The sequence below is a fragment of the Xiphias gladius genome, chromosome 21 (assembly GCF_016859285.1).
Source record: "Xiphias gladius isolate SHS-SW01 ecotype Sanya breed wild chromosome 21, ASM1685928v1, whole genome shotgun sequence".
NCBI classification, from domain to species: Eukaryota; Metazoa; Chordata; class Actinopteri; order Istiophoriformes; family Xiphiidae; genus Xiphias; species Xiphias gladius.
The window spans coordinates 24,929,228-25,069,672 of NC_053420.1; the positions used below are offsets into that span (position 1 = coordinate 24,929,228).

A 140,445-nucleotide genomic window follows, 5' to 3' on the forward strand; every position below is an offset into this window, starting at 1 on the left:
GGACATGCAGCCAGAGGGGTTGGGTGTAAGTCGTACAAGGGAAGTGTAGGATTGGTGGGAGGGGGGAAGGAGGGAGGGTCGATCGCGTTGCCCTTTTGGGAGGAATGTGTTGAAGGTCAGTCGAGAGCCACCTGACCTTCAGCTGTTTCTTCCTCTCTACCGCTCTGAGCGCCATTCGCTGCCTCTCTGTGTGTTTCATGCCCTTTATCCCGTGTACACCTCAACACGTCCCTGATGCCCCTCTTTCCCCTATATTTCATGTGTGTCTGTGTGTGAGGCTGTCGCACTAGCTTACAGATGTGCACCGTCACAGGCCTTGTGCATGCCAATTAGTGTCATCCTTATCACAGGCTGCTGATAAGGGTATCATTACTTCCACTGAAATAGCCTCAAGTCCTCACAGACAGGTCACATGATGCCTATATTATCTCCAGAGGGTCACAGTGCCGGCAGGTTAATGCGTGTGTGTGTGTGTGTGTGTGTGCGTGTGCGTGTGTTTGTGATTCTCCTGGCCCACCAAAGTTACAATTTCATTGCATTGTAACCCCAGGGAAAGATGGCTGGGTAAATTGGTGATTACTTAAATAAGTAATAAATAATTAATAAAAAGTATTCAGCCCCCCCAGCCTACATCCAACTTTAACTTTTTTCATGATTTCTGTTTCCCTACTTTCAGTCAGTGGATTAAAGGGTTTCATCAGACACAGATTAAAGGAAAAATCGCCCTTTAATATCAAAGTGAAAACGATTCTCCACTTCTGTCCTCTTCTTCCATCAGAAGAATGGAAACCTTTAACTCCACTTAGTGTCCATGGGCCTCCTGTTGGTTTCCACCACTGATGTCTGTCTCTCTAACAAATTTGTACCTGTGCCAGATTCTTTTCTAGTTTTATCTTTTTTTTTTTCGGTGACTAACGTTACTGTACTTTGAGTTATAGTCAGTTCCTTTTCCTACAGCCTTCCTGCAGTCGGTAATTCCTGCTAAACTTGTCACAGATTTGTTTGGTGCGTGTCTTTATTGCCATGACCCATTGTCACTCTGGGATGGACACACGGTTGATCTCTGTTGATCACAGAGGAAAAACAGCTCCTGAAGGTAAAAGGTTGCACCAGTCATGGGTTAGGCGTGTGTGTTGTCAATTTGCATTTTTGAGCGCTTACTTTAGATCAATCTGTGGAGATTCGCTTTAAATGTGACACTAAAGAGTCTGTGTTTGGTTTATTTGTGTCCCAGAGGCCTAATTAAGTGTTGGTGATACTAAGTTGTCCAACCATTGAACACAGAAAAGTCCAAAGTGGGGTAAACAGTATAGAAAGAAAGAAAAGAAAACAAGTTCGGCAAGTCAGACTGTTCCTGGAACACTGAACTCTTCCTGCTATATCCCTTTAAGCACCTAAGCTTTGGAATACAACATTCAACAGTGAATATGTGGAATCCTTTACACGGTTTGTGCTACTTTTTGAATTATTCAAGGAGCATCCTGCGAGGTAAGTATTACAGAATAGCCCCGGTACTGTAAATCTTATCGTCTGAGATTTTAACGTGGAATATGTGTGAGTTTATGTTATAGCAAGACTTTCCAGCTGCCCCTGACAGAGCTGTGTGTTTAGCTGCACGATTGTATGTACAGTACGTAGTATCCTAAATTTAACCATCAGTGTCCGGGGACATCTCCCAGCTGTCAAAGGGTGGGTGGGGTCTTGGGAGGGTGCAGGGGGCAGGTACGCTGCTACCTCATCACATCCAGTTTTGTAAAAAGCCGTCCTTCCGGCCCGAGGTCCCCAACACACACGGCGGGTGTGTGTACAGTGAGCATCGGCGTCGCTGGCGGCAGGCTGCTGTCGGAGGCACGTACACACCGCCCAGGCAGGCGCTGCGCTCCAGCAGACAGACGCCCACGATGAGAGGCGGCTCCAGGTTCACGCAGAACCAGGACCGAGCAGGTAAGACACGTCGCTTTAGGGGCTTCACTAGGCTCCGCGCACGCCGCAGGCTGCGTCGCGCGTCTCCAGCCGGCTGCCAGGCAGAGCCGGGCGGCTCAAGACGTAAACAAGCGTCGGTGATGTGGGGACGACGTGTTGGCGCTGCCACCGAGACCTTTACCCCACATAACAACAACCGGCGACGCTCTTTGTTTTGTTTTGCAGTAGGAGCCAGTCTCGTCTTGACAGCAGCAGCTGCGCTTTAAAACACAGAGGAGGAGCCAGGCGAATGTTTACGGACTGCTGGCGAAATGTATTTAAAAATAAATAAATAATGAAATAAATAAACCCTGGGGCTTCGCGTGGACCGAAACCGATCTCTCGGGCTTCTTTTCGGTTATTCTTGTGTTTCCACGACTTTCATTTTGCAAACACTGGTGATGGAGGAGATGCTGTTGCAGAGGTCAGTTTGTTGCGTTTACGGTCGTTGGCGCTGCCCAGCTGGGCTGCTGCGGCACCCTGTGTGTGTGTGTGTGTGTGCGCGCGTCTCACCGGCCGCCGACCCGAACTGCTGGCGCGCTGTGCCGGGAGCCGACCTGACCAGTGTGGCACAGGGTGGAGGCTGCTCGCTGCAATCAGAGCCTCGCAGTTGCTGCTGGAGGAGGAGGAGGAGGAGCTCGGCTCTGCTTCCTGCTCATGACCCGGTGTACGGTCTGCAAGACAACTCTCTTAACCCCGCTGGAACGCACGGACGAACCGCTACCCGAGCTTTACGCAGACGATGAAACTTCTGACAATATAAAGCATTTGTCAGAGTGTGTATGAGACAATCGGCGTGTTTGTCTCAGCCGGCTGAAAAAGCTGGAAATGTATCCCTTACTTAGTTAGTGTGCCATTTCTTCGTGGACCTGATGAACCCGGCATGTATTATAGTCTACTAGCAGTCAGGGAATTTGAGAGAGAGAGAGAGGGGGAAGGAGCTATTTAATTAGAAAACCTCCATCTCAGCATATTTAGGTCACAGGCCCTGTTGCTCCACCACCAAGACTGGCTCTTAAGCTAAATATAATGAGTGCGTCAGATCGTCTAATAGGAACAGATCAACAGATCAACAGATCAGCACACAGGCCGACGCACCTGGAAAAGGTGCAGGGACTTACCAACTCCATTACACCAGTGCAACTTAATTCACTCCAATACAGAGGCAACGCAAGGCCTCCTGGCCCCGTAAAGCGACACACTGCGACTCGTCTCTGTTTTGCCGAGCGTCGTGAGCACTACAGCTGGGGGGGGATAGAGGGTTTGCTGCAGAGCTGCTGGGCTGGATTGCGTTGCGGGAGCTGCATATGCTGGGAGTTCACAGGGCCTGGGTCGACACACGTACAGAGAGAGAGAGAGAGAGAGTAATGCTGCCACCTGATGGGTATGGTCAGCACATGAGTGAAGTGTTAGCCTCTCTCAAGTGTCTGGAAGAAATTGTGAACTGTCGATTTTTGTGGCGTTAATTTAAAATAAAAAAAAATCCTTGCAAAAGACTTTTAATGAGCTCAATAAGAAAAGGATTATTAGATTTTTTTTTTTTTGTCAATTAGTGACTGCTGATTTTATCTGTGAAAACTCTTCGTGCCAAAAGAAAGTGCAGATAGCTTTTCATTTTCATGATAGGTTTTTTTCACAGAAGATGTTTTGACTCGTCATGGTAGGAGAAGATCAGGTTTTACTGACATCATGAATGATGGCTTCAGTCGATTCAGGCGCCCCAGTATGACGGTGCCACAGTGGACCAGCATGAACAACTAGGACCCTGCAGCTGCAGTAGCTGAATGGAATTCAGCCGTCCTCCATCGTATTATTTACTCTTGTGTTTTTCCTGCTGTGACATGTCAAAATGCCCTCCGAGAAAAGGGCCCGTTACACGTAGATTTGAGAATCAGCAGTAATGCTGAAAAGGACCGGTTTACCCCAAAATCCACTCGCAGTACTGGTTATGTTTGTAGCCTATGCCCACATCACACGCAGCGAGCTGTCTTGTGCAGTCCCATGCCTTCCTTTTCCAAAACAAAGTGGTCAGGGGTTGTTTGTTCGGAGCACAAATGATCAAAAGCCATCTGCCATATTTTAAAACAGCTCTGAAGACCATGAAACAACTGCATGACTAAGATTACTATCTTATGTTGTTTATACAAGCTCTGCTCAGGGACCTCATTCCTCCTGAGATGTACAGAACAGATAGAGTTATTGCAGGACAACAAGAGCCTTTCCAGTCTGGACTGACTCCCATATTAATGATCTGGACCCACTGCTGCTGCTCTTCTTGGCTGACTCTACGCCTCGTTTTCAGTTAACATCCACACAGTCCTGTGAAACAGGCAGACTTAGCCCAGGGCCAGGTCTTAAGCAGCTATTAAAGAAAACCCCTTGCTAAGATGAGGTCAAACGTAATGGGTGGAGCTATGTCGATCATTATGTGAGGTCTTTAAATTCAGAGCAACAAAAAGAATGACTAAGCTGTCAAATTTAGAGCCTCTATTCTAAGTTTGCTTTAGGGGGGTTTCTTTGTCGCTGTTTAAGAAATCACTTCTAGCACTGTAAAGAATGATAATGTTATTCCATTAATCCTTAAAGGCCAACTCACCACTTTGACCTCCATGACCCCTAAATAGCACCCAAAGAAAGGGGCTAAAGTGAAATTTGGCACACACAGAGAGAGGGCTGGTAAAGAGACTGACAGGGCCAGTAAAACTTTGTGGATTCTTTGGTGGTCCAGTGGCCAACCTACCAGGATTTGTCTCAGTATGCTTGAAGGTTATGTTCAATTTCATTAAAAAACATTACACAAAGCAGCAGGTGGAGCTAAGGAACGCTTCAATAATGCCATTCACAGCAGCTCCTCTAATAAAGAAGACGAGTTTAATGAGCCAAGACTTCAGCAGGAAACTTTCTTCCAAAGACAAAAAAATACAGCTTCCCTATACATTAGTTCACCTCAGCCCAACATGAATACAGCGTGCCACATTCATCACCCAACATCCCACATCTGCTTCTAGGGGCACATTTGCACAGTGTGCACATTTTTTTAGCAGGCAGTCATATCTGCGGGCTACAAGTTTGCAGAACCGAGATGTGCCTCTGTTTGTTAAATTCATTTATAAAGCTGTTGCATTTGGTTTCTCTTTCATGCTGTGCACAATACTGCCACTACTGTAAATACTGTGTGTAGTCGTTCTGCTGACATGATGCATAAAGTGAGAACTGCTGGTAGTAATGTAGCTGACATCACAGAATGGATTCGGATTATCCAGATATTGGGTTTGAGGATTTGCTTTAAAAGTCTGGATGTCTTTGATAGAGTTCAGGAGACATCCTGAGGACGGCCCCTATGATCCGACTGGGTCCACTTGAAATGTGTACGGAACAGCTCACCAATACGTCGAAAATGCACCGAGGGTCAAGTTACATACTGTTAAACCCTGCATGGAGCCGTTTTGAATATGTGATCAGTCAAGGATATAATCAGGCAAAACTGGAAATTGTGGCTACTCTACAGATACCTTTTACTGTAGTGTGACTGAGATTTTGAATGTAGGAAATAAAGCGCTTTAGTCATTCTACAAACAGTATTGGATGACAGAATTGGTAACAACCAGTCTTTAATTTAGCCCAGCGCAGAGTACAATTGTATTTTGAAGGAAACTTTGGTGGAAAGTTTTCAGAAAGAAAAAAAAAAGAAGCAAAGAAGAAGAAAAAAAACTTATGAAACCAAGCTTAACAAAATTTTTTTTTTTTTTTTAAGTCAGGTTTAAGGCAATCGCATCAATTTAAACTTACTTGTACCTGTTGTGATTACTTGTGTAATCACATCAGTTGGTATTGTGTTATTGCTGAATGTCTGTTGGACAATAAAAAAAAAACAAGGTCCTGGTGAAATGTGGAAGTCGTGGGCATGGTGTCACCTTTCATGCAGTTAAGCTCATGGTGACAAATGAAACTGACAAATGACGGGCTCTTTTGGAATGATAAGGCTGCCAGGCCGTCAGATGTTATTTCAAACAATATTTATAGCTATCGCTAACAGCTTCAAGTAAAGTTAAACCCATTTTAAATATGCAAGAATTGATTCTAAAGGCAGCAGAGATCAGAATGTCAAAACCACACTTGTAAATTACAAAGTTGACATGTTGAAAGCAAATGAAGAAAGAGGCAAATGCCTTTTGCTTGTAATTAAGCAATGTTCCAACATTAAATTTGTTTAAATTGTAAAGGCTTCGTACGCTGTGACATGAATTTCCTCCAAGTCTGTAGACTACTGAGTCATATAGTGTCTAGTCGTCGTGGTATTGAATGTTCAGTATCATGAATAAACTTGGATCCCACTGCATCATCTGCATACTTAACTCGGTTTCATAGCTGATTTGACTTGATTGAAGGAAGAATGAAGAAAGAAAGAAAGACAGAAAGAAAGGAAGAACCAGCTCCCACAGAGGACTCTTGAAAGCTCTGAAGACTCCAGACAAAGTTAGTGTCTAGCTGGTAAATGTAGTGGAGCATTTAGCAGCTAAAGAACCAGAGGGTATTTCCCTCAGGAGTTGGTGAAGACCAAAACAGAGCAAGAAAGAAAAGTGAATATAGACATTTTCATAGCTGGACATTTAAAAAAAAAAAAAAAATAACGCCAACAATGGCTCAATTCCATGTAGCCATCATTCGTGTTATTAGTTGAACCCTTGACTCTCCTGCAATAACATGTCGACGTATCTTCCGTGAAAATGTTCTGTTAAACGTGCCCCTCCTTCAGCATCTAGCACGGTTTTAATACATCCAGGAACGCTAGTATGCCTGCCATCAGAGAAAAGCCCTCGGCAAAGCATTTGTGCTGTTGTTGCGCCAACAAATAAATAAAAATCAAAGTGCTGCCGTATATTTTCAGGCTTGGCCAGTTTTTCCTCTGAAAATGACCCCGCGCCGGGACGTATTTCGATTGTGTCCCGTGGGTGTGCGCAGCTTTTGTCTCTTACGGTAAAGTAGAACACGTGTTGCGCCCGTACTGCCATCATAGCGGCCGAACGTTGGTTTCCACTGTGGCCAGATCGGAGCACGTGACGACGGCACGGAGAGAGGCACCGAGGGACCGGACCGTCTCCATCCCCCGCAGAGCAGTGCGGATGAAACACCGGTCACCTTCAGAGCAGCATCACGGGAAAAGGCCCCGTGTTCCCGCCGCGGCCGCCTCCACCTCACCGCGAGACCGAATGGAGGACAAAACGCCGTCGAATCCGCGGGAACTCACCCAGAACCCTCTGAAGAAGATCTGGATGCCGTATAAAAATGGCCTTCCAGAAAGACACATTTCTCAAAGAAGGGGTGCGTATGACGACGTGGCGACCACTGTTAGCATCTCCGTGGATAGCTGCTCCACCCGCGGGTGTAATGGGTTTCGACAGATATTTCTCCTTTTCTGTCGCATTGACGAACGCGCGGCCGGACCCGCCGCGGGGACACGAATAATTGACGCTAATCCGCCCCCGAGCGTTAATATCAGTCCGTTTTCACGCGCTAGCTAGCGTTACTACGGCTACGGGCGCGGGGGCACAGTTGGCAGAGTTCAGGCGTCTTGCCGGCGCAGGCACCCGGGTCGCACAGTTATGTAAGGATTCACCTGTTGTTCCCCGCAGATGAAGGCTGCTCGCATCGCGGGGAAAGGACTGGTACCAGGGGTGTCCATCTCATTGTTACTGCGTGCCAAGTCAAGCACCAGGTGTTGGTAAACAGGGATTGTATCCCCGCAGTCATGTGAGTGATGCGCTGCTGCATTTAACTGCTGCCCGCACCGGCCACTTCTCTGTTTGGCCAGTGTCTCCTCACTGTGGCCTGACTGAGAAGGGATTTTTTTTTTGAATCAGCGGACTTCAAAGGTGCCAGTGAAACCACGAGCTTTGGAGTGTGAAGGGTTTTTTTTTTTGGTGGAGGGGGGCTGCTCAGAAGGACACAAAGTACCCTCCAAATATCAGGAAGGTGGTAGTTCAAGGCACTCTGGGCATTTTCTTTAAAGGGCAACATGTTGCAAGAAATTGCATTTGGCAGAGCAGGGCCCGTTAAAAGCTACCCTGCTCTCTGACCCAGTCATCTGTGCACACACAGCGGCTGAGTGAGAAAACTAGCTGTGAGCTCTATCTGGGTGTCTGTGCAGTGTTGCACAACTGCCCAGACACATCCTGGTGCCACCGTGGCCTCTGTTCCTCGCTGGCAACGTTCTCAGATTGGCGTGATGTGACTTTGTCTTTGCAGCAGATATCGCTGGATTACACACGCACAGATAAGGACAATCTAGTGTTAATGATAAATCTTTAAGTGTTGTAATATACGAGATGGTGTAAGGGCCGATTTTGAAAGGCTTTATTTGCAGTTGCGAGTACAGTTGTTGAACAAAACCTTGAGATGAACTCAGCTGCTTATACTGGGACGTTACACATGCTGCTCAGACATCAGTTTTACGTCTAACGTGTGCATTACATGCGACCAGCACGTAACTGAAGCTTTTTTTCTCCCTCCCTCGTTCCAGTATGTATGACCAACTGTCCCACCCTGATCGTGACGGTGGGCCTTCCTGCCAGGGGGAAAACCTACATCTCCAAGAAGCTGACCCGCTATCTCAACTGGATCGGGGTGCCCACCAGAGGTAAGACTTCACAGGATTGTATGCTAAACATCGCCAAAACAAGGCAGAGTTGTAGAAAAAAAAAACATTTCTAGGTGATAAAGGGAATTCACACAGGAAGTGTTACTTGTGGGTTTGTGCATTTCAAGTTTTGAGCCTGAGAGAATGAGTTTGTCTCAACTGTCCGTCTATCCAACTTTCTTACAGAGTTCAATGTTGGCCAGTACAGGAGAGAATTTGTGAAGATCTACAAGTCCTTTGAGTTCTTCCGTCCGGACAATGAGGAGGGGTTAGAGATCAGGCGGTAGGAGAAGCTTTTGACCCTAGACTGCCAACTCAGACGTGTTCAACCGCCAACCATGTGACATTTATGACCAACGCTATCTTTCATTTTTTACAGACAATGTGCTTCAGCAGCGTTGAACGATGTGCGACAATACCTCACAGAAGAAGGAGGCCAAGTTGCAGTAGGTCAAATGCACATTGTTGTATCAGATGTTTGATGCTGGTTCCATACAGTTTACAGGGTTAAAAAGCTTGCTGTTGTTCTGTCTTATATTCTGTCCTGTGTTATACAGGTTTTTGATGCTACAAACACCACCAGAGAAAGAAGGGAAACCATCATCCAGTTTGCCGAGCAGAATGGCTTTAAGGTGACTTGCGGGATCACTGTTCTGGGATTAGCTACTAGATGAGTTGACATTCATACTAATCCTGACTTGTTCACCTTGTCCACCTGCCTTTTGTCTCAGGTGTTCTTTGTTGAGTCTGTGTGTGAAGACCCAGATGTCATACAGGAGAACATCGTGGTGAGTGGCTGTGTTTGCCTGATTGTTTTATCTCAGGAGAAAATGAACTTCTGCCCGTGTTGTACCTACTACTCTTCTTCTCCACTGTTCAGCAAGTGAAGCTGGGTAGCCCCGACTACACCAACTGTAACACAGAGGAAGCAGTGGAAGATTTCATGAAGAGGATCAAGTGTTATGAAAACTCCTACGAGACTCTGGATGAAGTTCAGGACAGGTGAGATGGAAGCTGGAGCAGAGAGTGTGATAGCAAAGATGTCCCAGGTGTGCAACAACACGGAACGTCTAATTTACTATCTTAGCATATTTAGCCTTTTCAAGTTCGTTCTGGTCTTTTCATCAGAACAAAGGGGCAGTAATTTAGTATTTTCTGTCAGTTGAGTTCTGTTTAATTATAAAAAGCAAATGCTAACAAAACTGGCTCACACAGAAAAGTGACTGATAAGGGAAATTGTTTCAGAGTTACAGTTTTTGACGTTTTATCGCAGTGTTTTCCAGTGAGATAAATATTACTTTGGCTATTTTGGTGTTTGATACTGTTTGCAAATATATTAAAATCCACAGAACATTTCTTAAGGTTGTTAGGTTGAAATAAATCACGTGGGCAAGTCCCTCTGTCAATGATTAATTTATATTTCTAAACAACGAATTGTGTGTGTGTGGGAGGGGGATGGAGGGGAGGGTCCTCTAATCCATACATTGGCTTTGGCTCAGTCACATCACACAGTGTGTCTGTGGTCTGCTCTCAGGGATCTCTCCTACATTAAAATCATTGACGTGGGTCAGCGCTATATGGTGAACCGGGTGTTGGACCACATCCAGAGCCGGATCGTCTACTACCTCATGAACATCCACATCACGCCACGCTCCATCTACCTGTGCCGCCACGGCGAGAGCGAGCTCAATGTCAAGGGACGAATCGGAGGAGACTCGGGCCTCACCCCTCGAGGCAAGGAGGTATATCAAACTTTTTCACCAAAAGATATGTCTTCGGGGCGAAAATATTTCTTTCCTCCGGCTAGATGAGTTTGTTGAAAAAAATTATTTTTCTCTCTCCTCCATGCAGTTTGCTAAGAAGCTGAGCCAGTTCATCCAGGCGCAGGGCATCAGCGACCTGAAGGTGTGGACCAGTCAGATGAAGAGAACAATCCAGACAGCTGAGGCTCTCAGTGTGCCCTATGAACAGTGGAAGGTCCTGAACGAGATTGATGCAGTAAGTGCTGCGCTCTTGACTGCTAAGCTCAAACATCAGTGCAGTGTTATTGGACTTTAATCTGTGTGTGATGTCATTTCAGGGTGTGTGTGAGGAGATGATGTATGAGGAAATCCAGGAGAACTATCCTCTGGAGTTTGCCCTGAGGGACCAGGACAAATACCGCTATCGGTACCCAAAGGGAGAGGTCAGCGGCAAAAATTTAATGTTCTGTGTGATTAACATGCAATAACTTGATAAGGCTGTGTAAATGTTAAAGTGTTTTTTTGTCTGTTAACATTGAGTCTGCATGCATATGGACAGTGTCCCTGTTTGAATTTTGGAATTTCCCAATCCAGAGTCGGCCATCCTTGATGAATATAATGACACACGCTCACTCTCTCAGACACACACACACGTGGAACCACAGACTACACACAGACTGCAGACTATTAAACTGTATCCAGATGGCTACTGGCCACTTACAATCAGCTAATTAGGCCTCAGCTTCAGACAGATTTGGTTAAAAACCAGACCACAGTAAACAAAGACTTCACATTAGTGTGTGTGTGTGTGTGTGTGTGTGTACCAAAAAATGAGGGGTCAGGTTGTTTACTGTGGGCCTAAATGCCCGCTGCTCTGTTCCCACCTTCCATCCCTCCCATTACCTCTCCATTAATCTCACACAGGAAGATGGATGAGGGCATTAGTAGGCTTCCCAGACAGATAGCCCTGATGAAGGGTTTTGGGGAATCTTGTTATAGCCAGTATTAGCCCAGACAGACAGTGTGGATTTTTCCATTTGCTAAAATGTCAATCTGTTTACCTGTGAATAATAATTCAACAGTGTGTGTGCAGCTCTTTTTCTGCTGTTTTTTTTTTTTTTTTTTTTAAACTCCAGATGTAAACGTGTGAGTGTGTTCATTCTTCATCACGATCTCAAAATATCCTCACTATGAAAAAGATAAATGGCTAAAGCTGCCTCTGGGTTATGATGATTCTCAGTCAGCAGTTTCAGGTTAAATCATCCTTCAGCAATGAAATCTGTATATAGAATTGTAGTACTTTGGTTTCCATCCGTCTGATTTGCCTTTTTCTCGACATCTTGTCTCACTCAGTCCTATGAGGACCTGGTGCAGCGGTTGGAACCGGTCATCATGGAGCTGGAGAGGCAGGAGAACGTGCTGGTCATCTGTCACCAGGCTGTCATGCGCTGCTTATTGGCCTATTTCCTGGACAAGACAGCAGGTTGGTCCTTTTACTGAACCTAAGGCAGGGGTCCATAAATGGGCTACTTTAGGTCACATACAGAAACATGCAAAAATATGAACGGATTCTGTTTAATAGACTTCTTCGGAAGTTGTCAAACAGCATTGTGGGAAGTGTAGGAAATCACTAAATGGGTTAAGTAGATTAAAGGAAACATGGATTCACTGAAAAAGTAAGGTTTAATACTTCATAAATTAACAGTTCAGTGACCATCACAGAATTTTTGCTTTGAGTCACACACTGTAATGTATCTAATGAAGTATTTACACTCTGTTCTGAGCTGCTCTTAGAAAATGGTGTGTGCACAGTAACACTGCCTGTGTGAAGCTCTGTCATTCTTTCACAGTGCTCAGACAGAGGAATGTGTGTTCTCTCCTGACTGACTGACCTGATTTCCGAGTTGTAGACCTGTACTGTAGTACTGTAGTAAGAATGTCAAATAAAAAATGATCAGATTTCTTTTTCTTTCATCCCCTGTTTTTCCAAAAATACTACAGTATACAATTATAACTCAAGACAGAGCTTCACGTCAGGTTACTTGGTGCAGAATACACAACAAAGTTGGCTTTTGTCCTTGTTAGAAAAAAATGATACTTGGAGACAAAAATGGTAGATTAGAGAAGTATGTGGAAACGATCGACAAGGATTCTGGTAGTTTCATGAACTGCTGGTCTTTGCATGTGTCCTCACACAGAGGAACTGCCGTACCTGAAGTGCCCGCTGCATACTGTGCTGAAGCTAACGCCGGTGGCCTACGGTAGGGCTGTTCTCCCAGCAGTGCATATCACACCCACTGAATCTATTTCTGCTCAGTACCGTTGTGCTCTCTCTTCTTTTTTCTGAACTAATAATCGTAACTTTCTGTGGGCTCAGGCTGTAAAGTGGAGTCCATCAGCTTAAACGTGGATGCAGTCAACACACACAGAGAAAGACCAGAGGTGGGTATAACAACACACACAGAGTACAACTGACCCTCTTTTTGTGAGGTAAGGAAAGGTTCATATACAGGTTGTGTCCCATAGCTTCAGGTTCAGTTCATTCTGGTGGATGACTTTTCACAGTCAGTTGTTTGAAATAGTAATGAGCTCAGAGCAGGTTTTTGTGCTGGTTGTCAGAACATTACAGAGACAATGACTAATGCTCCCACTGCTTCTACATTTTCACCCTCACACCCGTTAGGTAAATATGCCTCTGAGTGGAATATGTTACAGATTCTTACAGGGTTTGATACTGAACAGCACTGATAAAAGGAGCCTCACAATAAATGATAGTATAACAGCCAATGGTAGTTCCTAGTGAAATACTGTATACCCGTCGTAATGCAAATCCTGGCTTCGGCAGCAGGTTTATGAATACAAAGTATTCCAGAGGTGTATATATGTGTACTGTATAGGACCATTGTGACATGATTAGAAAATCAATACAAGCCGGATCATTTATTCACACTTAGAACTGAAGTTTGGGATTTTTAGATGATTGCATGTTACCCATAAATCTGCTCTGTGTGATCTTTTTTTTACTTTTGTAGCTGAGAAATTGTCTGATTTACTGAGAATAAACATAAGATAAGCATGAGAAAAGGATGTATGCAATGGTCTAATTTCTCTCCGACTGGCACGACTAACCCAATACTGTCAAAGACAGACAAAAATCTCAACCATGTGGGAAACAGAGTTATAAGGTAAACTTTATACGTCTTTCCGACTCTTTCGCTTAGTTTGTGTGTGGTGGATTTCATGTCTCCCATGTGTTTTGATCCCTCCCCTTCTTTGTGTGTTTTTTACAAACAGAACGTAGAGGTGTCGCGGATGTCAGAGGAAGCTTTGCTAACAGTGCCTGCTCACCAATGAGGCAGTACCCCCTCACCCCTTCCCCATTCCCTCCCTCCTTTCCTTTACCCCTCATTACGCACTCTGCACCCTTCTGATGCACAATGTACCTGCCAAACTCAGAAATCTTTCTTCTCCACCTTCCCTTGATTGAATTTCTCTCCACTCTCGTCTTCTGTTTTTTCCTCCACTTATATTTTAAGATGTGATGATGTTGGTAATTGACTGGAATCCAGTTTCTAATTTTTGATTATGAATCCTATGACACGGGTCTTGTGTCGTGCACGTTCTCCCATTTTTGGAGAATAAATGAAAAACAGATGGGTTTTTTTGTTGTTGTTTTTTTTTTCTTTTTTCTTTTTTTTGAACGGATGCTGTAATCCCAACTGTGAAGCAGTGAAACTCCAGCACCTTTTCTTGAAGCATTGATTATGTGTAGTTTATGTTGTCATTGTTCTTTTCTGTTGAACTGATTTAACAATGTTAATTTTTACCAGTGTCTCAACACTATATATCTGTTGGTAGGAGTCAGAAAACTTGAATCTTAGATTTGCACAACATAAAACAAAGTTGTGCTTTTTTACATTTTGCACATAAAAATCAACTGTGTTTAGTTTCTTATGAAATGTCATCTATTATAGTTTGTCCCTAGTTTTAGGATGTCTAACACTGTCCAACTAAGATCCTGGAAGTACAGAAATACTTTGTTTTATTGTTTTTTTTGTTCAACAATGTGAAGGTTCTTTATAGTAAGTGCATATCACGGATCAGAATCAAGAGGAAGATATTTCTGTTTACTGTTTCTAAATAAACTCCACTCAACCATTTCATGTATCCTTTCCACACTCTCTTTGTGCTTCATTTTAGAAAGCTTGGTACAAAAGCTCTTGTCCTGTTTAATATCTGAAAGTGAGGATCTTTGGCCATAAGCGTCACCTTGAAGTTAAATTGAAACAAAAATACGTCCAGAATGCTGAGCTGGATATTTCTTACGTACGCAACTTGAAGATCAGACAAGTCTCGTCATTTCCTTCCTATCTTCACTATCTACAGATCAGATGTTCAGTGCGGTGTCCTTCCTGCCTTTGACTCTGCTATGCAAAGTAGTCTTCGGAGATTTGCGTATTCATTCATAGGCAAAACCTCTACTGGGGTGTATAAGACAATGCAGCCATTCATCAGCCAGAACAAAACATTGACTGTTTCACAGATTTCTTTCTGCTTAGAACAAGCACGGTTACAAAAATGTACACTTGTTATAATACTGGTACTTTGTAAAAAAAAAGCATAAATCATTTTCTCAAAAATGATATTGGCAACAATTTAAAAAAAAAAAAAAAAATTAAAAAGGACCTCTGTTATAAATATGGTGTAGGAAAAGTAAACATTAAAAATGCTTGAATTAAGTAGATTTAAAATTAATGACATACTGCTACAAAGGTGGATCATATTGTGTTGAATTGCCAGTTGGCAGGAAATATTAAAACGTCTGGTGTTCTGCGGTTTGATAAACCTTTTTTCTAAGCAACATGAGACAGGCAGGGCTACACCAGAGTGGCCAAACTCAAAGAAAACTTTCCTAATATGTCATGGAAAGCTGTCCTGAAAACCTGTGACACCCGTGCCAAACACACTGAGGTGCACTGCCAAAGAGGAGCAGTGATCACAAGTGCAGAAACAACAGGGATATAACAGACAGTGTATTGGGGGTTTAAAAAAATGTAGCATGCAGCCTCGCACCTCCATGTAATAGTTTGATCTATGGCAACTAAATCACCGGTGAAAAGATTTGCTGTTTTTCTCGCCTGCCTATATTCGTTTTACCTACACACATGCATACAGAAGGGGTCTGACACTGCTGCGTTTCCCTTTCCAGAATGTGAACGTCCATCGTACAACTCAAGACGCCCTGCAGACCGTCCCTCCTCACCTCTGACACGCTGCTGCTGGAATCCACTGAGGGGGAAGTTGGCCCTCTCCTTCTCTCCCTCTCTCTGTCTCCCTTGTGACGGACTCTTTCGCCTTTCCGACAGCACAACCTGCTCACTGTGGTGACTGACCGGGTGACGTGCCTCCTCCTGCCACACCCACACACCCATACCTCTCTGAAACCCTATTGCCCATCTTTTTTTCAAGGGATTAGAAGGAACCTGAGCACAGGATGAGTGTTTGGGTCTCAGTGTTCATATCTGAAAGCCACACTCTGTTGCACTCAGCATAGCTTGTCCAGTTTAGTAATGAACCAAACTTTTGTCTTGCACAGAGGGGGATTTTTAACACTTGGGTCACAGCAGTTTCTTATCTATTTGTTACTGTATTCAGTGTGGTCACAGTGAGTTGATATTGTAAGGCAGTAGAATTAACACTGAAGGTTACTGCAATATGTTTTTTAAGTATTATCCCTGTGGTTTCATCAAATGATGCTGCGACTCCCTGCTACATGTTGGACGTGTTACTGTATTGTGCCATCATTGTTTCACGCGAAGGTCTCTTCAGTGACGATGTGCAGTTTCAGGGTTTCAAAACCTCGGAAAAAAAACATTATGAAGGTTACTGTTTTGACAATATGGTGGTTTATGAATGGATGGACTGGGTCGTTATTAATAGCGTTTCTATGGTGAAAGCAGCCACTTCAATTTTCAATTTTATATGGACGGGTAATGTAAAAAAAGTTGCTTATCTTTAGCTGTGTGGTCTACAGCAAATACAGTATGTGATCGCACCTGAAACAGATGTGTTATGTAAATGTTGATTGTACAGGCAGACCTCCAATGACATTAAAACATGTCTTTAATACTTCTTTGTCAAGACCACGTCTGAGCACACAAGGTACTGGACATGCAAAAATGCAACGTTAGCTCAAAGCTGCTGATGTTGATATTGGTCATGACTTCAAAAGGAACATACCAACTCTACTATAATAAAGATGTTATTTTTATAAACCAACCTGCCATTATCTCTTTCTGTCTTTACATTAGAAAATGTGATCGCTAAAATATCAGGAAACAGGGAAGAAATGGCCATCACATTTCCTCAAGAGCCCAAGCGGACATATTCAAACATCTTGATTTGACTGACTAAAACTCAATGGAATTCCGTTTGCCATCACTGAAGACTCAACAACCAGCAAATACTTACATTTGAGAGGCTAAAAACTGCTGGATCTTTGGCATTTTTTACTTAAATATGACATAAAAAAAAAAAAAAAAAAAATCCAAATTGTTACTGGATAATTTTTCTGTATGGAGGATGCTGGTGAGATGTTTTGGCCTTATACTGTCGGATGGATTGTTCAAATCAGAAGGTGCCAGCTGAGCACCACAGAACCCAGGACTGGAGGAGATTCTTGTCTCTCTGTCCCCTGTGGGTTCCCTGAAATGAGAGACAGGTGGAGCATGACAGGGTGGATGCTGCAGTGACCAGGATCAACAGGTGACAATGAAAACGATGCCATTTTCAGAATTTATTAATTGGATGATTAGATGTAGTGGCCGAGTTAAATAAAAGCAGTACTTCAACCAATATTACTTAAGTGCAGTTGAGCGAGGTGAGCTGCCTCTAGCACTGCGAGCCCTGAGTAACAGGTTTGTATCTAACGACAGGGAAGCACTGAATGTCCTGGCAAATACCCCTGAGGAAACGAAAGTGAATTTAGAAAGAATCCCAAACAGATGATGCCGCTTTCATCTCTGAAACTATAATCCACAGTTTGTGGACAAATACTACAACAATGGTTCGCATGCTGAACTTGAAGGTATTACTTCCCCTTTCTCGCAACTGAAAAAGCAACAAATTTGTGCAAACAGTGGGATGTGAACAAAATGCTAACTATAAACAACTTCCTCAGAAGCAGAACAAATCCATTTATAGGTATGGCCGCAGCGCGGCCCCTCAGTCAGACTGATGGTTATTAAATAAGAACAACAAAGGTATAAACAACTGAGTTTTATTATCTTTGATTATTTTCATTCATGGGTTTTGGTGGTTTCTTTACAGACAGCTCTTATTCCATGTGATTAAACACCACACAGACGACTTTCCTCAAACATGGGTTTCCTGAACAGAGAGATTTGGAGATTTCATTTGAAACACCAGTGACAGAACATACAGACTCAAATACACAAAATACAAAAACCCGGCTGTTTTATTCGCAACAGCACGTCCTCAACACCCCTGTATTCATGGCTATCAACTTGATTAATACTTTAAGGACCAGCCTTTGATTGGGGATATGTTCTAAGTGGCTGAAAATGAAACTGGTAAATATTTCATTATATACAGTCATTGATATTCATGAGTACAGGGAAATACTTGAGACGGGTGCAACGGGTGTCATCGCCAGATTTGTCACGTTCCTCTCATCTCCTTGCTGATTGGCTGTTTACTCCTTTAGTTCTCCGCTCTTGTGCTGATTGGCCCTCGGAACGTTCCCCGGTTTGTGTGGGACCACGGACAAACACTTCCATCAGAACTGTGGAGAAGACAGGATCAAATTATTTTCCATGTCAGCATTTCTTATTACAATAAAGAAAACTTGTAAATAAATAAATTTCAGCATCGGGTCTGATATTTGTGTGTTGGAGAAAAAAAAAAAAAAACCCAAGCCATCGGGACAGAGAACAAGTTTCTTACGTTCTTGAGGAATTCCTCAGCAACGATACGGGCCCTGGCATTAACGGACAATTTCATCTCGCTGATCTCCTTGTCTATCTCCTCCATGAAGTGGATGACAAAGTCCACCAGCTTGTGTTTGTACATCTGCTCTGTGTGGAAGTTGGTAATCAAGAAGCTAATATCATATCCCTGAAATCACAGTGCAAGAGGGGAAACAAGAACAAGGTGAGTCGGTGAGGCCGCTCAACATGTTAGAAATTTGACAAAAATGTCACTTGTGTAATTGTACGCATAGGAATGTCCACTGTAGTTATTGTAGCAGCTTAGATCCTTATACAGATTCTTGAACATCTGTGCATAAAGAGCCTTACGATGTAAGCCATTTAAAAAGTTTGCACCGTTTGTCATTTCATTTTTATTCTTCCCGTTTGCTGTCTATTGATTCCTCTTCTGTCAGTCGCTTTTCATCCTATTTTATACAACCCAGATTACCCCTCCCCTACTCTGACTCTTACCTCCACTGGTTTCCTCCTCAGAATGAAGAAGTTCTCAGCTCTCATCATCATGAAGCGCATGAACTTGTGGCAAAGGATCTTCTCGATCTCATCAGCCTACAGTCAATCATAACAGAGGTTGTTTTCAATGCATGTTGGACTGCGAGAGAAACTTAGGAAATGTGGATAGCTCATAACGAACAAACTACCGAAATCCTGCTGGTTTTAATCACCTGTTTGACGGCAATGCTGACTCTGACAGAGTTGATGGATCCCTCAATGAGAACCTTCTCCTTGTCGTTACGGCTGATCACCACTGGCTGCAGTAGCAGCTCCTTACTGCTCCTGTAAGCACAGCAAAATACATCCACTATAAATAATAATGGCCTGCTCAGTTTTAAACTATTGTGTTTTTCTGCATACTAAAAATCATCAGCGTGCTTGAGACCCTGCATGGCTCCACACAGAACCTTGGAGGTTATGGCGACTCGCTGAAAAACTCCCAATCTTCTCATTGTATTGCAAAGACACCTGCAAACAGGCCGCAGCAAGTCCCCATCTGCTCATTTTCACAGCCTTGCCCATGCTTGTGTCATTTTTCCCCTCCTAGATTTTTCTTATGCAAGTTTGCACAAGTCGACGCCTGAGTGACAGCAGCAGATGATCCACACACAGCTTAAGGGTACGAGAAACAGGACGAAGCAGAGGAAAAGGGGGGCAGCCATTAAAGACAGCTAATTCTCCAACCACATGCTGCGTAACGTACCTGACCTCCACCTCCGGCTTGTTGTGACGCTCCACCACCTGAGAGGAGAAGTTCTCCAGGCAGAGGGCCGCCTGCAGGGTGGCCCTCACAGCGTTTAGGTAGGGGCGCAGAGTGGCTGTCTGAGGAGAAGACGAACAAGGACAACGTCCGAGTTGGTCACAGTGCAGAGAAGATAGTGTTGGACCATGTTGGTTTTTTTTTTTTTAATTTAGATCAGGATGCATGCAAAGTAAACCTCCCATTAATGAGGTCACAGATGTGATCAGGAACCAATATGAGCTGTGTGCAGCGATGCAGGGGCTACAACCCACTTACCCACTTATACTAATATGCCTACTTTTTTTTAATTTTTAAAAATCAGAGCTATTAACAACCCATTCTTGGCAGGAAAACATGTATTAAACTGATGCAAGCTACATATACATAGTGTTTCTTAAAACATTTTCACTTGCATTAATGTCAGTGAGCGAGATAGATTCAGCTGACCGAGATTGCAGCTCATCCAAATTTTTTACGTCTAGCTTCATTATCACTCCGTCTATGCCAAAGACACATACACAGCTTTCCCGTCGTCTAATGACAGAGCTTTGGGAGATCTACCGGTCACAGTAACGAGGAGGGGGGAAAAAGGGTCGAAGGGGGGAAAAGACAGCTCAGCTCAATCACTTCAGTTTGTGCAAACCCTATAAAGGATGCCCGTTCTCTCATTTCACTGCAGCGAACCAAAAACCCCGTCCATGAGAAACACGGAGCTGGCTAGTTAACCGCGCTTTGAATGTAGCAATATTTCTCAGAGGTAAATGGCTGAATAATAAAATACAAGATAGATTTAGTGCAGCAGACTTACCATTTTTGTGCTGTAAAAGACGGAAGTTCCTCAGCCACGCCTGGGACTCCTCTTCCGTAAATCCTACATCGTCGAGTACAGATAGGGCGCGCTCGTTTTGGCTTCCTCTCTTCGTTTGAGGAGGCTGATTTCTCCACGCACCATAAATATTGGACTTATGCGCTTATTACCCCGCCCAGGTGGAGTGCATTTCCTTTAAAACAAGCATACCCTGAGACGCGTCCATTCTGTTCTATGAACGGGAGACGCCTCGCTCAGCGACCGTTGCGTCATGATTAATTTCAACCTTTTGTAACCTTTTATGGAATAAAATACATCAAACCAGCGTTGTAACATATATATGTGACACACCTTAACTGATGAATTTGGGCTTTAGCGTCAATCTATTTCTTCTATTGTACCTTGACACAATATGGTTTGTTCTGATGATACTACTCCAGGTTATCAGGTTTATCTCTTCACATTTGGTTTGGTTTGTTTTGATAAATAATACTATTTCGAATTGTAGTTTAATTTTTTAATGTTGTTTTATTTCGAATTTGTTATTAAAATCGTTATTGTGTCGAAAATAGGCCATAACTCTATTTTAAAGTATTTCACACCCTTCTCTCATCACAATGGTTTTTTCCATCATGGACGCCATTCAGTGACGGTATATATCGTTGCTCTTAAACATTCAAAGATATATGTCTGTACTTTACGTTTGTACCATTCAACTCTTACAATTTCAGAACTGACTCGTGTAAAAACGTTTGTGTGCAAAACTGTGAAATAATAGCGGCCGATATTAACATGTAAGAGTAATTTGGGCAGTTTGGGCCCAGCGAGCTCGCCCTGTATGAAGCAGACCATCGTGTACTCGTACTTGGGTGCGTGCGTGCGTGCGTGCGTGAGTGAGTGTGTATTTAATGCGTGTATGTGATAGAAAAGGAGAGGAAGAAGCACAGCAGTACACCATTTGTTATTAACCACACTGTAATCTCCTACCAGTTTATCTAGGTATTGCTAGGTCTCTGCCTCACAGCGTCATGAGTGAGCTGAAGGACTGCCCCCCACTGAAATACTACGATTTCAAGCCCGTGGAGCATGTCAAAGTGTGCCCCCGCTACACTGCTGTGCTGGGCCGCTCTGAGGACGATGGAATCGGCATTGAGGAACTGGACACCCTGCAGCTGGAGCTGGAGACACTCCTGTCTTCTGCCAGCCGCCGCCTCCGAGCCCTGGAGGAGCAGAGACAGGTAGGAGAAAGATGGGAATAATCCCATAAGCCTTGCTCGTTTATGCGGTACCCCCTGGCCATCGTATTTTCACCCCTAGTTTGGTTTCAGAAGTGCCACTTTGTAGTTTTCATACACTCCATGCCTGGTGCTTTGGGTAAGTCAAAACTCTGCTTTGCCTCAGATCCTGACAGACTGGCAGGACAAGAAGGGAGACAAGCGCTTTCTGAAGTTAGGGAAAGACCCAGACCCCGCTGCCACCTCTCGCCACAAGCCAAAGAAACAGAAGTTGGATGGCAAAGGTGGTCATGGGCCAGGTCCTGGTCCCGGCAGACCCAAATCCAAAAACCTGCAGCCTAAAGTCCAAGAGTATGAATTTACTGACGATCCACAGGACATTCCCCGCACACCTAAAAATGATGCTCCCAACAGGTCAGTAACAACTGCTCTTCATGGTATCGCTCACTTCTGTTTATATTTGCCTTGCCTACATGATTTCTTCGTTCCTCAAGTCAATCAATCAAATTTATTCAACTTATTATTGAGACTGTTTTCAGGCAGGACTCTTGTACTAAGTTTTAAGGTAAAATAAATGAGTTTTTTTTTTCCGGTAACATATTATGCATTTCAATTTCAACTTTTTTTTTTTTTTTTTTTTTTATGTTTTCAGATTCTGGGCATCGGTCGAGCCATATTGCGCCGATATTACAAATGAAGAGATACGATTGCTAGAAGAGCTTCTGAAACCCCCAGATGATGAAGCTGAGTATTTCAAAGTACGACATAAAACGCCTTTGCACTTGTTCTTGTTTTAAACACACCTTCACTGAGTACATGAACAAAATTCTACGTGTTTTGATTGTGTTACATGTGTGTTGAGCTTTCGGTGCTGTCCGTGTTAACTGTAGATTCCAGCACTAGGGAAACACTACTCTCAGCGGTGGGCTCAAGAGGATCTGCTAGAGGAGCAGAGGGAAGGAGCTCGAGCCAACGACAAAAAGAAGAGCCTCATGGGAGGGCCACTGTCTGAACTGGATGCAAAAGGTGAGGGAAGACTGCAGCCTGAACCTTAAAATGATTATCAGGGGCTAGTTTTGTCCTAGGTATAACCATGCCAGACTGTATTTACTTCACATGTATATATCCACCTTAACACTCATCTTCACGTTCAACTACTGTAGATGTGGACTCGCTGTTAAAAAAGTCAGAGTCCCAACATGAATCTCCAGAGGACGGCTGTCCCTTTGGTCCTCTCACGCAACGTCTGCTCCAGGCCCTTGTAGAGGTCAGACTCATTATTTCGTGATCCAGCATGTACACTGCTAAAACTTCAATTAATGCATATGGGCTTTTGAAAATACAAATGACTGAAAAGTGAGATTTGGCATCTGAAATATTTATGTTTAAATTGTGAAAACACTGAAATTTGACCATACTTGCTCCCTTTTTCTCGTTTTTTTTTCAGGAGAACATTATATCCCCCATGGAGGATTCTCCTATACCAGATATTTCAGGCAGGGATGCTAACGATGGCGCTGGGACGTCTCCTCGAAGCCAAGGAAAAGCTTTTAGGTATTTGCGCTACACCTCGTATGAGTTATCAAAAGCACCAACATTAGTTCTCCATAGAACATAACCCAGTGCATTTGCAGCCATTTTCGCACACAAACTACTTTCTGACACAAATCGTTCTGACGTGGGATGATAAACAGAGGTATTGCCTGTGTTGGACGCATTCATTAACGACTGCTACAATGGTTTAACTCATTGTCGTCGTCATTCACAACACTCAGACCTGTAACTGTAATTCAGTGAAATATAGATACATTTAATGAAGCCACAAGGGGCAATTTCCGGTTTCTAACCTTTAACCAAGATTAAAGCTGCCAGAACCAACAAGTGGGTTCGGGCTTGACAAAGCTGAGGAAAGTCACTTCAGCAAGTTTAATGCTGTTTAAAGAAGGAGTGACACCAATCACACACTTGTTTCATCATCACAATGTATGCAGAAAAAAAATTCAGAATTTAACAAAGGGTCCAAAAAGTAAATAACATCTTATTTTGTGTATGATATTGAAAATGTGAGATTATGCATTGGGTATTTTACTGATGGAAAAAAAACTACTTTATTTCTGTTTATATAATATTTTCCTCCAAAAAGAATAAGCAAAAGTAGACACTTTGGAGTTAATGACAGGCTTATGAAAGAGAAAAAGGTTAACGAAATGGAAGGTGCTATTATGATGCTAAGATCTTTTTTGCCCTGTTCCAGCTATAGTTGATCCATGTTGCGTGGTATGTTTGATTTGTTGTTGTTTTCACAAGTGGTATAAGTATTAAGCGTATAGGTGTGTATGTTTCACATGTCCCCACTTAGTTTAATCAGGATTGCTCTAAAACAGCTTGAGTTATGGCCAATGCTGTCCTGCTAAGCCCTGCCCTCTGTGAAGTTTTTTTGCTTGATGGCAGCCATGTTTTTTGACCGATCTTGCCCATTTCTAAAAGAATTGTGCATCTCAATCTTGCAAGACTTTATACCGACTTTGGTGTTGATAGAGTTGAAATCCAAAAAGTCTGTGTAAAATTACTCTTTTTCACGTTATTCAAATTAGCAAAAAAAATCAATCATGATGGCCTTTATTGTTCAGAGGCTTTATTTAGAGAAGACACTGAGATGTATATCTGTGCCAAATTTCAAATAATATGGACTCAATTTGTGGGGGGGCCAGACTTTTGAAAGCTTTTACTTGTTTGGCCAATTGGAATATTTTTTTTCTTGGAAAGCATTAACACATTGTTTCGAGTTATGGTGCCAAGTTTCCGGTCTCTAGCTGGACTAAAACTCGGCAAATAAACGACAGTATAAGAAGGCAGATATTGATGAAAAGGCCATGCCCACATTCATCAATCAATATGAAACTTCGGATTTTGGTTAATATTTTCCCCCAGGGCATATGCACCAAAATTGGTGAGATTCTGTCCACCTGGTTTTGAGGTATACGTTTTTGGTATTTATGGCGCTCCCTATGGGTTGGGCTCAAAATGCTTTGGTAGGCATTTCCATAAGACAAACTGAAATGATCTGCCAAGATTTATGATGATTGGACAAGTTGTTAATGAGTTATGGCCAATTTCCTGCTAAGCCGTACCCTTGGCGACGTTTTTTGATTTATTGCGGCCATGTTTTTGGACCGATCTTGACCATTTATGATAGAATTGTGCATCTCAGTCCCACAAAGCTGTGTACCAAATTTGGCGTTGATGGAGTCAAAATCCAAAAAAGTCTATTCATTTAACTGTTTTTCACATTATGCAAATTAGCTAAAAATCCATCATGGCGGACATTTATGGTCCAAGAGGCTTTTTTTTTGTAGAGCACAGTTAGCTGGACTTGAGTCAAATATCAAGTCAATCTGACTTGCAGTGTGAGGGGTTTCAATAAGCAATTTTGGGCCTTAATTACAGCGCCACCATCTGGTCAGTGAGCTCATGTTTCTTGGGAAGCATTTGCACATTATTTCCAGTTACTGAGCAAAGGTTCATGTTTCTAGCTCATTCCAGCTCACGGCAATTTAAGCCGCAGCACAGACTGGTAACAATAACAGTAGACTGGCACAAAGACAATAGGGTTCTACCCCTTTGGTATTAGAACCCTAACTAGACAGATAGGGGTATGCATATGTATATAGGTTTTTGTATATGCATGCATGTGATGTTATCTATGTACATATGTGCTTGCATGTATATATCTATTCTCAACATTTGGAGGGGGGAAAAGATTGTAAAATTTAACTTTATAATATTTTCTTGAATAGAGCTGGTACATTTCCGTTGTGATCCCAACATATCTAGAAGTTGTTTATCCATCACCACACAGACACAGTGTGTCCTCAACAGTATTCTGAAGTGAGTTTGCGCAATAAAGTTTAATGTAGGTTCCAAGTTGCCTCTCTGAACCTTTTGCCTTTTATGCCACTTTTTGCAAAACTTTCATTTTTCTTTCACTCCTCCAGTGTTCCTCACACACGTTCCCTGGAGGCACGGATCAAAGAGGAGCTGGTGGCCCAGGGGCTGCTGGACTCTGAGGAGCGACCTGGACCAGGAGGAGATTCAGAGGACGAGGTCCTGGCAGAATTGCAGAAGAGACAAGCAGAGCTCAAAGCCCTGAGTGCTCACAACAGAGCTCGCAAGCAGGAGCTGCTGCGGTGAGGACACAGGACAACAGTGGATACAGTAACCATGATCTAAATTGTGTAAAATCAAGGCCTTATCCATGATCAGCAGTTGACAAGAACTTTTGATTTGCTGCTGTCTCACAGGTTGGCAAAAGAGGAGATGCGCAAGCAGGAGCTTAGGCAGAGAGTCAGGGTGTCTGACAATGAGGTGATGGAGGGATTTCGGCGAATCATGGCAGCCCGGCAGAAGAAACGCACTCCAACCAAGAAAGAGAAGGATCAGGCCTGGAAAGCGCTGAAGGAGAGGGAAAGCATCCTGAAGCTGCTGGATGGATAGAAGAAGCAACAGTTTGTGTCTGGTTAGATTAGGACAACTGTGACAGCAGTTACATGGTCAGTGAACAGGTGTATATGTGATGATGAATGATAGTTTACTGCAGGTGAACATGATTTGAGTAGGGACATTTTCGTAGTAGTTTTTACATGTACAGCAGAAATCTAAAATGGTCGGTAACACTTGGTATGCAGCAGAGACTTTTTCTCATTTTGTTGAGTTTTTTTCTTTGTCAGTGGAATTTTATTGTTGCTTTTTATTTTGTTTACCATTGTAATGTTATAAAGACAATACACATGAATGTTTGAATAAATCAGTACCACTTCAAGACATTTTTTGTATGTCTTTGAAATGAACAAATCAGATGGGATGCATCTATACATATGGTGTGTACTGCAGTGGTTTCTTCAGTCCTGATCACGAATCCTCCTGGAAACCGCTGGTTACCACCATCAGGAACAGAAGATCTAGAACACAGACTGTAGATACAGATTCAAACAAGATTTAACATTGTTGGATCAATTAGTATTCCTTGTGTTGCTATGTTTATTGCTCATTGACCATTTTCTGCATTATTGCTGTGCATTGGCATTTGACAGAAACACATACGCTAACTAAAAACTAAGATTTGACTTGATATTTTACTTTCATTTTTAAAACCAAGGGCTCAGAATCTTTGGGAGGTAGAGGCAGGATCCTTTTCACAATGAGGACAAAGGCCACAACATCCACTGTGGTCCAAGAGATGGCGATGTCCACCCACTGAGGTACAACAACTAAACTTTCATGACACAACGATCAGTGGAAAGGAGAATGTGGAGAAAGATGTCACTTTCAGTTTTTATTTTTATTTTTTTTTTCCCTACAAATTTGCCTTTTCTTTTAACTCACCAACATGGGGCGATGTGCCCCCCCCCCCCTATACTACCGGTCCTGTTTTTAACACTTTTTGAGATGCAACAACAACAACATGGTAAGCACATCAATGCTCGAAAAACTTTTCGCAACGAAAAATATTTTGAATAAAGGTTTTAATGGCTCTTCCCTCGCTGCATAGCTTATCTACATATAAACCGTGTAGAATAAATAATGGTCTATAACCAAGAACCCAATGTTTTATTCATTTCTTTTTACAGTGTCATAATATGTTATAATGTCCGAGTAATGTGCAAATATACAAAATAGCGTACAGGAGCATCTTTAACTACTGTTGCACAACTTTTAAGATACTCTGTTTTCATTTACATTTGACAGTCAATATCCTGAGGTATGTATGGAAGTATTTGTTTTAGTTCATTTTCCATCTCTGAGGAAACATTTCAAGTAAAAGTGACCTCACTCTTTCCTGAGGCACCACTAGATGGCAGTCGTTGTCTTTTGACGGACCAGGCCTACAGCATTTAGATAGCAAAGGGCCTGTGGCTGATGCACTGCCTCAACAGAGTGTGTGTGTCAGTGTGGTGTGTGTCCAGTCTTCACTTGAAGATATCTTCATTGATCTTGATCCCAGGATGAAGCAGGAGACAGTGTGTCTCACAGTGTGCAGCTGTGTGCGAGGGTCACTCAGTTCATCCTGTGGAGAGACAGACAAGCACAGTTATCCAGAGGGATCCGACCAGGGGACAATGCAACAACCAGACACACTGCTCTCCCACCACACCATCACTACCACACCACTGGATTCAGAATATGAATCCAAACGTACTAGGAGGTGAGGGGACCTGTGTCCATAAATTTCTTAAGGAAATGTGTTTTGACGGTTTCACCCACGGAATAGCCATCGTGTGAGTTTCAAAATCATAAGGCTTTCGCAATACAGACATTTTTACAAACTCATCTGTATCAGATCGATGCCACTAGGATGGCAGTAACTCGTTACTAAATGCATTTTGAAAAATAATAAAGGTAGCGCCCATAATACCACTAACCTTAACAACTACGTTATTTTTATAATTTGATTTCCTACTTGTTGAAATGCTAGGAACTTACATTTATGAAGGGACTTCAGTCTTGTTATTGTCATGTTAGCGATAATAGTATTTTAACTCTGCTCCCTAACATTGTAACAAAGTTTATTCAGCCCTTGAAAAAACAGTGCAGCACTAGACTATGGTGTTGTTCAGACGGAACACACACTGCAGCAGCATCATCCCGACAACAGGTCAAATTTGACTAAACTCGTGTGTCTAATGTTGATGTCTGTTGATCTCCCCTGTAGATGGACGACATCGCTGACACTACGGATTTCAGGCCTCTGCGCTACAACTGGTCAGCCTGCCTGTTTATATTTTGAGCAGGAAGAGGTTACAATCAAAGGAAAGGCTGGTGTCCTCTACGCAAATTCATAATGCCATCAGCCCATGTGTGTGGAAGCTTTTAATAACATACAGCCCTATTGAATCCTCCTCACAGGTGAATGGAAGCTGAATAGGTAGCCCCTCGAGGCTGGGCGTATCGCACAGGTCTTTTGTTGCATTTGTTTTTAGACCTAAACTGAAGGGCAGGTGGGTTTTGTGTTGATACACTGCTGATACATGCTAAATGATGCTCATCCACTGTTTGCACATCCTGTTCTGAGCTTTTTTTTTTTTTTTTTTATTTTAAAGGCCAACCAGACTCCTTTTTGACTGTCCAGGTGGTGCACCCCTTTGGGATCTATGAGGCTCTAACAGCTCCACTCGGTCACGTAGCTCTCTCCTCTCCCCATGTGAAATTCATCTACGTGGTGAGCTTCTTCACTCCCTTCTGTCATGGCCTGTAAACCTTTACGCCTGTTTGAGGAAGAGGGCTCTCCACTGGAGGGTCTGGTTAAATAACTTGAACTGAAGTATTCTGGCACAAGATGAGCAGCAGCTACATGTCTGGAAGCTTTTTCTGTATTTCCTCTGGCAATTATGAGCAGAAAAGTGTAAATACAGTGCTATCATGTGGGCAGGCTGTGTGTTGCGTGTTATGGGTTTACATGCGCCCGCACACACAAAGAAACACAGACATACTTATCTATGCCACTATAACCCCAGATCTCCTGTCAGTGGGGGATGTTTTATCCATTGGCTCTTTGTTTTGCCAGTTTGTTCAAACTAAGTTTCTTTCTCCAGGGCTCTCCTCCTACTCCACCTCCGTCCCTGCGTTCCTGAGCTGGAACTGAGCATGGACAGAGAGAGGCTGACACACACACACACACACACACACACACACACACACACACACACACACACACACACACACACACACACAGACACACACAGGGGGAGATACATAGGGGTAAGGGGATTTAACATAAATCTGTTGATCCTTTGTGCTAATGCTATGTCAGCTTTCATGCTGAATTGAAATAGTGTACAGTATGTGACAGAGATACAGACAGAGGTTGAGACAGCTGCTGAGGCCGGCTGGTCCACTGACAAGAGCCTCTGTCCAGCCAGGCCACGCCTCGGCTCTTCTCCTGCACAGAGAACTATTGTCTTGTCAGTGCTGCTTCCACTATTCTGATGTCATGGTTTGTCCTTCCCCAGCAGGCTGCTGTTGCTGTTGTGGTAAAACTTGAAAAAACCTTTTAGCCTGAAGTCAGAAGCACAAACTGTACAAATGAAGGGTGAGATAGTCCCAAGTACCGCATACACAAAAACACTCCTTTGCCCTCACCTCTTTGGCCACTCCTTTACCATGGTCCTGTTTTGAATCTTTTTTGCCTCTCATTTGCATGGCAGTTGATGCTTTTTTTTTGGGACTCCTGAATTTGGCAGCTCATATGCAAATCATATGTTTTTGCCTCATTTAACTCCACCTGTCTGGGGTGTTTTGCTCATCTTTGAAGTTGAGATAAAGATTCTTGGGTCCCCTTTCCAGTCTGTCATGTATCCAGGGCATTTTATACAAAATAAGCACAATCAGCCACAGACAAGACATTCACTTACAGCATGAGATGCAACAAGCCCAGTTAGACAAGACTTGTCTATACAGTGTAGGGGCATTATTAGACATGCTGGCTGCCAGCAGTTTGGGCCACCAATTTGACCCACACTGAAATATCTCAAGAACTATTGGATGAATTGCGGTCAAATTTGGTACACAAATTCATGTTCCCCAGAGGATGACACCAACTGACTTTGGCGATCTAGTGACTTTTCCTCTTGCACCTTCAGCAGGTTGACATTGTTAGTTTTTAGTGAAACATCTCATCAACTGTTGGATGAATTGCTGTAAAATTTGGTACTTACATTCATGGTGCCCAGAAGACGAACCCTAATGACTTTAGTGTTCCTGTGACATTTCCTATTGTGTCTTTGAACTGTGTGCAGTGGTGGAAAGTAACTAACTATATACTGCTTCTACTTCACTACATTACAAAAGCAAAATATACTTTTTACTCCATCAAATTTTTCTGTCAGCTGTAGTTACTAGCTACTTTTCAGATTTCCCTACAAATTGGTCAAGGTACAGATAGATAAAATTATCTAACATTTCACTACATAGCAAAGATTCCGTCTGAAGTCAATAACAATATAACTATGTCATATATATCAGCCTAAGGGGACATTTTACTGCAGAAAGAGTACTTTTGCTTTTGATACTTCAAGTACATTTACTGTACCTTATAATACTTGAATCCAGGTGCTTCATCTCTAACATGGTACTTTTACTTATTGATAGAATCTGAATACTTCTACCACCACTGCCTTTATGGTTTTAAGTTAAATATCTTTATGACTATTAGATGGATTGACATAAAAATGTGCAAAGACATCAATGGTGCCCAGACAATTTACTTTATTTTAATAACTGATGCCCTGATTTTTCCTCTAGTTCCATCATCAGGTAAAAATTTCATTTTTTTAAATACTTTTTTTATGACCAAATGCCTGCAAAACTAATGACATTCCTAACCTAAGATGGTCAACTTGGTAAACATTATACTAGCTAAATATCAGCATGTTAGCATTGTCATTGTGAGCATGTTACCACACTAATGTTAGCATTTAGCTCAAAGCACCACTGTGCCTAAGTAGAGCCTCACAGAGCCGATAGCATGGATATAGACTCTTATTTTCATTTTAAAAAAAGAGGCTATGGTTGAAAAGTAAGTGATTATGTTCATGGTATTTGGAGGAATTAATCAAAACTGATAACCGATACCATCTGGTGAAATCAGGATAAAGGACTGAAGACGAGTGGAGGTCTGATTGCTGTTACGCCCAAGACCTACAAGACAAGTCAATATAATGTGTCGTTAATACTCAGAAGCTCAATTCTTAGCCCATGTTTGCTTAAGGTTTTATGAGCCTTTGCTTTGAAAGGTCTCAAGTCATGCCAAGTCCACAACCAGCCCCCCACTGAATCCACGCCAGAGCTTTTTCTGTTTCTTACCTCTGCTGCAGTAGTTAAGTCTCCTGAGTGCTGACACGGTGCTATTAGTGTTTGACTATGCTTTGTTAGAATAACCGGGCAATAACTACGATAAGAGACACAGAGATAGGTGGATAAGAGAGTGCTATGTGAGAGCGCTGTTTGTCATTGGCAGTAACTTTGGACAGCAGATGTCAAAGGTATTGAGAAGTATGCTTCACTTTGGAGATAAGGCCAGATAGCCGAGGTATGTAGAGCAGATGTATAAGAGGACTATGTATGGACATACAGGTCATGCTCATATTTCCACATAGATTCATTCACAGTTTCTGCCACCTCAGCCTCAACATACATTATAGTGAGTAAATTGAAGCAGGAAGAACTGGAAGAGACCCATCTCGTGGTTCTGGGACATCAGAGGGCTGCCATTCTTCTCCCCGTGTGGCTGGATGGATATGCCTCTTTCTTGGGGCTTCCTCTGAGCTGAAGGATGGTGGGGAAGCGAGAGGACATCACCGGCACTGTGGATAATAGTCATTGAGGAGCAAAGGAGACACAACGAAAAACACTTCTATCACCACCCACCACTTCACTGTTATCCTTCCTCCATCCTCTCACCATCTCTCTTACGTTTCCGCTGCTCTGTTATTATCACCCAGATCATTATCAGGCTCACTCTCCCCTTTCTGCGATGGAGAGGAGGGCCGGCCGCCCACATGGCTTTGGTGAGAGATTTCAAACAGCAGCAGCACAGGAGGAGGGGAGGGGAGAAAAACGAAGACAAGAGGCCCAATAAAGTCTGTCTAAATATAGAGGCAGCAAGGCCTTTTTTCCCTTGTCCTTATAAAGTGCTGCTGGTGAATCCGGATGGACTATCCTCCTTGCTGCACTGAGCGCTTATTACTCCCTCCAGGGTCAGGAACATTGCTGTTGGTGCATGGAAACACACAGTCACACACACAACCACACAGGGCTACGCTGTTTTATGAGAGAGAGAGAACAGGGACCTTTGTGAGTTTTTGCTTTACACAAAGGGTCAAATCATGTTTGGTGGAACATACTAAAATAGGAGAGGTTTGAAGAAGCCTCTAAAAAGAAATGAGTGATGGGGGGGGTGTACCCAGCCTGATAGTTCAAGTCAGTGCAGGAGATTAGGAATGAAGTTAAAGATGAATTTATGGCCAAAAATATCTCGGACGATGGATTATACATTACAATTTATATCAACACAATCTTCATCCTCTGTCCAAAAGATGCCCCTTTTTGGCTCTCACTGATTCTAACTTCTTTAATCCTGTCTCATTTGTAGTCATTATGTTTCTTCAGAAGAGAGAGCAGTCTTCTAAACTTGGATCTGTCTGAAAGAAATAATTATACATTTTGGGAAACATGGTTATTCGTTTGCCAAGTGTTAGCTGTGAAGAAAGAAATTAGATGATTGATACCATGGAAACAGCTCTGGTTCTGTCCAAAGGTCACAAAATTCACTTAAAAGAACCTCTAAAGCTCACTAATCAACACGTTATATCTCGTTTGTTTAATCTATACAAAAACCGTTATGGTTTTATGAGCATTATTATCATTCAGACCATATTTAACTGAGTCAGAAATCTGGCTCAGAAGTTTTATTCAGAGTCTGAGATATCGTGAGCTTGTGTCAACAAACTGTTGGCAACGTGACTGCTAAGCCCTGACCAGCAGCAGTTACATCTAAAAACAATCCCATGTTAACACTAATAGAATAAATTTAGCTAATAAGAAGGAGCTGTACACCATTTATTTGTACCTGGTTTCACTTCTTAATGAACCACAACAAATATGCAACACAACAAAAGTAGCCAACATTGCACGAATGCAGCATATGTGCTGGACTATTTCTTGGTCATGTACAGAGGAAGGTAGTCAATGCTCCCACACAGGAAATAGTCTGGCACATAACCCTGTATAAAACCACAACTTTTCATTAGTAAACTTGAGTTATTGTACGGATTAAACCATCAAGATATAACATGTTAATTAGTGAGTTTTAGAGATCGGAGAGAGCCAGGCTGGCTGTTTTCCCCTGTCTCTAGTCTTTGTGCTAAGCTAAGCTAACCAGCTGTTGGTTGTAGCTGTAGTGATATTAGTGTTGTCATCTAACTCTCAGCACGACAGCAAACGCGTTCAAAAGATGTCAAACTCTTCCTTTAAAAATTCTTGATTTGACTGTTGTGGCTCTCCACTGACTCTGTCCCCTATACAGATTAGCATGCTGGGTTTGCATTTAAATTTGACAACTTTGCAAACAACATTCTTTGCTCTACCTGAAATAGTGTCAACTGTTCAAAAGTGAAAACGTCTTATTAGTTGTACATGATCAGGCTGCAGTCAGCGACATAAAGGTGACCTCTTCAATTAGGTCTTTACCCTCATGAGAATTAAAAAATCCAAATAGCTGCGTTATCATTGTATGTGACTAATGTGATTTACTCCCATGTCCTACGCACTGTTGCGCGGTTACCAGTGATGCTTGTCCTGTAATATACAGGTAATGTGTTGGTTAACAAAGACCAGAGATAGATGTATTGCAAGAGGAAATGCAGAGGCAGGTAACTTATAGTTCACTTTTTTACGAGAGATAAAATGTTTGCTATGCTCTGTGAAGCAAACAAGAGGTCATTTTCACAGCTGTCCTCATATCATATGCAGGTGGTGACAGCAAAAGTTCAGAAGTCAGGCAGGGTAAAAGGGTTCACTGTATGTTTTAACATCCTCTTTTACACCTGTTGCTCACTGTCCCCTGTGGTGTGTTGTGTGTGGCCACACACTAAGACACTTGTTGACACACACACACACACACACACACACACACACACACACACACACACACACACAAAATGCTATCATTGTGGCTGTCCAAGCTGGGATTGTGCTCCAAAGGCAAGCACAGAGAGACTGAATAACATCACACACATACAGACTCACACACTGAACATCAGCATTTGTTACATAAGAGCTCCTCCTCTACACAGACAACTGCACAGCACAGTCTGACAGAGTCAATGTCAAACTCCGCATGAGAGAGAAAACGGGTTTAATTTGTGCATTACCACTCAGTTGCTATGTGTACAGCTGAAGTGGATCGATATGTATGTGTGTGTGTGTGTGTGTGTGTGTGTGTGTGTGTGTGTGTGTGTGTGTGTGTGTGTGACTGTGTCAGTTTGTGGTCATGAAAGCCCCACCGAGAGAGGAAGCTCAGCTGTCAGGAGTTGTCAGGCACTGGGCCTCTCTTTTTCTCTCTCCTTGCTGATCCTGTTGTACTTAACCTCACCCCCCAACCTTCATACTTTCCTCCCATCCTCCTCTTTTCTGCCCCCCAACAGGGGTTGGCAGGGTTCGAGGTAGAGGTGGAGGCACTGCTCGTTATTAGAAGCATGTTGGACAGAGATAAGGAAATATGGCACAGAACCCACCCCCTTCCCCCTTCTGGGCTTAACATATGACGAACACACACACATGCTGCGAACAAGGTCAGGACATTCATTGTGTGGTGTAATGTTTAGAGCTGTTCATGTGATCCATATTATAAACAGGGCTTTGACCTCGCTTCACCCATGGATTCAGCACTTCTCGCCTACTCACCTCCATTCTTGTCTTCTTGCACTCTATCCACAGCTCTGTCTCACCCCATGCAGGGTGTTACCCATGCTACATTAGCTGCTCACATGCAGAATGACACAGAACAAGCATTCATCAAGCTCTCTCTGCAAAGCATGCCCCACGTTTGGTGGGGGTGAATTCATTTCTGTGTGTTCGTGCCGACACTGCCAGACTGGTGTGGTGCGGTGTGACATGGACGTAAGTGGAGGATGTGAGGCTGGAAGCGTCTGTGGCGCCTCAACTCTGCTTGCCGTTGGGCGATGTCGGGGTGGGATAGGGGTTGTTGGGGAAGGGAGAGTGGGGGGGTGTCTGAGCTAGTGATTACAGCGCAGCTCGGATGGCTCCTCAGGCTCTGCTTGAGCGAGACAAACTCAGATCGTATTACAGTGCTGGAAAAGACTTGTATGATCGGAAGGAAGACGGTGAGTGAGGACAACAACTACTGTTCTAACAGGAGACATACACATATTTAAACAGAGTAATACATAAACTACAACCCACTTGTCCACATTTGCCAGGTTCATTGAGAAATACTTAATCACTTCACTTCACTCAAAGGGCAACCTGTTCCAGCTGGTGTTATGTCTTTCTTTCTCTCTCTGGCCAACTAATTAATCTCTCTTTACTCCCATTATCTTTGATAAACTTTACCACAATTATCAGTTCTGTATGGTACTATCTCCTCTGGCTCATCTCATTATCACCAGCCCAAGTGGAAGTGCCAGAAAGAACTGGAGGTGTGAGAGTGGCATGTAGGGCCAGCGGAGCAGCTGATAGGATGCAGGCCTGCTGTTGGATAAGCACTTGTTTCTGCCGGAGCCCTGAGAAGTCAAACTGATCCATAGGTATCTCTTTTAATCAGGCCCAGACTCCACAAGCCTGGCTGTACCCTTACCAAGTTACCAAGCACCTTGCACCATAAAATGTCAGTAGTATAAAAAACAAACAAACAAAAAAAAAAAAAAAAGTAGCATCACTTAGGGTCAGCAACATACTGTATGTACAGTATTCAATTTTAGCAGTTCTTAGTTTTAGCAACAATCTCACTTTCTGTTTGAATGAATATAATACAGAGGCTTATTGGTTCACCATAGGGGAGTAAATGATGGACAAGAAGCGTTGCAAGTGCAGTTATATTCTTTTGATGGCCAGAAAAACTCTTAGCAGTTTAAGGGACACTAGGTAAATTCTGAAAGAAAAATAGCACATTTATTCTCTTACAAATGAAAAGTTGGATTCATAAGAAATAAGATGCAGCCTTGCTGAATTCAATGCAGTCAGAGAATTTGCCTCTTCTGTCTTACTTGGTCTGGTATGTCCAGTAGCTCATGGTGGCTAATGTTAGCATGTGAGATTTCTGAATTTGCAACTGTTTTCTACTTGGGCTACAGTATGTTTTAGCATTTAGCTTTGACTTATAACTGTGGCCACAGTGCCCAAAGCTCGGCAAAAGTTACGTAGCTTCACTTTTAAGGCATAATTCTTTGCTACACCCACCCATGTTCCTTTTCATCAACAGCCTGCATCCGTGACTCGACCGTGGTACACTTGCTCTCAAAAAACAACGATTTCACAGTGACAAAGGGACATCTTTACAAGTACGTTGTTTTAAGACTCTGCAATGTGCCCAGTCTTACTGGCTGGACCGGCTGAATTCCTCAGCACTCATTTGACTGATCAAGTTGCTCAGCTTGTTAGAAGTTATTGGCAGCTTTGCAGCCAGTTGAACTGCTTTTATTCCTTATTTCTTTGTTATTCTTTATCCTTTGTCCAGGATTGTAACATATGAGTTGCTATTTGGAGATTTTGTTTTACTCCTACATTTATTCTCCAATTATTGTCATTTGGATAAAATTTAAACCTCCAACACATCGTCAATGTAAACAATACCTTCAATTGTGCCCTTCCTCACTCTGTTGCGGCATCAGGTGCTCAAATCTCCTTCAATCAAGGCAGGGCTTTGCACAGGTATCCGATCTGTATGGAAATTCTTTGTATATGACTCTAATACTACTATTATTAATGACTGTTGCTCTGAGCTCCTGTTTAATCCTGTTTGTCCTACTTCCCAGGCAGCTTGGGGTGTAATACACAAACAATGTTAATACACCAAAGAGGAACACATTTGCATGCAGCAGGTTTTTTGACCATGTATTTTTGACCCCCCCTTCAACTAAAGTCTATCACTGACAGTCTTAATTGGTTGCATTTACTGTGTCGCCCTGCAAATCACTCTGTCTTAACATGGACTGTTACTCTTCTGACTGTCTCTCAGACCTGTCCATGTTATCTGAATGGGTTATTGGTACAGGAAAAAGCCACAGGAGAGAATGTGTGATGGGTTTCTAGGGTCTGGTCATTTCTTCTAAGAGCCTGAGTAAATATAGGTTGAATCTGAGGCCTATCTGAAGTCACAGCACTGACACTCCCCAGGCCCAGATAGACCCATGTAGGACAGGACTCTGACATGCCAGACAGACACAGTTAGGGCCACTCATGTGTAAAATGCTTGGCTTGGGTATTGGAATCAATTTAATAAGGAAAAATGTACATGAAATAATATTAATGCATGATCATGGCCCATGACAAAATAATTAGCTATTAAAATTGCTATTTATGATTCTCTATAAAGTATTATATTCTAAATGGGGTGTCCCTGAGTGCTCACAACTGTCATATATCATTTCAGATGTATGGAGCTCATGAATTAAATGGTACTACCCCACTTTCTTTAAATGTAATTAATCATGCTTTTACAATTGCTTGCTTTAGACAGCAAGCATATAGCCAAAACAGTGAGCCAAAACAACATTGTGAACCTTTACTTAGTATTGTAATTTTTTTCACTTAAACCTCAAAAAGTATAACTAATGTTGTTTTATTGCACAGTATTTGTTATGTACAGTGTTGTCCAAAGGTTTTAGACCAATTTCGCATTCAAGTCAAACTGAAAGTGGATATTTTGTGGAGAAATCATTGACATGAGTAGAATGTATTTATATAGCTAGCTGAGTTACTAATTACTAGTAATCACTTTATAGCATGCTTTTAAAATTATCTGTATCACACTCTGTCTGACTCAATTATATCCTAGATACCCATTTATATAAATGTAGGGGCACATTTTTAAAAGTAACTACATTAATGATCTGGCTTTGTAGCTGAAATCAAGAAAATTAGCCAATTATCTTAGTCACCGTTAATCTGGCAGAATTTAGCTAGCTACCCACCAAGATAGCTACAGTAGCTAGCCAAATAGGCAGAGAGTGAGACTGACTTACAAGCAGGATTTCATGGACATTCATAAAACTAGGTATGTGTATAAAAACCACTTACATGTAACTGTGCTCGGGGCTGAGGCGCAAATATATAGTCGCTGTATTCAAGAATATCTTGTTGATTTCTTCTTCTTGTTATACCTTAAACTAATTAGGATTACGTTTCTGAACACAAATTTGATGATGTAACTAGAACACATTTTTTTTTACATGATGCTCAACTCAAGCCAACATGGTCTTCAGACCACGAAAACAAGAGGAGTCTTTGCCTGGTTGTGATTAAAGTTGAGTTGAGGTCTGATAAGGTGGAACTGTTTTTATGGCACTTCTGAGGAATCCCTTGACGTCAGAGTTGCACGACAGAATTTGGAGAGTGAGATTTGACTGAACATACTTTGGACGTGCATGTGAAAGTGAGACAGAGTGAGAGAGAGGCCTTTGGTGACTCAGCACAAAAGGGTCTGCTGGGCCTGTAGGACCTCGTTCATCAAGCTGTCACCCGGCTCTGTTTTTGCTCCTCTCTTGTATGATTCACAAGGAGAACACGAAAAGGAGAAAAAGATAGAGAGAAAACGAAGAGATGTTAGAGATGGGGAAGAAGGGAGGGAGAGAGAAACAATGGCATGTGAGGAGAAACAGAACCACGGGCACTGAAGCAGGGAAGAAAGGGAGAAAGAGATAAAAATACACAAGTGACAAGCAGAAAGGTTGAGTAAATAAATGTGTGAGTGAGATCACAAACAGAGAGGAGGGAGATAGTGGAAGATAAACAGTGGCAAAGTGAAGAGAAAAGAGGGGGACCAGAGCTGCCTCACTACAGTAACAACCAGTAAACACCGCAACAGCACAGACATCAATTCTGGTGAACACAAGTGTGTTTAAAAATCTGTGACAAGATTCAGCTATAAAAATTGCAACTTGTCCCTTGTGTTGTTATCTTCTACAGCCTGTCCTAACACACTGCATGGCTTCCATCAAGCTTTTTAACGTACTTGCTATAAAGCCATGTCACATTCTTTAACACAGCTCCAACTCTGCTGTCATCACGGAAAAACCAAAAACTTATATTTCAGAATCAGAGAAACTTTAGGCTGATTTAATATGTCAAAACCCTTTTACCGAATCTAATAAATGGGCATTCCATCAATATAAACAAAGCAAAGCCACTGTATTAATCACACTCACTCATAATATCTTCTGTGGCTCTGGAGGGAGCTACCCAATGTTTGAAAAAAATAGTTTGGGCTTAGCTAAGCCTGCACTACAAACTAAAGGTTTGAAGTTCAAAAAGATGCTATAAAACATCAGAAAACCAACATGATAGGTAAAAGGGCAGGGTGTCCAGGACATGAAGTGCAAAATTTCATGAGTAAATAAAGGCTGAATGGATTTCAATCAAAACAAAGCAGCACAAAGACATCTATTGAACTCAAGGCCATATTGTAAATCATGACTGGGTGGATAAATTACACCCTGGGTAAAAACAAAAAGATTATGGATGTGTTTTTGTTTCTAAAAACCTTGCTTGGTTTTGTTCCCTGGGCCTAAGTGGGGTTTAGAAGTGACACATCTTCTAAAGTAGCTGATGTAAGCACAAACATGCAGAGACGCGGCTGGGAGACTGAGCAAGCTGAGCTTGTTTGGCAGGGTGAAGAAAAAAAAAAAAAAAGCTGTTATTTGCAGCTCTGGGTAATGGGGTTTCAACCACTTTTCAGTTTTTTTTTCTCTTACCAAAACCTCTCAGCAGGAGAGGACGAACGCAAGTGTGTTGGCTGAGGGAACACCCAGCACCCCTGGCAGGTGGTGTTGTTGTGGCTTGATAAAAGTCTGGGCCCCCACAGCACTGCCTTGATAACAAGCACACACACATGTAACTCAACCCTCTCACCCCATAGGGTTTTCCACAGTATCATCACAGCAGGCTCCGCATTTCAGTTCTGTTGCGAGTACGGTGACACTGCAGTAACACATACGGTAAACATAATTGGCTCAAATGGTGGCATTTTGAACTCTGTGTGTGACAGGATTATGTGCTCTTTGATTGTTAAAATGAAAATAAAAGTCAAAGAAGAACTCAGGAGGCATCTAAGTACAAATTCTTTATTTTTTTTTTTATTTAATTTTTTTGGTATGGCTTCTTGGGACTGTAAAAGACATTTTCAATGAAAAAAAAAAAAAAAAAAAAAAAAAAAATATCTAGAGAATTTCCGATACATCCAGTCAAGGATCTACAAGTGAGCATCTACTGTAGTTCCATGCACCTGGGCAAATCCACTGACATGGTGACAAGACAAAACAAAATGAATACGACACCTGTGGATTTGCAGGTTAAAGGACATCAGTGCCACAACTAGTCATAGTAACAAAAAAAAAAAAAAAAAGCTATTTTTAACTTAGTACCTCTTATAAATACCAACATATAAATATTGTAAATGTACTTGATGACTGAAAACATTTTAAAATGCTGTACACAAATGTCCTTTTGAGAGCAACAGTTTGTGCCAATCTCAGTGAGAAAAGAAGAAAAAAAAAAAAAGAAAAAAAAATACACTGGTTTTTTTGAGCTCAGTGTCAGCTACCTTTCAACATCAAAACACAGCACTCTTGATCTCCGTCGCCCACACCCACATACTGCATGTGATTATCTACATCCATCTGAAATGATCAAGACCCAAGTAAGCAAGATTAATGTGACTGTTGAAAACAGTCAGCCAGTTACAATGGGCTTTCTGCACTTGGTTCTGTGACGGGTCGAGCGCTTCAAGAATCCACAGTTTCACAAAGATTCTTTATTTATTAAGGCCCCTTTAATTAAAAAGAATAAAAAATGTGTAGTCCTGACTTCACACTCTCAAAACAATGGAGCTCCCACATTCTTATACTGAAACTTTCCATTTTTTCTTTGAGTGGAATCTCTCGTCGTCCTCCTGAGTGGTGCTGAACGATGGAGGTTTGTTCGTGGGGCAGTGCTCTGCTTCACTGTGGCTAGCACGAGGATGGGACCACAGATAGGCCGAGAGGCTGGCTGTATGCTTCCCACCCTGCACCCCCATTTCTGACTGTCTATAAGTGTCCTAAAGCAGCAGTGCCATTCATATCCAGCCCGAATTCTATGGAGTTAGGAGGAAAGAGGTGTTACATGTCCCAGACAGCTCTCACAACATCAATATGTACCATGGACACACATAACTTCCACTGATTGAGCCACAAACTATGATAACATTGATAATAATGGCATATAAACAAAAAATGACAGTGACATTAATAAAGGACAATAAAAATAATAATAACAATAACAATAACAACAATAATAATAATAATAATAATAATAAAAAATGAAGTGTCAGCTTCTGGAAGCCCTTGGAAGCGACCACACACTGACAGTCCTTGAATCCCTACCCACCCCTTTTACCCTTTAATCAATGAGCAAATGGCTCATCCTGATCGTATAGTGCAATAGTCCCACCCTTTTTCCTGAAAGCCCCTGCTGATGACAGCAGGGTCACCCTGTAGAGTGTTTCACCATCCTCTGTTCAAAGGTCAGCGACCACAACCCCCTAACTCCTCCTCCACCTGTACCACTCCATCTCTTCCCTGCTTCCTTTCCGGCTCACTGCATGCGGTCCGGCTGGATGTGCTGCTGCGGGGCGTAGTGCAGGAAGGCCGGGGCTGGGCCGGCAGCGGAGGGGAGGGTCGGGTGGACGGTGGCCGGGGCTGTGGCGGCGGCGGCCGGGCCGGCAGTGGCTGTGGGGCTGGTGGCATAGCTGTAGCCCAGGAAGCCAGCTGGAGAGGCGGCATATGGGTACTGCTGCTCAAAGGCAGCCTGGGCGTACTGGGTGTAAACTGTATTGTAGTCCAGGTATGGGCTGGTACTGACGGAGGTGGACACTTGAGTGGGCAGCACCAGGCTGGGCTGCACAAAGGCTTGCGGGTAGACATACGGCTGGGCCAACCTGAATATAGACACAAAGACCAAATAGAGGGGGGGTTAAGCAGAGGGGCTGCAGCAACAGAGCAGAGAAATCCCAAGACCTGGCTTCTATTGTTTACATTGCTCCCTGAGGGCAAGCGTGTCGGGAATATAAACTCTCTGTAGGTGCTCTGCACTTCAGGAGTTCTCGCATACATCCACTGTTATTAAAAGACAAAATAGACGAGAGGCAGAGGAGGTCAGGAGGCGAAGGTGACTCAACCCTCAGTCTGTGTCAGTTAGTAAGACCTACAAAACCTGTTAGGTAGGGCCTCCTGAGGTAGACGGGAAGGGAGGAGTGGGGGTGGAGAGTGAATGATAGAGTCAGCCGTTACTGGCAGGTTTTCAAGCTCAGGCGAATGCACAGTGTTTTAACAGCTGCTGCTCTTCACTCACCGAACACACTCAAACACACACTCAAACACACACACACACACACACAAAAGGGAAGTACATGAAGACAGTGCAGAAGTTGCAGTCTCCTAGTTCTCACTTGGTGTGTAAATCTCACAGAATATCACAGGTGATGATGCTAGCTGGGGGAGGTAATGGTGGCTGGGGAGCTCATCGGGGCTAGGTACCAGGCTCTGCCGGGCCTCATGGGCCGGCTCTCAGATGTAGCTGATTAGCGCTGTGGGGTCTGGGGACTGTACTGTCTCTTCTTATCTTCCTGCCTTTGCTTTGCCACTTTATCCATGGAAGGAAAAGGGACTTCAGGAGAGTCTATTTTTACTCTGGACAAAGTATCTTTAGTATGTGGTATGTGTGTGTTAGGGGCTGCAAGGAAAAGACCCTCTTCTATTTATCTAATCTATCTATCTAAAATAAATATAAATATAAATATAAATAAATAAAACTGATTGTTTTAACTTCACCCTTCAAAGTACAGTTTTGGGGAAAAACATCCACAGACATACACCCCAAGACAAAGACAAGATAATCACAACAAATGTCACATCGACTTATGCTGTTCAGCTGCATCTCAGTGCTGATGAACATCTTCCTTTCATAGACTGTATTTAAATTTGAGTCTTTGTCTTTTCCCCACAGATTCAGTCCATTAGAAGAAGAGGATCAGTAATGAGAGGCAGCCGAGAAGAAAACACAGCAAAAGATGGAAGCATGCATGGATAGGGTTGTCATCACGCTTACACACACACACACACACACACACACACACACACACACACACACACACACACACACACACACACACACACTCTCTCTCCAGTCCCCTAGCCCCTCCCCCTCCACCCACCCACACAACAGTTACCACTGCAAACCCCAAACCATGCCATAATAGGGAAAGAGTCACACCACAATCAGCATAACCTCTTCAGTTCATATCACACAAGAGGGAAAAGATAAAAAGGCACTTCAATCCATCACAGCACACTGCACTGCACTCTCAAGCCATCACTGGCACCTTGGAGAGAGGCTGGCTGAGGGAGGGAGGAGGGGGGGAGCGGGTAGACATTTTCTGTCAAACCCCTCCTCGGGACTAGTCCTGTACTGTGGGCATCTTCTGATCCTCTGTTGGGGCACTGGTCAGCTGGCAGCAGAGAGCAACCATGGCATAAGGATGGCAGTGATTATTGTCAGCAATTACATAAAGGTCGTATTGTTTCATTGTTTCAATACAGGGCTGTGTTTAAGAAAAATGGGGATAACGGAAAAGTGTAGTCTCACTGTCGGAGTGAAAGTTGCATGCCCTGATTTCTGTAAGTTTAGGAAAAAGTCATACCTGTGATATAACAACCTGCATAAAAATTTTAGAGAAGTGCGTTTCAAACAGTTACAGAAGCTCACTGGAGGAATCTGGCGAATGAAGGGGGGGAGAAAAAAAAAAAAAAAAAAAAAAAAATCAGTGTCAGCGCCCTGAACGCATAAAACGAGACAACACTGGCATGTAACAAGTAAACATGAGCAAATGAAGGCAACCCCCACCCATGAGCACAATCTACACTTTGCCCTCACAGTGCTATTGAGCTACTTACAAAGAGGCATTCACTCACACACACAGCTTTCACAGATGACCATACATTAATGCTATGGGGCATATGTGCTTTCCCTCGGATCACTGATAATGAGCCTGCCTTCTCCATGGCCTTGGTAGTGTGTCGCCACAGGCATGTTGCCTTAATGTGGTCTTAAAATCAAGTGACCTTGTGTAGATAAAGGGGAATAGAAAATAATGTAAATACTGTAAGCCTAAAGGGAGTTAATGGGGGGGGGCAGAGCCCCCCTGTATCATATCTTTGGTATGTCCGGAAAGAGATGGAGATGTTAGTTGTAATTTTAGCTTTTATCTAAAGAGAAAAAAAAAAAAAGGATGAGGACCAAGGCAAATGCGTGCTCCCAGCGTCCCAGCGATGCCAGATGCCAAGTGGATTGTGGGACCCTGGTGGGGGAATGTGGATGACGGCCAGAAGATCACAGGTCAGCTGATTTTGTGCTGACGGCCAGTCGGTGTGCGTCTGACATGGTGCCACTCTGCGGATGGCAGGCGCAGACATTGGAGAGACACGCTCACCAGAAAACAAAATTCTGGCTGGAGCATTCATCATTAATGAAGGCCACATAATTAGCTCATGTGAAAAGCCAGGGCAATACCACACCGAGCGGTTAAATATTTCTACACGATAACACAAATGACCTTCAGCTCATGACTCACTGGAACACAAAGTGTGAAAACAGGAGGCACTGGCCTGGGTGGGGGGGATTAAACAACACCTTACAATACTTGTATGGAGGACTTGATATTCCTCTCTTCCCTGTTTAAGAGGATTTTGAATACTCTTTGAAAGCAGGAGGAGAAAAAAAAAAAAAAAAAAAAAAAAAGGTGTTTTGTTTGACACCTGTAGAGCTGCGTTGCCTAGGGAGCAAACTGCCCCATTAAGCATTAGTCCCAGAACACACACCCCCAGACACCCTCCCCCCTCAATCTCCTCTTTAAACCCCCACCTCCTCGATCCCAGTCTCACAGAGGTGTCAGTTTTCAGTGTCTCCATCTGATGTGCTGGTAGTGGCAGCACTGTAACGGGAGAAATTTAAGTTAAAAAAACACTTAAAAAAGGGAATAAAAAGGGATAACTTGACCTGGGAAAGCAGCAGGGCTGTGTATGGAGTGGTGGAGGTGATACATTTGGGGTGGGGTGAGGGGAATCTGCAAGCACACTGACTACTCCTCCCCTCCGCATGAAAACAATGTTGCTGGCCTCAGTGACCCCCTCTGGCCCTCACAGTCCACAGCATCTGCTGACCACAGCTATACACACTCACACAAATCCACAGCAGTGACTCCAAACCAACACACCACCGCTTAATGCAACGTTCCTGCACTGTTCAAAATCCTACTTCAGACCATGTCCTCACACCATATGTTGTGAAGGGGTTTGGGGGGGGGGGGCCTGAAAGAAAAGCCACTTGTACGCTTGTCATCTTGGGGAGGCCTGCGTCTGTCACCCGCCACACAGAGGAAAACCTCAGAGGCAGGCGGACAGGTGCTCCGTGTGCCTTTCTAAGTCTCTGGGGTGGTGGTCATGGAAGATTAAGGGGGGTGTAAAAGGCTGTAATATGAGCCAGCACCTGTCAGACACATGCCTCAAAGCAGCACTGTGCTCCGCATTTCAAACTCGCAGGGTTTCGGTACCATCCGCGCTGACTGTGGTAGCAGGAGCATCGTCATGGGAGGGACTTTCCGGTGTCCTCCGCAGGTCTTGGAACATGATGGGACATGTCCCTGGTGGAACCCTAGATTTATCATTCAGACCCAGCGAGACCCTACAGAGGGGGTATGGCTGATGTACACTTCTTGTTAGTTTAAAAGTGTCTTTCTTTGGGTTCACCGACCTCCAAAACCACCTGATGTTTATTTTTTGTCCTTGTCCCTGTGGACCATCCTGGGATTTCCATGAAACTGAAAGCTGAGAAAAGATAGAAAATCTGCACATTTAAGAAGCTAGCTAGGAACATTGGCTAGAAATCTGGCAAATGTTTGGCACTTTGTTGATAAATTACTTTAATAATTAACTGTTCAAAGTTGTTCTTGTTTGATTTTCTGTCGACTGGCTGATCAATTAATCAACTTGAATTGCAAATGTTGCATTTTATTATTTTTTATAGCTATAAGACATGTGTGTCAAAACATGGTCACTAAACTACTTTATAAGGTTGACTGGACTCCTGGTATTTCAGTCTGCCACACAGATCATAGGTTTTGTGTGTAAAATATGAATGGTGGTGAGCTGTAGCATGAGGGGTGATATCTGAGAGCTGCAGGGGGTGAGGAGAGTCATTACTGCAGTGAAATGCTCATTAGCTGCTCAGCAAACCATGGCTCCTTGACTCTACCAAGGCTGTTTCTACAACACAGCCGCTCGCAGGAAGCCTTCTCGGTAACAGAGCGCACCCAGGCAGGTACACGAGTCAAAAGGCTCCTGACAGAAGTTAACAAGGGAGTAAGACATTCACCTCTGGAATGCTCTTCTATTATCACAGATATGCGAACCATCTCCCGGCCCTACAAAACTCAAATATGCTAATAGACTACTTGTGGAGTTGCATGTGGTCACAGAAACTGACATGTACTTTCCAGAGGCCCTATTTGTCAAAGAAATAGTAGCCTAGTGGCGTCCCGCAGACCGTAAAAAACAAGAGAACACAACAGGCGCCCACTCCCGCTCACTTACCCATACTGCCTCTGGATGAGTGCTGGGTGAATGGGCTGCACTCCGATGGATATGCCTGGAAGATAGGAGGCCGGCTGTCAGACACACACATTTGCATTTACAGAGGAGGACCCGAGAACAATACACAGAGGGCATAGAGAGACACAGCCAGAGTGCGTTTCGAACCTACCAGCAATGAACAACAGCTTCAAATGTACAGAGCAACAGGAAAAACATGTATGTAATTGGGAATTTTAATGTTATGTGGTATGTAAATGAACAATCTGCTGCCTGTTGACAGTGTGGATTGTCTTACTGAATGCAGTGGCAAGCTAATACTCCTGTCACACACACACTGAATGGTAGTAAACTGTGTCTTTTATCTGTAAGAGGTTACGACAATACAAGCAGAAGTTTGAATTGGGCTTAAAGAGGTGATTTATTACACATTTGTTTGTATACTGGGGCAGGCTGAGACACCCTCCTTACAGTGATGCGATATGTTCTAACCACCATTGGTTGATTAGGATGGAGGCAGCCTAACTTTCATGATTTATGTTCAGACAACATATATCACACCTGTCTGTATGCTGCGGGGCTTGGCACCCAGGTAAGCCAGGTTGACATTGGCCTTCCTGCCGTCGATGATGGGGTTGGGATCCTTGCAGGCTCTCTCGGCTGCTCCTCGGTCTGTCATTGTCACCTGGCGACAGAGTCAGACTCGTCAACAACGTCTCATGAGGAGAGGAACAAAAAAAAAAAAAAAAAAATTCCTCATCTCATATTACAAAACAGACAGTAGCACGGCGTCAGCAGCTAGACCCACATCAACTATATAAGTAACATAATAACACTTGACACACACATGAAACAAGATTTGGTCAGTTAGACTTATCATAAAATCCCCCCCCCCCACAGGCATTCCACTGTTAAGACTCTGTTCCCCTGAAGAAGAAAAGGAAACTACAAACAAAGCACAATGATAAGCTTTGAAAACTGCCCACAGCAGCAGTAGCCAGCCACTTGACTGCCACTCAGCCGTGGGCAGACCTGCTGAAATATGGATCTGGGAAGAACAACAAGGAGCTTATCCAATTAAGGACAAAAATATTAAGGAGATTGGTATTAGTCTACCCCTCCTCTCTCCCTGGCATTAGACGAGTCCTTCTGTTTCGATTGCCATGTTCTGCCAACTCAGAGGGAGCAGTCACCTTGGTGTGTGGACCGAGCAGGGAATGTAGGCCACGGCTTGCATTGTTTAAGAGGACGTTTTTAAAAGCAATATGCTTCTTCACAGTGGAAGGATCCAGAACAAAGCCCACTCCAGGGCCTGTGTTGTGAACACACAGGAAGGAACGAGGCTGTGTTTATACTGTGAAGAGCCTTGCTGGGGGGTTCCACTAATCCACCTCAGAAGTGTGTTTAGAAAAAAGGTGCGCTCAGCTTTGGGACACCTCCCTCCCCTCCTGCTGCCAGCTAGCTACCCAACTGGGACGTTCAGAAACAGAATTAGTAGGTTGCCTCATGCCACACACAAAGTGTGTAGAGCGTAAAGTGATGATCATTTCACTACCACAGATATGTGTGCTTTGCCCTAGGCAGCGCCCACATCACTCTGAGCCTGTTTAACCTGAAACGCCAGCCTTGATACACAGGCTTCTGATACCAACTAGACTCACAGGACGGCTTTCCTCTGGGTTACAGAGCTGTGAGAGATGTGTAAACACCGTGAGCAATTGTCTTACAATTCTACCTTTAGAAGTAAACGTGCACACATAACAGTTTTCCATTCCTTCTTTGGCCTGGTAGTACATTAGTGCTGATGTCTCTTTCCAAGGTTCTGGTAAATATTTGCATTTCTTGTGCTGCTTCTGTTCTTTGTGTCAAAGAGAGAATGTCAGTCTTTATCTGCCTGGAACAGGATAAGTCACCTATTAGCGTAGATATACATTAGACATCACAAGGGTTCTTGGGTATTTTTTCATTAATTTTATGTAGGGCAACAATGGCCAAGGATCAGGTTGTGATCAATGTAGCCGAAAACTTTGTTCCACACTCTACACCATGAGCTGAGGTCAGGCGGCAGGTTACAGACTATAAAAAACCCGGTGTATGTTTTTTTGTTTTAAAGTTAACAACGTTGTCTGTTATGGCTTGGCCTGTCCGCAGACTCAAAACAGATAAGACAAGTGAGAGCCCATTTGTTGATTTTGGAATTTCTCTCTCAGCCGTCAAGATTTGATGTAGATCATGTGCTAAATCCAACTGCTCCTTTTCCGTGACAATGGAGGGCAGGGTGTGCAAGGTCAACCTCCCCACTGCTCCAAAATGACCATATAAAGCAAGCAGGATCTACAGACACCCCCCCCCCTCACACACACACACACACACACACACACACACACATATTTAAATTACATAAATATACACACACACACACACACACACACACACAAAGCCATAGACTATCAGGGGTGATTGTTGGGGGGGGGGGGGGTTCATTCTTCATAGGGGGTTTAGGGAGGATGGGGGGCGGGGGTGGACATCGGACATATGTTGAAATATAATCTTCTTAGTTACCCATCAACTTGTGTGATCCCTCATCCTCATTAGGCAAAAATAACAGCAAGCCAGGCGGAAAAAAAAAACCAAAAACAAAACAGAGATGTAGTGCAATTGTGCGCTTAGGCCTCAGTGGGGATTTACCTTTGACATGTATCTCAATCATTAAGTGTTGGAGATATAACCGGTACTTATATTTAGTCACAGACGTACGCACGTAGAGAGAAACGGAGGAGACAGCAGCACATAAAAAGGTTGTCATGGAGAAACAAAGCACCTTCAGCAGGTTTTAATAATAATCGCCAGGAATTAAGCTGTACATCGGAAATAAAGCAAATAACTAAGAGGTGGTGTGGTTTCATATTGTTACAAGTTGTGAAGGAGAGCAGCGTGTGTCCCATGCTGCACGACTGACTCGGTTGTACTTACAAAACCGTATCCTCTGGATTTACCGGTCTGTCTGTCCGTTATCACCACAGCCTCGTCAATGTCCCCGAAGGCCTCGAAGTATTTTCTCAGCGAGGCGTCGTTCGTGTGGTACGGCAGCCCGCCGACAAAGATTTTGGTAAAAGTGGTGTCTTTCTGAAGCGGTGTGGGATGCATGACTTCCAGGGCTCCGTTCATGAACTGATGCAGAAGCATTGGTCAGCCGCGGAGAGGACCAGAGGCGAGCTGAACACCCAACTAGGCGCTTAACAACGTCCCGGCATCGGTAAAACAGCACTTAGCGCAAACCCGACTTTCCCCCCCCTCGCGTTGTGACCTTCGCTCAAAGTTGCAGCAACCTGATGGCATCTACGGCTCGCACTGCGCACACACCGCCGGGCCCAGTCCGAACTGGCTACTTCTTTTGACGAAGTAAGGAAATGTGCTGGGGGATTTTATATGCCCTGGCCGGGGCCCCGCCCACGCCCAACTCTTGACCAATCAGCGCGGCCGCTGACTGTCAACTTGGGCAGCGGTGCCGCTCCTCGGCTAGCCTCCCCCGGCGCTGTGCTGCACCTGCTTTTGTCCAACACAAAGAGAGAGAGAGAGAGAAAAAAAAAACGTACTGTACGGCAGACAGCCACATGGTGCGTTTTAACGCTAATGGGGAAGTAATTGTCTTGGCTTCTGGCCTAATGCACCTTTCCGACATTCAAGAAGCAGCAGTTTTAATATGCTTATTTCAGTCGCGCTTCACTCTATCACCATGACATGGCACATACAGCCCGAGGAGGAGGAACATATTTTATCATACAGGGCAGCTGAAACAAAAGGACAGTAGGAACCGCACCACTTCAGCTAAATACACCATAAACTCTTATTGGGCCTTACTTGACTTCATGTACTCTATAGTCTTCCTTATATGGTCTGACAAATATTTCCTATCATTGCCTGGAATAGTGTGTTACTGTACTGTGCTATAAGTTTCTTGTTGTTTTGTAAATTCCTTTTTTGAAAAGGCAGTATCAGAGTTGTAAGGCGAGTTTACACGGCTATTTCTCCTTATGAAACTGGCTAAAGATCAATGTGACAAATTTTAATGGGTGTGCCACAACAGTCCACCTCTATTATAAAAGCAAATGATTCCAGTTTGAAAAAATTGCAGCAAATCTAACCTGTGTGTGGAGGGCTTGCTTTCCACTGCTACTCACAACCACTGATAACGCCTGTGCAGGAAAAGGCAGATCCGTACGTCCAAAGCAACAGGTCATTCCAACAGTGAAGATTTTGCAATTGCTTGACTGTCCACATAAATTTTTCTCTCCTGATGCTTACAGGAGCTAGTAAATCAACCTCTTCCTTTTAATCATGAGTACAATCAAACTGGAGGACTTTCTGTTAGGTTGGTCGAACGGAACAGTAGAGGAACGGTACCAGTGTCACCCCACGAAAGCTTAGAGGAGCCGGTGAATTGTGGCAGGAGCATATTTTTCCCGCCCTCGGTGCCTTGCAGTTTTACTGCTAAGTACCAAGGGTCAGACTAACAGTGAGGTGATACTCTAATGACCTCAATAAAAAGGCATTTAATTCACACCTTCTCCTCTATGAACTGCTTCACTTTTCACACATGGCCTTTGTAGCTGCCCATGCTACCTCATTCATATCCTGTTGATAAATCCCCCCATTTCCAGCTGTGTATCCCTGCCAAAAGGACTTAACCTGGATGAAAAACCCCACTGTCCTGCTTTGATCTCATTTGTCCTGCTTAGCTCTCACACCACAGCTCCTGGTCTTTTCTACAGGTAACTGCTGGAGTTAACTCACTGAAGGGCAAAATGCTCACTCTGCTGGTTAACTTGGATTAAAACAAGCAGACAGTAGGGGTCATTGTGACAGAGATGCCGTTCAAATTTTATCATTTTGATTTTGTGATGACTCCATTGTCAGAGAACCACATGATGGAGAGATTTACAGCGGAAATATGAGATAGTGGTCATGGTTTTGCATGCACATTACAGTTCTGTAAATCCCCGACAAACATTTATACAGCAAACACAATAGGTTATTTTGAACCTACTTACTCCCTCAAGTTGGAATAAACATGTTCAAATCTAAGAGTATGCACTTTGTTATTTATTTTACATCCCAGTTTCATTAATGGAGCTAAACCACGGAGTAAAATCAAATCAAAGAGAATGAAAAGTCTTTGGAAAGCTGTAAAAAATTAAGGGGCTGGAGACAAAAAAAAAAAAAAAAAAAAAAAAAAAATCAAAACATCAAGATGAATGACAAATAAAGCCCTCCCCTTCAATGATGACCTCTAAGACCAAGTGTCACGCAGCTGTCATCAACGCCAGGTTGGGTAGGCCCCTCTGATTGGTCCATGCACAGTACATGCAGTACCACGGCATTGGTCCAGGTGTTTGCCGAAAGGAAGGAGTCTGTCTCGAGCGTATACACACACTAAAGCAGCAGGTCTTCCGCATTTCCTCACAGGAGATGCGACTTGGCACGACGAATCTAAAGACAGGAGGGAGCAGTCAGTCACATTTTTCAAAGTTTTTTTTTTTTGCTTGTTTATTTCTGAAAGGGTGTTCTCACTGTGTCCCTCTTGCACAGAATAAACAGCAGAAAATTCACTCTTCGGCAGACAAAAATAAATCCTTACAAATGATGGTTGATTCACAGTAAATGATTGCTTGCCCTACGTTCAGTATTCCCTTTCACTGTTATTTCCATAACTCAATAAATAAGTCCAAAAATACCTTTTTATGTCACTGAACACACTGCAGTGTACACTGCACCTTACTACTCGCTAGCTAAATACTGTAGAAGCAGTCTTGATCTCCCAAAAAACATCCTGACTGTATAGGTGCAAAGGCAATCTGTATACATTATTACAGCAGAAAACACACAAGCCTTCAAAATGACTTCACTCAGGTCAGTGCAGCACCTATCCCATACAAAATGGCTACCTGTAGTGGTATATTGCAGTAATGAGATTAGAATCATGTCAATATCCTCTCTGCCCACATTCATGCATGCGAGGGGGTGCCTTGAAAAGGCCCCAGGGCGAGTCACAAGTTCAGAGGAAGTGGGGCAGCCCCAGCCGGCGACCCCCGGTCTCCAGATTTACAGACAGTGGTTGCCCTTCTCTCACCATTTCTTGTTCCGAGGCTTGAGCTCCTCGGCAGCGTTCCTCAGGAAGATGTAGTTCTTTTTCTGGGGGTTGTAGTACTCATGGCCCTGAGGGATTCAGAATGCCACTCAGTGACGACAGAACAGGAATACTTTGGACCGCAATTTTGAGTAGAGACCGGAATGAAAAGGCAAACTTTGTAAACTACAATAGTAAAATAAAAACACTTGTTCACTACTTCTGTAAAGATTTTACATCTCCTACCTTCGACCAGTCGTAACTGGAAGCATATGCAAAGATATTGCCATTGTGATTGAAGCAGCAAGCCGTTATGGGCTGATCGAGCTGCTCTGATGTCTTCAACTTGGTGCGGGCGTCTTTGTCCCAGAAGCTGAAGCGCCCGTCTGAGCCCACAGTAGCCAGTGTGCCATGGACAGGATGGAAGGAGATAGCATTCACCTGATGGGAATATATGGAAATTAGTAGGTGAGACATGTAGAAACATTACAACTAGGCTAGTTAGTGTATCACAGTGACTATTTTAAAAATCACTGAACCTGTGAAACTATACACAAGGGCTGTCCAGTACGATGTCAATCAAATTGTTTTAAAAAGAGATAGCTATTATAAATCCAACGGAAATACAATAGGAAATCATGCTATTATTTAAAGGAGAAAGCAATTCTATTATAATAATAGTATTTAAATATGCAAATGTCATGAATTAATGTTTAGCCATGTTCACATTAATACTGATTTCAGATACTGTACACTGTACTAAATTAAACACTATTAACGGACCTTTTCAGCACAGATATGACATGGCATAGCAGGAAAAGCAGAGGTGTAATTAATTCAACAAGGCATTCCTCGTTTATGCTGTGAAAAAAGTCTTTGATAACAAACTGCACCAAAACTCTTGACAATAAAATCCACAAGCAAGTATAATTTGTCTTTGTTCTTATAGAAAACATCCAAACAAAATCTCCCCTTAAGAGCAAGCACAAACGATACACAATGTCAACACCGTCTCAGAAATTCAGAACAACATACAGCGTATATGTCCTGTGGAGTGGTTGTGTTGGTTCCATTGGACCTGTGGCACTTGAAGGTGAAGTTGTCTTTGGCTCTAAAAGACATCAGCAAACACATTCAAATCATCTTGTGCCTCAGGTCTTTAACAGTAAGAGCATTGTCTTTTTAATTGTGTAAACAAGATAGTAATCAAGTATGTTTGCACTTCAGTAAATTCAAGACACACCTGTAGTGACTGATAAGCAAGACTCCAAACACTCACTTGTAAGAAACTGATTGTTTGTTAAAGACACTCACGGGTTTGGAGGGTTGATGTAGTGGATGGCCACTCGGCCCTCAATGCTTCCCAGTGCAAAGCCTGTGGGCTTGTTCTGCTTGTCCTTGAATATGGCAACACAGCGATGCTGCGAGACCAGGGCAGAAAAGTACACTGGATCAAATAGCCACAATGCATAAAAAATGAAATATCTTGCTAAAATTAGCTTTATACTCATTGTCGAGGAAAATGTATCTGGTTGTCTTTGAAAAGTACAGCGAAACGATGAAAAGATAATAGTAAATGGCACTCCAGTTCACCTGATGTTTGAGAGGAGAGTCTATTCTGCGAAATTCAGAGGGCTGGTTCTCCAACTGGTACACTATCAGTCCTCTCTCGGCTGTGGCAACCACTGCCATGGGGTAGACCTACATATCGGGGTCAGGAAGGTAAGGGAAAGGAAAAAAACAACAACAAAAAAAACCCTTAATCAATCATCCAAACAGAAGGCAGTAAAATACATTTCATAGCCCTTAAAAACCACTTACAACATCAGCACAGTAGCATCTCTCTGGCATCTGTAGAGACATCATAGGATTGGGAGAGCGGGTGTCCCAAAACTGAAGAGAAAAACAGAAAAGCTGTCATTTTTCTCAGTGCTACATTAAGCTACAAAGTGTGACATTCCAGTCTCTGATTAATTGCCTCTGTATTGTTATGTGTCAGTGTCTACACAAACAGATCAGGAATAAAGACTAAATTGTGGTCATCGCAGATTAACAGAATGCTGATGAACTGGAGACGAGTCAGATTTTCTAAAAGATGTTTCGGGACTATTTTCCTAAACTGGATTAAATTACTGTCTGGGAAATGAAAAAAACCCACACACACTGCATGTGCCCAAAAGGCTAAGGTTGTTCTGGAAACGTTGTAATGACTATAACTGTTAAAAATGTTTGCCACTAAAAAATGTGTTGAAAAATGTGTTGTACCTTCAGTGTTTTGTCCCAGCTACCAGTCATGACACAGCTGTAGTTAGGGGCTTTTATCCAGTGGATTGCTTTGATCGGACCATCATGCTGTGAAAATAAATAATGAGAGGTCTTAGCGGAGTCAACTTCATTCTTTTGGCCACACAGTTAATTTGGGGGCTCTCATCCAACCTGTGCAATCTGCATTGTTTGATTGCTGTTAAGATCCCACATCTTGGCTGTCTTGTCACAGGAAGCAGTGAACACTTTACTCCCATCCTGGTTAAAGAGAATGGCACATCATAAATTATTCTATGACCCAGAAGACAGCATCTACTCCAGGGCTCAAAGCTACTCTGCATGATGAGACTTACATCACTCCAGCATACATCCAGCACTGGACCTGTGTGCATCTGCTGGGCTTTGGGGACAGTCTGTCCATTGTCCTGCACCTCCCAGCACCTGACCTGAGTGTAAATGAAACAACAGAGTTGAACTGTGCAAAACTTATCTTGTGCAGTAGTAATCCTTCATGAAAGACAAGCCTGGTGAAGGCATCCTCCAGCCTCTCAATTTCCCTCAAATCCCATATTAAAGATATTACCGATTATGTTTCACTAAATACACTGTATTTCACTGTACACCATTTTTGTGAGTGAATAAATAACTCACATCGTTGGCCCAGGATCCCCCAATGAGGAAGTTCCCTGGCATGGTGGGTGGACTAAAAGCCAGACAGCTGATGCTGTCATCTGGAGGTGAAGTCACTTCAACATCCTGTAGGACAAGTCAGGAACATAAGCAACAAAAGGAAAAACACAAAGCTGTCGGGTTAAAAGCAGAAGGCACAATTTTCAGCGAGCCATCATAACAACTTATAAAAAACCATGTCAAATAGTTTTCTCCTGCACTCCTCTGGTTTACCTTCATTGGATTGTGGCTGTCTGTTGTTGTACTCCCGAAGACACCAGTCCCACCTGTTCCAAACCCGGAGCTCGTCCCAAATAAACTCATAGTTTATTAACGTAATTCCTGATGTACACCTGAGAGACAAAACGCAGTCACGGTGTAATTTAATAACAGCAGACCACAGTTGTGATCCATCAACATTGTCAGAAGTCAAATCGTGTCCACACGTAACTTACAACAACTGAAAAAAACCAAACAAACTGGATGTAGTATTGAACCAAACACTGTATGTGTGTAAAGCTAGGTAGCCAGTACATTACTTTTGCTAACATACCTTTGACATGGCACTCAGTTTACAAAACTTAAAACTAGTGATACGTGTTAGATATCAGGAAAAGTTCATTCAAGTAACGTAGACCAAAACAATTGACACTTGACAAGACGTAGCTGAAGGGCTAGCGTTAACGCTAACTCTGTCAGTTAGCTTCTAAATACCAGCGGTAAACTAGCGTGTTAACAGAAGTACATATGGGCAGTTTAACCGTGTGTGATATTCAAAATACCTATCAGCTCATGCGCTTCCAATTCAACCATTGTGTGGGTCGGAAAATCGGGATAATTCAACGCTAGCTAACGTTAGCTAAATCAGTTTATGAGACCATCAACTGTGGCCGGTAACATTCCTGTGCAGAAACATTTTCAACCACCGCATCTAAACACTGTAGCAGCTGGAACACAGCTTCAAAGCTACGTGACCATACATACCCCCAGATTTGTTTTGGCCGTGGCTGTGGCTGTAGCTGTAGCTAAAGCGGCAACGCTGAAATTGCCTAGATAATCTGGCGCAGCAGAAATGTGGCGCTTGTTCCGCGGTATGTCGCAGTTTGGTGACGCACCGGCCCCGGTAAAAGCATACGGTTTCAAGGGTTAACGCTTGGAGGCAGTGCATGACAAAAAGTCACTTTACTGTTCTTGTAGAAAGCAGCCCAGGGGTGTGTGAAACACGTCTGGCTGCTGCACTCGGGGTTTGTATGGTTTCACGTCTATTGCCAGCTTATCCCAGCAGACCTACATGGGGCCAGGAGAGAAAAATGTAGGTTAATCATGGGTCGCAATGGGCGAACCCACAGTTCGCGCCATACAAGAGGTAGGCTACCTCCTCTGTCCCCCACAAGTGCCTCACCAGTGCAGCACACATACAGTTCAGAGTATGGAGATTTGTTATTTGGATTTTTGTTACAGGAGCATTAACAAGTAGGTAAGCAGCTGCATTTGGTGGAGAAGATGGGACTATACTACTTTATATACTGTAACTAGTAACAGTTGTCGGATTAATGTGGAGTAAGAAGCATAATATTTCCACCTGAAATGTAGAAGTGGGAGTATGAAGCGGACTCAGTTGCAAGACCTCAACATTGGACTTAATTATCCAATCGTAGCCTACTTTGGTAAATGTCCTAACGTACTTTCCAACACTAATAATAACCATGCCTGTAGTCTGTAGTCCCTTTTGTAGCCTATTGAAATTTAGATTTTGCCTGCACGGACACACAATCTGAATGAAAGGGAGGTTGAATACAAAATAAAAATCTGGGCGATCGACAATTAGGCCAGTTGTGTGCAGGATAAAGATTTTTGGTGGTGGAGGATCAATAACAACCCTTCACAGTATAACTGACCCTTATATATGGACAAAACAAACCATTTTTCCAGTGTTTCTTATTCATCTGTTGTGTGCATTAAATTAGTATGACATACGCTATGGTGGTAGCTCCAGTGGGAGATGTAATGAATTATCTGTATTGGAGCGGGTCAGTATACATTAAGCGGATCAATAGAATATGGTGCATACATTAAATTATGGCACTGCCAGTGAGAGGACATGTCGACACGCATCCATCCGGCCGCAGAGTGCTTGAGCAAAACAGATTTTTACAGTCTTAAATAGTTACTATAAACCAAGTAGTAAGGTTTGCTAATGTTTGTGGTGGATAGGGAGGACTCATGAGTTTGTCTTGGTTTTAATGAATGAGTCACGTAGAGTGACCTGGGCTGGGAAATACATGTTTTTCTGGTGCTCATGTAACTTTGAATTACCTTTTCTGTTGGATAATTTTAGTTTGAATGAATTTGTTCACGGATTGTTCCAGTGGTCCCCTTTGCACAAAGAGAGAAGTTAAAAATAGAAGTTGAGAAACAGAAAAGCACATTAGTAAAAGGCCATTTCCCTTTGGTAGCTGTGACACACTAACCTCCTCCCTTCGGTTTTATGTGCTGAGCCAGTCACCGCCATCCTTAAACCAGAGTTAGGCACAGGTATAATCTGTACTGAAGTGTAGGATTGTTCATTTGTCATTCATCGCCCTCCAACTCCTCTTTAAGTCTCTATTAAAGCAGTCAAAGTGGAGTACTTTACACATTGTTTTGGTAATTCATAGGGGCTATTGGCATGTCCCTTCATGTACCTGGGTTGCTGCTGCTGATCACTCAGACCCTTCAACAGTTAGGGTGGGCCTGAGTTTATTGTTTGAGTTCAAAGGTGTCTACCTTGAAGAAGGGATTAGGGGATTTCCCCTCTTTACGTTTAGACTTATCATTTAGTGTTGAAGTATCTCCCTGTGCGCAGCGTTGAGGCACAGAGCCGGTGAATTTAAGCTGTCCATACCTGTTATAAGCAAAATAGCATGGGATGTGAAAAAATTAAGTATACATGAACTTTGATGACGGGGCTGAAGAACCAGGGGGTGGCTGAGAGGCTGGCTGCCAGACTAGAGGAGAATGAGACAGATTTCCAGGGAAAAGATGTGCTAATCAGATATTAATAAAACCCTACTTTCATCAGTGGCCAGACAAGCATGTCCAAACAAAGGACGCAATGATGGGACACTTGGGTTTGAGAGGTCCACACCCCGCCCATCTTATTACCAAGATAGAGAAGTGCACTTCATGAAAGGCCAGTGATCCATTCTCGCCCTACTTTTCATTGCCTCACTCCCACACGCCGCCCCAGTCTTGGTTTATTCCATTCTGAACCCTTCCTGCCCCTCCCCTGACACAGCCTCAATAAAATCCATTCCCAAGTTGCCATCAAGAAGAGCGCACGGCAATGTCAGACAGTGCGTAACGACAGATGAAGAGGGAGTGGTATTCGGAGTTGATAGAAGATAGTGTGCTTTGCTCCCCCACATAAAGGAGGACTCTTCATTAACAAACCGCATCTCCAGTGTCACCTTTCGACTTACTAGAGCCGCGCGTAATATTTGGGTAGAATGATGACAAGCGCCTTGGCGACAACATTGACACTCCTGTCTTGGGGTTACTGCGTGTTGGCCACGCAGGTCGCCTTCTCCAACTTCTCCATGGACAACGAGGTGCGCTCCAGCTTCATCCAGCGGCGGCTGCGGAGCCAGGAGCGCAGGGAGATGCAGCGGGAGATCCTCTCCATCCTGGGGCTGCCGCACCGTCCGCGTCCGCACGTCCACACCAGACAGAACGCTGCCCCGATGTTCATGCTGGACCTGTACAATACCATCTCCACAGACACCGAGCCCCACGGATATTCTTATTACAAGCCCGTTTTACCCACCCGGGCCGCCCCCATGGTCACCCCACAGGACAGCCGCTTCCTAGATGACGCAGATATGGTGATGAGCTTTGCCAACCTCGGTAAGTTAACAGTCCTTTCAGTTTTTCCAATTTATAAACGTAGTCTCTCTAATTTTAAGTAAATAACATAGACGTACTGGGTGTGTATTGTTTTAGCAGCATGACACAATTTGATTTTATGTACATTTTTTATTATAACTCTTTTTTTAAGGACGTATACTCTGTGCCTGTGATACTCTGTACTGAGTGTCACAATCAAAATCTGCTCCTCCTATATCACCGTTGACCACAAAATAATACCAATGGGAGTGCTTCATAAAAATTTGTAACACTTTAAAAAAAAGTTACTTATTAGTTAGATGAGTACTTTCCCAAACTGTCCAAAACAACAAGCAATAACTCCAGTATATTATGTTGCTCAGGGGCAGTTCTATCTTTGTTATCTGAGTCAATCAGCGCAGGGATCAAGGTTTTAAATGCTTTCCACTTTGTTGTCAAGTCCTTCACAGCCACAACAGAGTGCACAGATTAAGTGTGCGTGTCTTTGCCTTTGCGTCTCTGACACTGTGGCTTTTAGGTCACTGTCTTCACTTGAAATCAAGCATTATGCATTCCAAGCCGTAGATGTTATGACAACATGCCTGTATCTGATTTCCCCAGAATCCCTTCAAAGCTCTGGGGGAGGGGCTTTAGCATGGCTTTTGTTTCGCATGACTAGGAATTGAACAGGCATTTCTAAACCCCTGGGGAGTGAGAGACAAGTTGGGTGAGATCAAGATACAAACTGCATCTAAACACATGTTATTGCTGTAGTAATCTCTGATATTGCAGGTGTGCGTGCATTCCTGTATCCGCGCCTGTTTGCATGTTTGTTCGGAGGGTGTAAATCACAGGGGTCACAGGTGGGAGTTTGGGCTCACTCAGACATAATCAAATTTATAAAAGGGAAGTCCTGCCTTTGTTTCCCTTGGAGATCCTACGGCGGCTCTGATATCACTATGGTGAAACAAGCAGATGGCGTGGTGCCTGTGGCTCTTATCCGGATGTGGTTACATCCAAAACCAACTTTTTTCTTCTTTACGGCCCTCTCCTGCCTTAAGGCTTGGATGAGGGTCATAGGTCAATGTGAGGAGATGAAGTTTGTTCGTCTCAGATACGTCTCCCAGACACCTTTAACCAACTTTTTACTTGCCATTGAGTTTGAACTGAAGCCTTTAAATGAGGAGCCATTTAAAGTTATTTTTCAATCAGCATATGTGTGTGTAGTTAATATTAAACATTTTGGAAACTGTGAAAAATCTGAATTGCATGACATAACATTTTATGCCCTCAGTTGTGAACTTTTGACAGTCTTTAGGTAATGAGATCTGGAAACATTGTTTCTGAAAACCAGTAACAGATTTATGTGGTTCCACATCTGTAGACTTAGATTATAAAGCGAAAGGAGGGGGAAAAAAAGACACAATGAGTGTGTATTATTTCTCTCTCAAGCCCAGCACGGCCTCCTGTGCTGATGATTGGAGTTTTATAGCTCATTCTCCCACATTGTACTGGAGTGGCTCTATCTTGGTGGTCCCTGGATGAACGCTTCAAGACCAAATTGGATTATTTCCTTTCCAAAGACCACAGCTTCAAGTGTGAGGGAGAGTTGCTCTGTGTACCCAGGTATATAGTGCAGGTGGACAGTGCTTTAAGTAGCTTATTGAGTTATTTTAAAGAAGTCAGCCACATTTACTCAGTATCTTTAAGTGAAATACTTTACGGTCGAAGGAAAGTTGAAAGGAGGTATTCAGCCCCTCTTTTATATTTGGTAGACGGTATCTGAGAGCTTATGTAGTCATATTGTAAAGTCTACACACACATTTTGTATATCACATAACTGCACACATGCTCATACATGTACACGGCTGCATATGTTTACTTGTGTTGGAATGCCACACCACAGGTTGTACTCAAGAATCACGCGAAAAAACATTAGTCCCATTCTCATGCAACATTACACAAGAAAGTAATGTTGAACGTACTGCTGAGGCCTGACTTTGCTGTCAGTCTTATCAGCCCTAGCTGTTCTGCAGCTATCTGCTCTGCTACTCCTCATGTCAGCCTCCTTGTTTGCTGCTGCTGAGGTCTTTGTCACACCTGCAGAGCATGGGAAAAGGCATAATGACCAGAAATGTCACTGGCTATGATTAAAGAAAAAAAAGGACGAGTGAAAAATGCTCTCCCAACAGTTAGAGGAATGACCGTTTCACTGAGGAACAGAAGGAGTATTGTGTGTCTCAGAACATGCAGGAAGAAATGTGTTTGTCCTGCTAAGCTGATCTGTAGGTAGCATAAGGAGATCATGTGAAGAATTTCTTTTACCCTGCCAGAAAATCTCATTAAACTTCTCATTACTTGTACATCCATGTGCAAAATAATTGCTTTCTTTTCACTCTTAAGCTCCACTTGTAATTGCACGATCTCGCTTGATGTGATACGTTTCACCCCTCCTCTCCTCTACATTCTGCAGCAGATTTATGAAAAGGTGCAAAAATTTTTGTTTAGTGAAAGCGTCTTTGCTGGTTCTAGTAACCTTCAACGAACCAGCTTAGGGTATAAAATATGTTGACAGATCTTGTCAACACATGCAGACACTCATGGATTTGAAAGAGTGGTAGATGTTCATTTGAGTAATATTTACCACTAACTTAAATAACTTAAAAACGTACACATAACAAATGAATAGACAGAACATGAGTGCATCTGTCACGATTAGACAAATAATTATTGTTCAACAAGATCGCTTTTTCATCGTTGTTTAAAGTTTTGTTTCTGTGCAGACATTGTGATGCATCTTAACGCCAGGCACACTGATTTGTAAAAATACACTCCCACCTACTACAAAATTGCAGTAGGTTAATGATAGCTCCGCTGTCTGGCCCTGCAGTGTCAGAAGGAATCTGAAGTGTTGAAATGCCTCCCAGAAGGAAGTTTGCATATCTGAGGTCTGATCTCTGCAGCTAATGGTCTCTAACGTAAACACACCAAGTTCTTACAAGCAATTATTGCTTTCATAAAAACACCCCTCATTCCCCTCCAGCATTTAATTGCGGTCAAAGAAATGACTCGCAGGGTTCAGAATGCGCCGCTCTTAACGATGAACGGCTTGTGTGTGCTTTTGTGTTGTTAGAAGTGTTTTTAGACGACTTTGAGTCAGTCTGTCTGCGAGTTGGAAGTAAATGTTATGTTTCTAGTGTTGGGATACTGTGTATATGGGTGTCTGCCACTGAAACAATAGTGGACGTACGGACGCAGGGTGATGTCATGATGATGTCATGGTGTATGCCAGTGGGCAGGATGTTTTTAAAGTGGCTAATCGCTGCTCTGCTCTGCTCTGCTCACCTTCACCAGAGACCTCCAGTGCTCTTTCCAAGGACAAACACATTGACTAACTCTGTAAAAACACAACACTGGAAAGCCCCAGGGAGCTTTGGGGTCTTTCTGACCAGCGTTCTTCTGGAAACTCTGAGTGTTCGAGAGCTTCAGCTGGCTCAGGGCGGGGTGGAAACCCCACTGTGCCACCGGCTACTGCTGCTTCACTTGATCCTCTACAATCAGAGTGAAATCACTGGACAGTAATAGATGGCAAAATTATCAGGGAGGTGTGGGTGGTACAGACTCTAGTAGTTAAGTCACACATGAATTTCGGTGGCTCTCTATACTTTACGTGACTGTGTTTGTAAAAGCACAGTGGCTGCTGTGGTTTTCCGGGCAGTGCCTTAACAGACCTTTTCTTGTGGTCAGCACATGTGTGCAGTTTAAACAGGGAGCCAAACTGAGCCCTGAGTATGTTCTTTCTCCCCCACATTGGCATGTATGGCAAACTTGACCTAAGTGGTGTTTAGATCAATCACTTCACTGGTGGAAGCCGGATTTTTCCTGTTTCTGACAGTGCTTCCGAGATGTGGGCACAGCGACACACATCAGAGAATCCTTTGACTCAGTGACAGTTTTGACAGATATTGCAGCCACTGACTGGTTTACCATCTGAATGTACTCAGCGGTTTGCTTTTTCCACACATGTATACACTTTCCCTGTGAGGCTCAGAAATATTATTTCACTGTGTGTGTGTGTGTGTGTGTGTGTGTGTGTGTGTGTGTGTGTGTGTGTGTGTGTGTGTGTGCGGCAGATCAACCATTAATCATGGTGGTATCACAGTTGAGTACAGTATGGTCAGAGAATTTGATGAAACGTAGGCCTCAGTCAAATGTTGATTCAGAGCTTTTGACCTCTTTCTCTGCCACAAAGCCACCCTTACTTCGGGTCTGCTGTACATACTATATCCTCTTCTTTTTCTTCTCCTGATAGTTGATCAGGATCAGGATCTTCTCTACCAGCAGGGCCGAAGGGAATTTCGTTTTGACCTTTCCCGTATTCCAGAGGGAGAGGCCGTCACAGCAGCAGAGTTCAGGATTTACAAAGAGTTCATCCAAGAACACTACGAGAATGAGACGCTCAGAGTCAGCATCTACCAGGTCCTGCAGGAGCCTCCAAATAGGTAAGGGGGGTCTTATTCTCAGCTCCCAGCCATTTCAATGTTTCCAGGCTGGTATTTTCTCTTGATTTTGTTGATGTTTTATGATATGCGTCACCTCGATCTAGTGTTTTTGGACATCACCAGTAACATGACTTTCCAGAAACAGTGTCCCCATTACTCTGGAAAATCCACAGAACACACTGTCAATGTTTTTTTTTAGGAATCTTTCTTTAGTAGAAAGTAGTTGTAAAGAAGACTGAGAAACCAGGGCACTGCTTGTAGTAAGACACATCGCTGGTGAATTTTTAACCATGCTAGCAGCTTTACTCCATGGATGACCTTGGTCCAGGCTGAAATATCTCAACAGTTATTGAGTAGATGGCTGTTAAACTGGCATGAACTTAATGCCACCACGAAGTTGATTTTTTAATTCATCAAAGACTTTGTTTGGACAAATGACCAAATAACTAATGACCTTCCCATCAGCCTCAGCTGCATTTGTGTTGAGCGGTAATTAGCATATGTTAGCATGCTAACAGGCTAAATTAAGATGGTGAACATGATAAACATTATACCTAATTAACAGCAGAATGTTAGAATGCTGATGTTAGCATTTAGCTCAAAGCGCCATTGTGCCTACGTACAGCCTCACATTATTTTCATGACAGCATAGCTGTGGCCTCTTAGACAGGTTTAAACTGAATTTTTCAGTCACTGTAAAGAAATGACATTCTATTTATCTCTGTTAAATTGAAGCTGTGGCTGAAATCTGAGCACTTAAAACCAGCTTTAGATGAAAAGAAAACTCTGCACAATCGGTAAGGGAAGGGCTTTTTTTTGTAATTTAGGTGAATCGAGCCTTTACAGCATTTCTCAAATCATCTTCGAAGTCGTCGTGTTAGCTGGATGTGTCATTGCTACATATGCTTATTCTCTTATGTTAGTGACATAGTATGAGTAGTGTGATTGAATTTGAATAAACACATTATGCAGCGTGTTTTTCTGGGAAATGAGGTTGTTAGGCTGCTGTACATGCACACAGATCTGTCTGCACTGGCCGTGTCTGTCTACGTTTCCCCCACAGGTTATTTCTGCTGATGTTAGAGTCAGCGCTGTAGCTGTTTACACAGACATTAGTGTCAATTACAGAAACACAGTGGTTCTCTCCAGAGCAAGTTTACTCTCACACAGTCAGAACAGGACAGTCCCCGGGAGACCTTCATTTATAACAAGCAGCTTTGACCACAAATAACACCCTCAACCCACAAGACGTCATTTTACTCTCTGTTAGACAGGTGGTTATTCCTCCTTGTTTCTGTCTGTCTGACTGTCTGTAGCCCTCTCGCTGTCCCCACATCTGAAATTGGATAACAACATGACAGATCTTCTTTTGAAGAACAGTTTATCATCTTGACAACCCCCTCTTCCTCATAAATCAAAGCTCCACCATCCACCCACATTATAAAATCTCTGTACCACATTACCCTGCCTGCCTCAGCCTGCCCGGGGGACATCAGTGAACAGACGGAATTAGATTTAAGTCCTTCATCGGTGACAGTGGGGCTGACGATGGTGTTAAGGGCAACACCATTGTCATTCACAGACACAAAAAGGCCACTCCATACAGACGAGCAGGCTGCAGGACTAAAAGACAGACATCTGCCTGGGGGTCTGAAACTCAATCTGTAAACAAAGGTTTTGTCTGTGAAAACTGCCTTTAAGACGACACATCGGTGAAGGATTTTTCTTCTTGGAAGTTAAGAAAGTGTTCCTTTGATAATGGCTGTTCGCTGTGGGGGAATACATGATTCAAAGTGTTAGCCCTCAAAGGGAAGTTACGCTGAGGGTTGAGATTGTTATGTTTTTTTTAAGCTGAACTGACTAAGAAAATATATTTATTATTAAATTACTAAATTAACTTATTAAATTTTAAAGTACTTTCTCCTTGTGTCATAATCAACTTCCAGTATTTGTGCCTTCTGCCTAAGACAAAAAAAGAAAGAAATGAAAATACAAAGAGGACGGTAGCACATTTTCTATTGCATCTTCTATATTTTTATTTTTTATTTTTTTGGATGACATAACAGAAGTGGACAATTTAATATAAACTTAATGAAACTGATCATGATTAATACTTGTTTCCTTTGTACCCAGTGGTTGTCTGAGGTCTACAGCCCACAGATATTTGTAGACACTTGGTATTTTCTTTCATAATGCTGATCTAACAGGCCTGTTCTGCAGCCATTTTCACTTGTTGCTTGTTTTAGAGCTTTCTGCATCCAGTCTGGTCTTCAGCACATGAAAAACATTCTCAGTTTGACTGAGGTCAGATGTCTGACTTGGCCAATCAACACCATTGCAGTGTTTGGCCGTAAAACATCTTGGCAGCGGTTAATGTATTATTTTCCTGGAGCTTTGTCTGAAAACTGGGGGAATATGTATGTGAATATGGATGTAAACACCTTCAAACAGAAGGCTGGAAGTTAGTTCTTAACCTCAAAGTCGTTGTTTTACTTCAAATCCAATGCGCTGACGTATTCAGCCAAAACAACATAAAACAAGGTGTCCTAATACTGTAGATATCACAGGACCACACGTAGTTTGAGATTTCTAGCCTATTACATATTAATTTTACATTATTTTGATGACAGCTAGCCATTTTCCTAAGCATATGATATACCTTTTAGGTTGTTTTCATAGCTTCCACACAACCATTGTTTGCCATTAATTTCACTAAAGAATGAAAATCAATGTACAGGAACTTGAAAACAAGAGATACCTAAGTGTAATAATAATTCATCACAGTTGACAGCTCATCACAATAGGGATGGTTGAAAGTCTCTGTCTTCCAAGAAACTTTAATTAATCTGACATTTGTGTTTATATCAAAAAACATTGAAATGTAGATCTGTCTCGACATTAAACGGATACTATTCTCTCCCCAGTGAAGCGGAGCTGTTGCTGCTGGACCAGCGAGATGTTTGGGCTGCAGAGGAGGGCTGGCTGGTTTTTGACCTGACAGCCACCAGTAACCTCTGGCTGTTCAACCCTGAGCAGAACCTCGGCCTGCACCTGGTTTTGGAGGACAGCCATGGTCAGTCGCTGCCATACAGTCATGGGGTGGGATCCACAGAAGCAGCAACAGTCTAAAGACTACAGTCTTTGTCTAAAGTAATGATTTGTGGTTATGATGAATCCTGTGGTTAATAGGGACGCCACATATTGAGTAAATCTGTGAAAGGATTTCTTACAGATTTCTTAAACTCTCCTAGAGTTTACGTAATAAATGTGGTTGTTGTGGTCATATTAGGATGAACATATGATTGTTCTGTAGAAACTCAGATGTGATTCAGTGGTTGGTTGAAGCTCCCTAAGGTTTGTTTCCTCTGTCTCCCCCTGTAGGCCAGAGGAGGAACCCGAGATTAGCAGGGCTGTTGACGGGCAGTGGGCCACAGGAAAAGCAGCCCTTCATGGTCGCCTTCTTCAGAGCCAGTGAGGTGCGCTTCCGCAGCATCCGTTCTGCCCAAGGCCACAAGGCTCGCCAGTCTAACCGCTCCAAACCTCAGAGGACTGTTCAGGATGCAATAAAGGCAGTGGAGGCTGCAACAGGTGTCTTGTCCCTTAAAATCTTAGCATCATAGAGCCATAATGACTTTGACCTACAGGCCTATAACTTTAATACATTTGTGTGTACTCATATTTGAATAATTCACTTTCAGATAACCTCGGTATCTCTAAAGAGGGATGTAAAAAGCGTGAGCTGTATGTCAGTTTCAGAGATTTGGGATGGCAGGTATAATTGAGAACTTTCATTTTATCTAATTTTAATGTAATTTCACTTAACTTCATTTCAGTAAGTGACAATTAATTAATTTGCCTGTGGTTTTTCTCTGATCAGGACTGGATAATAGCACCAGAGGGCTATGCAGCATATTATTGCGAAGGGGAATGTGCTTTCCCTCTCAACTCCTACATGAATGCTACTAATCACGCTATTGTGCAAACTCTGGTAAGTCCCAAACAGCCCCTGATGACAAACACTTTCATTACAGCCTCCACTTTCTGTGAGGACTGATTTCAGCTTCTTCTAACAACAGGTGCACTTTATCAACCCGGAGACAGTGCCCAAGCCCTGCTGTGCCCCTACACAGCTCCATGGCATCTCAGTGCTCTACTTCGATGACAGCTCCAATGTCATCCTCAAGAAGTACCGCAACATGGTGGTCAGAGCTTGTGGCTGTCACTAATCGCTTTTCCCCTTCCTTTGAGTTTTGCAAATCCGGAGAGGGATGCATATAAACACAGAGGTGGAGGAAACAGAGACGAGATGATTGACTGCCTGGTGACAAGGGAACTCCTGCCACAGAACAAAGTTTATTCTGAGAGACTGTCTTTATGATCAGCAGCTGAGTCGCCCTTGTAGTATTAACCACTACCACACCCCAATCAGCACTAATGGTCAGAGAGAGAGGCTGCACAAAAGATTTTCCTTTTAGTGTGACTAGAAAAAGTCCACTAAAAGGACTCCAAGTAGTGTTGAGTTACTTGGGAAGCTCAAACAAAACATGGATTGCTAAAAACATAATGTAAAAAGTTTCAACCATTTTCCGTATTTGCAGAGATCATGTAATGTACTACACATATCTGCATTTGAATTGTCTTTTGACAAGAGGTATGAGAATATGAAATATTGCTTGCATGGAAATGTGAATTTGATAGTTACTCAGCCCATAAAACTTTAAATCTCCACCTTCCTGTTCAATCACTTCACATTGTGTTTTGGAACCACTGGATGAACTTATTTCCTGATCAGAAAAAATGTTCCTCAACAGACTTCACTGGTGTTGAACTGGTTGTTCAGCAGACCAGTTGGGCCAGGTCAGGTGTAAGACATCTGGCAGCTTGTGTGTGTGCGCTGCTGATGTAGGGGAGCTCAGTGAAGAATGACGGCCAAGACTGTTAATAGTGAATAGGGTTGAAAGAACTGGCTTTTGGGCCTCATTTCCTGGTGCAGACATTTAACACTAGGCCTGTGAAAGGCCTACAGTCTGCAAAATGTCAGTGATTCATCTTCATGAGGCGGACATCGGGGTGGGCAACATCACCCCCAACTGCAGAGCTGCAGGTCAGGTCAGATCAAACAGAGGCTGTAATTTTATTTTGTCAGATTAAAGTAGCTGAATAAATGGAAACTGTCAAACATGAATCAGATGTGTTTTTTACCTTATTTGGCCTCAATAATGTCCTCAACGGTGGCATTCAAAGCACCTTTGCTTAGTATATTAAAGGGGCAATATGTATGTATAAGTATTTATGTTTAAAACGTTCAAAAATTACATCATCAACAGAATGTGAAGAAATAACAGTTTTGACATTGTGTCAAAGACATCTATGTATTGTGTTGCAGAGATATTGACTGAAGTTAGCATGCTAACCAGCTAGCCCCCTTCCCGTCTGGCTGCTCTCCCTCTCCCTTGCTTTCCTTGACCTCCCGTGTCTCATCCGCTACTCCCGCCACCACTACATCTTCCCTGTCTCTCTGACTGGGCAGACTCGGTGTTAAAATCGTTATTGTCAGTCTAGCAATAACCGAGAAAACAACCTATCAGTTACATAATTAGATTGCAAGGTAAACCTGTGTGGAAAATATTATTCCCTAATCCGTGCAGATTTGGCAACACGTCAACAACTGCCCTATGCTGAGATTAGATTTATTCAAGATAATGTTAGCTCAACATGAGGGTCAGGGTTTAATCCTGGTTACAGGTGGCCAGTGAGCCCAGTTCCAGAGAACGCACACAGCACGGTCTCATGTGCACCCCTGATGACAGGTACACAGAGAGGGCTAAAAACTTTATGGATTTTTTGACAGTACCACTGGTCAACCGGAATTTGTCCCAGTATGACAGATGGCCAGTCCGGCTATGGGACAAGGGGAGGAGGGAGGAGGGACCAAAAGAGTGCATTTGCTTGTTTCTTATGATAGGGGTGGACACCTAAACTTTCTGGTAATATGGTACCCCTATCTGTTTGGAGTGTGCATTTGACGGTTGGCCATTTCTGACACATTGCTCCTTTAAACTAATGTTGAGACTGACAGTTAATTCTTGACATTGGAAACAGTAGTTGCCAAAAAAATCTCTCCACAAGTTGTATTTAGTACTGTAGCTGTGCTGAAGCTGTCGATCATATTACACAATATTCCTAAACAGATGGAGGATATTTCAAAATCCATAACTCCATGATCAAATTTATCTCCATATCCTGAAGAAAATCGTGTGATGTGATCAGCAGAACAGCTGCTAAAATGTCACCTAACGATTGGGTGTTTCATCTTTTTTTTTTTTTTGGTAAAACTAAAAAAATATGCAGAGAATTCGCAACATATTTATTTAACAGTGAGAAAACTGTTTAACAAGTTAAAGACCCAGTCTGTGGTCAGGTTTACAGCGACCTGTCTGCCTCAACTGTGGGGTCATACTTGAGTCTACATGGTCCACATTTCAATTTTGTCCCATTCAGTTGATTAAGTGTGAACTGTGCGTACTCATTACGTTTCTAATTGCGTCACAGTCCTGACACATGATGCTGTACCCTGATTACAGATTGTGCCTTTAAAGTATGTAGAATAGCACAAGCGTCTCCACTCATAAAATATGCATTAGTACAAAAAGCAAAGCACATACTTCACATAATGTGTGCATATAACAATCTGGCAAATAAAGGCATTCACAGTGACATTCACTGAGAAGCTGAAAGCTTCCAGCAAAGCATATTACATTACAGCCCACACTGTTAAAAACACACAATTATATTTGTCACCCTAAATAGAAAATAGAGGTAGAAGCGTAAAACTAAATCCTACTGATACAATAAAAAAATTTTAATTGTCAATGTGAAATTCCCTCTCAACTATCATTTGTGAGGACGAAGAACTCTTATATAATATTAGGCAGAAGAGAGAGATAAACTTTAGACAATATCATTAGGACTGAATGACCTGAGGGAGTACTTTTATGTGCTTTTCAACGGACATGGGTTGATTCTGTCAGGACTGCTAGAGAGCATATGAACCCTCAGACTGAAAACTAAAACAATATTCTTTGAGGCTACAAGATCTTTCTCAAATTCACTCTTGCTGAAGCAGGTCCCTGCAGCGACATATTTTTTACACTTTGGCTCTTTACTTTCTCTCACAAAGAGTTCTCTCACAAGGTTTGATTCTTTGTTATAAGAAGCCAGGCAGAGATCAGGCTCACAGAGGATATAATCTTTAACTCTGAATCAGCTCACATAATCAGTATTTGATCCCTGGTTTACCTTGACAAATATGTGCTAATATAATCTGTAGGGCATCCTGAGAGTCAAGCTTATTGTTCTTCTTTAGCTTTCATTCCTTAGATACAATTTAAAAACAAAAAGACGAGTCAAGCACAGAAATATGATTCAGGAGGTAGAGAGACAGCAAATATAGGCTAAATATAGCAGGGCTTAAAAGAGACTGACTTGGTCCCTGCCCATAAACCAGTGACCCCCTTCACTACATGCAATTAGTCCCTAGACCCCTCAGCTCAGGGGCTGAATAGTGTCTCCTCCGGACTGCCTCTGCCTCCTTCTTCTCCCCCCCTGCTGGCCACTGTGGCCGCGGGGGAACCTGTGGGTGTGACACCTTTACGAGCTCACACCCTCTCTCTGACCCTCTGAGTGAGGTTTTTGGCTCCAGGGCGGCTGACGGTGGAGGTTGTGGAGGTAAGACGGGTGTGAGGGCCAGGCAGACGTCCCCCACGCTGAGCTGGCGGCACTGCAGGCCACAGAGACGGGCGGTCCTCTGAGGGCTGCAGGAGGACCAGCCCTGCCCACGCACAAAGAACGGGTATTCCACGTAGACATCCACCAACTCCTGGTGGAGGGAAACACATGTATACAGTAGAATGAGACAGAGAAATAGAGCATACACACTTGTTCACTGGGGGGGGTGTTCCAGTTTGTGCTGTATTCATGTCACATAGCAGTTACAGTGAACGAAACTTGGAAGTGTTTAATGATTTCAGACTTGTTTGAAACCACATACAGAGAGGGCCAGTAAAAACTTTAGGGATTTTTTGACGGTCCCCCAGCCCACCCACCAGGTTTTGTCCGATGGTTATGTTCAATTTCATTATTAATGATAAAACATTGCACAAAGCAGCAGGTGGAGCTAAGGAACGCTTCAATAATGCCATTCACAGCAGCTCCTCTCATAAATAAGACAGTTTAATGAGCCAAGACTTCAGCAGGAAACTTTCTTCCAAAGACAAAAATATACAGTTCCCCTGCATATTAGTTCACCTCAGCCGAACATGAATACAACGTGCCACATTCATCACCCAACATCCCACATCTGCTTCCAGTGGCAGAGTAAAATGTCTGTTTCAGGAAACACTGAAGTTTCTGTCAGTGCAGGCAGTGTGAACATTTTTTTTAGCAGGCAGTCATATCTACGGGCTACAAGTTGCAGAACTGAGATGTGCCTCTGTTTGTTAAATTCATTTATAAAGCTGTTGCATTTGGTTTCTCTTTCATGCTGTGCACAATACTGCCACTACTGTAAATACTGTGTGTAGTCGTTCTGCTGACATGATGCATAAAGTGAGAACTGCTGGTAGTAATGTTGCTGACATCACAGAACTGATTCGGATTATCCAGATATTGGATTTGACGATTTGCTTTAAAAGTCTGGAGGTCTTTGATAGAGTTCAGGAGACATCCTGAGGATGGCCCCTATGATCCGACTGGGTCCACTTGAAATGTGTACGGAACAGCTCACCAATACGTCGAAAATGCACAGAGGGTCAAGTAGCACGCTCTCGTGCGCACCTCAAATGTCAGGAACGCAGAGAGGGCCAGTCAAGGGACTGACAGGGCTGGTAAAAACTTGATGGGTTTTTTTGACAGCCACAAACGATGCGGCAGCCAGCCGAGATTTGACCCGGCATGCATGATGGCCAAGTTCAACTATGATTGACAATGGAAAAAGATGTGTGTTGAGTGTGGGAGCGGGGCCATGGGGTGACATTACTTTGTGGTTTGCTGAGTGACTATCTCGATGGCATCAGGTGGAAGGTACGCCAGGCTGCAGCACACGGAAAATTAATTCTCTTGACATTATTATATATGAAACAGCCAACCAGATTTATTTAGGCCTACTTATTGATGAAAGGTGAACGCTACTCCGGATCATTCCAGGCGGCCCACTTTAACCCCTGCCTATACCTATTCAATATTTTCAGTACAGACCTTTGGTTTAAATTCAGGCTCATTCTTTGCATTTTTTTGCGAAGGCAGCACACGTACCCTGGAGTTACTTGGATCTTACTTATAGGTTATGTACTACATCTTAAACATTGCAATATGCAATGTCACCCACAAATGGAAAAATCCTGTGCGAAAAATCTTGCGGTCAGGAGGTCGCCGTCAAGTTTTCTAGTGTGCATTTGTGGAATGTTTCTGCGTACGCATACCCCTGATTATAGTATGAATAGAAGCGTGTTCGTATCCACAGCCGTGTCCATCTGAGGGCAAGCGAAAACTATGAACTGGCCTTGAGGCTGGAATTCTTCAATACTATTAAATGTACTTCTTTGTTGTGGACAAATCCCATAAAAATTCTCTCAGTACTCTCTGACTTCCAACCCTCTCTGTGGTAATCAGCCACAAGTCCATTGGTTCCCACTGAAGACTTAAATATTTAAAAATGGGCCACAAATATATAGTTTCTTTTTTTTTAAAAGGCTCAATAATTTCCTGAAACAGCTGGGCACTGTAGTTTTTTTTTTAGCAAATGTTACTCAAACAGAAGTACATGGTGCACTTTTTCGGGACTATTTTCAGCTGTGGATTAATACACATTGTCTGTAGTAGTACTTTGCGGCACGAGGACGGTGTATGTGGGAATGCCCGTGTTCATCATAATAAAGAAATAAGTCAGTCAGGTGTGGCTAATTCATGTATTTGAATAGTTTTTGGACAACAATGGAGCTCTATGGCATCAGGCTTTGGCTACACATGAAATACTTGTTAGTAGGATCAATTCACTGTTGGTTTTTGGTATTTTCATTTGATGTGTTTACAGTAAAAAATATAAAATAATACTAGCCTTATTCCTTAATGTGTCATAGTAAAAGCCTGACTGAAGGGATTTTCTCATTAAGATTTTTGAGAAAATTTAAGAATTCATCCTCTATGCCTTAATCCTGTTCAATCAATGGTATTCATAACTGAAGGAATATCAAGATTGTGTTAATAGTAATTCCCTTATGACCTGAACGCAACATTTGGCACTGCTTAAGGAGAAACTACTTCACGCATGATGAATACTACAGAGTGATTTTCCATCACCTGTGACTGTTGCTCGTCAAGGAGGATGAGGAGGCGTGAGATGGAGGAGGAGGAGGCTGAAGGGGAGATGCTCTGCACCGTGCAGTTGCTCAGGCGCAGGTCTGGACAGGCCAGTGATCCTAGCAGGAAGTCCTCCGTCTGCAGGTGCTCCACTCGTCTGAGCCGCCCGTCTCTGAGCTCAATCAGAGAGCCGGCCAAGAAGTGAGGGAGCAGCCAGGGGAAACGGTTAGGAGGGGAAGAGGAGGAAGAAGAATGCTCGGAAGAGGGCAGAACAGGAGATCTTGATGTGTCCTCTTTCATGGAAGTGTATGTGCTGTTTGAGTTATCGCCAGGGGAAACTCTTCTGACTGAATATCCAGAAACAGGATGTCTGACAGCGTTTGTTGATTTGTGCAAGAAATCATGTTGGCCCTCATGTGGAGAGTGAGGTAGGCATGTGCTCAATGATGGAGGACTTGCTTTTTCAACCCATGGAGCATACTCAACTTTCCTGTCTCTTCTCCTCACGTATGGTTCTTTATTCCTGCCATTGCGCTGCCTGACTGTGTTCAAACCCTTGTCCCTTAAAGTCTTGAGGTGCTCCCAGTTGTACCCTCCACTCATTCTCTGGAAACCCTCAGAGACCAGGGAGATAGGGCTAAATTTGGAGTGGTGGTGTGGATGGCCTGGGTGGACTGCAGGTGTGCCGGATAGGTGGCTGTGGTGCTGATAGTTATGGGAAAAGTCCCATCCAGGGTGCGGGGGGTTGAACTCTCTCCACTCTGCCCAGCCACGATGCTCCCTGAATGCGGATAGCACATGAGGCTTGGACCTGGTGAATGTGTGAGTCGGCATCCAGGGCTGGTAGAGCGCAGGAACCCGTCTCGGCACGGGCTGAAATGGGCCTGTGTGTTTCATCCTAAACTCGCTGTGGCTCTTGTAAGGGTAGGGCGCCTTGAATGTTGTAGCATCACATTGCTGCTGCTGTGTTAGTGAGCTCGGTCTTTGTTCCCTCTTTTTCAGTGGAAGGCTGTCCCTGTCCGGGACTAGAATCGGGTTTGGTGTGAAGTTCATTGGCTCAGACTGCCTGTCACTCACACTGGCACTGCATCCCCTCCTGCAGAAGTTGAGGAAGTGTTGTGGTCATGTGATACAGACTCCATTAGTGTCTTGGCAAGCGTTGTAGATAGGTAGGTCAAAGGTTGTCAGGTTCTAAAAAGTAGAAGAAACAAACATTTTTAAAAACAACTTCAAATCCTCGCAAACAAAGTGTTAAGCTGGAGAAAACCATTTTATGATTCTCTTTACCCAGCCTCTCTGAATGTGACCACCTGCTGAGGTCACTGCCTGTAAATTTCCCTTGACATCTCAACAATAACTACGCCATCAGCTTCAAATTAAGGCTTTCCAACCACCAATTGCTATATTGATGGGCTTTAGTTTGATGGACATCCATCAACTCTTCTGTGAAAATATAAAATAAAGTTTAAAAAAAAGAGAGAAAAAAGTTACTATGGTAACAAAGTACTGAACAGTGTGGTCGGTGAAGGAATGAGTGAAGTAAGGACAAGGCAAAATAAAAGGCTGGGGGTGGGCGTAAAGTTAGAGGTAAGATTTAAGCAGGAAATTCACTTCCTTTGTTGTTAATAATATGTTTCAATCAAGTTCTCACGTGACATTTTCCATTAGAAACAAAGGAAAGTGTGTGTTTCAATAGGTGCAGGACGTTGAGCACACAGCCCCAGCCTCTCTCTCTTTCTTGTGGACCTAAAGTGATCTCCAACACTTCAAGCTACTGAAATCCCATTGTTCTCCTTACATGCAAGCAGAGTGAGTCAGTACACTCAGGAGGGATAAATGTTAGCACCTTGTGGCCACACAGACAAACACACACACACACACACACACACACACACACACACACACACACACACACGCACACGCACACACACTCACAACAGTTTCTTACCTACTCTGCAGACATATTATTTACCTCCTGGCATCACTTTGATGCCGGGAGGACTTTTACAGCCTGTCAATGCAAAGCTCATCTCAATGTCCCGTATTATGTCATCATCATAGCTGAGCACCGCCGCTGAAGGGATCTCTTTCACTCTTTCTGACAGGCCTGTCTCTGATATGAGCTGTTTCTCTATCATGTGTGAGTGTGTGAGATCAGACAACATCCTCACACTGACGTTCCTGTGCGAGCACTCTTCATTATGCCAGGAGACATGAATAGATAAGTATTTGTCACCTAAATGCCCGCAGTGTAAATGTAAATACATTCAAATGGCACTGAGGTGTTGGCTACTTATTCACAGTGACCGGCACACAGGTATGATCAGATCATGACCTAAACAGGCCTATGCTGTAATGTTACCCAGGCTCCGTAACCTTATGAGGTGATCGGTATACCACAGGTTGTTTACCTATGGAAATGAAATGTCTAAACAGCGGTGTTTAGTCTGCTTGAAGCCGTCATGATAATAATCTGCCCTGAAGATGGGATTTTTTGCATTTTTTGCATAGTAGTAGCAAGATTGTACTTAGTCAGCTTGATGTTTGAACTATGTAGTGCAACACAACCAAATTTAACCTCTGGTGCTGAATCCCACAGACCGTGAAGAGTTCCTCAAACGTGCATTCAGAGTCAGACTAATGGATGTATCATAGCTGGTTCTTTAAGCGGAGTATAAGACAGCAATATATTCAGAATTCCTCTATACATAAATTAAGATAAGCTGGTTGTTTCATGTAGGAGACTTACTTACACATTCCTCCATCCATCCATCCTTCTTTCTGTGCATCCATCTTCACACAGCAGATCCAGCCATGTTCACAAAACGAACACAGACGGTCCACACACACCTGTCTGCCTTGTGCCGTCCTCCCAGGCTGCAGGTGAAAAGGCAAAACAGAGCAGAATGAACAGAAGCATCTAGAGAAGCTCAATAGACTATCAGACACACTCTCCTCCTTTTCTCTTCTTGTCTCCTGTCCTCCTCTCTCTCTCTCTCTCTCTTCCCTCCTACTCGCTTTTACATTTTACACTCCCACTCTACTCAGTCAGTCAGTCCTGTTAACCTTTCTCAGACAGATTTGATATCTCTCCCTCCACCTTTTTTCTTTCTTTCTTCCTTTCTCTCTGTCTCTCTCTCTGTCTCTCTCTCTCTCTCTCTCAATCTCTCACATCTGAACTTGTTCGCCCTGTTTGCTGCTGAGTAGCACTCACAGCTTCTCTTCCATTTGTAATCACCCTCCTCTTCCTCTCTCCATACACCGCACATTCTCTCCCTCTCTCCATGTAGCTCTCTGTTGTTGGGTGTATAATTAGAAAAGAGACTGCTGTGCAACTCCTCAGCTGATGGTAGGCGTATGACTGCCTGATGGCTTTGGCGTTTTTCCCAGTGTAGTGAAGGCCGGAAAGCACTGCTTAAGACTAGCCAGGACACATCAAACAAAATAAAAGGGCCTGCAAGACAGAAATCTTGCTTTCACATCTGCTGTCTGATAGCAAATAGTCTTCTTGGTGTTAATTCTTCCTGCTTTTCAGCTTCAGTGTCAGATGTGAATCATGTTTCATCCTGAATGAGCGAGACACCAAACAGAATGATTGCTTTGAAATAGCTGGTAATTGCTTTTGACCAAAGAGCTAAAAGGTCAACATTAAGTACTAAATCCTTTCTCTGCAGAAAAAGGAGGCCTTTCATAGTTGTGCAGACAACATAAACAATGTCCTGTCACCCACGCCCTGCTGCCTGTTTGCGTTTCATATATTTTTCCTCACTTTCTTCTGGCTTGCTGGCCTGTCTCTTTCATCTCATATTAAAACACAAGAAAGAGGGCATGGATTGTGCACAGCAGTCCTGGTCCCAGCTACTGATTTTGCAGGGCCTCAGCAGGTGAACCCCCAGTCACGAAAAAGCCCACGCATAATTTAGTTTGAGGTGAAGAGGACTTCTCGCTTTGAGTCACATCATGCTTCCTCTACCCACTCTCTCTCTCTCTCTCTCTCTCTGTTCATATCTCTGTTTTTTCTCTATCTTTTTTGTACACTTACTGAACACACACACACACACACACACACACACACACACACACACACACACACACACACACACACACACACACACACACACACACACACACAAGCTGGAGAAACCTCACGGTATGGTAAGATGCTGCATCGCAGTGTTTGCCACAACTAGCACATTTAGCCTAAACCACCACAACCACTGACATTTACACAGTGTGTTTTTATTGATAGAAATCACCGGTCACTCCCACCACTTCCCAACTGCTACATTACAGCCTGTTTTTGCAGTTTCATTTTGTAGGTTGGCACAGATGCCAAGTTTGAGTTTCAGCAGTGAAAGTTTCCATGCTTACTTTATGCATTTGTAGAGATAAGCATGTAAATGATTTTTCATAATTTGTTGTCTAATGTGAAGAATTTTGTACCCTTGTTTCTGAAAAGCGCTCTACAAATAAAGATACTTCATATTATTCTAAAGGAAACAAAATATCTCTATTTTCTGTTGATCAAAGTTATTGTACATGATCAGAAAGTTAGTTTGGTTTGTTCAGATTCTTGCAATGACTCACACCAGCAGCTTTTCCAGCCCTTCAACTGCAAGACACTCTTTAGGACACTTTTTTGCATCGAATGCCAACGCAGTGTTTCGGAAAAAGGCAATGACGTAACGCTGTTTTGTGAAGCCTCTGGATGCAAATATTGTCTAACTATCAAGTCCATCTTAGAGGAGGTGGAACTGACATCTGTTCTCCACTAGATGGTGTCCAGGACACACAGAGTCTCAGATACTACACTGTGGTCTGACAATTTTCTTGACTCTGGTTCCCATACAGTATAAGTAATCCACTTTTTCTCACCATTCAAGAAGACCTCTGAGAAATATGATTTCTTTATACTTACTTTCTGTGTAACAGTTAACATCAATTTTTAAAGCCAGTCTAAATGATCATACTTTTTAGAGAGATTAATAAATGTTTGATTGGAGTTACATTTTTTCACCAAAACCAGAATTGCAGTAAAGGACAAGGAAAATGTATCGTTTTAGCAGGTAATTGCACATTGTGTCTGCATTATAAAATCGTTTTGATACTCATCATGTCTCTGAATTCAAAATATAAAATTAATCTGTGGTGAGGAAAATGTTCTTTATGAAAAGCAAAAGCGTCATATAATGATTTGAATAATTATTAAAGACCAGGCATAATAATGACAATACGATAATAACACTGGTATTCTGTGTCTGCGAATGCAACATTTTTTGACATCAGTTGATCCTGAAGGTGAAACAGAAGAGATAGAGGGTTTAAATCTCCAATGAATAAAGGGAGTCAGGGAACAAGAGACAGAAAGGGAGGAGGGAGGGGGTTTTAAGAAGACAAAAATAACGGAGGCATGTGTCTGTCTCTCCTCGGTATTTTCCACTCTGTTACATAAAATCCCTCCTTCCCTTTTCTCAATCCCTTCCTCACTCTCCCTCAGCTCCTCCCCCCTCCCTGTCATTGGTCAGTTGGTCGGCTCCACAGAGCCACAAACTTGTTCTCGCCTCGTCCAAGTGGCTCAGAGTCCACTGAGGAGGAAAGAGGGAAGCGTGGAAGGAGAGCAACAGGGCGGCAGACAGCATTACTCACTCTGGAGCAGTTCCGAGTCAGCAGAGGAGATGAACAGCGGCCTTTCTGCTGAACTCTCACAGGGCTGACTGGCCATCACACACCCAATTATTATATTCTCACCATTCTCCAGCAACATGAGCTCCTCATCATCCAACCTGCACAACAAACGCCTACCCTGTGAGTAATTCCTTAAAACTTCTAAACCTTTTGCAGAAATTCATTAATTGCTTTAGGTGGATATCTCGAGATGTGACCACAGGTTTGCTCCATTGACAGAGTTTTCATTTTTAGATGTGGAGCAGGACACTAGAGAGGAGAAAGTTCTTCTCCATATTTGGTTGTCAGAATCAGAGCACACACACAGATTGAACATTTGAGGCAGAAAAGCTACACTGGAAGTTTGTGTGTGTGTGTGTGTGTGTGTGTGTGCAGTTTTATTTGAGGTTAAACCTGCATTTTTTCTACCTTTTCCCCAGCATGTACCACCTCTCAACATGTCAGTTTTCCTAGATGAAAATCAGTATTTATATTATATTAAAGGTCTCAAATTAATGTCAACTAAGTGAAGAAAAAGCCCAAATTAGCACTTTTTCTGACTATGTCTCGGAGATTTCTTTATGTAGCATAGACACTGAATTTATTTACGGCTCCATCACTCTGATGCATTTGCTGTGTGTGTGTATGTGTGTGTGTGTGTGTGTGGGAGAGAGATATAATGTGGAAGCTGGTGTGACAGCCCAGCCAGTGTGTTAAATAGCTGCCATTGTGTTGATGTTGCACTGAAGTGACTGGTCCAAGTGCTGTGCCAGCCAGAAATCAGACAGGAATGTTGAATCATCACCCTGAGCAATGTTCACTAATACCAAGTGAATAGGTCACACTCTCTGTGCACGGGAACAGGGATGCACCCCCCCACACACGCGCACACGCACACATACACACACGCACACGCACACGCACACGCACACGCACACATACACGCACATGCACGCACACACACACACACACAGAGGCCAGCTTGGATTTGGGCCACCACACAGCTCCTGACAAGACTTATTTCTAATGGGATTGTGCCTGCAGATCCCATCAGAGTCAACTGACTGCAGTAAGATCTGTAGCTTGTTCCATGCAGACACACCAACCCAGATAGGGCCTGAAATTGAATTAGCTCCGGTGAGATCAGTGTGTGATTTCATGAGGCTAAAAAGGATCAGGGCTGTGACTCCAGGGAAGGCATCTCCCACCTGTTGCTTGGCCCCCAGCCGTTGTGCCGCCATTCTGTCCCGTTTTGATTATTGTGGGAAAGTGCGAGAGAGAGACACATCGGTGTGCTGTGGAGTGAAGGACTGGCGAGCTGCGGAAAGCATGTTACAGGCGGACGGGTATTGGGTGTAAAAGGAATTTTTTTCTATACTCCATGTATTCGTAACCCAGTCCCCTTGGACATGACCCATATAAGACTGAGGAGGTAGATGCTTTTTAATGAGCAAATTAAATGGGTAAAAATCCATATCATGTCAGCCACACTCTGAGGGGTACACACAGTGTGTACTGTACCTGCTCTCTAGTCACTGGAGCTTAATGTCTGAGCTAGAACAGATACAAATGGGACCAAAATGAACACCCTGAAGAAGGTGTAAGCCAAAACATGTGAGCGTTTTTTTTTTTTTTTTTTTAACCTCCTTTACTTCGATCTCTTCAGAATAGATGTTTTGACAGTCACATTCTCACTCTTCTGATTTGCTTCTCTTGAGTGCTTATGCAGGGCCATGGTTATTGAAGACGCTGAGGGTGGGTACTTGGTATTTTTTGGTATCTTTCTTCATTCATTATTTCTCAACCAGAATTTTACTCATGGCAGTTTGGAGAAGGCTTTTAGAGCATTTAGACCTTTGTGTTGGAAAATAACGCCTCAAGAGTCTACAGTCATACTAGTGGCTCTGTGAGGCTATAGTAATCAACACAGCTGTGCAGGTTGTTGTAGGTCGACTAAAGATGGAATTATGCTTTTCTGAAGATACACGTAAACACGTAAACGTAAAAGTCGCACATACAGATACACTGTTCTTGTTACGTGCAGCCTGGAGAGGCATTTCACTTGTACTGTTACTACCACCGCTGTTTACGTCACTCGCTACTGATTGGCTGGGGCAAACAAAATAACACAACCCCCCTGTCCCAAACAGCAGTCAGATAATATGAACTCAATGTCAGACTGAATAATGAAATAAAAATTAAGTGGCGATTCGGTCTGGTTATCAGGCTGAGTAAACAATGAACTGATTGGATCAAATGTAAATATAACTTCATTTTTGGTCACAAAATAAAGTATTTCTGAATTTCTGGCTGCGCCCTGCACCTGTGAAGTTTAACTGGAGGCTGGTTTTTTGGACTGAACTGACTTGAGTTGGGTTGAACCAGGCACGATTTCCCTCTCAAATAGTCAAGCTTGGATCATACAGGTTTGTGTTCAGAGATATGAAGCGCCGTCTACCAGAATACTACCAGAAATCCTGCACTTCTTGTGGGGTTTAGCGTCAGGGGGAAAAATACTGATGGCTGCTGTCTTTTCTCAACAAGGCCACAGATGCTGGTCACATGGTCACGATGTGAATTTCCAGCAGTTCAGTCACTGCTGTTGAAGGAGAGGAAGTGATAATATTGTGTTAAGCTCTTTGAGAAATGCCAGGAAGACTAACCGGGAACGTCGCTTACTGATGCGAGGAAAGCTCACATGGTGCAAATACACAGATTATTCTATTACAAACAATGCTTCGTTGCATGTCAGCGCTTTAAGTTAATTATATGTGTGCGTTTGTGTGTGATAATACTAAACAGCCTTGCGTGGATGGCTGAATAAGGTTGCCATCAATTCAACAGTCTAAGCTGTGCAGCCCCCCGGGACGAAGACCAGCTCCTCTCATTAGTTCACCAACAAATCCATCCACTCACTGTTCAGCTGAATCCCCCGTGTATAGACAGAGTTAACGCCTCCAGGCATCCGCTGAGCGTTCAGGGCCCTCGAAAGAGAGACAACAGCAATTTATCATAGGAACACTCTTCCAAAATGTGTAAAACCATGTAACACAAATTAACCTGTTCAGTCTGTTAATCTGGATTTACTTCACTGACGTGCTGGGAGGAAACTGAAACCGCTGATGATCAAAGAAAAAAAGGGTGGGAAATCAAAGCTGACGAAGGATCAAATGACTGTGTAACATGTGAAAGGGGTCTCTCATAGCGATGAACTCAAACCTTCGGATCACTGTTTTGTTTTGAGGCTCGCAGTTTAACTGTTGTGATTGACTCCCGCCATGCTCACCTAGAGTTGAAATGATCAGCCGATTAATCGACAGAACATTTAAGGGCACCAATTTTTATGGGACCAATAATTAGTCGATTAAAACAGATGATAATCAACAGATGTTAAAGTGTAAATAATCCTCAGTTGCAGCCCTACTCTCATCAGTGTTGGTTCCAGCTGCAGCAGGCAGCTTTTTTCAGCAAAAAACTCTAAAAAAATCGACCTTACGATTCCCCTCAGACACGGTTAATGACTAGCTGGTGAACATAGTGGAGCATTTAGCAGCTAAAGAGCCAGATAGAGTGAATATTGGACTTCCATTGGTCAGGTCGCCAAATGAATGCTAATATTGCTCTGTATCTGCCGGTTGTAAAGAAGCAACTGTTTGCTAACGCGTTCCCCATGACAGCTTCAGAGGTGAAAGGTCAATATTGTGTTCCCAACTTGTTTCTGCTGCCCACGAGTGGCCCAAATAAATCTGTTCATGCAAGTTTAAGGCTTATGGACGGACACATCTACATCAAGGTAAGACAAGTTTATTGGTATTGCATCCTTCAGTCATAGAGGCAGTGTTTTCACTTATTTAACCGGATTATTTAACCAATTTCTCATTGGTTGATGAGGTTTGGTGACCTCATGAAATTCCAGCCAAGCTCCACCCAGCTCCAACCTTAACAGAGGCCTAATTAGCCAAGAAGTGAAAACACCTCTGTGGTTGTACAGGGTCATTTTGAAGGAACGGGAAAATGTCCACCAGAGTAGAATAAATTAAAAAAAAAAAAAAAGTGCAGTTAAGTTCAGATACGGTGCAGTATTACGTGAAAATTAATCAAATAATCAGATTTAAAAACATAAGGAAGCCCGAACCATGGTTACAATTATTGGTGAAGGTAACAGTTTTGAGCAACACGAGACAAAATCGAGCTGTAATATGGCTTAAATACTGTTCTCTCCAGGCCACCCTGCCTCAGTCTCAACAAACAGAGGAGAGATGCCTGAGCGACTGTGTTGAGTTTAACCAAACATTCCTACCGTTCTCCATGCTGAGGAGAGCATACTGGGGGGGGGGGCAGTGCAGCTTTCCCAGGAAGAACAGGGAGCCGTGTGAAAGTTGAAGTGACTGCAACTAGAGAGAGAGGGCAGCTCATGTGAGGATCTCTATCTCTCTCTCTCTCAGACAGAGCGAGAGCCCTAACCCTGACCCTTAGACACAGAGGATATACTCGGCCAGCCTTCACTTGATAATTCACTGTTTTTGCATGTGATTACAGATTTGATTATCTGATTTAAAAAAGTGAGGGGGATTTAAAACCATTAAAACCAGGTACAGAGTTTGAATGTTGTGGCTGATCGGTGCATGTTCCTCTGTCGGTCTGTTGACAACCACTCCAGTTGCACTTTGCTTTTAACAAGCAGTACAAACTCATTAACGCTAATTACTTTAATATAAGCTGGGTTACTTTACTGATGCAGAAATTCTATTACCCTGGCAGAGATTTGACCATTATTGGCTGTTGTATTTGGTTAATAACCTTATTCTATAGTTCATTAATAGTCATTCTGGATAAGAGGATTTGTATATGTAGAAAAAAACATGGATATGTCGGTACTTTGTCAGCTGGTGAAGCCTGTTGTGCTGATCAGAACTCATGACAGTCTGCTTGTGGGTTTATGGAGGGCAGTGGGACAGGACACTGACCTACAAACAGTCCTATTGTTAGTCTGGATGTAATCCAGGCAAGGGGGAAGGAAGGAGAGGGTTAACAATGATGTCATTGTTGTTCTGACAAACTGGGCTGTTGGTGCTGGACACTGCTTTGTCCCAGCGAAAACGGCCAGATCTAATATTCAAATAAAAACACACACACATGCCCGCACTGATTAGATAGACACACAAACACACATCAGTAGCTGCCATAAATAATTCACTGTCCTTGCAACCGGAGCCCAGTAAATGGCAGCTTTTGGAAAGAAAACAGGGAGCGAGAGAAACCAAGAATAAAAGTGTGAGACAGAGCAACTGCATTGTCTCGGAAGACGTTATTGTCCGTTCAACAAGCATGTCCACCTGCCTGTTCCACTTTAGTTCAAGGTATTTTCTGTTTTGAGCAAAGAGAAATGGTTACAAGGAGGCGATGCGATGGTTTTTAAAACTGCAGTCACTGGAAAATAGAAAACTGTAAAACAGGAGGCGTATTGTTACAGAGATTTTCAGGACGTGCTGACCAGGATGTGTTGAATCACTGGATGGCTTAAACATCATCTTTTTTCAGTGTTAGAGATAAATTTGTGCTGCACTTTATGGTTGCATCTCTGCTTGTGCAGTCAGAGCAGGTGAAAGTCTTCTACCTGTAGCCCCCCAGTTGGTCCACCCTCCTTTATGACCACTGAGACACCAGTAATTAATGAAACAGTCTTAGCAAAGAGACCGATCCACTAACGACCAGCTGTAGACTGTTAACAGCCTGCTGCCGCTGCTGAGGCCGGTGCAGTGCTGGAAGGTAGAGAAGAGACTCCCAGAAAAAAATAACAAGACATCCTCTTTAACTAATGAGCTTGTGCAGATTTCCCTCTCTCCCATCATACTGTACATTTTTAGGACATCGTCCTCCTCATGTTTAGCCTTTCTGCAAGTGTTCCCTTCCTCCTTGACCCCCCAACTACTACAGCACTATTACATTACAGTACTAAAAAAGAAATGAAGAAATACATAAATAAATAAATGATGGCGATAATGTAAAATAATGTAAAAATTAAAAAGGCATTTATTGGTGTATGTCTTGATTAATTACAAACATTGAATTATTTGCGCAGTTATTAATTATTTATTTCTGTATTGATTTTAGTCTTTGTTTAGATATGTATTCTTTTAACCATTTATTGCCATTTTTACTTATTTCTGTATTTATTTCAGCATTCATTTACATATTTACTCTCTCATTTACTTTTTCCATATTTAATTACTTATTTCTGTATTTATTTTAGCATTTATTTATATATTTATACTTTTATTTTTCGGCATAATTATTATTTTTTATGGATGAATAAGTCAATTTGCTTAAACCACTGACACTACAGTGCCTGACGCTTTTTCTTGGCGGCCTGCTTTTTAAATCTAATGGTGGGATAGCTGAGGCAACACATGGAAGCATGTACCACCACAACAGCCATTTAAACAGGGATGATCTAATCCATTTGTATAATGAAAACAACGTCTCGGGGAAAAAAAAAAGGCTCAGCGTGGATGAGTGGAATCAAACTGAGAGTCGGGCAAACTGCTCTATAATCAAAGCAGAGGAGGAAACGATGGTTCCCTTTGGGATTGTAGACCACGCTGCTCCGACAACCAAAAACAAACTGGCTCATCTGGCGAGGCAGTTTTCCTAGCCCTGTTCTGCCCTGACCTTCCCTCTTCCCCCTCACAGGGGAGTCTGCCTCTGAGCTCACAGTTTCATCTAGCACAGTGATGGGCTAATGGCAGCCTGTGGGTGACACCGAGCCCTCCTATCCCTGCATTTAGCCTCCAGATCAATGTGTTGCCTCCGCAGTTTGTGCAGTTGCTGCTTCTAAAACCAGCATTTCATGGGTCCTGTCCTTGAAAACGTGACAGGGGAAAGAGGCAAATGACACACAGATACTGAACAGATGCAGAGAATGACCTGATTATGTGCATGGTTTTACACTAGACAATGTGCTCTGTATGGACAAAAAGCTATAGTCAAATTGAAGACAGTAGAGCACTAAATGATCTCTGTATCATCATGTGGTGATGATGCATTACTGTGTATCTGCTGGCAGCTGTGCCTGGGTCCTCTGAGGAGTCTGTCTCATCATGACACAGTTTTCAGGCTTTTGGAAGTCCTTAAACTGCACACAGATATGCCCATTTCTTTTACTTAACAATCTGATCTGACTATTTTTCATTGGCTCTTCAAGCTAAATTAGCTCTAGGTAACAAATTAAAGACTGAGTTTAGGTGTACGCCCCCTCCCCTGCATCTAAAAAGGATTTCCTGTAACTGGCATCATGTCTAAGGAGTGCAGGCCAGTCCCGCTCCCTTACATCTCGGCTTTTTTCCAGCTCTGAATGGTCTCTTTCTCTCGCTGCCCCCTGAGCGGAGGATCTGGGTTTGTCTTTATGTGGGGAGGCAGAGCGAGACGCAGGCGCATCCGGCCCACTGTCTGTCTCTATCTTTCTGTCTGTTCCTGTCATTCTGCATATCCAGCTGGTCCTGAGTTCTGATCTATGACCTTTTCTTCCTCCAGTCCCAGAACACTCAGAGGAAGGAAGAGAGGATGGCGAAGGAGATAGAGTGGGTGAAAGAAAGAAAGGAAGGAAGAGAAAAAGAGAGAAAGAAAGGAAGAAAACAGAAGGAGAAACAGAAGGGACAGAAAGAGGCACAGAAAAAGAGAAAAAAGACATAAAAAGACACAGAACAAAGACAGAAAGAAAGACAGAAGCCAAGACAGACAGAGGAGGGAAAGAGACAAAAAGAAAGACATAAAAAAGGCAAAAAGGACAGCAAAAAATGACACAAAGAAAGAGACACAGACAAAAGACAGACAAATAGAGGGGAAAAGAAAGAGAGACAAAAATAGTGAGAGTGAGGCAAAAAATACAGAAAAAAGAAGAGAAAGAGAGAGAGAGACAGAAAGAAAGACCGAAGGGATTTGGATTTTTCAACTCTTTATTTAACTCAACTCAGCTTTATATTTACAATATGTGAAAGAGCAAAAAAGAAAACAATTTAGACTCAAATAACAGAATCAGAAGGAAAAAAATGACTAAACAGATAACTGTCCAAACACAAGTTTACCCTCTTTCTCAGAACACAAAAACCGTATCCAGACACTCAAATGTCTTGAAATCATTCAAGATCACTTTTAACCTAGTTTTTATCATTCTGATGAAAACTGTGTCTGCATTACAGTCCGCTGATCCGTCCAGTTTTTTTTTCCTTCCTGCTCAGGTGTACAGCCATCTTTGCCAGACCCAGGAAGAAGTTTAAAAGTTGACATTCTACTCACGCTTTCTGCCCACATTTGTAGCCCAGGATGAACATGTGTCTAGTAAAAATGACTCCATACAAATAAAACAGACACTTTAGCCTGTTGCAGTCCAGGAAACAATGAGAAACAGTTTCTCTAAGCGAACAGAACAGACAGCTTTCGGGAACATTTGGATTTAAAACAGCTCCTAAAACATTCACGGCAACAACACTATGTTAAAACTCCCCACTGTAAGTCTCCAACCCCGTTAGTTAACGGTGGTTTGTACAGTGTTCTCCATGAAGGTTTCGCATCTGGACCCAGACCCAGACCCACGTGGACCCTCCACAGTGTGACTGCCCAACCCCTCAGTTTTCCATTGTTTTTTTTATTTTAACAAACAATGGAAAACTGATGGAGAAAAAACCTATTAGATCAGGCTCACTCCTGCAGGTTGTTGATCTCTCCACCCTCTCTCCTGAGCAGCCACACACCCTCCAGACGTCCTGTGGCTTGATTCTAAAGACTCTGGGTTGTGGTCAGGCTGTAGCTGACTGGACTTGTGATCTCATCAGCAGTGGACACTGGGGTCAGAACTTTCTTGTGACAGAGGATTTTCTCGTGTGAGTGGTTGGGCTAATCAGAGGTCAGCGGGGTCGTCCGCGGCCAGGGAATCCGCATCGATCAAGGCGATTCAATGGAAAAAAGAACTGGATAGGGAAGCAAAATCAATCTGAGGATATGCATCTATAGCTAACCTTTAGTTCTCCATGGGCCTCAGCCTTTAAGTAGAAACAATCAATGCAGTGATCAATCAGTGTTTAACTGAGTGGGAAAAAACTCCAGGATCAGCAATTTGCTTAAACCTGTGGCCTGTAATGAGAGGTTTGCAGCATAAACATGCTCTTTAAGAGAAGGAAGGAAAGTCATTTATCCGATGCAATCTCAGTCTTTTGTCTGACATGATGTCCTTGGCTGGTCACATTAGACAAGGGGCTGTTTTTGCTCAAACGCACGTGTAGCTCCTGATGGTGACTCCGTCAGCGCTGCTCCCCTTAGACTCTTTAAGACTCTGTAGACTACAGGGTTTCTGAGTGTGTAACAGTGCAGTGGGTGGCGTGTCACAGGCTCACAACCTCAGACATCTACAGCAATGCCGCAAAGACAAAATGCCTTAAAGATGACTGACACTAGACAGACACCTTGTAATAACTTGCCATCTCAGTACAGTACCACTATTCCTTTTTAACTGCAACTACGGAGGAGCGGCTGCACTCTGGGACTGACTTCACTGTCAAACTCCTTCACTGCATAATCAGAATCCCTAATATCGCACCTCCTGCAGGGGACTCGTAGTGACACCTGCTTTATGTCTTTGGTAAAGACAAGTGATGGAAATGCCAGAGCCTTCAGGTCTGACATCAAATCAACTAAAAGCTCCAACATTTGAACCAAACACATAACTGCTTCTAGATTTATGCGTTTTCAGTTTACGGAGGATCCTGTCTATATTCTGTCTACACACACACACACACACACACACACACACACACACACACACACACACACACACACACACACACACACGACCTGTATGCCCATAGGTGCTGTCAGCCAGTCCAGCCCCAGGGTTGGAATTTCTCCTCTCCCTCTCCTCCCTCCAAAGCTGTCTGACCTAAGCGCTCCCAGTGCCGATGAGACCAGGGGACAGGCTGTCAGACAGGGCAAAGCAGAGCTACAGTGACAAGCTTGTGTCCTGCCGTCGCCACAGACATGTGTCCGGGCACGAGTCAGGGGCCGAGGACTGCGCTGATGCAGCACTCTGAAGAAGGCAACCTGTTGATGCTTTCAGGCAACATCTACATTATTTTGGACTTAAAGCGATAGCAGCTTTTTCCTGACTGCAGCAGTTATATGTTTGGTAGATTACGGAGGATTTGCGAAGAGGAATCTCTTCTGTTTTGTCAGGGAGAAAAGTAGAGTCCTTTCTTTTCCTGGTATTGTAAACATCCTGAGCATTGTTCACCGCATACGCAAGGTCTCTTCTTCTTTAAGATGAATTTAAAGAAAGAGTTCACTTTTGTGCTTAGAGTTAGATAAGAAGGTTGTTGCCACTCTCATATGTTTCATAGGTAAATACGAAGCTACAGCCAGGACACGGGTTGCTGAGCTTTAAAGTTGTTGGTAGGCAGATTTTGTTACCACTGGACAGAGCCAGGCTAACTGTTTCCCCCTGTTTCTAGTCTTCGTGCGGTTGCTGGCCACTGGTTCCAGCAACATATTTACCATACAGATATGAGAGTGTTATCAATCTTTTCATCTAACTTGACAAGAAAACATATTCGTGTATTTCCCAAAAATATTATATGTCGTTTAGCTCTGTTGCTGCCTTTATATTTCTAATCTATTTTACGTTTTTTCTTCATATTTGCAGACAATGTCGGAGAGATCAGACATGGTTTCTTCACACTAATCACAAGTGCGGTTTTCCTCTCAGTGGCAGTCATAGTCGCTGAAATTTTCAGTATTTACTGAGACCGGCATCTCCCCTCTAATTGTCCCTCCTGCAGTCACACTCTGCTGCAGTTCACCCCTCCGCTCCCACATTGGACTTGCACTCAGCTTTATTACAATGATGCCGATAAGGGGGGAACATGAGATTGCATGGTTTCTCAAAACAAGATTAACTTGATAAAAGAACCCGACAGCTTGCTTTTGCAGATCAATCTGTGGATCAGGACTGATTTAGAAAATGTACATGCCTGGTACAGTGGATATTTGGACGGTTGGTTCAATTAGCGTTCTGATAAAAGCAACAGTTTGCTTTATCTTTGTGTCAGTGGAATGAATCGTAACCCACAGAAATGAAAGTTAATTGGAATATAGAATGAAACACCATTGTTTACAGTTAAGATATCAACAATACCCTTTATTAATTGTGAGATATGTAATTGACTTTTCATAATGTTTCCATGCTATGTTTTATTTCAATAGTCAATTTCAGCAGAGTCCAAAAAAAGGGAAATCCACCTCCTTATACATGTCACTTATAGCTCAATGTCTCCCCCTTTTGGCTGCCAACACTTGACCACTGTGTGACTGTAAAATGGGTCTCAAACTACAGTACGTGCCGCATTATACAACAGCAGGTAAACTCACTGACTTGCACACCCATCAGAAACTAGTCTGTGACATCCCCATGTGTTGTGTTTGATTGGAATCCAGCCTTACATGATGTCTGGCCTCCAGACTCCTGGTGTCAGGTATAAAACTTTACCTGAGCTTGTATCTTATGTCCTGTCCTTCTGCTGTGTTTGCCAGCGGAGACGGAGCGAGGCCAGAGGCTCCCAGATGTGGACGCAGCGCAGCAGCTGAAGCTGAGAGAGAGACAGCGTTTCTTCGAGGAGGTCTTCCAGCATGATGTGGACGTCTACCTGTCCTCGGCGCACCTTTGCATCAGAGACTACAAGAGACGTGAGTTGGACTGTTGGTATTTCCTTCAATACATGCACACTCGCATAAAGACGCGGATAATTTCTTATCTTCCTGTCTTCTTGCAGCCCCGATTGGCAGCATCTCATCTATGGAGGTGAATGTGGACTTGCTGGACCAGATGGAGCTGATTGAGATCTCTGACCAGGAGGCTTTAGATGTCTTCTTAAGCTCTGGAGGAGAAGAGGGAGTGCTGAACTCCCCACTGCCAGGTATGGCAACTGGAAATAGAACAGAGATTACAAGAGATTTAACAGCAAAATGGCATTCCTGACAATGTTTTCATCTGACTCACAGTCCAAGGAAACAACAACAACGAGGAAGTCATCAGTAAAGGACTGTTTCGACACGTCCTTGAGAGTCATGACGCCAAGTCCCGCATGTCCTCCACATCTTCAAACTCCTCCTCCGACAGCCAGTCCACCAATACCAACGGGGGAGACACGCTTGTAGTCGGGTCAGACGATGAAGAAACACACACCAGCACTGTCAAGAGGAGAGCTGCGCCTCCAGAGATACAGAAGGTGAAAACTCAGATTCCGTCATCGTCTTCCTAGGACGCATCCTCCCCACAACACATCTCCACCTGCAGCACAGTAACTGACACCTCGGAGAGGGGCGAAGAGTGGACTTTGTGATGCAAGCCATTGAAAGAGGCCTCTCAACTACGACTTTCTTCCACACACTGGCTCTTATTGCTGCTTTCAACCTTTGCTTTGACTTATGAGTTGTAGGTTGGGCTCTGTGCGTGTTTTGGCGGGTATAGGGACAGTGAAGTGTAAATAAGGAGATTTCCAATGAATTATCACCTGTTTCCTTTCCTGTTTTGGCATGTTTGAAAGACAAGATTTATTCCGTTGTTACTGACCTCACAGGAGTTGTAGTTGTACAATGAATTTTGTACAGTATTAACCCATCCAAGACTGTAAAGCAAAGCCAGGAACAAAAAACTAATAATTGCATGAACTATGACTTCAGGTAAATTTGGTAAAAGGAGGTTTCTGAATCTTAAATGTGCTGTTTTTGAAAGCTACACACTGTCCTGGCAATGCAAACTCTCAGTTTTCTAGCTCTAATTTTAAATGAATCTCTAACAGGATTTCTTTGTTTTATCAATAAAGGAAAGAAAAATGTATTAATGTGTTCCTAAGAATCAACAAAACAGTTCCTGGTTATTTCGAGCTTCTTTGCAAAGTGTTGACAAGTGCTCAGCTGCTCCCAGACCGCAGTTAGAAAACCCTGAAACTATTTCAAGTTTGCAGAGCACTGAGACCATATTAAGTACGTTGAATCACAGGAATTAAATGTAGGAAAAGTGAAAAGATCAACTCACAGTAACAAACTGTTTTGCAAGATGGATGATTATTTAGCAAATACTACACATTGTAGATCTGTGACTGTAAAACAGTATTTCAAAAAGCCACATTCAATGAAAGCATTCTTCAATTCTATATAACCTCATGAGCAAACGGTGATATGCTTGAAGTTTGTAGATTGAAAATTGGTTGAATAAACAAGAATGCGCGCGCGCACACACGCACACACACACAAACTTTAACCTGTGATTATTAGATTCATGTGTGTGGGTGTTTGAAGCAGTGAGGGCAGGGTCTCATCTTCCTGCGCTCAAATGTCATAGAAGCCAGTCCTGAAACACTCGGAACTGGATGTACTGAACAAGCATCATGCTCTGCTTCCTCCTCCTGGTATGTAGCAACAATGACTTTAAATCTCTCTGTAATTACTTTAGTTTGAAATGAATGCTATCCCTTCAGTTTTATACCTCAATTTTTGATTAAATCCAGTGTTACTTACAGAGGAATATTTCTTTTTCTTTACTTGATGAAGGAAAGCACGACACAATAATACCTTAAATTATGTAATAAGGTTGCAAGGTTTTGATTATCATCTATTAAAAAAACCAGCCACTTCTATTTTTTTTCACTTATTGTCATCTTCAAGCATTGCTGGTCTGTAAGTTCAAGGACATATTGTGCAGTTGTTTTGTATAAGTCGTTGTCTTCGCACAGTTTTTAAGTGAGTCAGAAAATAATTAATTGGTGTAAAATGGACCTCTTATAAAGCATACACAATAGATAAAAATATTCTGTATGGTTATAACATAAGGTGTAAAGTGCAATGTGATACTGTTGTTTCTGAAATAATGAAAGTGTCCACACTTCATAGAAAACTGGTTCACCCACTATGAGGACATTAAGTCAAGTCAGTTCCCGAGTATACAAATTACGTAATTTATCAGCCCATACCTACTGCCTCAAACATTCCTACTTACAACATACTATGACTGTCCTAGAAAAGACTGCGACCTTCAGGTTTCGATTGGCTGTTTGTCTTTCAGGTTTATTATTTGTCAAGTGCAACATGTTCAGAGCTGCTGAACCGTCACAGAAGGACTTGGATTATTGACTCCTTCACAATTGAGGAGGGGCATCCAGGACCCTTCCCTTACGTGCTGGGCAAGGTGAGAAGAACCAAAAAAGTGAAGAATCTGGTCAGACTTTGTTTCAACGAATAAATTGTTTCACCAGAAAAGGCTAGAATTCATTTTTAAACTCAATACCAAATTTCATCAATCGATTAACCTGTTAATTATAACAGATATAGAAAATCTAAGTCTATCCAATCTAATCTAAATCAATTCTTTTAGCTGTCTTTATCCGTCTGTAATGAGCTTTATTTTGACACCTGCAATGATTTTCTTCAAACTTTATCATGTCTATCCAAAAATGGAGATCACAAGCTTTTCATCATGAAAATTTATAACTGATGAATCCAAGTCTCAGACTCCTAAAAGCTGACTGTGAAGTGTCCGGTGCCGTGTTGTAGGTATATATTGAGCGGGACTATCGAGTATACTTTGATCTCTATGGGGAAGGAGTGGATGAGGAGCCAAAGGGAGTCCTCTCCATTCATAAAGAGTCTGGCACGGTGTCTGTCCACAGGGCTGTGGACTATGAGGAAAAGACAATGCTTAAGGTTAGACTTACCACCTACTACATACCCACATCTCATCTATATTGATGTAAAAGTCTAAACACTGATCAACACTGCACAGTCCGTCATATAGTTATTGGTATTATATATTTGGAGTGCACAGAAGAAGGAGACACAGTGGAGCTGTACAATATATTTTAATCTTTGTTTTACTCCATTTTATATCACAATTACAATACCCAACAATGGATTCATATTTTTTCTTCATATTGTGACTAACTTTGAGTCATATCTTTCAATCCACAGCTGAAATTTGAGGCCAGAAAGACAGGGTCATCAATTGACACTAGATTAGGGATTGAGATTTTCATAAGGGACATCAATGACAACCCACCACGTTTTCAGAGGGATCTGTATGAAATCAGCATTGATGAGCAAAACACACAAGGTAGAGACTATAGTAAATATGCCTCTTCTTTTTTACTGTTTTTTTTCTCACAAAGTACGTCCCTTCCTACTTCTCTTTGTCATTTCCCGCAAGGCTCCCATCTCCTGACTGTAGTGGCCTACGACAGAGACCAGAGAGGGACACCCAACTCCACATTCCACTATGAAATCAAATCTGTGTCTCCAAACCCTCCAGACACTGAATTCTTCATTGATGAGTCTGGAACTGTTTCTTTCAAAGGATGTTTGGATCATGAGGCAAGAGCCTCTTTTTTTTTTTTTTTTAATATGCAAGAATCGCGTGTCATACAGCATACAGTACGAATTATAGTAGCATTTCCTGTTCGGCTAGTTCTTCACCTGTAACACAGGACATTTGCTGCAAACATGTACAGCATACTTGCTTTGAGCACTGTCTATTTACATGCCAAGTATTTTTAAAACACATTTATGAGCTGCAGGGTGAGTTTAAGAATTTTTTTTAAAAGTAATTTAATTCAGTATCTATATTAGTCTCAGCAACACTGAATTTGTTGCAAAAATTACATCATATATAACAGATTTATTTATAACAAAAAAGAGTATACCTGTAACAAATTAATTTTAATTTAGAAAACTACATTTTGTGCAAAATGATCAAGCTTCTTTACAAGGAAATGGATGCAGGATACACTTACCATTATGGAAGAAAAATATGACTGGCTCAGTGGCCAGTTCTGTATGTAGAAAGGACACTATTGATATAATCTAATAATTTTCAATGGATTATATTAAGGTGGCTGAAATGTTCACAATACTGGTGGAGGCCAAAGACCACGGTGAAGTAGTCAGCCTGTCCAGTTCAACCACTGTTGTCATTCATGTCCAGGACGGCAACAACCACCTCCCAACCATCAGCGGACAAACGGTAGGCACGGCCAGATTAGCCTCCAAGGAGGCCCCGGGGAAAAAATGTTGTTTTTTTGGGGACCCAAAACCCAACCAACAATTTTGACAATTGTTCCCAGTAAGTTGTATTTTAAGCAAAAATCCACTGTTGCCAGGTTTTCAGGTGTGAAAATATTTGAAAGCTTTCCTAGTTCTCGATTATAATAAGGTCAACATCTTACATTTTTGACTCTTGGTCAGACACAGGATGGAGGACGGAGATCCTGACATAGCTGATGTTGTCTTTCAGTGGTGCACATTTCTAACAAATTTGCAATCTAATTATGAATAACCAAATAATATGGAGTAAATCTGGCTTTCGGGGCTCCTGGGCAGTCGCCCACTTTGCCCCTTTGGTAATCCAGCCTTGATGGTAGGCAGCCATCTCAGTTTACAAACTCTCAACACCATCATGACCACACATTTAATCTTTTATGCTGATGTACAGTGCATACAGCATTGTTAGACATCACATATAACTGCTCTCTTAAATGAACGGAAGAGGCCATGTTCTTTTTAAATTAATAATTTTTCAATTCAGGTTAAATGTAGGAGGTTTTTTTTTTTTTTTTACTTGTCTATTATAACTATCAATAGGGATTTGCATAATGACTTCACATTAACAGAATTTTTCAGTATCAATTCATAGGCCTAAGAAATATTCTATGTAATAACAGGATGTAAATGCTTTTGTCTTTAAATTCAGTATACAGATATATTTTTTTCACCTGTTTTTACACTTCCTTTTAATCTGCTTGTCCATACTCCTGTGAAAAGTACACTGTATGTTCAGTTAGACAGTATGCAGCTATTTTCTTGCCATAACCAAAAGAATATTCAGCAACTAAGATGAATGTCTAAATTCTTCAGGAATTTTTTCACATTGTTACTATCTTGGGAGTCATTTGCAGGGAAAATGTCCAAAATAAAAAAATCTATGAAAGGAAAACCTCAAGTTAATATATGACATATATACAATATTTTAATATATACAATAGATTTAATATAGATTTTCTTTGTTATTTTCTACACTATGCCAGTGTTTATCCAGGTAATTTTACACATTTATTTTGCCAATATGAGTCAATAAACAACAGTATAATCAACTCGAAGTAACCGTATGTAAAAAATATACAATTATTAACACATCCTGTGTACAGTAGCAGCTTGATTCTAGCAGTACTAACAGGTTTCTACATTTCGCTTTTTTCCCCTGACCTCTGCACCTTGTACTGAAACGACAGGGCACCGGCACAGTGAAGGAGGATGAGACTGGATCTTCTCCCCTGCGGCTGCATGTGACTGACAAAGACAACCCGAACAGCCCAGCATGGAGAGCCAGATACACCATACAGGGTGACCAGGGAGAGCACTTCAAGATTGAAACAGACCCAGACACCAATGATGGAATCCTGACAGTAGTAAAGGTAATGCTGTTTGGCTGCATGCTTTACATTAGAGTATCACCCACCTCGAGTCTGACATGAAATAACTACACGCATGTTTTGTCATAAAACATCTGCTTGATTTGAAGTTAATGTTTTCAAATGAAATGCTTTAATTGAGCTAGAAAATGCTTTAAGCATTGTACATATATAGTAAATTAACAATTTAACATAAGTGCTGTATAATTTCAGCCTTTGGACTTCGAGGAGGGAGCACAGAGGGAGCTGTCCATCTCTGTGGACAATGAGATGCCATATTTCCTCTGCGAAGTGAAGGAGAGGACGTCCTCAGGCCTCTGGATAGTTGATACCAGCACAGGGAATGGTCCTGGTGCAGGTCAACCTCACACTGTAAAAGTCATCATCAGCGTGGAGGACACCAATGACCCCCCAGTGTTTAGTGAGGCTGTCAAAGAGCCCACATTGCTGGAGAACGCACCCATTGGAACCTGGGTAGAGAAAGTGACTGCTGTTGATCCTGACTCCAGTCACGCAAGAGATTTTGTGTAAGTGGGATGTTAGTGTTGATGTATTTGAGCTTTTATGTGGGATCTTCTCCTAAGTAACCTCTTTTTTGTCCACAGGTACAAGGTAGGAAGTGATCCTGCTGGCTGGGTGACGGTGGATCCCCACACAGGCGACATCACAACAGTCAAAACACCAGACAGAGAATCTCCTCATGTCGTTAATGGAGTCTACACCATCTTACTGCATGCAGTGGATAATGGTAAGACTCAGGGTGTTGCGGATTGCACAGACAGAAACCAATTATTTCATATTCTCATGAGCGACGAAATGTTTCACTCACGTTTCCACTGCTTTGTGATCCTATTTAAAAAAAAATAAATCTTGGACAGGAAATCCACCCCTGACAGGCACAGCCACACTGCGAATCTATGTGACTGACCAGAATGACAACGTGCCACAGCCAATAGTGCACTACTTGGATGTGTGTGCGTCAGACAGCCCCACTACCACCAACATCACAGCCTTTGACCTGGACGAAAACCCCTTCGGAGGGCCTTTCACGTTTGAACTGCTGGGGGATGTCAAAGGAAAATGGAAACTGAATCCCTCAAATGGTAGACAAACCAACGCTACGTAGTTAAATATCACAGCAAAAAAAAAAAAAAAACCCAAAAAACCCCCAAAAAACCCCATTGAATTTTGTGATTATTTCACACAGGTTACACAGCTGGTCTGGTGAAGGAGCCCGGTGTGTACGCCGGACCCCACACAATAGATCTGAAGATCTCTGACATGCAGGGACAGTCTGGCGTTTACAACCTCAGTTTGACCGTGTGTGACTGCTCTGGGGCGGCCAGCTGCCGAACCCGCCGAGACGCTGCCCCAAGGGCTGCCTCTGGTGCTATAGGCCTAGTGTTTGCCTCACTCTTTTTACTGCTGTGTAAGAAACTGCCTCGCTGCCTTTGTTAGTGCCAGAGTACACTGTAACATGCATTGTTACATATTACAGTTCTGACAACTCGCCGCAAGTCAAATTTTCTCGTCTGTGTGTCACTGACAGTCCTGCTGCTGATGGCAGTTGTCATCTCCCGCAGAAAAGAGTTCATCACTTTAGAGACAGCTTCATCGGGAGAAACCCTCCTCACATCAAACACTGAGAAACCGGGCACAGACTGCGAGGTCACAGCTCAGACACTTCTGCAAACAGACCTGTGACATGTTTTCATACAATAAGTAACATTTTTTCTTTTTTTAAAAAAAAGGTGCCTGATGGTGTCCTCGCAGTGTCCACTGATAAGAAGCACCACGATTCATCTAACTTGCAAGGTCTGCATGGTGGGATGCAACACAGTAATTTTTCAACTAGGGTGGGTACTAATGGAATTAAATAGACATCTTTTCACTGGTTAAACTGCGGAATTTGAAGTAGATCTGTGTAACATTTTTTCAGAATTTTTTGTGGAACACCAAGCTGGTCTCACATGTATGAGCTTATTGTACTTTAATTCAGCAGTTTCTCACAGATGCTCGTGTCATTCTGTTCAACAGGATATGGAGCAGAAGACATCAGTTTACAGAGGGGAAAATCAGGTCCACTTACTCACTGACAACTGCAACCATGTAAATGTGCATCATTGAAGGAAAATCATGTGTCACAACTGTAAGTTCAAATATTTACTTTTATCTTTGCTCCCCTCTTGGTTTCAATCACACTTTCCTCCGATCTTAGATGACCTGGAATTCTTTTATAACCAGTCACTACAACCACATCCACCAGGTAGGGTTACAGTTGATTGGTTGTGCTTATCGTTACTTTGAGGCGGCTGCTGAAGAAACTTCTTTATGTGAACTTTGTCATTTACAGTTTGAGGACATGAGCATAATGAATTCCCTCAACCAAAGGAGCACGAGCTATGCGTCGGGTTTGCCTCTCCCCGCCCTGCTTTATTGGGTTGGTAGCGTACACAAAGTATTCTGTACAGTTTAAGGGCAGTGCTGTGACTTGTGTACTCATAAATGCGCGCAGGAGCCTGTCGCAGTCAAATCACTTTATGTACTTTGACTTTGATATTGTCCACAGAGGCTCTCCTCTCTCCGGGAGACAGAGGATGACCTGCTGGACTATCAACCTTACCTGTACGCAGAGGAGGGGGACTCGGACAACGTCTCAGAGCTGGAGAACATCACCATTCCTGATGAAGATTCATTCCAGAAAGCACTAAAAGACTTGGGCCCCAAGTTCAACCAACTGGCTTCCATTTGCAAGCCACCACAGATACAAAAGTGAGCAGGGGAAAAGAAAAACACTGGACATTTGATTGACTGCACAGGCTGTTATTCTGTTTAGTTTTAAAAAAAGTGAATGATGTTAATGTGCGTTATAAAAATCGTTGGGTGCAGTATGTTAAATTAGAATTTAGAGTTGCAGAAGAAAACCAGTCTGTTAATTACATTATTTAATAACAACTGCTACACATTTCGCCAGAGTTTTCATTTTACAAGAAGGGGGGGCAAAAAAAAAAAAAAAAAAAAAGTTCAGCTGTCAGTCCATTGAACTTTATGACAGTGCTCCAAGACTAATTTGGAGTTACATTTTTGCGATCAATTAGACATATTTAATACAGACATTTAGCAAAAAAATTAAATGCATGCCTGCTGGCCTGTTCAAAATTACACATTCCACATTGCACGCTTCTAAATTAACTACCGTTGAATAAATTTGTTTTTAGTGCACAGCTGCTGGATTAAAAATAAATTGCTCTCCCATTTCATATAAAGGGTCCAAAGTGATGGAGGAAAAAAAACAACAAAAAAACAAAAAAACAAAAACAAAAACCTAAACAAAAAAAAAAAAATCTCTGCTTCAAGTCCTTCAAAAAAGGGGGAAAATAGGGAGGTACTTTTTTAAATTAGTAGAAAACTACTCTATTATTTACAGAAAAGGGTAACAAAAAGACAAACAGAAAAGCCTTCACACCCTCCCACTACCAACTTTCGGGAGGGGTCGCTGCTCAGCGGTGCTCTGCCCTCTGTGTCCTTGGCCTCTGAATCCTCTGCCTCTCAAGAAGCGACCGGGAACTCCAAATGTTTCCATGTTCAACTTTTTCTCCTCTGCCCACGTGGTTCTCCTGAGGAGGCACAAAAATAAATAAATGAATGAATCAATAAAACTGCAGAGTAAGGCAAACTCCTGAGGTAAGACAGAGACAAATAGCAGAGGTTGTGCAATCACCGGGGCTTAAGGTCTGATGAGATGTTGTCAAAGAAGCATTTCGCTTTGTCGTAGTACTTATCGCTGAGAGTTTCCTCCTCCTCCATACCCTGACTGTCTGGGACCTTTGCAGAATCCACCTTTTCAACTGCAGGAATTCACAAAAGAAAGAAGGTAAATTTATGTACCCCTAAACATTTTTTTACATTACGTCTGCTAAAACTGAAGTGACTGACATGCTCTGAGGGGAGAAAAAAAAAACAAAAAAAACAACAAAAAAAAAAAAAAAACACCCAAACACATACCTACAATCTCCTTTGTAAGATCATCTTTAAACTGAGCGTTTGCAGTTTCAAAATCAAAATCTGACTCAAACTGCAAACTTGTAGCCTTTGGGTTTTTCACGAGGAGTTGGCCTCTGCTTCGGTTCCTTGACCTGCGACTGCCTGCACATGACCACCGGAAAAAGTTCAGACAAATACAACACATTACTGTAAAACTGGTTTCATACCTTTTTTACGTTTGTAACCTCTCTTAAAAGACAGGCGAGCAATATTTGTTTACTTTGGGAAAAAAAAAAAAAATTCCAGTACTTTTGCTTTCCTCAGATGTTTCTTGACATAACCAGACGAGACAAAACCAAACAAATACTGCTACTCTGTCTGTAAGGATTAGCTCATAATGTGCATTTTTCATTTTGATACCTTGTTTTTGCCTTTGCTTCTGGTTCTCAGTACTTTGGCTTTGAATCTTAGTTGCAGTTGGCTGAGATGGTGCCAGACCTAAACATGAATAAATAAATAAAAGAAAAAGTATAAAAAGGTTTTTCTTATTTCACTTGGATTAAAAAAAGGAATGCAAGAAATTCAAGATGATGGATGTTAAGAGCCACTGTTAAGTCTGCTTACTGGAGGGTACATTCTCCTTCTGAAGATGGGAACCATCTCGGCCAGAGCGTTGGGGTGGGCGAACAGGCTGTCTGCTCTGTGGCTGGGTTGAGGTCTTTCCCCTTTTCTGGGCAGCACTGGCCATTGGCATGGTCTGGACAGCCTGCTCGACCATGGGGGCTCTTCTGGCTGGGATGCCATGAAATCCCGGTACTGGGAGCAAAGGGACAAAAATGGTGTGGCTTGATCAACTGCAGATACACGAGAGAAAAAACAGCCAGACATCTCGTAGTGTGGGCAGAAAGCCCGGGAATATCGTCACAGATGTCTGATGTGTCCAAGATGTCATTAACTGTACCTAGACCCAGTGCTGCACTGTACTGCTGGTTGAGTAGAGAAGTGGCGGCCAGCTGGTTGTAGGTGGGCATCATGTCCCTGTATGGACTCCATCGTGGGTGATACGCAGCAGAGGCGCTGCCAATGCATGACTAAAAATCAGAAAAAATTGGGAAAAAGGAACTGGGTTCATCATTTGTGAATATTGTGACTTTATCTATGACAAATACATCTACAAAGTGGAAAGACAGTCAGACAAATCTCCCTGAGCCACACACACCTGCACAATAGCAGGGTCACGGGGCAGTCCATGGTGTGGTTTTGGTGGTTCGGACACAGTGATATCCTTGATGTCACTTCCTCTGAAAATGATGTATTCATAAATTTCATCCTTCGGTGGCACCGGCCTATCAGTGTGTCGGTCCTCTGTCCCATAGGACTTGACTGTTGTAAAAGATAAATACAAAGTGTGATTTTGTTCGGTCCAGCGTTCGGCATCCAGCATTCCCAATTTAACATAGAAATAAATGTCAAACAGGGGGCAGGAGAAAGACAAAAAATAAATACAAACAAACAACAAAAAAGCCACAAATGTGGCCTACATACTGCAAAGTATCAGCCTACCTTTGGCTAAAGCAACCGTGGACCTATCTGTGTCCACAGAGGACAATATTCCCTCGTATCGGATCTGCGCCTTGGATATCAAACTGATTTTACTGCCGATGTAAGGGGTCCCTGCTCCGGCACTCATGTCTGCGGTGAGAATGTCTTCGAACTGACGAGGAGCGGCCGAGGAGAAAAAAAAAAAAAGTCCCAGCGCATTAAAGCACGGCACACATTAAGGCATAGACTCCCCAGCAACGTGCATAATTAGCCGACACCTGCGCGCTTTATAAGCCTGGCCGTGACGCCGCGCTCGGCCTCGGGGCCACCTGCTCGCCGAATAGGGTTAGTTTCTTTAGGCGGCCGGCGCACACCGCGGTGGGAACGACGGCAGACCCGTGGACTCTGGGGCCTGGGTAACACTGGACCACGGACACAGACGCTCGGGCCGGGCGGGCTTGCGGCAGCAAACCGGCCCGGTTGGTGAAAGCCGCAGCGGAGGGGTCATGGGAAAATGGACCCCTAAATACTCTAATACACTCATTGCCGATACATGCAATTGCATATTTTGTTAACTTTTTGCTTTCGTGAACATAAAAAACAGAATTAAACGGCAACAAACAAAATTAAGCGGCAATTGTGACATGGGAAAAAAAGTTTGGGCGCCCTACCACTTGTGAAACACTAAGCTTCAACTCCTTAGGCCGTCACTGGAAACATCAAGAAAATATGGAATTTGCTCAGTGATGCCCATACTCTTGCATATAACTTTATATGAAAAGTGTATACAAGTAAAGTACTTTATTCTGTAGTAGTTTGGGGGTTTTGTAAGGCAGGTCATTGTCATTAGGAATTGTCAGCTGTTGATAGATTGTCTGACTCTTCAAAGCTTGTGGTAACACTCAACAACCATCAGCAGCTGACCGAGGATCTGACAATGAAGTTAACTGATGCCTACAAAGCAGGGGAAGGCTGTTAAAAGATATCAAAGTCCCCCCAGCTTGAAATTTCATCAACAAATGGCAGGTAAGGGAAACGGTGGAAGTCAAGACAAGGCCAAGGAAGGCCAGGAAAACTTTTGGAAAAAAACTGCATGTCTGCTGGGCAGAAAGGCAGTGGAAAACCCCTGAATGACCGCAAAGGAGCTGCAGGAAGGTTCAAAGCAACATCCGGATAAGCCCGAGTCATTTTTGAAACAAGTTCTATGGACAGATTAAGCTCTTTGGCCACAGTCATGATTGTGGCCACAGCCGCAGCATTTGATGAAAAGAACCCCTTGCCAACTGTAAAACATGGGGGTGGAAATATACTGCTTTCGTGGTGCGCGGCAGCCAGGGGCACAAGAAACACTACACAGATACAGGAAAGAATAGATTCCACCAAATATCAGCAAATTCTGGATACAAACGTCATGCAGTCAGTTGAGAAATTGAAACCAAAAAGAGACTGGTTTCCATAACAGGACAACAATCCAAAGCCGACCTCAAATTCCACCATTAACTACTTCAAGAGACACAAGCTGAAGGTTTTGGAGTGGCCGTCACAGTCCCCTGACCTGAATGTTAATGAAAATCTGTTGGTACATCTTAAACATGCAAGACAAAAAGTCCAGTTTATTACTTTTGGTTTTGTTTTCTATTTCTGGAGTTCATGAAATAAAAAGTAAAAGTGCATGAACATTTGAAAAGAAAGCTCTTTTTCAGTTTGCTGCAGGGGTTGTATTTATTTTTCACTTGAAAAATAAAAAAAATTAAGCCAAACTTTTGCATACAACTGTATATGAAAAATGTAACCAGTAAAGTACTTTATACTGTAGTAGTTATGGGGTTTTTAGTATTTTGTTATGCATTAGCCGGCGCACCTCTATGGACTGTAAATTTGAAAAGAAGAAAAAAAAAACAAAAAAACATTGCAGGTTTTACTTTCCTTTATGTGTTAAAATATAGATCCAAATGTAATTTATTAAAAACTTAGAGATGTACAGTCCATATAGGAGCTGTAGCGTCTATGCTGTCAGGACAGAAAATTTGTAATTTGAATAAATGACATACGGTATTTCTGGATTTATATTTCAACACATAAATTACAGTAAAAGAAAACACACTTTTTGCGTTCGCTTTTTGCACTATTCTAAAAGTCAGTACACGGAGGAGTTTAACCACACTCAATCCCATGACTGGCTGACAGCACAGTACAATATTTCCTCTCTAAGAGGTGGGTGGGGCGCCCTCAAACGCCTCTTTACAACAGCAACTTCACTTGCTGGCCAAAACAGTGCAGCCATCTTGCACGGCGCAGCGAGAGTGACTAAACTCTGAAATCTGGTTTGTTAGCTTGTTGTAAACCTCGTTATTATTCTACTAAAAGTCACTTGGTACGATTCTGAGATTGGATGCCTATCGGGACAACGTAAACACACCGGCGCCGGTGTGGCATTTGATGAAAACAGTTCGTCCCCGGTACGATGTTGTTCCGTCTCACGCATCCCCTGGAATGACAGCTGCAGCCATTGGTACCGCCTTTTAGAATGCGGAACAGCCAATCACGGCTCGCCGAGGGCCCCCGCACGGAGACGTTTGGTTGTTGTGCGCACGCGCACGTCAGTTGGTAAGTACCTCACTTCTCACAAGCTCGCAGGAGTGTGAAGATGGCGGTTCGCCCAGGCCCGCTGGATGAGCCGTTCTTACACACAGAGGTGAATAAAGGGGTAGTTTGTCATCCTGTCCGGTCTGTAGAGTCACAGCTATCGGTCTTGTGTCACAGCAACCACTGGGTTAGGCACGAAGCAGCCGGTAATTACATGGCTACAGTTCCAGGACAAGGGGGCAGCGCGAGCTAATGTCCAGCTGAGACTTGGCCAAGACGATTGCTAAAGCAGGTACGCTGTAACTACTTATGTTGTTTTCCTCTGTGTCTCGAAGAGAGTGTACACGAAAAGCAGGCGCCGGAGCTGACAGAGAAAATCGGTAGATGTGTCAGAGTCTCGCCCCATCACATTCAAGATTGTTTGTGCTCCTTCCAAACAAGTTGAGGTGCAGGGGGTCTCATCATAGCGAGGTCCCCATGGTTCAACTATGGACGCATCGACGGCCAGCACGGACTCCACCACGGGACACGACCCCGGCAAAAAACTTGCTGTTAGTGGCGGTGCAACGTCTCTCCCTAATCACCAGGGGAAAGTAAGCTCATACTCAGTGCAGACTTTCAATGGGAGCCAAACTATGAACTCTCACAATTCAGGAAGCGCTGCCCCTCTCGGGGGGACGACAGTGGCAAGTGGCGCTGGTAACGGCAGCGGTCCTACGGTATCTGTCGCAGCTGTCAACAGTGGACCAGTGTTGTCTAAAGGGCTGGCCAGTGCGATAACGCCCCCCACGTCAAACAGTGTAATTCAGACGCCTCTCGTGAACTCCCCGAGTGTTGTCGCTTCATCTCCGCCTGTGAGCCAGGCAACAGGACCCACTGTGACACTCGTCAGGCCGCCTATGCAAACCGCGGGGTCCGGCGCAACTTTGAATGGGAACAATAATGCGAGTGCTGCTGTGGTTGCCAGTACAGCAGGGCAGTCAGGTATCGGCATACAAACTCCGCTTGTAAACAACGGCCAGCCGTCCAGCTCGGTGTCTGTGAGCGGAAGGTCGCACATTATCAAGGCAGAGCCGCCTGCAACTATAATGCAGTCAGCACCGCAGCCGGCTGTCACTCCTGGCGCCGTCAGCGCTCCCCGGACGCCGGCGACGGTAGCTGCCGGTCCGGGCGGGATCCGAGCGCTGACGCCTCAGATGTTGGTCCCAAGGCTCCCCCAGAGCTCCCCAGGACAGCCCAGTATACATAACATCCAGCTCCACCCGGGTGAGTGAAGTCAGACCTTTTTATTGTATGTGCACAGGCATTTATTTCCACACTTGTCTGGTTTATAAAATTGGATCAATTTTCATTTGCCTCTTGATCCATGATCGCAAAATTAAACAGTGCATGATTACATTCCTTCTGAATTTTGTTCATCCAGTAAAACAAACAAACAAACAAACAAACAAAAATAGCAAGTGTGTGTCCCTGTAGACTCACTATGAGTAGCACACTCATAACGCTGAACCACTGATCTGGTGTGATTTATGGTGACTACTATGCGAGATTTACAACAAGTATTGATCATGTTTACTCTGCATGGTGGTTCAGCTACGTGCTGTTGCATTAAGTTAGAAGAGCATTGGATTTGACACTGCTTCTACCCAGCAAATGCATGTGTTGATATAATTATATTTAAGTTTTCTCTCTTGTTATATGGACACAGTATATTCAAGTTGTTTCATGTATTTTCTGAATTGGTTCAGGGATGGTGCTTGTACGCAGTGAGAGTGGACAGCTGCTGATGATTCCTCAGCAGGCGCTTGCCCAGATGCAGGCCCAGGCGCAGGGAGGCATGGCACCTCGGAACGCTACACCAACAAGCGTGCCTCCTGGCCAGGTAAGATCACACAGTCTGCCTAGGAAAAGCTTTATATCAGCGGCAATTATGCCGCTTTCCTTCCTGTCTGCAGCTCAGGGAACCGCCTGTTGAGTATAATATTAGATCAATTATAGCTAATTTGTAGGTATATGGAAAGTAGTGCTGTTCCATATTATTGTGTTGTCTTATTAGTCACCATTTATGCAAAATTGTAAAAGACATATGGCCATTTTTAAAAAATGATTTTAGATGTAAACAGTATGACAGTTTGATGAAAGTGATTGTTGCACATCATGTTTTGCTTTCTGCCTCCTCTCAGGCTCCTGGAAACATCATCAGCAGACAGGTGGCCCCCAGCACCATCATTCGACAGGGCTGTCCCGCTCCGACGTCAATCACTGCGACCACCACTCTTCACAGACCTCCTATTCTTCAGGTAACCCCATATGTATACGGGTGTCAAATAATTTTCGATAATGTTCATTGAGCTTATTGTGTCCATTACTTGCATGAGCTGCGGACTTTCTTACTCTTTACTCCATGTCTGGAGCATTATGTCACTAAATACTTTGGCCACAGAATGTTAACATATGTGATTAACGTTTATCGGATTTACACAGACTGCCTCATTAACTGTTTGAAATTGGGTCAGCACAATAGTATATTATAATACAACATAATATTATCAGTTAATGTGTCACCACAGAAGGATCTTTTGAGTGGATTTTTCCTATGAAAAGGAAACAAACTCTTTTCAGGGGTGCAAACGTCACCTTTTTTGGAGAAAATCGCCGTTTTGAATCCAAAGTAGGTCATTTGTGTGATTCCTGTAGATTTGATGGACTGGGTTTAAAAAATGACAGCCATGTGTAATGAAATGAGAACCATGCATTCTGAGATGTCCAAAAAAAGCAAAAAAAAAAAAAAAGCAAAAAAATTTAAATAAATAAATAGTCTGGAGCCTCTGTGTTTGACTCGTGCATAGCACCTGAGAAGAGTGGAGACTGAACAGGGTACCGTCTCTGGGAGGTCAGTCTGTGACTGCCTGCATGGCAAAGAATCTCTTACAGTAGCGTTATGATAACCTTAATTGCCATACATGACAATATGTCAAGCTTGGGACTGTCAAGTAGCCTGATAAGGTTGAGTTGTTTTGATTTAGCGAACGCTAGCCATCACTATTTGGATGTAATGTTAAGTGTTTACGCAATTTCCATGCAGTCTTATGTTGGCTAGAGTACTTGTTATTCCAAATTCCACTTGCATAACTTTACTGACATTACCATTTTGCCGACGATTACAACATAAGTTGAGCTCCTCAGTCAAAGTGCCAATTTAATGTTAACGTAAGCCCCCAGTGGTTCCGTTTTCTTTATGCTAAGAAAATATTTGCATCTTTTTCACCTTTTTCACCCCTGTCTCATTTTCTAGAAGATGTGTTATTTGGTGCAGAGTGTGAATAAATGTTTTTTAGCTACCTGGTTTTATTATTGGTAATCCTGAACCTTTTTGCCTGGATCTACTATAGCAGAGTTGAGACCTAGACTTGAAGGAATTATACTTATTTGTAAGGAAATATTCTATAAATGCTCTCAGCTACAGCGCTTAGGATATGCTGGACTCTCATGCCATCTGTTAAATACAAAATAGATGAGAACGCAAGACTAATGTGGTTTTGTAATTCTAAAAAAAGTAAAGTAAGTGCGCACAGATTTCCAAGGCATGTCATGTAATGAAAACGCTACCTTATAGTTACATAAATAACTATAGAATAAAGGGAGGGGAAAAAAGTCAGGTCATGATCAATTAACAGCATTTTTGGTGCAAACTATTAACCTTTTTGTGTTCATTTAAATTTCTCCTTTTAGGTCAATAACAAATTATTACGTGAGTCAAATCCAGAGCAAGTTTCCTTACAAATACAAAATTAGTGTAAACTAATATTTTCTGGATAGTTTGTAATAATTTGTTTTTTATGATTGCTTGAAGGAGGTAGTAAAATAAGTGGGTTTGATTGTTGGGCATTTAGACTAATTGCTTAGTGACAACATTGTTGAGTTCAGCCCTCTGTCTCTATACAGTACGGTGTACAGGTACGGTGTCCAGCAAGCATGGCATGAAAATGTTCAACCTGATGAAGTTTCATGTCTTTCATCAAAGCAGGCTTCATGCTGAAAAGTGTCAGCAGCCTTTGCTAGTTGTACATAAAATAGTAAAAAAATTACTTACATGCCACAGGAGCAGCGCCTTTTTGCTAAATATCTTTGGGGAAAATAAAGACAAGTTCTTTTTTGATGAAGAACACTACAGTGAAATTCAGTACAGGAGAAGCAAACCTGTTTCAGCAGCTAGGAGTTTGTTTGATGTACCTGAGCAACTTTGAAACAGCTCTGAAACCCCAGAGCTGACTTGACAAGCAGATTTTTAAAACCTTTCAACAACTTAAATAACATGTTATGATGGTGATATCTCTATTCCCAGAGCTCAGCTGGGGCTGCAGTACCAGGAATGACCCCCAGGACCATCAGCCAAACAGCTGGGACCACAGTTACCTCAGTAACAGTGAGCAAAGTGAGTTGTGCTTAACCCTAAGGGATCCAATAGAGCTGGGTTTCTGCATTTATTGTAACAATATACTGTAGCGTTTATGACACTTAAATTATATTTATGACAAATACAGTATAATAAAAAAAAGCAAAGCATGCTGCGATGTGTAACATGGTTATTCACAAATGAGATATGAATTTTTTCATTATCAAAATGTTATGTGTTTCTGGCAGGAGACAATGGAGAATGTGACGAAATGTAAGAACTTCCTTTCTACATTGATAAAACTGACATCCACGGGGAAGCAATCAACAGAAACGGCAGCCAGTGTGAGAGAGCTGGTCAAGGACCTGCTGGTGAGTGAGCTGCACATTCAAAAGGCACACTGATGATGACACCAACATGTCAAATGCCATATTATTTTTCAACTTTTGACAAGGACTTTGACAATTATATAGTGATTTATTTGAAAGAAAAAGGAGAAAAAAGGAAAGAAAAAGTCCTTGTTACACAACAAACATCATCTGTACCTGCAATTATGACAGCTCTCACTCCCAGCTCGTCATGTTTATGTGTTGTACTAGGAGGGCAAACTGGAAGCTGAGGAATTCACCAGCAGATTGTACAAAGAGCTCAATTCCTCACCCCAACCCTACCTTGTGCCTTTCCTCAAGGTGAGAAAACGTATGTGCATCTGTCATTACCAGTGATGTGCCTTCCAGCAAATATCAGTAGAAGGTGTGGTGTATATATAAATCTAGGACCACAGGAAACAGAATGTCATATTTAAGTGCGTTTCTGTAACGTTTGTCCACCTGTTTGTCTTTTGTAGAGAAGCCTCCCAGCCTTGCGGCAGCTCACTCCAGACTCAGCGGCATTCATCCAGCAGAGTCAGCTCCCCCAGCTGACCTCAGGTCCAGTCTCCTCCACCTCAACCACCCCCAACACGGTGGTCCTGGGCAGCCCTGCCCCTCGCCTCACTGCATCAATCAGCAGGCCCCAGCTCCAGCCAGGCGTCAGCAAGCCAGGGCAGAGCCCTTCACTGGTAAACTGACTGTTGTGTATCGCCAGTGTCAGCTCAACTCAACTTGAAAACTTTGAGTCGTATTTATATCAAATATAATGCAACTGATATACTCCCTACCCTGAAACTGCACAATAAATTATGAAGTATACGTGTCGCTGTGGTAATAATGACATAATCAGCATTTGAAACCTTTTCAGGTACTCCAGCCTCAGCAGCAGAGAGCAATATTGAGACCTCAGGTAACCTTAGCGACGACCCCCATGGTGACTCTCAGGAATCAGGCCCCTGGCCGCATCATGCTGGGACAGCAGCAGGTCCAACTTAAAGAGCTGCAACCAGGTGAGGATGTGAATCTAAAATCCCCCTCTCTCTGTGCATGCGTGTGTCTTTGTTTGGGTGACCTATAGTAGAAATTGTGCTTTCTGTGTCTCCGCCAGTTCCTGTGAGGCTAGAGGTGCCATCTGTTTCTAAACAAGTCTCTGCTGCAGCCGTGACTCCAGCTCAGAAGAACACGCTGAAAGAGGGGGGTGGCACTTTCAAGTAAGAACAAAATGACAGAAGTAAGATTAGTTTTACCATATAAATTTAGTTTATAGTGATAGATTTCATGCTGTCACATAAAGGGTGATAAAAATCTAATAAATAAATAGCAGTAAATACTTCATACTTTTCAAGTTTCAATACTACGTGAATCCACAGTATCCTTGTGGATTCATTATCATCACCTAAGTGACTTGGTTTGCCTTACTGCATTTATGTTTACAGGGATGATGACGACATCAACGACGTGGCCTCCATGGCTGGGGTAAACTTATCAGAGGAAAGTGCTAATATCCTGGCAACCAATTCTGGACTAGTGGGAGCGGTGACACATTCCTGTAAGGACGAGGCTTTCCTCTCGTGCACTATGCTCCAGAGGAGAATGCTGGAGATAGGTGAGACACTTTAACATTAACAAAATTATTAACTATACTACAACCACCCATTCATCCATTTCCGAAAGCACTAAGGTATAGTGCTGTTTCATTTCCAGGTAGGAGGTATGGTGTGACAGACCTGGGTGCGGAGGTGGTGAACTATGTCTCCCATGCTACTCAGCAGCGACTCCAGAACCTGCTCGAAAAAGTTTCCCAAGTGGCCCAGCAGAAAAATGTCAACTTAAAGGTTTGTTTACAGCTGCACTGTGGACAGAGTCACAGCAATACAACCTTTTCCCCTTGGATAATATATTTAGCATTAACCAGATTCTTGCAGAGAAATAATACTGGTGCTATGACACCGAAGGGTCTATGAAAATTACAATGTTGTTTTTAGCATGCAAATAACAGCTGCATCTTTCAGTGTTTCGCGTCCACGTGTATGGAATAATCTCTCTACTGTTTGTTGTCGGCAGGAGGATGAAAACCATGAGCAGAGCAGTGATGTTCGTGCTCAGCTCAAGTTCTTTGAGCAGCTGGACCAGTTAGAGAAACAACGGAAGGAGGAACAGGAGAGAGAGATCCTCCTGAAGGCAGCTAAGGTACAGCGTCATGAACGTTAAAGTAATCCATCTAAAGGCTATTGTTGAAGTGACACTAAATTCCCATTGTATTAAAAAGTAATATAGCAGGTTTTTGGTGAGGAGTAAAAAGAATCTGTGAAATCAGATACCTGTTCTAAAATAGTGTAAATAAATAGTCCTTTATTAGACTGTTTTCACATATAAATACCTTCGGTAATAAATAGATAAAAGATTCTTGGGAGATTGAAACAACAGCTTACGCAACACTTAAAACTTGCATTTTGTTGCCTTGATGTCCTAAATTCATCAGGCACATCATTGATGATCTTCTAGGTTCAAACACACTTTCAGCAGTTACAAGCTTCCAGTTTTATTATTATTTTAATGGTCCTACTCTGTTGTCTGTCTTTTTAAAGTTTAGATGAAATCAAGGCCCTTTTGTTAATAATAGCAAGTGTGTAATGAATACGGATTTGTTTAGCTTACATTTAATGGTTTGGTGTCCCGCAGCTCTTCTCTTCTCTAGAGGTACATTAATATTCTCTAAAGTTTGACAAAAGGTCACTTGCAATTGATTTTGACTCATCCTCAGGATGCCTGTTAGGATGTAACTCGAACTGATTTTAACACTGTACGGTGTGATATATCAGATGTCACTGGGGATGAATTGATAACGCCAAATTTCCTTCCAGTAACTCTGTGACATTAATAATTAAATTATATATTGTTTCAATAAATCATATGGGCATTGCAAAACAAGTTAAAGCAGTTTTTCCGTTAAGTTAGTTAAGTTTTTATTCAGTTATTTTGAAGTCTAAAAACTTTTCAGCTTTAAATGAAAATATTGATAGGTATTGGAATATTCAGTGGACTTCAGACTTGGCCAAAATTAGTACTTGATGGACTTTTGGTCTTTCTTCTGCCAACATCAGTTATTATTGTGTCTTGCTTTTGGCCCTGCAGTCTCGAGCTCGGCAAGAGGACCCAGAGCAGCTCCGTCTGAAACAAAAGGCAAAAGAGGTAAGATGAGAGTGGGATGACAGTCAGCTAGTCTCCCTTACTGTATGTTTAAGCACTGTAGGCTTGAATTCCATGTTGGTATGTGTGTGTTGTCCAGATGCAGCAGCAGGAGCTGGCTCAGATGAGGCAGAGGGAGGCCAACCTGACGGCACTGGCAGCCATCGGCCCCAGAAAGAAGCGGAAGATTCTGGACTCTCCATCCTCCTCTGCTCCAGCTGAGGTACAATTAACGACAGTACATTCCCCAAAGAGTGTTGTATTTCCTGGGATAGCTGTCGAATATAACTCCTGTTTTAAAATCACTGTGTACTGTACCTTTTGTACATCTACTATGCTTTCCTTATTTACAACCTTTGCCGTCTTCATTCAGGGGCAGAATGGAGAGCTTATGATGCACACTTGAATAAAAGTCACAAATTTACATAGTAAAAATGTGAGTGATGACAATGATAGCACTTTCTTTTTGCGCATAATATATTGGTGATAGAAATAGCTGATGTGAGCATTAACAGTTTGCCAGTTCTTTTCTCTATTGACTGTAACAGTCAGACAATGTTTGACAAGGTCTGTCAGTGACAGCCCACACTACTCTGACAGAAACCTGCTGTCAGTCATCTGTGCTGTTCCGGTACCTGGTGGAAGAAAAAAAAAAAAGCAATCAAGCTTGTCATTAGTTCGGGAAGAGCACTGGACTCATGCACGCTGAGGGCTGACTCTTGTTATCCCAGATTTAAACAAGTCACCAGTCACATTCAGTAATTACAACGTGGCAAACTTCATAATGTGACAAACCTTGACTCAACATGCTGTTACTGGCTGAATTCATTGATATGTTCTTTTCACCACCAGACCTTTTAGATTCTTAGTTCCCTTACTATGGTGTACCTTTCCTTGCGCTCTATTTTTCCTGCATGTGTTGAGTTCTGCTCTGTTTAGTGTTAGTGTTTGGATGTTTCTTTCACTCCCCAATGATTCTCATACTGTTGTTTTGATTCACTGGGGAGCATCTACAAGAGCAGAGCCTGTTCTGCAAAACAAGTGCTTAGCCATTTGCTGGAATAAAAAGCCCTGCATTCCTTAAGTGTCTCTGACAGGAATGGGTATATAAAAACAGTTGTTTGGGAAACAATGTGTGATCTCTCCTATTATTTACGTACTTTGACAAAGGTTCTAATAATTTCAAAGATAGTGTTTATTTGTACACCTCCTCTGCCCCCAGTGACAAAATTGCTGATTTTGTGTTGTTTTTCTGCATGTAGAGTGCTTTATTATGTTTCTTGAAAAATACAAGAAAAACAATGTCACATAGCTGTATTCTATTCTGTTCAGGACAATACAAATTTCTATAGCAGTGAGTGCATGGTGTGAGAGTTATAGAAATTAAACAAAGACCCTGTTTATACCTGGCATTAACATGTGTCTTGGTTGACCCGAACAAAAGTGGACAGGCGAGACACCTTGTGTTTGGATTCCGTTACTGTCCTCGCCACTTCTGTGCTCGTAAACGGCCCGGTTAAGATAGGATGCGTCTAGTTTTGTTTGGACTGAATCTTCTGCCCAAATGGAAACTGTATCCGGTTTCACTTGCACACCAACCACGTAGATCAGTGCTCCTCACCAGTTTTTTTCATGGTTTTGTTGTCTGTCACCAAAACAAACACCACGTGCGGCATTGATGATGTACAGTCCTGGTTGTACAGGACTGTACAGAATTTAGAATATATTAAATAAATAAATTCATATGAACTGATTTTGTAGAATCAGAATATTTTGATAAAATGTCCAACATTACTGAACAAAAAAAACAAAAACAAAAACTTGCATAATAGTGAAATAATACAAACAATAATGTACCCCAGACACAATTATTGGCATCCTTCATTAATATTTGGTTGCAGAACCTTTGGCAACAACAGCAGCCTCTAAACGTTTCTTGTAGCCATCTAGAAGCCTCTTGCACCTGTGTGCTGGTAGTTTCTGCCACTCTCCCTCTGCTATGCGTTAAAGCTCTTTTAGGTTTGCAGGGGTCCTTTTTGAATGGCAGATTTCAGCTCTCTCCAAAGGTTTTCAATGGGATTTAGGTCAGGACTCGTTGCTGGCCTGTTTAAAACAGTCCATCTTTTCCTTTTCAACCATTCTTTTGTGCTTCTTGTTGTGTGCTCTGGGTCATTGTCCTGCTGAAAGACCTTCGCCTCAAACCTAGTTTTCTGACACTGGGTAACGCATTTTCCTGTAAAATCCCTTGGTAATCTCCGGATTTCATCATTCCTTTGATACATTCATCTCCTCCAGTACCAGAGGCAGCAAAGCAGCCCCACTGTATGATAGAACCTCCACCGTGTTTTAATGTACGTGGCTTTTTCTTTTCAATATGGGCTTCATTTCGTCGGCTATAAACAAACTGATGCTCTGCATTCCCAAAGAGCTCTACATTGGTTTCATCTGTCCATAGAACATTATCCTGGAAAGGCTGTGGCTTATCTAGGAAAGTTTTTTCAAACATTAGTCTTGCCTGTTTGTGCCTTCCTCTCAATAGTGGCGTCCTCCTTGGCCTTCGCCCATGGAGCTCTACTTGGTTTAGCGTGCGGTGTATGGTGCGGGCTGAAACCGATACTCCAGATTGCTTCAGCTCAGCCTGAAGCCCTTTAGATGTCTTGCGTGGTGTTTTTTCCACAATCCACATCAACCTTTGCAGACTTCTGTCATTTAGTTTCTTCCTAGCGCCACGCCCTGGAAGCGTCTTAACAGTTATGACTGTTTTATTTTGTTCGAGGAACTAATTTAAATTCATCAAAAAAGTGCCAATAATTGTGTACGGCGTACATTTTATGTGCTTATTTTTTATTTCGGTATGAGAATGTTTTTTTTGTTGTTGTTGTTCAGTAACTTTGAATGTTTTATTAAATATTCTGATTATACAAAATTGGTTAATTTGCATTTATTATTAAGATATTCTAAATTCTGTACTTAAAATTCAGGGGTGCCAATATTTTTTGTTGGGGATGCATTATGAGGCATTAGTGTTTACACTTCAAAAGATATGTGGTCGTCCCAGACCCACCTCGGTAAGTAGTTTGAGTGGTCGTACCATGGTTGCAAGGCTTCCTAAATATTCTGCAGCATTTTCAGAAACAGTCACACCAGCCCATAAGGCACAAATAATCTTGCCACAGTCAAAGTCACTGAGATCACACTTTTTCACCATTCTGATGTTTGATTTGACCATTATCTGGCGCTCCTGACCTGCATCTGCATGGTTTTATGCATTGCACTGCTGTCACATGATTGGCTGATTGGATCACTGCATGAATAAGCAGGTGTACAGATATTAAAAATCAAGTGCTTGGTGAATTTATATTCATTCAGTTTCTTAACTGCCATCAGTGCTGTTCAGGGTTATGTGCACTGGGCAAGAGGCAGGGTATACCCTGGACCCATTACAAGTCTAGAAAAGTTCTAACGCGTAAGACAGACGAACATATTCACACTCCCATTCATAGCAACTGGCAATTTAGATTTCCAGTTTACATAAAGCACTGGTTCTATTTCAACCATTTATCCACTAGTTTTAGGCAAACCTCTGCTAGTTTTCTAGTCTGAATGCACTCTGCATTGCAACAAGTGGTGTTCAGAAGTTACGGCTGATTCAAAATGTGGATATATTTTTTTTAAAAATCGAATCATGCATTTCATTTTTTTTTTTTCATATCAGTTAAGTTACTCCACAATCTTTCTGTGAATTCCCCTGACAACTGCAGAAGTAAGGCTACCACCCACCACTATTTTTCACCCTGTCTTTCTCCCACCCATCTGTCTCATCTTACAGGGATCAGGAACAGGTCCCTCTCTGTCTGGCGGGGCTGGTTCGTCAGGCTCCAGACCCACAAGGCAGCGCATCACGCGCGTCAATCTCAGGGACCTGCTCTTCTGTTTGGAGAATGAGAGATTTACCAGTCGCTCCCATTTTCTCTACAAGGGCTTTCTCAAATAGGCTTGATGTCAGAGAGGAAGGGAGGAGGAGAGGCGAGAGGGGGAAAGTGAAGCACGTGGAGAGAACAACCTCCCACCATAGAGAGTGTAAGAGAGTCTTATAAATGAAGAGAAAAAGAGCAGCGACTTGGCACATTTCAAGTTTTTTCAGATATAAATCTGATAACCTGAAATCCAAAAGGAGATACATTTGATGGCCTCTCTACCTCCCTCCACAAATAATGCCTATTTTCTTTCAGAGCAGTCATGGACTTATGCCCCTTTATTTCCCCTGTACGACTAATTTTTCAAGTGCAAAAAAGGATTATATTAAGGGTTTTTGTATGACAAAATGAATTATTGTATAATTATGCACTGCAACACAGTACAGTTTATTTTCTGATTATTTGTATGTGGATTAGGCTTTGAAGCAATGAAAATCATTCGTTTTATTAGACAGCAAACTAATTTTATTAATAATGATTTTATTTTTGTTTTAGTCAACTGAATTACTTTCAGCTCCAGTCTGTATAACCTACTGAGTTGCCTTCCTAACTATGAATAAGCCATATAGCCATCCCGAAGCAATTAACCCTGCTCTATCTCATGAAGCAGTAGCTTGCTCTCTATCTGTCATCGTCATTATTTTACTTTTTTTCCAGCATATTTATTTACTAAACTCAAGCTGAAATTAATGTTTAGTTATTTATTTAATTTCATGTGACACCTCTGTTGTTTCATGTAGCTTAAATTCAAAAAATAATGTGCATTTACCTGCATAGGACATTTAAAATAACTTTTGGACTTTTTGTGGGGTGTATAGGTTTCAGTGCGTGAAGAGAGGTGTGTTTTTTTTTTTTTTTTTTTTTTTTTTTTAAACTGTTCAGTTCTTTTAAAATTTGTTTGACATGTATTCATTTCTAGAACTTTTGACAGGTTTCAGAAAGCTTTTAACCTGTATTTCTATACCAAACATACATCTACCTGAAACTGATTTCTATTTTTGTAGCTGCCCACCAACACATATTTTTACTCTTTCAATCGTAACTGACAGTGTCCTCCAATCATTTCCTTACCTGCTTATATTTTTGTGTGCTACTGGACACCCCCTTAGGTTTTTAGTATCAATGACTTAAGAAACTGGACTTTCTTCCTGTATATTTGTAAATGTTACACCTAAAGTTTTACACACGGTTTTGTATAGAATTGAGAATTTACCCATACAACATAAAGAAAAACATTTTCTCTATTGAAAGTTTGAATAAATAATGATTTTACAGTAAATGTTGTGGTTTGCTGTTTATAGAGATTTCACTGGGTCATAGACATTTTTAAAAAATTTTATATTGTAATGCACTAGGGGGCAGCATTGCATCGTTAGAACATCTGGAAGATGTGCATGTGGTACAGAGGATATTGAGTAAGGCTTTGTACATGAATGAGCTGAATGCCTTTAATTCCTTCTTACCCTACCTGTTCACAGATAATTCCATGTAATCCTCTAACATCTGCAGAGCCACATGTAGTACACAGTGTGTCTCCCCTGGGTCTATACCAGGCATCTATTGAGCGCAACTCCCATGAGCACCTCACACAGCTCTCCGCCCCAAAATGAAATCACACTCACACATTGTCTGCCACCAGTCTGTGCTGTTCTTTGTTGGGCTGTCTTGTTTAAGTCCGTCTCCATTATCAGCCCAACACACAGTGCATTGGCAACAGCTGCCACATCAGCTGTTAACATTCACCACAACCACGGGTCGTAAATAATTAGGCCATTCTGCCAGCGGGACAGTAGCCTGATGTTACCATGATTGGGAGCAGCTTTTGTATCTGCGACGACCAAAGAGGAACAATAAGTGTATATTTGGAGGCATCAGTGGTGATGAGCCACAATTCCATTCTCCATAATGAAAGTACATCTAGGAGCCACTAGGTGGCAATAGCTCATCTTACCACATCACTGCTGCAGCTGAGAGGGGACTGAAACCAAATCTTCTGGTCCTTCCTTAAAGTTAATCTCTAAAGGTAACCTGGTTCCATATATGTGCGTCATGCTCACGCTATGCTCTGCTCAACCCCCACAAAACAGACAATGAGGCCACCTTGAACGGCTCTCTCGTTTTTTTCTAACATTTTAACAATACAGAAACAAAAAGGGGAGAAGTGGTCTGTATTGATAATGAAATAAGAGCATTGTGCTGCTGTGAGAGCACGGAGCCAGGCTCTCTGTCATGAGTACGGAACCAATGTGGCCTGCCAGTCCCTCATGGCATCTCTGTCTGGTGGTGGTGGTGATTCAGGTAAGGCCTCGCCCCTTTGTACCTCGGCCCAATCCAATATTTTTCCTGGTAATCCCCCCTCCACTCCTCAACACCGCTGCTCTTTCAGAGTTAAGTCCACATAAGCTCCCACTTGAGTGCCAGAGGCAGAGCAACAACAGGGATGGTGCAGTTGCCTAGCGACGTCTCAGTCACTGCACCTGAGGGTGTTGGGTAAACACCCTGAGCCTGCCAGAGGCAGGGAAGAAGGGATAAGTAACATCACTGTTTCCTTCCATGGCATTTGTTAAAGGGGGACTGTTATTAATTTGTTACATTCAGTGTTGTCACTTTTGCTTTCACCCCAGGGTGAGATTATATAATAAACCATATCTAAAGCAATTTGTGTGTTTGTGTGTGCTTGCACACTCATTCGTGTGACTGTTTGTCTGTACTTAGTCATGGGTGCTTTTGTCTGATTCTAAGATGGGAACTGACTGCTCCGATAGCGCTTCTCGGCTGGGTGTTTCTCTTGCACTTTCATGATACGTCTCTGGTCTAAAACTCTTTGCTTGTTTACTCTCACAGAGGGGCTCAGTTTAATTGATGGTTGGAGGCTGATGAAAGCTCCCCCAGCCCCCACTACTTACATGATCCAGAAGGTCATGGAATCCCTTATTTAGGTAAGACCCCTATAGCTACGGGAGTAAGAAGGCTGTGATATTTTTTTCATTGATATTACTTTGCAAACCAATGAATTCGAAAATTCCACTCGTAATCCCACTGTATTCATGCTGTGAGACAAATGCCATACTAAAAGGCAGTTAATTAATTTTATCCTTTTCACCGCCTCCTTGCATATTGTTGATTAAACTTTGAGCTTATGAATAAAACTATCTCCTAGGAGGGGCCCGGGAATGTGATTTGGATGAACTGATGTGGCACAGTGTGATTCAGTTGCTGCACTTTATCATCCATTAAGATGCACAAATCCAGCAGCCTGTAACCACTTTTATCCTGAAATAAAAGTGAGTGATTTTCAGCCTCTGCTGAGGAATCACACCCTGCAATATAACAGGCAAAAACAGTTCATTAGTTTGCACGTCCTCACAATTCCATTTCCTGTGCTCCCGTGCCCTTGTTCCACCCAGGTTAATGCTGACTTTAGGATTCTTTTGTTATGGGGTTGACCAGGGCAGTCTGCTTTGGCCCGGAGATGCTATAATAAGGCCAGTGTTTATGACTGTTGCTGAAATGGGTTTGTAAGCACGGCTGAACTGGTGAGGTATTGACATGGGGGTTAATAGCCTGTTGGCCTCTTTAATGGAGCTGAATCAGGCCGAGCAGGCAGTGTCAGCCCACAGGAAAGGAACATCTCCATTTACAAAGTCATCTCCTATATGAGGCGGTACAGGCACTAAAATGTGTTGAGCATACACACCTGTTTTTCGCAGGGAGAAATGTGTGATATGATGTTCTGCAATACAGAAACAAATAAGCTGAGGTGCCAGACTCTACATGACACAGGCTAATGTGAAAGCCAAAACAGCCATTTGCATTTTAACCCGCTGATCTTTTATCTTGTTGGGGTCAATAGTACTTTGTTGCATATTGATCTTATTATGATCCTCAAGACTCTGCAGACTCTTGAAATGCTTGTGTGGCTAATGTAAATCCATGTTAGGGGATATTGGTTGTACACTTTAGAAGGGAGACAGTAAAAAAACATAATAAGAATGGGAGTCCACAGCCCAGATAGCAGCTCTCTGAGGCTTAAACACAGTACCATATTTACCGTTTTGGTTTCGCACGCTAACATTTGCACTAAACACAGAGTAAAGCTGAGGCTGACCCGCATGTCATTAGTTTGCAGGTATTTTGTCATATATCAAAGTAGTAGAAGAACTGAAATTTTGACCCAATGATGCTACTAAAAAGTACCACACCTCCTCCTGAAACGTAAAATGTCAACCTGGTGGATCGCCACAGATGATCGCCACACTCAGTCGGATTCACCATGAATATCTGTACAAAGCCTGGCAAACCATTCAAATGTCTTGACGATATTTCAGTCTGGACCAAAGTGGTGCACCGACACAAATCAAACAGAACATAGCCATCCCTAGAGCCACTCCACTAGCATGCCTAAAAATGGTCAAATGCTGCTAAAAAATGTATCACATTAAATAAAATATCTGCACATTTTGAATCAGAAGCGGAAAACCCCCCCCACAAAGAGACATAAATGACCACGAGACACCTTTAGGCCAAAACGCTCACCTCACCTTGAAGCACTTTTTAAGATTCAGAAAGACACAAATGAATTATGTATGAAAAGTGTTGTCTCTTTAGTTAGGAATCCCCATGAAGCATATGCAAACTCTGCTCTTTAGATGGAATGAGCAATTTGGATACATAAGACACACAAATAAGATCAGAGTCATAAAACTGCGACTAATCAGCTTACATTGGGCACATGGCCAGATAGGCTATCTTTATTCCCTGTCGTGTTACTGTAATATCGTCATTACATTCACAAGACTAATGCTGTTATACACGTGTGGTATTCAATTATTTATTTATACTAATGACTGTGCTGTACATTATTCATGGTAAACGTTGGCCTGTCTTCCTGGAGTGATGCTGACAGAGGCGCACTGAGGGGCAGATCAGAATGGAAGCGTGATTGTACCCCGAAGGACACCAGAGACTGACTTGGCTTCGAAGGATTCATTTCCTACCAGTTGCAGATGTAGCCAGTGTCCTGAGGAGGGCACTTAACCTGTGGCTGAGGTGGAGATTTACATCCAGTTGATTAGAGCAGCAGCTCTGCTCAAGGATGCAGCTCGGATTTACCACCGCACTCTAGCATGTAATTACAAGGAGATATGTCTCTGCAGAGCTGCTCAGCAGCAGCACAGGTTTCATGTACTTGTGTTGAGGTTGTCAACAAATAACACAAGGGCAATCCCATGATGCATCATTCATTGTGATTACATTGGAGGTGTTCCTGAGTATGACAACTGTGTTTGGGAGGTGTGAACGTTCACAGTGTCAGTGTCAAAGCTCATAATTAGAGGGTTCAGTCATCGGTGGTGCAAGAAGAGAGAAATGCATGATGACATGTTAGTTATTAAAAGGGTAGTCCAATGATTTAGAATTGCACAAGTGGTCCAAATCTGAGTGGTCCAAATCTGAGAGGCCCAGATATCCTCACTTTGAGACTCTGATTTCTTAGATCCAGAAATCAACTAGTCCTCCTGTGCTGGATAAGAGTACTTGACCCAGTTTCACAATGCTAGTGGTTGTGTGGGGATTTGAGTAAAAGCAAGTTTATTTAAGAATATGCAACATGAGAGCACAATACAACAAGACCGAGTTCAGCATCTTATTTATGTCACGCTAGCATTTTGCTAATCTTCACTGGCATTATTATGAATGTTATTACTAACACTTGTGCTTTTCCTACCGTGACAAGTCAAAATACCGTATCTGCTGTGAAGAGGCCATTTGTGCCTTAGTGTTCCAAATCAGTTCATCAAATCATGTGTAACTAACTGACATGCGACAAACCTGGGGCATTTGCTTTGTTAGGACTTGATGGGGAGGGCCACTGCACCACTCCAAACTACCGTACAAGCACAATTTTACATTTTGAGTGTAATGTAGAACAATGCGTTCTATATTCCAATTTATTATATGTTCAACATGTAAAAATGTAATCAGTGAGATAACTAGTAACTATAACTACCAAGAAATGTAGTGAAGTAGCAAGTACAATATGTTCCTCTGAAGAGAATAAAGTGAGTATTTTTGCTTAGTGACTCTCCATCTCTGGCAATAATTAAGATTTACCTTAATGATAATACATACAAGGTTTACTTGCTTTTACTGATAAGATACTTTACTACAAAAATCAACAATGATTTGTAGGAAATTCTCTATCCAGACGCTGTTAGTCAGTGCATAGACAGTGTTTTAGCACTGACTGATACGGGCTCTGTGGAGTGTCTCCACTGGACCAGCCATCCAATTCATAAAAAGTTGGTCATTGAACAGTAGATATTATTTCCCCCGCTTGCAGCGGGAACATCAAATTTATTCTGCTGCTTTGAGCTCATTTTAGACGGCGTCCTGAAACAGCAGGAGGTTCAGATTGGTGGCAGCAGAAAGAGCCAGCTTGTCCTGCGTGGTACCTCTGCTGAATGGCAACATCAACACTAAACTGTGAACAGCTGATCGCGCAGCCAGCATCAGAACCAACATCAGCTGGTGTTTTTCAGAGTGGACTTTTCCCAGTGCTGGCCCAAGAGATCCACTAGCTATATGGAGAGGAAATGAAAAGAACCAGGCTTGGACATGTTTGAAGAGGAGAACTTTATTTACAACACACAAGGCCACGGCTGCGAGCCAGCAACAAAACTCTCAGTCCATACGCCATTTATCAAGGGGGCAACATGAGTTTCTTTCTTCTTTCACTCCGCCTATCTGCCACAGGGAAACCCAGTGAACTTCAGTTAAGCCCATCAAAGAAACCTTCCCTGAACTTAATCTCCTTATCTGTCGACTGGCTATGACCACGATGACTTTTTACCAACTTGATAATTATTTCAGAGCAGTGGAGCCCACCTCTGATGGCTCTCTTATTAACATGGATGCGTCCGCAATTCTGCTGGGCCCGTAGAAGAATTCATCATTGTACTACTGTAAAGGTTAACTAAAGTTTATTACTAGATGTTCTCATTACTGGGATACTCATGTGTAGATTAACTGGGGAATCAAAGCACCTCTCATTAACTAGTCCGGTATGCTCCATCAGCTCTGCTCACCTCTACCTGTCTTCTTTACCTCTCCATTATCCACTCCTCTAATTTCTAGCCATAGCAAACAATACAAGATGAAGTATGACCTTGTTTTACTTCCTATTATTCAACCTTTTTTTTCAAAACCATTTTCTAAATGTTATGCGTTGTCCCTGCTGTGCTCGAATCACTTCCTTCGCTTCCTCCCTCTGCTGACCCTCTCTTCCATCCTACTAATCACCTCTCCACGCGGCCTACCTGCATCTTGCATCATCACCTCATTTTTCTCCCTCTCTCTTACTTCCTGCCTCTCTGCTTTCTCTCTGGGTGTCTCATTAAAGGCGCTCTATCTAATGAGATTACGCTGTGGGGATTAATGGTGTGGCTAATTGATAGACACACAGCCGGAGAGGATTAAAACCCTTTAAGTCCCCAGAGGGTTTTTTGGCACTTCAGCTGACTAATTGAAATCACAGGATTGGACACAAATATACTTCCTGACCCCATACACTGCTGTAATGCTCCTTGGTCTGAGATACAATAAAGGGACGAATAGCGGGTGTTTTATTAGAAAATTAAGCCGTATCCAAACAACAGGGTCAAAGATTAACTGCATAAATCCAAAGGGAGTCTGTTCTGCTTCATGACTCTTACTAACACTTAAAAATACATTATTCCACTGTAAAAAGTAAAGAAGGTGCAATGATTCAGTGTGCAAATACAAACCACTCATTTCACGTACGAATAAAGATGGAAAAGCAGTGAATATAAAGCCACTATGTATAGAATTTTTATGTGATTATAGCACATTTGAAATAATAATAATGGCATAAGTGTTTGCAGAACAAGACTAGGTCATAACCTAGTATATTAACCTGCTTGTCTTTTACTGACTGACTGCTAAAGTTACACAATCCAACACACCACCGGAGGCACACCTCTCTATGTGTCTCAGTCAGTTGACTGCACAGCAGCTGACACAGAGGTTAATGAGCTTCTAACTTCCTCTCTGAGTGATCATTTTACAAGTTAATACAGCCAAAATCACAGCACGGCCGTTGTCTTTAACTTATGTGTACGGTGGTTCTGTCAGACGACACTGTGGTTATAAAATCTGAGATTTTAGCCGTGGGAGCAGCAGCTTGGAAATGGCGTGGAAGTGACTTCTGGTTAGCATGTAGCCTTAACGAGCCGCGTTTCAGTCACTACTTCCTACTTGATCCACTGTCTGACAACAGAAACAGAACCACATGTATATGAGAACAGCTTTATTAAAACGCCGTATATGTGAGCACAGAGAGTAGTAAACAGATAAAGGGCTGGAACCGGCTGACACTAGTCAGAATGCAAATACTACGAAGGGATGTCATGATTGCGCTAATTAGCATATTACGTCATCTAGTGACAATTCACGACTTTTCCTGCAGGCTTTAGCTACATTCTAATGAAAGTGGTTGTTTACATGGTTCCACAATAGTTTTCAACTACGAGGTCCAGCCATATACTAGGTTTCAAACTAGTCTTGTTGGTACTACCACTGCGGTGTGCAAATTTCAGAAATGTTTCAATCATTCAAGTCTAAGAAATCTGTAATAAGTAATGATTTTAAAAGGCTCATTGTAATTTACTGCTTTGAGTAACATTATATTTGAAATGACAACTGTTGAACCAACACGGCTATGAACACCTCATCATGATGCAGGTAGGGAATATTCAGAAAAAGATGGCACATTTTCAAAACATGTCTTGTTTATTTTCTAAAGCACACATCCAGTATCTAGATGAATGAGTAAAAGAATTCCAATTCACTGAATAATAGAACAACTATCAGCAGGCATGGCTAATGACCCTTCCACTGTCCCGAGGCCAGGGGCCAACAGGAGGAACACGTCTGTCAGAGACAATACAGAGTGAGAGGGGAAGGCTATGTTTTATATATAAAAGGAGTGTAACAAAGTGTTTTTAGAAATGAAAAATAGAGCAAAACTGAAACAAAAAATGTTTAAGCAGGCATCTTAAAAAAACGGTATTACGCTTCAACAGAAGACGAAGAAACAAAAATGTCCACATTTTAAAAATGAACAGGCCAAAAATCCTCTAAGCCCGTTGAAGAGCTAGAGAAAGAGAGCAGCAATGTTTATGTCATCAATACTTCAAAAATAGGTATCTTACAGTATTTTTATTTTCTCAGTGTCTTTATACAGAGTATATTCATATAGTTTCTGCTGACTAATTTCACATTCTCACCACATAGTAACAAGTGCTTTGAGTAAAACATTTTTGAAAAAAAAAAAATCATGCACCTTTTAGTAGTTTTGATGGCCTATAAAAAACGGGAATGTTCAAGGCGACAAAAAAATCTTTCTCAGATGCCTTTGTTCCTAGTCATTTTGAGTTCCACTTTCTTACACTGTCTGACTAATCAGATCATGCCTACATAAGCTTTACACTGTGGAGAAAGCAACACAAAACCATACAGGGCAGGCAAGCGTCTCAACATAAAGGCTCCTAAACTCATGAGTCCACAGAGGAAAGGCAGGCATTCTCCACTAAATTAGAAAACCCCCACATGTATAAAAATGGTCTCACACAATGTCAGCGTGTTGCTGTAGTTGTGTCGACAGGTGATGCTTGTGAAAGTCAAACTGAGCAGGTCCTTGGAGAAGAGGGTTGTCATCCCCCAAAACAACTCTTATTGGCTTCTTTTAGGCCATAATTCATTGGGTTATGATATCCGATAGTCTGCCCTGGTTGTGTCCTTCCCTCCTGGGACTGGCTGCTGGGGTTGTTCATCTGCACCACTGTGAAGGGGAGAGGAGAGTGACAGGCAGGGGTGGCTTGAGGAGCGCAGGGGGGCGACGCGAGAACGTGCCTCCACTGTACTGCACAAATGGCAACCGATCCTGAGATAGCAGGAGTCTGATACAAAAACACACCACAAAAGGCACTTTATAAAATGACAGTGCTTCTGTTCTAAGGAAATTCAAGTTGACAGAGTGAAAGAGAGAGTCAGAGAGCATCTTCCCAAAAACATTCTCCTCAGTGTGAGACTAAAACAAGAGATGGTTTTGTTTTAACAATCAATCAAAGCATAAATTCACTACCTGTGTCTCTCACGACTGCCTTGATTTGTCCCCAGAGAGCTCCGGGTCCAGCAAGGTGAGAGAACAACAAAAATAAAAAAAATTAAAAATTAAAAACAGAAAACATCACACTACAAACTCGCCACTAAAAAGTATATAGCCAGAATACAGTTGCGTTGCAGCGGAATTCATGTTTACGGGCTTGGTCGCTGTGAGCAAACTAACGCAGCCCATGTAAGGGTCCAGTCCTCACATGTCTACCATGGAGCCTGTGTTATGTTCTTGGCCCCTGCCCATGGTCCATCCATCCAACCCTGCCTCTCCCGACCCCTGCCGCAGCCCCGCCCAGCCCCCCTGCTCCGCTCTCAGTCATCGTCCCCTCCTCCATAGAGGTCGGCCAGCTTCTTGAAGCGAGGACCCCAGTCATTGAGGTAGTCGTAGTCCTGGTCCCCTGAGCTGGTGGAGTTGAGCGAGCTGACAGAGCCAGCGGTTGAACCGCTGCCCTCGTAGTCAAACACCAGCAGGGAGTCGTAGGGAGGAGCTGTGGGATCGTTGTCTGCTGCCCTCAGACCCTATATACACAAAGACAAAATAAAAGATCTTCAACCCCCACTTCAAGTTATACTACTCCCTGTTCTGTGAGGTTACGCTTATACTGTACGGTCAAACTGGATTGAGGGGAGACATTTTGGTTCACCAACAATGGAGCTGATGATTTCTCACATACTAAAAGGTTCAGGGTGCCAGACTGTAAAAGTTGCAATAAACTTTTTCTAATCTGGCACACTCAACCATGCGTGTCTCTCTTTAAATATTTAAACATTATCGGTTCTGGTGATGTAAATAAAAAACCTAATATCTTTCAGGTTTCAAAACTCATAAACCCTTCGTATGACTCAGATCAATGAGGTAACATTAGCAGCGTGTGAGCATCTGCTCGACTTTCCAGAGTATAAACAGAAGCAGTTAAAGAAACAATACGACACCAAAACGTTTTTCCTCCATTCTCCCACTTACATCATTAATAAAGTCTCCTATGTCTCCAGGGTGGGGCAGACTGGGTCTGACAGGGTACTGCGACTCGGTGATCACAGGCCTCTCGTCCACCCTGCGCACCCCCGCCGGCTTATTGATGATGTGGTCCAGAGACTCGGGCTGCTGCAGCTGGCTCAGGTCGTAGTCCTGGATGAAGGCCGTGGACAGAAAGCTGAGAGTCAGTTTGATGATGAGGTTTATCATCATCCTCATCATCTAAATATTAACTGTTTCAAACCAGTTTCTCTAACAGCAGAAGCAGAGACTCACTGTGGCTGGGCTGTGATCGGGCTCACTTTCCACGATAGAATTTTATTTTCTGGTCAGGTCTCATTCGTGTTCCTGTTAAGTCTGCCAGGGCTCAGGACTGACCTGCCGTGAAATCTGTTCTACAGAGCTTTCTCAAGAACGGCTCAAACTCTTTTGTAAGTAAGTGTGCACTGCTGCAGACTTCAGCTGTCTCCCAAATTCACATTGCATACTAGTTCTATACAGTTTAGACTACATACTCAGACTACATCAAAGTATAATGTTTTAGTGGTTAGTAATACATACTAAGAGGAAATGACACAATACTTGCGATGTCAGATGTCCATCAAACTGCCGGTATAAATTCATAAATAAAAAAGTGAAATGTCAGATTGTAAAATTGTTTTCTCAACACCCACAAGTTATTTTGTCCCAGCTCTGAGTAGCTCCTCCATTTCCTTTGAGCGCGCTCAAACATTGACCATATGTAGTATACATGCTGTCTGCTTTGAGTTGACTTTTTTATTTATACATTTCTCTCTTTCCAAGTGTGAACCCAGTTAATCAATCGGCAACTATTTGGATTATTAACTAATCATTTTATTTGTTTTTCAAGTAACAATGCCAAACATTTGCTGGTTCCAGCTTCTTAAATGTGAGGATTTGATGCTTTTTTTAGTCATATATGATAGTAAACTCAATATTTTTGCGGTCAATTAAACGAAGCAGTTGGAATATATCACCTTGATCTCTGGGAAATTATAATGAGTGTTTTTCACTATTTTCTGACATTTCATAGACAAAACTATGAATTGACTGAATCGATTATTTAAGAAAGAGGCTGCTACTGTATGCTAATGTCCTCTTGGAATATGTGTTAGTTTGACTTGTGCCTTTTTTGTTACCTGTCAGTATGTATAGTTGACCCTTATGGGATTTGATAAAGTTATCTAATCTTTTCTATCTATCAATTCCTCACCCTCTGTAAGACAGAAAATACCATCTTTGAAAAAAAACGAAAAAGACATTTCTCATAGATGCCACTGCTGGTTAACAGCTTTTTATGACTTTGACTGATTTTGGATACAGTATATTTATAATCTACAAACGATACCTGGTCTTCTTCTCCTCCTCCCTCCTCATCGTACTTGAGGATGTTATCTCTGACATCGTCCTCGGGGTCGATCAACAGGGGCTTTGCCTGCCGCTCCTTCTCTCGGCGCTTCATCCACACCACAAACAGCAGAACCATGCCTGCAAGAAAAAATAAATATACTATAGTAGACAAAAGTAGACACAGGATTTGGTTTATGAGCAGCACTAAATGTTGTCATTTTCACGATGTATACTACATACAAATACGAACCAACGACCCAATGGTGTTTAGGTTTGACTGTTCCTCTTTGTTGTACTCACTGAGCAGTATGATGATGCAGATGAGTATAGCGATGATGGCCCCGGTGCCGAGGCCGGCGGCTGCTACAGCCCCTGTGGCGCTGCAGTCCCCGTTATCGTCACAGGGACACACTTTGACTCTGATCACAGAGCGGTTGGACAGAGGAGGGTTCCCCGAGTCGGACACGATGATGGGGATCTCGTACACACCCGCCTCCAGGTAAGGAATCCTTAGCCTGAGCTGAGCATAGTCACCTGGTGCGTGGGAGTGAGGCAGTATCGGTGATGGGAAGAGTGGAAAGTGAAGAAACATTAAGAAATGGAGGGGAGTGAGTAGGAGGGAAAAATACATAAGGGAGGAGGAGGAGAAGAAGAGGGGGGAAATAAGATTAGACGGTGTACTACAAAGAAATTTCATCTCGTTTACTGCAGGATATCATGTCATCAGGTGCGTAGATATGAGTGAATGACACACCACATAAAAGCTGCAGGGAAACAAACTGTCAGCAGTCATTCTGACATGTACTCTATGTATGCAAGGAGGCATTAAAGATAGAAAAAAATCATGTGAGGATGTATAATCTTCAGCATCCATCATTCAGTCAGGCTTAGACAAGAGCCTCAGTGGGAAAAGAATCCAGGTATGTTATCAGATTTGTCCTCAAGACAACTGCTGTGATACATCCATCTGGGTGGATTTGATGACAGATCGGTTGCTCGGGGGACAGAGAGATGAATGGATCTCATTTGTCACAAATGCTAGATCGTACGTCAGCACTGGATGGCACCCGTGTCTCTCACTGTGAGCTTTGTGAGACATTTTGTTAAACTTGGACTTCTCGCACCGCTTAAAGCAGTCCCCCGATTGATGTTGCCAGTTATTCTGCACAGGGGTTTGGCATCCCATCTGTCCAGTTTATGGTTTCATTCAGCTGGGGATGCTGAATGTTCATATGTAATTCCTCAATACCTCTTACATTTTGCATCACGCGGGTACATTTCCTGTATCCTATCCTATTGTATTAAAGACAGCAGTGCACAGCATTTAATTACCACTCAGCCTGGAAATAGTCCAGTTGCGACGAACGCTGGCAGGAAAAGAGGGCAGCTCGAAGACAAAGGGCCCCACGTTGGGGTCGGCGTCAGTGTCTGATGCCGTGATGTTGATCCTGGAGTTGGGGCGTGCACGCTCACACACTTGGGCCTCTCGGGGTATCAGCACCGGAGCGTTGTCATTCACGTCGATCAGGTAGATCTGGAGGGTTCCTGTCCCGCTGGCTTGAGGCGAGCCTGAGGGGAGGCGAGAGGATAGAGAGGAGGCAAAGGGATCACGAGGAGGAGATGTCGAGATAGTAACTTTAACAACTGAGAGATGGAGTGAACAGTGGTTAGGCAGAGGAGTAAAGATGAAATGACTGGAGATGGAGCAAGGAGCAGGAAGGGGGAGTTTAGAGACTGTGTGATGAGAAAGGTTGCAAAACAATCCTTTCATTTCAGTGAGTTTTCCAGATGATTCATCAAGCGAGAAAATGAGGCATACAGAGACACAACTGGGAGCAAAATGTTTCGTTTACTGAGTGGCTGACAGTGGATGGACAATACTGTAGACATTTGTAGTGGAGCACCCAAACAAAACAGCCAGAACAAATGAAAGCACACATAAATGTTTCAGTCCTTGTGTTTAGAGCTGGCTGCTTTCTGAAAAGGGCTGACACGAGACTCATATTGGAGGGGACAACGCTCGCGTAAAGATTGCCGTTATCTGCGCTCTGCAAAGCCCGCTGGGAAATGACTCAAACCCTTCACTGCATCCAGCAAAATAAGCTCATCATAACATATTCCTGGTACTTTTATGACTGCCGGACCAAAACAGAACCGAATCAGATTGGGAGACGCATTTGTTATGTGTTATGCACTGTTAACAGCAAAACCTCTACTATGCCTTGATTATAGCACACACAGTAACTGAACTGCACTTATACTGGCTGACAAATGTTGTTTTTATTCAGCTGTTTCTGTTGATGTTGTACAACAGTGCTGGGAATAAGTGCCTCATTGTTTTTGAAGTGCACCAAAGTTGTTTTGATGGTCTGTCTCAAGTCGGTGCAACATGAAAGCAGTGAAAACATTTGTAGTGAGGTTAAACTCTAGTGTGAGGTTAAATTATTTAACTCCTGGTCCCAAAATGATAAAGAATTGAATATATCAATGCATCGGATTGTTTTTGTTGATCAAAGGCCCTGAAAACATACTTTCTCAATCAGCTTGTTACACTGAGCAACCGTTTTAGTTATTTCACATGTGAGACAGTCTCTGCTGTTTTGTTTGTTTTTGTTTCATCTCTGTGATTTAAAATGGACGGAACTCAGTTGGAAAAAGGTGAAGTCATGTCTTTTCCATTCACCAATCACACACAATAATTGAATAAAAATGTGAGAATTGGGGGTTGTTTATTTATGCTGCCAGGCCACTATCAATGAACTCTGATCAAACCATATGAAAACAGTCCCTATGAAACAGATTAGCTGAGTTTTTGACCGCTAAACCCTTATGATAAATAATATAGAGGGATGCTTTCTTCCAAAATTTTAATTAGATTGTTGCTTATTTAGTCATTAATATTGATAATCATCTAGAAATAAAAGATGTTAAGTTTTCAGGGGCTTTAAGCCATCACAATATTGGCAGAAGTTGGCACCATGTGCATTGCGCAAAAGAAATCAGCAAAAGAAAGACTCATAAATGATAATCTCTCTGATTTTAAAGTGTTTGTTTTCTCTGGGATGTGGTTCAAATTACTGACAGAAACTTATGGGTAGAGTCAAAATGATGAAAAGACTCCAGGGTGACTTTAAAGACACAGCACATAATTTGGAGTCAGAGTTTTAATTAATTGGACTTTTTTGCACAGTTATGGAAAAATAAGTGAAATGACTCACATAAAATCAGTGGATGTGAGCAGATAATTATAACAACCACCAATAAATTTACTCAAGTACACACTTGAGATACTTGTACCATACTTGAATATTCTAATACTTATACATTTTAGAGGGAAATATTGCACGATTTACTCCACTACACTTATTTTACCCCACTAGCGACTAGTTACTTTGAAATCAAGATTTTACACACAAAAAAATATCTGCTTCTAATATACGATGCTTTGTTAGATTAAAGTATGCTATAAAGCAATATATATAAAGCTAAAGGTAAAGCAGTAGGTTTAGGTCATATGGTTAAAATCAATATCATGATATTTACTTTATAAGAGCCTTTGTCCAGTAATAATATGTAGCAAATGTATGCATATGAAATGATCCAACTGATGTTCAGTCTAATAAACTGTGACCCATGTTGTTCTAGTTTGATATAAAATTTAGTCAGAATCATTAACTCAATCTCGTAGTGCGATAGCAAAATAAGTTTGTTTTGTCTTCGGATTAAGAAAGTCTTTGCGCTGCTCTGTTGAACAGACTGCAGTGATATATTGTGGCCTTGATATTAAGTTGACAACCTCCTGCACACGGGCTGTCAACAAGCTGAACGAAATTACTGATGCAGTGCAGCAAAGTTTACCCCAGTAGCTCATCAGTGTTGTATTTCAGCGTTTTTCACTCTATCAGAGGGTAACTTGGTGCATCAACTATGTAAAGGTCTATTGCCCTGGGCCACAAGGCCCATCGACCGTCTTGTCGGTTATGATTGGCTGGGTGCTTTGTTGCTTCTTACGCTTCGATTGAGTAAAATAAGTAAAGAGAATTTCAATCAAAGTGGAGTATATCCCCTTGTTGACACCGGGCCCCAGAATCAATAGGCAGTCAACGCTTTGAGCTTAAGTTGGTGTGCTTCAGGGCAACCAATCCCTCATTTGTCACTGGCATAAAAACACCTGGGTCCCTCGTAGTTGCACAGAGAGCAAGCACCTCTATTCGTAGTACTTTAGTTCTTTAGCTGTGTACACTGTTGTGGTTCCTGAGGCTGATACTCAATATCCTCACTGACAGATTTTATTCTTACTTTTTTTCCCCTGCAGGGAGACAGGGCAATGAACGTCGGCGCATATTTATATACAGTGTACTGTATACGGCACAGCATATGAACGAACCATTCCACTTATTCAGAGTTCACCCACACTCAAGGGTATCTGGCAGGAAAATAGCAAACAACTTCAATTCCTGGTCTTCCTTGTGAAAAATCCACAGCTGCTTGTTCTATTTTTTGTTGCTTTGTTACTTTAAAGGAATTTTATAAAAAGTAATATAGCAAGTCTGTCTCCGTTTTGTCAAAATAAGTTTATTGGAGCTAACTCATGTCATCTGTTAGTTGGCATTGGCCCTTGTCAAACACAGAGAGTGACAAGACAGACAGGCATAACACAGTCCTAATGCGTTTCTTTACTGTTGAAGTCACGTGTGAATGAAACAGCTTACAGGGCTGTTTCCTGGAGTACAAAGACAATTACTAAGTCATATGTTCTCTGCAGTAACACTGCGCTGTTATGTCAACAGAAACAAGTGACAGCATGGCATCTTCCCTGAAGGTACAGACCAAATCTATAATATAATACATTATGTTTCATATTGTACTCATAGTTCCAGATGATCAGTGCCTAACTGGTGAGAACTATGCCAGAGAAATGCGTTACTTGATTAGACTGTGGCCCATTGGGACAACTGCTATGTTCATTCCCTGCTTGGGCTACAGTACTTTCACTATGACGATGGACGATGATAAAAAAATAGTAACAAACAGCCTCTTATTCAGTCAGAGAGCGCTGGATATATTATCATCACATTAAAAATGTTGCTGTTCTTTTCATAATGATGGAAAAAACGAACAAGACTAAAAGTATACAAGCCTGCTAGCACCTCTGTGAGGCTGTACTTACATTGCTAATTAACCATAAGAATGCCATTAGTTTTGCAGGTATTTGGTCATAAACCAAAGAACTGAACAAAGGAAAATTTTGACCTGATGATGGCACTGGATGAAAAGTTATTACAGTTCGTCTCGGAAGGGACCAATTTCACGTCAATCCAGCCAATATTTTTTGAGATCTTTCAGTTAAACCGACAGCGGTTACCTTCATGGTGGCGCAAGAGGAAAAGTCAAGGGATTACCAGTCTTTAGGAGACATCCACCGGAGACCATGTAAGTCTGTACCAAATTTCATGGCACAGCAACTATTGGCATCCAATAGTTGCTGAGAAGCTAAAGTCTGGACCAAAGTGGTGGGCCAACAGACATTTCTCTAGAACCACGCTGCTAAAGAGGCTAATCCTCCTGTATGTGCCCTTTTGGTTATCCAATCATCAGACACACACATCCATCCTAACTTACCAGACTTACCATTGTCGAATGCCAGGAATGTTGCCTCATACACGTTGTTTCTGACATACATGGACTCTCGGTCCAGCAGGGCCATGGTGGTGATCTGACCATTGGTCCTGTTGATCTTCAGCCAGTTAGCTGGGTCTGAAAGTTTGGAGTACCTGTACACGCACACATCCGCAGAGAAAAAATGACAGAGAGAAAGACAGAAGATTCATTAAATCCAGAGGAAAATATCCACAAACATATACCAGAAATCAGCTTTTGCAGCTGACTGTTACTTCAATTCCAGCTGCACTGAACTTTTTATTTGTGGATCCCAAGTACCCATTATCTGGTTCAATGTTCATTACCATAATAAACAACACCAGCCAAGCACCTTTGAAATATTACAGTGACATGGAGAGAGGAACATATGTTCGACGGGCTTATCATAGCAGTAGCTCATTAGCATGAAGACCGATGAAAACCTGAACCCATATGCAGAACAGGCCAGGCAACGCTCTTAACAACTTCACTACTCTTTTTACCCACACAGCCTCCATAGCAACCCACATCACCATCACCGGTCGATACATCAATGGAGTGGAAAGTGACAGCTGCAATTAAAGTCTATAAATCCCATTAACAACTGTGATGAGTCTTAACATCTGGCGGATGGGGGAAGTGCTTCTCTCTCACTTCTAGTGAGAAATGGTTAATTGTGGACAAGCGAGAAGTCTCACTGATAGACTGGTAGATGGTCAGCGTGTCACCGTGACGACAGGAGGTGGGGGGGTCAGAGACACAGGTGGACAGAGTGAGAAAGTGAGGGAGATCACAGGCGTGTTTCTGAACTTCCCACTCATCTGAAACACGATGAGTGGGAAAGGGGGCTTAATTAAAGCAGTGCGTTGGAGGCTGACACTAGTTAGCCCAAGCCCAACAGCCATGGAGAAAATTAATTCCACCTCCAGCTAAAGATGAACACTTCTGGACTGTTACACACTTAGCAAACAGACAGAGACAGGGACATGCTGGCGGACAGGGAAGCCCTCTATCATATTTTTTGATAGTTTTTTATTGAGAAAATATAATAAATAGATAAAAATAAAGGATTTCTAGTGAAACAGCTTGCCCTGGAGTTTTACTCAGGATCTGATGTTGCCCTGCAGGTTAGATTCTGGTGTTTGCGTGGCATGTCAGAAACTCTCGTCTCCTTGTGTCAACAAGATGTCACCTCTTGAGTTGTTTATCTGTAGCTGACAGAGCGAAGTTTCTTAATATATTTGTGAGGACTGCCGTAACCATTATAAGCCTAATGCTCTGTTGGGGGTTCTGGAAAAACATGGGGTCCACTTTAACAGAAAAAAACATATCCCACATCAGTGTTTCATCAGCTTTGATACTTCATGACCCTGCCGAGTTTTGTGAGATTTGCTAATTAATATGATTTTTGAACAGATGACAGAAGACCTCTCGGGAAAATGACGCATTAATTCTGTTTGGGGTCTCAGTGACCCCAGCCGTAAAAGATGATTAAATACAATAGATTTACATGTGCTTTATATCGGTCAGTGGTGTTGGCAGGACTTTTCTACATAGCTCTACTCCTCCCATCTCCCAAATAAATCTATTAGGATTTATGTTATTGGAGTTTTATAACAGTTGGTTCATGAAAAGTCTATCAGGGAACCTGACTTCTCTAGGGTATAACCGATCCCAAATTTAAGTAATGACACTATGCAGGATAACACACTGTACATTTCTTTGTGTGTGAATGAATTTGTTCATGCATAGTGCATATAAAATAAAACAGATAAAACTTTTCCTTAACTGGTGAAGTAATAACAATGTTTTATGGTCTCTTCCATATTTTGTGAACTTCATCAATTTGTTTAAATTTGTTTGTGGCAAAGTGCAGGGTTACCGGGGTTTTAATAAGATCAGAAGAAAATAAAAAAACATGTAATGGAAATTAAGTTGGCCTTTAGGATGCAGGGAAGATCTAATGAAAGATACTATTTAGCTGCATTGTTGGAATTACAGAATCCACCTTTTTGGAACTTGAGTCATACTTGAGACTAAAGGATTGTCCACGGAGGAGGCGTGACCATTCTTTTTTAAATCTGTCTCAAGTGAGTCTCCCAACTTCATGGAAGTGTCATACTAAATTTTCTAAAGGAACACTTTGATCCTAAAATCAAGCCCTAACCTAAGACTTTTAGAAATGAGAGCCAACAATGACCTCACATGGCAAAAATGTCATCACTCTTCGGGGCTAATATTTTCTCACACGCACACACACACACGCACACACACACATACACACACACACACACACACACACACACACACACACACACACACACACACACACACACACACACACACACACACATTAATTTGCTCTTGCTGCCTCTTAAATCACATCTAACAGTAAAATGAGCTGGCAAACAGGCTTGGCCTCACATCATCTTGTCTTTCCTTTCCTCCAGAGAGTGAAAAAAGGCAACAAATTCTGAAACGTAAAAAAAACACAAGCTGGCTCCTCTCCCATCGATTGCTCACGCACAAGTCTTTCACTCATCCTCTGCCGGCGCTCGTGTGCATGTTTGCATCAGTTGTGAGTCTACATTTGTGCATTTCTGTGTCTTTTGTGTGTATTTTGTGCGGGCGTTCAAGCGAGGTCACCTAAAGGGAATACAACAGCAGCAGCAGCAGAGATGAGGCTGTCTGAGCATGAGCTGAACGTCTGTTGGCAAGCTGCTTTGGAGAAGACAGCAGCTCTGAGCTCCCATCAATAACAGACACATAGACAGAAGAAAGTGACGGGGTCAGAAGGAGCAAGAGGGAGGGAGGGATGAGAGAAAATAGAGTAAAAGAGGAGTTACTTCTTTCAAAGGGCAGAAGATCTCAGCCCACTTGGTTTGCATGACATGTATTTTCAGGAGAAGAAACCTGAGATGTGGATATTGCTCAGTCCTCTGTACAATATATAAAAGAGTACATCCCCCACTATCTCCCTCGTTATCAATTCAGTAACATTTCCACTGGGTTCCTCAGTGAAAGAGGCCGTCTCACTGACATTAAGAAAAATCAATCTCTCTCGTCGGAGCTGGCGATGGAGCGAAGCGGTGCCGCTGGACCTTAGTGGACATGTGGGAGTTTCTGTCGCACAAGGTCGATGCCTGGATGGCACGATGCCTGCTTTGTGTCATCCCAGTTAGGAAGGAGGAAGGGAGCGATCAATGAGGACGAAGAGAAGAAGAAGACAGGCATCTAAGGAGGGCAGGCAGACAGTGTCCAGCTCATTACAGGATGACCTCTTCACACCAGTCGCCTGGCAACGGGGAGGTAACCGGAGCTCGGGATGTGGGTGGGGGGTCAGTTAAGAATGTCACAGAAGAGGGATAAAGTGTGAAGAAACTGTTCAGCACTTATTAAACATTGGTGACACAGATTCAGAGGGAGATACAAAGGGGGGGTGGACAAAATATTGAAAATACCTCACTATATATGAATTTCTTTTTTAACCCTCAGAATAGCTTCAGTCCTCCCTTGGACAACTGATATATGAGTCTTTGACTGCATATATGTCTAAAAATATTCATTTAAATACATTACAAATACACATTTAATAACAACTCATAGTTTGGAATAAACATGTGAGGAACGCAGTAGGTAGCATGAGCACTGATTGCTGCCATGGCTGCAATTCACCTACAGAAAAAAAACAAACTTTAAGTAAATCCTCATTTCCTTATTAAATGAACTTTTAATTTGTTTGTAAGATTTTTACAGTTTTTTTCTTTATTATTTATACCACTAAATGTAATTATTGTCCTTGAAAGTTGTATGCATTTATAATAGTTATAAAAAGTAGTTATAGTTATAAAAGTTATAATTTATATAAAGGCAGCTGGAGATTGGTTAAGAAAAATGACATGTTAAAATGCGAAACTGTCATAGCACTGTATACTACACTGAAATTGAAAATATCAGTTAGAAGAAAATAATCTGTTATATGTTTTATTCAATATTTTCATATTAGCAATAAATCAAATTACTGCATATGAGAAAAAGCTCAGTTTTAGAAACAAACCAACAGAGAGTAATCATCCGACTCTCTGCTCTATGGAGCGTTTCAGCATCTTTCAGCTCATTGTTTTGGTTTTATGGCCCACAACTTTCATGTTTTGGTTCACTCTCACCACTCTCATCAGCCCTGTTTCCTGACAAGGATATTTTCTGCAAAAATACTCTAAAACCCTCTT

The 140,445-nt window shown here is 42.6% G+C and overlaps 11 protein-coding genes across 19 annotated transcripts in view; 6 read left to right on the forward strand and 5 right to left on the reverse strand.

The window, feature by feature from the left end:
* Nucleotides 1-1,777: 1,777 nt before the first annotated feature.
* On the forward strand, nt 1,778-16,620 carry pfkfb4a (6-phosphofructo-2-kinase/fructose-2,6-biphosphatase 4a). 3 transcript variants are annotated; one of them, XM_040159032.1, is made up of 14 exons: nt 1,778-1,944; nt 8,483-8,599; nt 8,786-8,882; nt 8,979-9,045; nt 9,157-9,231; nt 9,331-9,387; nt 9,480-9,601; nt 10,134-10,341; nt 10,451-10,597; nt 10,680-10,784; nt 11,695-11,824; nt 12,540-12,602; nt 12,719-12,783; nt 13,636-14,501. In XM_040159032.1, the coding sequence occupies exons 1-14, from the start codon at nt 1,902-1,904 to the stop codon at nt 13,693-13,695; spliced, it is 1,356 nt and encodes a 451-aa protein (XP_040014966.1). In that variant the 5' UTR covers nt 1,778-1,901; the 3' UTR covers nt 13,696-14,501. The 3 variants fall into 3 exon arrangements, with proteins under 3 accessions (XP_040014966.1, XP_040014967.1, XP_040014965.1); XM_040159033.1 differs by lacking the exon at nt 1,778-1,944 and adding an exon at nt 6,933-7,284; XM_040159031.1 differs by lacking the exons at nt 1,778-1,944; nt 13,636-14,501 and adding exons at nt 6,990-7,284; nt 15,551-16,620.
* A 984-nt stretch (nt 16,621-17,604) lies between these two features.
* On the reverse strand, nt 17,605-20,528 carry LOC120783110 (actin-related protein 2/3 complex subunit 4). The gene is made up of 6 exons (XM_040115848.1): nt 20,396-20,528; nt 19,549-19,667; nt 19,016-19,127; nt 18,804-18,899; nt 18,307-18,477; nt 17,605-18,145 (listed from the first exon to the last, which is right to left on the reverse strand). Exons 1-6 carry the CDS (start codon nt 20,396-20,398, stop codon nt 18,140-18,142), a joined length of 507 nt encoding a protein of 168 aa, XP_039971782.1. The 5' UTR covers nt 20,399-20,528; the 3' UTR covers nt 17,605-18,139.
* Nucleotides 20,529-20,783: 255 nt separating this feature from the next.
* tada3l (transcriptional adaptor 3 (NGG1 homolog, yeast)-like) lies at nt 20,784-26,451 on the forward strand. Of its 2 annotated transcripts, none has more exons than XM_040115846.1 (9): nt 20,784-21,047; nt 21,386-21,633; nt 21,797-22,044; nt 22,283-22,388; nt 22,521-22,656; nt 22,794-22,897; nt 23,078-23,184; nt 25,626-25,817; nt 25,932-26,451. In XM_040115846.1, the coding sequence occupies exons 2-9, from the start codon at nt 21,424-21,426 to the stop codon at nt 26,122-26,124; spliced, it is 1,296 nt and encodes a 431-aa protein (XP_039971780.1). In that variant the 5' UTR covers nt 20,784-21,047; nt 21,386-21,423; the 3' UTR covers nt 26,125-26,451. The 2 variants fall into 2 exon arrangements, with proteins under 2 accessions (XP_039971780.1, XP_039971779.1); XM_040115845.1 differs by lacking the exon at nt 20,784-21,047 and adding an exon at nt 21,061-21,264.
* A 14,849-nt stretch (nt 26,452-41,300) lies between these two features.
* Nucleotides 41,301-50,432, reverse strand: LOC120807602 (RNA-binding protein 38-like). Its single transcript, XM_040159842.1, has 4 exons — nt 50,016-50,432; nt 47,604-47,727; nt 47,046-47,100; nt 41,301-42,337 (listed from the first exon to the last, which is right to left on the reverse strand). Exons 1-4 carry the CDS (start codon nt 50,226-50,228, stop codon nt 41,995-41,997), a joined length of 735 nt encoding a protein of 244 aa, XP_040015776.1. The 5' UTR covers nt 50,229-50,432; the 3' UTR covers nt 41,301-41,994.
* Nucleotides 50,433-51,899: 1,467 nt separating this feature from the next.
* rae1 (ribonucleic acid export 1) lies at nt 51,900-57,357 on the reverse strand. Of its 2 annotated transcripts, XM_040115467.1 has the most exons (13): nt 57,088-57,356; nt 56,338-56,456; nt 56,086-56,190; nt 55,788-55,880; nt 55,606-55,692; nt 55,435-55,521; nt 54,991-55,062; nt 54,763-54,870; nt 54,484-54,590; nt 54,205-54,280; nt 53,416-53,610; nt 53,173-53,258; nt 51,900-52,532 (listed from the first exon to the last, which is right to left on the reverse strand). In XM_040115467.1, coding segments are annotated over exons 2-13 (1,107 nt in total). In that variant the 5' UTR covers nt 56,428-56,456; nt 57,088-57,356; the 3' UTR covers nt 51,900-52,531. The 2 variants fall into 2 exon arrangements, with proteins under 2 accessions (XP_039971401.1, XP_039971400.1); XM_040115466.1 differs by lacking the exon at nt 51,900-52,532 and having other exon boundaries at nt 53,169-53,258; nt 57,088-57,357.
* LOC120782909 (bone morphogenetic protein 7-like) lies at nt 57,258-69,636 on the forward strand. Of its 2 annotated transcripts, XM_040115465.1 has the most exons (8): nt 57,258-57,469; nt 59,661-59,988; nt 64,280-64,469; nt 67,394-67,542; nt 67,851-68,057; nt 68,168-68,241; nt 68,347-68,457; nt 68,546-69,636. In XM_040115465.1, exons 1-8 carry the CDS (start codon nt 57,437-57,439, stop codon nt 68,693-68,695), a joined length of 1,242 nt encoding a protein of 413 aa, XP_039971399.1. In that variant the 5' UTR covers nt 57,258-57,436; the 3' UTR covers nt 68,696-69,636. The 2 variants fall into 2 exon arrangements, with proteins under 2 accessions (XP_039971399.1, XP_039971398.1); XM_040115464.1 differs by lacking the exon at nt 57,258-57,469 and having other exon boundaries at nt 59,299-59,988.
* A 10,744-nt stretch (nt 69,637-80,380) lies between these two features.
* LOC120783389 (dysbindin-like) lies at nt 80,381-93,372 on the forward strand. The gene is made up of 4 exons (XM_040116359.1): nt 80,381-80,630; nt 92,067-92,219; nt 92,306-92,449; nt 92,535-93,372. The coding sequence occupies exons 1-4, from the start codon at nt 80,588-80,590 to the stop codon at nt 92,792-92,794; spliced, it is 600 nt and encodes a 199-aa protein (XP_039972293.1). The 5' UTR covers nt 80,381-80,587; the 3' UTR covers nt 92,795-93,372.
* Nucleotides 93,373-93,490: 118 nt separating this feature from the next.
* cdh27 (cadherin 27) lies at nt 93,491-100,888 on the forward strand. Its single transcript, XM_040159068.1, has 15 exons — nt 93,491-93,943; nt 94,597-94,719; nt 95,085-95,234; nt 95,499-95,640; nt 95,734-95,897; nt 96,415-96,546; nt 97,811-97,993; nt 98,204-98,517; nt 98,596-98,738; nt 98,869-99,093; nt 99,198-99,419; nt 99,540-99,658; nt 100,209-100,256; nt 100,344-100,430; nt 100,560-100,888. The coding sequence occupies exons 1-15, from the start codon at nt 93,923-93,925 to the stop codon at nt 100,764-100,766; spliced, it is 2,280 nt and encodes a 759-aa protein (XP_040015002.1). The 5' UTR covers nt 93,491-93,922; the 3' UTR covers nt 100,767-100,888.
* A 178-nt stretch (nt 100,889-101,066) lies between these two features.
* On the reverse strand, nt 101,067-103,664 carry LOC120783390 (protein LSM14 homolog B-B-like). Its single transcript, XM_040116360.1, has 8 exons — nt 103,538-103,664; nt 103,194-103,357; nt 102,936-103,065; nt 102,599-102,790; nt 102,395-102,472; nt 101,996-102,136; nt 101,712-101,838; nt 101,067-101,607 (listed from the first exon to the last, which is right to left on the reverse strand). The coding sequence occupies exons 1-8, from the start codon at nt 103,662-103,664 to the stop codon at nt 101,451-101,453; spliced, it is 1,116 nt and encodes a 371-aa protein (XP_039972294.1). The 3' UTR covers nt 101,067-101,450.
* A 2,121-nt stretch (nt 103,665-105,785) lies between these two features.
* Nucleotides 105,786-119,263, forward strand: LOC120783366 (transcription initiation factor TFIID subunit 4-like). 2 transcript variants are annotated; one of them, XM_040116323.1, is made up of 15 exons: nt 105,786-107,368; nt 107,851-107,984; nt 108,286-108,402; nt 110,448-110,537; nt 110,747-110,869; nt 111,098-111,187; nt 111,346-111,558; nt 111,738-111,879; nt 111,978-112,080; nt 112,306-112,475; nt 112,574-112,704; nt 112,934-113,059; nt 114,005-114,061; nt 114,159-114,281; nt 117,888-119,263. In XM_040116323.1, the coding sequence occupies exons 1-15, from the start codon at nt 106,591-106,593 to the stop codon at nt 118,050-118,052; spliced, it is 2,562 nt and encodes an 853-aa protein (XP_039972257.1). In that variant the 5' UTR covers nt 105,786-106,590; the 3' UTR covers nt 118,053-119,263. The 2 variants fall into 2 exon arrangements, with proteins under 2 accessions (XP_039972257.1, XP_039972256.1); XM_040116322.1 differs by lacking the exon at nt 117,888-119,263 and having other exon boundaries at nt 114,159-115,842.
* Nucleotides 119,264-126,534: 7,271 nt separating this feature from the next.
* Nucleotides 126,535-140,445, reverse strand: part of cdh4 (cadherin 4, type 1, R-cadherin (retinal)) — a 197,840-nt gene continuing 183,929 nt past the window's right edge. For 2 of the 3 annotated variants that reach the window (XM_040116214.1, XM_040116212.1), the window contains 6 exons: nt 136,199-136,350; nt 131,909-132,145; nt 130,877-131,110; nt 130,575-130,714; nt 129,194-129,358; nt 126,535-128,748 (listed from right to left, as the gene is read on the reverse strand). In XM_040116214.1, coding sequence (XP_039972148.1) covers nt 128,542-128,748; nt 129,194-129,358; nt 130,575-130,714; nt 130,877-131,110; nt 131,909-132,145; nt 136,199-136,350 — 1,135 coding nt within the window. In that variant the 3' untranslated portion in view covers nt 126,535-128,541. The remainder of the gene's footprint in view (nt 128,749-129,193; nt 129,359-130,574; nt 130,715-130,876; nt 131,111-131,908; nt 132,146-136,198; nt 136,351-140,445) is intronic. The other variant, XM_040116213.1, reaches the window with a different exon arrangement.

Excerpts from the sequence above, each read along its gene's own strand:
- LOC120783366 (XM_040116322.1), top strand. The coding sequence starts at position 106,591 with ATGGACGCATCGACGGCCAGCACGGACTCCACCACGGGACACGACCCC. Across the intron at positions 111,559-111,737 it reads CAGGGCAGAGCCCTTCACTG|GTACTCCAGCCTCAGCAGCA; the intron begins GTAAACTGACTG and ends AAACCTTTTCAG. Across the intron at positions 114,062-114,158 it reads TGAAACAAAAGGCAAAAGAG|ATGCAGCAGCAGGAGCTGGC; the intron begins GTAAGATGAGAG and ends TGTGTTGTCCAG.
- LOC120783390 (XM_040116360.1), bottom strand. The coding sequence starts at position 103,664 with ATGAGTGCCGGAGCAGGGACCCCTTACATCGGCAGTAAAATCAGTTTG. Across the intron at positions 103,066-103,193 it reads GTGACCCTGCTATTGTGCAG|TCATGCATTGGCAGCGCCTC; the intron begins GTGTGTGTGGCT and ends TCTGATTTTTAG. Across the intron at positions 102,473-102,598 it reads GAAGGAGAATGTACCCTCCA|GTCTGGCACCATCTCAGCCA; the intron begins GTAAGCAGACTT and ends ATTCATGTTTAG.
- LOC120782909 (XM_040115464.1), top strand. The coding sequence starts at position 59,592 with ATGATGACAAGCGCCTTGGCGACAACATTGACACTCCTGTCTTGGGGT. Across the intron at positions 59,989-64,279 it reads GATGAGCTTTGCCAACCTCG|TTGATCAGGATCAGGATCTT; the intron begins GTAAGTTAACAG and ends TTCTCCTGATAG. Across the intron at positions 68,058-68,167 it reads GGCAGTGGAGGCTGCAACAG|ATAACCTCGGTATCTCTAAA; the intron begins GTGTCTTGTCCC and ends ATTCACTTTCAG.
- LOC120783389 (XM_040116359.1), top strand. The coding sequence starts at position 80,588 with ATGAGCTCCTCATCATCCAACCTGCACAACAAACGCCTACCCT. Across the intron at positions 80,631-92,066 it reads GCACAACAAACGCCTACCCT|CGGAGACGGAGCGAGGCCAG; the intron begins GTGAGTAATTCC and ends TGTGTTTGCCAG. Across the intron at positions 92,220-92,305 it reads CATCAGAGACTACAAGAGAC|CCCCGATTGGCAGCATCTCA; the intron begins GTGAGTTGGACT and ends GTCTTCTTGCAG.
- tada3l (XM_040115845.1), top strand. The coding sequence starts at position 21,234 with ATGAAGCAGACCATCGTGTACTCGTACTTGG. Across the intron at positions 22,898-23,077 it reads TGCTCCAGGCCCTTGTAGAG|GAGAACATTATATCCCCCAT; the intron begins GTCAGACTCATT and ends TTTTTTTTTCAG. Across the intron at positions 25,818-25,931 it reads CGCAAGCAGGAGCTGCTGCG|GTTGGCAAAAGAGGAGATGC; the intron begins GTGAGGACACAG and ends GCTGTCTCACAG.
- cdh27 (XM_040159068.1), top strand. The coding sequence starts at position 93,923 with ATGCTCTGCTTCCTCCTCCTG. Across the intron at positions 95,898-96,414 it reads AAGGATGTTTGGATCATGAG|GTGGCTGAAATGTTCACAAT; the intron begins GCAAGAGCCTCT and ends GATTATATTAAG. Across the intron at positions 97,994-98,203 it reads GAATCCTGACAGTAGTAAAG|CCTTTGGACTTCGAGGAGGG; the intron begins GTAATGCTGTTT and ends GTATAATTTCAG.
- LOC120783110 (XM_040115848.1), bottom strand. Across the intron at positions 19,128-19,548 it reads AAGCCGGAGGTGGAGGTCAG|GAGCAGTAAGGAGCTGCTAC; the intron begins GTACGTTACGCA and ends CTGTGCTTACAG. Across the intron at positions 18,900-19,015 it reads TCAGCATTGCCGTCAAACAG|GCTGATGAGATCGAGAAGAT; the intron begins GTGATTAAAACC and ends GATTGACTGTAG.
- LOC120807602 (XM_040159842.1), bottom strand. The coding sequence starts at position 50,228 with ATGCTTCTGCATCAGTTCATGAACGGAGCCCTGGAAGTCATGCATCCC. Across the intron at positions 47,101-47,603 it reads GCCCCGCAGCATACAGACAG|GCATATCCATCGGAGTGCAG; the intron begins GTGTGATATATG and ends CCTATCTTCCAG. Across the intron at positions 42,338-47,045 it reads CTCATCCAGAGGCAGTATGG|GTTGGCCCAGCCGTATGTCT; the intron begins GTAAGTGAGCGG and ends GTCTATATTCAG.
- pfkfb4a (XM_040159033.1), top strand. The coding sequence starts at position 7,086 with ATGAAACACCGGTCACCTTCAGAGCAGCATCACGGGAAAAGGCCCCGT. Across the intron at positions 9,046-9,156 it reads AAGAAGGAGGCCAAGTTGCA|GTTTTTGATGCTACAAACAC; the intron begins GTAGGTCAAATG and ends TGTGTTATACAG. Across the intron at positions 10,785-11,694 it reads ATCGGTACCCAAAGGGAGAG|TCCTATGAGGACCTGGTGCA; the intron begins GTCAGCGGCAAA and ends TGTCTCACTCAG.
- rae1 (XM_040115466.1), bottom strand. The coding sequence starts at position 56,427 with ATGAGTTTATTTGGGACGAGCTCCGGGTTTGGAACAGGTGGGACTGGT. Across the intron at positions 55,063-55,434 it reads GCTGGGACAAAACACTGAAG|TTTTGGGACACCCGCTCTCC; the intron begins GTACAACACATT and ends TTTTCTCTTCAG. Across the intron at positions 54,591-54,762 it reads ACTCTCCTCTCAAACATCAG|CATCGCTGTGTTGCCATATT; the intron begins GTGAACTGGAGT and ends CTGGTCTCGCAG.